The sequence below is a fragment of the Plectrocnemia conspersa genome, unplaced genomic scaffold (genome assembly GCF_051122295.1).
Source record: "Plectrocnemia conspersa isolate PC_06_02 unplaced genomic scaffold, ASM5112229v1 ptg000006l, whole genome shotgun sequence".
NCBI classification, from domain to species: domain Eukaryota; kingdom Metazoa; phylum Arthropoda; class Insecta; order Trichoptera; family Polycentropodidae; genus Plectrocnemia; species Plectrocnemia conspersa.
In genome coordinates this window covers 22,286,558-22,430,736 of record NW_028277170.1, presented here as the reverse complement: position 1 = coordinate 22,430,736, position 144,179 = coordinate 22,286,558, and the positions used below count along the sequence as shown (strand labels likewise).

At 28.7% G+C, this 144,179-nt stretch overlaps 1 protein-coding gene and 1 pseudogene across 2 annotated transcripts; one reads left to right on the top strand and one right to left on the bottom strand.

The window, feature by feature from the left end:
- Nucleotides 1-25,451: 25,451 nt before the first annotated feature.
- LOC148234533 (uncharacterized) lies at nt 25,452-39,329 on the top strand (annotated as a pseudogene).
- A 47,127-nt stretch (nt 39,330-86,456) lies between these two features.
- On the bottom strand, nt 86,457-126,973 carry LOC148234532 (actin-binding Rho-activating protein-like). 2 transcript variants are annotated; one of them, XM_088188208.1, is made up of 5 exons: nt 92,616-92,909; nt 90,537-90,679; nt 87,565-87,715; nt 87,398-87,490; nt 86,457-86,998 (listed from the first exon to the last, which is right to left on the bottom strand). In XM_088188208.1, exons 1-5 carry the CDS (start codon nt 92,772-92,774, stop codon nt 86,885-86,887), a joined length of 660 nt encoding a protein of 219 aa, XP_088044334.1. In that variant the 5' UTR covers nt 92,775-92,909; the 3' UTR covers nt 86,457-86,884. The 2 variants fall into 2 exon arrangements, with proteins under 2 accessions (XP_088044334.1, XP_088044335.1); XM_088188209.1 differs by lacking the exon at nt 92,616-92,909 and adding an exon at nt 126,799-126,973 and having other exon boundaries at nt 86,753-86,998.
- Between the last annotated feature and the right edge of the window lie 17,206 nt (nt 126,974-144,179).

Genomic DNA, 144,179 nt, shown 5'->3' with positions numbered 1-144,179 from the left:
CGTATACGCATGCATGCATACATATACAGCTTTCCGCGAATTTGCTTACACCGATAGGAAAACATGACCAATACTAAATCAGGGCTGTTTTAAGTGTGTTATATTTTTATTATAAATTATTGTCATGTTATGTAATTTTGTAATCAATAAAACAATTCCTGTAATATTCTATTGATATTTAAAAAAATATTATATTAAACAGATATGAGGAGAGTGATTCTGGAGAGTGATTCCAAAACTGCTATCATGTTTTTGAGTCAAATATGTATATAAATAAACAAAATAAGTAAGAAAGTGATATTTTACACTCAACAAATTAAATTAAAAAAGTAAAAATTAATTGCACCTATAATTTCACATAATCACCCTATCAATTTTTCTCACCAATACTGTGATGATGAGCGTTCATATCTTGAACGGACTGTACCTATATTGGTTTCAGTGCAAAATGTTGTGATCGCGATTGGGTAAAAGCAGCCTAACTAATCCGATAAAACCATATATAATAGTTATGTGTACAAAAATCTATTAAGATCAGAAATGCTTTTGATGTAAACCCAACCAGTTATCAGTAACCTTTAAAGTTAATAAACTGAAATTAATAATAAAACTAAACAAAAATTTAGCCTATTTCAAATCTCTCGTTTGTCTTTACAGTATATATTTATATACCCATTTTTTTTGCAATTTTATAGTCTGATATCATTATAGCTCTATTGAATAGAGAGCTCTGTGCCAGATGGTGGTGGGAATTCGTATGTAGATACCTTTTTTAGGTGGTGATAATTCGCGTGTTTTGTAGTCATTACGAAAAAAAAACACATAAAATTGACACACAATTACACATTCACAGGTACAAATGACTCATCACGGTAAAATGGATAATTATATAGTCTTTCGCGGATGATAATATTACTTGTTGACCACGACTCACATATATTTTCTGTCGCTTCATATCACACAAAAGCACCATTAATGATGCATTAAAGGAAGCTAAAGGAACCAATCAAACCAGCAAAAATTGTCAAGCGTTGATTTTTGTTGTTTTGTCTCAAAACACGCGGGATCCAAGCGCCGAACTTCTGGACTTTTCCCATTGATTGAAGATGGCGGTATACGGTCATGTGAATACAATTCATCTGCTAAGATAATTCTACGGTGGTTTGAAGTGGATCTTAATGAATAAGACGGTTTTAGCGGTCCTCATAGAATTCCACTGGTCGTCCGGAACGCTCCATGTCTTTCAGGTTGAAATTACCGTCATTGAAACGCGAAAACCACCGACGATCTGTCCTTTCATTCATAGTATCTTCACCATACACTGCGCAAATATCGCAAGCAGCTTTGGTGGCTTTATTCCCTTGATTGAACGCGAACAGAAGGAGGTGTCGAACGTACTCACTTTTGTCTACTTGACATTCCATTTTGAAGCATAGTAATTAAATAAATTATTAAAAAAATTAATTAAAAGCAAATACAATATCGTGTATAGCAGACATTTTTATTTCAAATGACGTATAACCTTAACCAGTGTATTTTTCATTATTAAATTTTAATACCTAAATTAAAATTAATGGTTGGAAATTTGGAACTAACTCATTTCTCATCCACCGTATTTTTCAGCCATCATATATTTATATCCTTGCAACTGTTATAGGTGAAAAAAAATATTTTACTAAAACGGATATTAAAAACAACATTAAAGAAATTATTGCTTTCAAGAATACAGGTATAAAAATTTATTAACATGTTGAGATAATTGTAGAAAAAGATGGATAATATATAATTTAGTAAAAGTACTACACGTTTTAATTTTTAACTCATTTAACCCGCACCTTTAAGGAAGCAAACATATACACAAAGATCGGATCCGTATCGGCGTTTATTTTGTGTAGATTTGCATATAAATAATAAAATTATTAATAAATTAACTGAGTTATATAATAAAATATTTGCGTCTTGAAACAAAAAAATACAAACACATAACATGAACTTCACAAAAAATTGCGACGCACATCTGTTTTTGAGCCTTAAACAATTATAAAGAGTGAGCCTTTCCAACATTTTATTTCGTTCAACGAACGAATTCTATGAATTTCAGTCATAGTAGATACAGCCGATAACCATTCTATTCACAAATGTTTCGCGAATGCGTAAAAGCGTTTTTTTTTTGTGCTGAGAGCTGAGAAGAATTTTCTTAATCTCTCGCATTTAAAAACAAATAAAGGCGCATAAAGGACTATGGATTTTAGAGCAAGGCTAGTCACTCAAGTATAATGACTACTTGTATTGATTAATTATACGAATTATATCATTCTAAAATTCTTTCAAATATAATTCAAGATATTAAAAACGAATATTTGAATATTAATATAGTTAAAAATCATGCTAATTCAGCGTTGTTTAGATATCTTTATTTATTGTTTTATTAATATTATTATTATTCAGATGAATAATTAAATATTTATTATAAAAAAATAATTAAATATTTAAATAAATATTATTTTACATATTTTTTTTATTATCGAAGATATTAAAAAGAATACATTTTTTCAATTGTCAATACAACCATCCCCTAATTTACACGATTCACTTTGAAGTAGTAAAAAAAAAGTATTTTATTATATATATATTTAAAAAAAAATTATTAGATATGAGCAAAAGATAATGCATTTTATTAAATTATTAATTTGTCAATATCAAAAAATTTCCTTACACAGATCGTTTAATAACTACTAAACTATTTTATCACGAAAATTTTAGAACTACTATAAAAAGTTGGCTTACTTAAAATAAAAGAAATATGTTGTATGTATTATTATTAAAAATCAAGAAAAAATAGATTAGCATTTAAAATATTTTATTCAAAATTTTAATGGGTTGATTGCATTATTAACCCTTTCACCGTGGCTGATATTTTTGCGCACTATTACAAAATTTGCTTATATGTGGGGGAGCACCTATTTATGTAATAAATTATTTAAATATAATTTCAATAAATTAAAGTGTTTTTCAACCTCAAGTTATACAAAAATAACATATTACACGGCTCAAAGTTTGTAATATGTTATATTGGGGGCACGGTCAATTTAACATAAAACTTGTTTTTAAGAAAAAAAATTTTTTTTATATTTTTTTTAATTGCAAATTAAGCTTCTTAACACTTTTTGCATACGACATTGTTCAGTAGGATTTGATTTCGCAAAGTTATGACACTTTCAATTTTTACATTGGCTGCCATTTTGTAAAAAAATATATATTTTTTTTTTCAGTGGTGCTCAGTAGTTCTATACGATACTAAAAATTGAGTTCTAAATCTTCAAAACCAAGCAATTAAGAGTGTTAACTCTTCTGCAAGTCTCAAAATGGCTCGTATAGGGGTCCGATCGATCCGATACATCGCTTGTTTTGAAGCAAAAAACTATTTTTTTTATATTTTATTTAGACGAAGCTTAGGCTTATAAACGTTTCATATATAGCAATCTTTTTAGACTTGTCGCCATTTTGCAAAAAATTGACACATTGGATTTTGCTAGCAAACGTATACAGGATGCTTAAGAATTCTACACTGTCACCAAAATTCAACTTTAAATCTGTATAAATAAGCTTGTTCTGACCTTAACTATATTGCAAGTCTTATAAGCGTATGTATGGTGGGCCAATCGACTCATTACACTAACCATGTTTTGGAAAAAAACTTTTTTTTTTATTTTTATTTTTTAAGCGGTATCAAAAGGATATTCAAAAGCTCTATTTTGTATCAAAAAATAAAAGTCAAACACTTTTGGGTGCCCAATGCATACTGACGATTTTATTAATGACTTCTATATGTGTCATCCGCGGGTATAGGGTTAAATTTATTATTTTCTGAAACAATAAAGTTAAAAAATATTAGTTACAATTCCTATGACTACAGCAGAATCTGAAAGAAGCCTTACAACTTTAAAAGCACTGTCAATGCTTTCGATTTAAAATATCCTAAAAAAATTGTATTTTAATTTTCTTCCTTCAAAGTCTGTATTTGTTGATAATTAACATATATTAACATGTAAATTAGACATTGGCTAATAATCAGCAGCTTTATACTATTAGTACAGAAATAAGTAATACATATTTCTGTTACATTAAATTAATATAAATAAAAAAATAAATACAATTTCCAATGTGTTTTTTTACGCTAGTCGTACGCAGCATCCTTATGATTTCATGTCACGAGCCGCCACTGATCAGAATCCAAAAACAGAAAAACATTACTAAGCGATATGATAAAAGGTACTTAAAATTTGGAAAGAAATAAAGCCTAATCGATTTGTCTTGTGATTCCACTCTGGTGTCATGACTTAAAATCAAAACATTATCTTAGTTTTGGATATCACTGAAAATATAATATTAATATCTAATTTACTAAGCTCATTTTTAACTACATATTTAAGTAAAAATGACAGTCATAAAAACCAAACAGAGAAACCGAATTAATGTGCTATTAAAAGTATTAAAGCTGTTGCATTTATTTTTTTAGCCTTAGCTTTTTATAAATTTCTAATATTGAAAATTTATTTACTGATTATTTAATTATACATATAATTTTTATTAGATATTACTTTTGTGCATTTAAGACCAGGAAATGATTTGAGAATTAGATTAAATCATGAAGCTTATATATGGTATGTAAGACTTGACCCTGAAAGAAGTCAGAACACATATAAATAAATGCGCTACACTCCTATAAATAATTTTCGATTACAATGTAACTATTTCGGGATGCTGAATATTATAATAGAATATAAAGTTAAAACAAAGCTTAATTTTACGCAACAAATTAGCATTGTGTTATATAACGACAATAACGTAAATATGTAAATTAATTAGATTTCATTAGATAAATTAAACATTAAAAAGTTTCTTGCAACAAACAAACAAACAAACAAGCGCTAGTTTACAACAGTTTGTTTACGCGCACATTGTATATACAAATACAACTCTATCGGTCGAATTTGTATAATATAAAAGTTGTAGTATTTTGTCCGAGTTTTGGCCCGGGGTCGTAAAACTTTTCGACCAACAATTCGCAGAAAGTTACTGGGAAACGTTTCGCTCTTGCACGCCCGCACACTACCCCTGGCGTACGCACACTCTTTGTAAAGTCTTTTAATGGCTTCGTTACTTCACTTTGAAAAACTACTTTACAACTTTGGTTTATGCTAGTATTACATATGTATCTACAAACGTGTGTCTATGATTTAATATCTATATTCTATACAATGAGTCATAAATCACTTTAATATTTAAAATTAAATAAAATATATATATATACATATACTATATATATTTTATTTTTATTATTATATACTTAAAATATCAATGAAAAGCAGCTTTTTCCATTTCGTTCGTCTGATTTGGTCCAGTCAAGCAGTCACACTAAATCACTAAGAGTTAAAATCGATATTCTACGTAACTTACGTTATTATTAAAAAAATATATAATTTGTATTAAATCTTTCGCTGTAACGCGACAGGCGTAAGCCCAATGCGTTACAACAGGGTAAATCTGTACCAACTGAATAAGCTAATCAGATATAATGAATACCCACAGGTAAGTATTAAGTCTGGAAATCAGTGACATCTATATTATTAATTATAAATTTTAATGTGCTATACTGCAGCTGGACGCATTTTAATATAAATAAAATTCGAGTGGATATAATTTAAGGCAAAAAAATCTTAAAAACGTTTCTCAATTTAAGCGAAAGAAAAATAAACATATAGGAAAATAAAGCAATAAATTAACTGATAATTTTACTGAATATCAGAACCATTAAAAGAAGAACCATTTAGAAATTTATTTTTTAATAATAATAATATTATTTATATTAGAGTTGTGTATATTTGTAATAATTTGCAGGCAACGAAAGTTCTAACATTATTTTTTTAAATTAAAAATCCGCATCTTATGAGATAAATGTGTTGGTTCAATAATTTAAATAGGTAAAAAAATTGTTGCATATACAAAAAATATAAATTTTATGTCAAAAAAAGTTTACGGATTGTTCTATATTACCAGAGTAAGCTAATGCATAATAATAACCTAAAATTTAAATGCAACAAAAATACAAAGCAACATTAAATATTTCTCAAACACAGGTAGATTGAAAACCCCTGCTTTACAGGTTGACCGACCCCAATAAATAACAATCTACATATATAATACATATATTGTATATTACCATTTATTCTCATTAGAGAAAAATAATTTGCGGAATTTTTGTGTCCGGAATTTTTGGATCCGGAGTTTATGTATTCGCGATTTTCTAAATCACAATTGGTATTGTAATACATAATTTAAAAAGCTAATCATTGAATACAAAACAACAATAGAAAATTTTTTACATATAATATTATTTTTATCCGAATTAAAGAAAAATTTATAACCACTATATTTCCTTGTAAGATTATTTTTTAATTGTCACTGTAACTTATATATTTTATAAAACATATTTTTTTGTTTAACTAGGGTTGATAAAAAACGTATTCTAAAAGTTTTTAATATGGGTTTATCATCTTTTGAAATAGTTCCTAGGTATCAGATATTATTAGGGCATATAAATACCTGGCCAAAATAATTATCTGGTTCTCGAGTATTTTGTCATAAATTAATTACGCGGCTCGGTTCTGAATACTTTTTTTCATTACATCACATGCATAAGACTTTAATTACATATATTTTTAATTTAAATAAAATTTATTTAAAAGGTATTTATTCATTGCTGTATTTTTTTTCTAAAAAGTAATATTTAAAAAATATCAATGCATCATATTTCATATAACTTCGAATTATTAATTAAAATTTTCTAGCAACGGAAAATACGCGTAGATTTAATAAATAGCAAGTGTTTAAAAAGCTTTTCTAGAATTGGACTTCAATTACCAGTAGATTCTAGTAATTTAAAATATTTTAATAAATTCCATGAATCTATTTATGTAGCTTTTGCAGCATTCATAACCGAAATAATGGTATTTTTACATTTCTTGAATTAAAGATCTTCAGTGTCCGAAGTTTTTTTACCCATATTTGAGAATATAATCGCTTCATAATAATAATGACATATGATAAAAAATATATTTATAGCTATATATGGAAGCGGAATATCAATTAAAACTAATATAATTCTTAAAAAGTTGCATCTAAATTCATTATATATAAATTGCTAAGTCCGCAGACAAGATTAAATTTTGTCATGAAACTAAAGTACGATAGTAAAAATGCCAAAGAAAGATTTCAGAACCACTCTTGTTTCACCTTTTTAATATACGAATTTGCTTATCGTAAAATCACGTGAGTTTTTGCTCACCCTCTCCTTATATATCTTGACTACAAAAATGTATGTTCACTATGAGTCAAAGAATTGACAAAAATTCATGAAATTTCAACCATTGTCAACTCTCACAAATTATAAAATAAATATAATCTTTTATTTATAAATCACTTAATTGTAAATACAGAATCACTTTTAATATTTGCAAAAGTGAAAATAAATATTTTTTGTGACTTCTAAAATGATAATAAATATTTCTAAATAACCTAATCAGATAATTTATTAGCAAAGTTACAAGCAATGGCACCCAGAAGTGTACGCCGTTGTTCAATCCTTGGCATATTGTTAAATTAATCCAGCAAGCAAATACTCGCATTTTTGTTAAACGGCAAATGTTTGAGGATGCTGAAAAAAAATGGTTTTGCCTAATCTTATTGTAATAAAACTTACATTGTGAAACAATACTTTCGGACTGTAAAATAGGAATTCCCTGTCTCTATACGTTAAACCGCTCTCACTACCTGGTCTGAATGTAGCTGTGAATTCAATAGTGCTAATGGAAGCATATCCGTAAAATTTTGCATTTTAAAAAATTGTGTTAGATATATATATATATATTTCATATAGAGATATCAAATAATATATTGAAATTCCAATAAACGGTTTTACTCGGGTCGAAAGCTATAGTACACTTATGTCAGTGTTTCATCGAATCAGCTGACTCAACGAGTTTGTCTTTATCTTCCATATCGTCACAAAATGATTTACTATTATTATCGTATTTATCCTCAGAAACAAAATATGGTACATACTGCGGCATCACAACGATGTTGTTTTTGGCTAAAAAAGTAACGAAGCATAAGTGTGAGCGGGTGTGCTAACTCCAAGATTTATTTCCTTACAGTGCTAATCGTTTTCTTCAGATTACATAAAACAAACAGCGTAAGAATACAATTTAATACCTTATATTAACCGTAAGAATTAGTGGTGAACTACTGTAAAGTTACTTATGGGTTATTAGCTGCAATTTTTCTTTCAATCCAAGTCAAAAAAGCACGATATAATTAAAAATAATCAAAACCAATTCTAAATAAAAATATCTACAAGGTATTTTTCTAATTTATTTAGGTGTAAAAAAATGTATGCTTTGCACGAAGTAAAAAGTCAGTAAATTATACTTTTAATAGTTCGTAGCTCTACTGAATGCTTTAAAGATGCATTTATTAAAGTTTCAGCTCACTAGAATATTAAATTAATAGAAAATTAAATGTATTATTATTCTTAGAGAAAATGTTGAAACAATAATTCGGGAAAATTAGCCTTTTTATATTTTTCTAATATTAATACGTACAATTCCGAGAATCGCCCAAACCTCAAACTTGATAATATATTTATTATTACACATATAATCTTAAAAATAAAAATAAATTCAGTTAAAACATACATATATGTTAATTGCTAATTATTAATTATTTTTAAATCTGTATTTTTACACAAAATAATAGTAAAATAAATAAATATTTTTTTTTTAATTGTGTGTATTATAATAAATCAATTTATTTTAAAGAGACCGCCACCTAATAAATCCTAATAAAGTATGAGTAACGATTAGGGATTCTGTGTCGAGACAACCCGGGAATTTATTCCCGAGAATTCAAAGATTTTTTGCTGTCTCGAGTCCCGGGAATTTAAAAATTAATAAACCGGGACTCGAGACTTTCCGAAGTGCAATTTTACAAAAATATGTAAAGAGCGAATTTGATGTCGAGCTTAATTTATGTCTCGATATGAAGACAAGGTGGAATTCCTTATTACCCATGATCTCGAGATTTTGAAAGTTACGAAATTGCATTAGAAAATCATTAATTGATCTTGGCATCGGCCAAATTTGGAATGAATCGAACATTCACGTATTGGAAAATATTTGTGAAGTACTCACTCCTATAAAACTGGCAGTTGAAGCTCTAAGTCGTCGAGATGCCACTTTATTAACCTCCGAAATTATTGTTAATTTCCTTTTAAAAAAAATATTTGAAATCAACACAACTCTGTCGCACGAACCACCAAAATATTTCAACGACTAGAAATAAAAAATTCAACTTTAAAAAGGAGTTTCAGATATTAGATTCAACTATCAAGCGAACTCCAAATCTAGAGCTTTTATTCAAATCATTGCTTACAATTAAGCCAATATCTACAGAAAGCGAATGAGTTTTTTCTACATCTGGAATATTTGCCACAAAAACCAGGAACAGGCTATCTGGTTCATCATTAAACGCCTTGGTGTTTTTAAAAACATATTTTTCCTTACAAAAGTAAAGGGTTTAACTTAATATTGATATAAATATTTCGATTAAAAAAATTGTAATAAATTAAATTTAAATAAATATCGAATAAAGTGCTTTTAAATTGTTTCGATAATTTTTCACCTATCGTACCTATAACACAAATAATATAAGTTAATAATAATAAATTAATTAAAGTTAATAATAATAAGTTAATTTTTTAACATAATTTTTTTTCATGATTATACGAAAAATAATCAAAGTCCCGGGAATTCCCGGGATTTTAAAAATTTGGGTCTCGAGTCCCGGGAATCGAAAAAACCCGAGACTTCAGAATCCCTAGTAACAATGCTTCAAATGCCAAATACAACATATCAATGGTTTCAGATCTTCAGTGATATGTACTCAAACTATCATTTAAAATTTTGAAAGTCAAAGCTTATGTTTAATTGCGGTGCAAAGAAATGTTGCTTTGTACGAAGGGAAAAACCAGTAAATTATACTTTTAATAGTTCGTAGCTCTACTGAAATTTAATAAATAATACCTATTTAGCGACTGAAAAGATGTATTTATTAGAGCTTCAGCTCACTGGAGTTTTTAAATTATTATTCGAGAAAATTCGACAATTTTTCCAATATTAATAAATTAATCTTAAAAATTAAATTAAATTCAGCTAAGACTTTTATACGTTTATTGCTAATTTTTGATTATTTTTTACGCTGTATTTTTGCATAAAATAAATAAATAAAAAACTTTATTTACTTTATATGCAAATAAACTTTTTTTTAAAGAGACCGCCACTTGAGAAGTCATAATAAAGTTTGCGAAACAATGCTTTAAATGGCAAAGACAACATATCAATTTTTTCTTTCACATAAATTGTAGATTTTTTTTAGTTTTTTTCCTTAAATTATAACCATTAACGTTTTATTCTAAAAAAATTTTAATAACAAATTTATGAAATTATTTACATTATTGAAATTAACGTTTAAAAAAATTGTATAAAAAACATTATTTTAATCCAAATCAAAATCAATAATTGATTATAATATATAGTATGTGTTTCAAATCTTGCACTTGCAAAAAAAAATCAAATTTCTATAACCAGCACACACATGTGGGCACAAGCATAAAAAATTATTTGTATTATATGTATATCTTATTCTGTACTTAATGTACTTCCTTCGTAAACAACCTATTGAAAAATATAAAAATCAATTCTCAATTTTTACGCATTTCTATGAATTTTTTATTAACGTAAACAGTATTAAATTGGGTCGAACGTTTCTAAGAAATTTAAAAAGAAAAAAACGTACATCTTGAAAGTGATTCGTCCCGAATCCAATCCATCCGATTGGTTTAAAATGAATGATCAAGCTAATAGTTGTGAGATTGACGTTCGGTGAGAGGCGTGGGATTGGCCACCCCTGGCGTACACGGCTCGCGCCAAGGAAGAGGAAGGAAGAAGGAACACATCCGCTGGGAGCGGCCAGTCCTTGTAGTGTGTACGTAAGTGGACCAGCCAGTGGAGCACCATTCAGATTCAGCGGCTCGTAGCCGCCCTGCGAGTCGATATTCAAAACCGGTGGGCAGTTTGGGCGGAGGCGTCCGTGCCCCCCCGCGGAGTGGTCTGGGATGCTGGGGGATCGATCGAAGGACACGCGACGGGGGCCGAGAAACGGGGGCTCCGGAGGCGGGAGGGTGGATGGGGGCGCCGGCCACGCAGCTAAGTCGCCCTCGGGATCGACGCCGCAGAAAGCGACGGAGACCACTTGCAAAATTAAAATTTTCGCCTCGGACGGCAGAGGCGACCGTGGTCTGCCGCGGATGAATTCGCCCCCGCCGCAAACACCTTTCGATTCCTTGTTTTTCTCAGACTCTTCCCATAGGCTTGAGGGTAGCGAATCCGTACGAGACGATTCAGCGAGTGTGTCAAAATCACAAGAAAACAATCGACTAAGTTTGTAACAGCAACAGTAGGTTTATATGGAATAGATTGCAATGCAGTGGTTTCCATTTACATTTCATCTATTGAAAAACGATAAAACGTAGATCAAGGAGAAGACGAGATTCATGTGAGAAGAGTAAAATTTAATGCAACTATTAGGTAACTAAATAGTAGGTACACTTATCATTAGAGTAGCAGTTTCTGAATATACAGAATAATAACTATATGGTTTACTTATATTATATATGTTTATAAATACATTACTATTTAATACTATGAATCGATAAGTTATTAATGAAAGTACTATTCGTTTTATATACATAAATGATTTTACAAACATTTTAATTATATATATTATTTTCATGTTTGATATAAAAAAAAAAAAAAAAAAAACCTTTTACAATTTATGTGAAAGAATAAAAAAAATATAGGAAAAAAAATACAATAAATTAAATGATAATTTAAGTCCATTTCAGTGAAGATCTGGAACCATTTTAATGTTTTCTTTGACCTATAAAGCAAACTATGCGTTGGCATGTTGTGCTTCTGTTTAAATTAAAATTTTATTTTTTATTCTAAAGACCGACACACGAGATTAGTGGGTTAGTATGGTTTCGCAAAATATTTTTATAATATTTAAATCGGTAAAATCAATTAAACGAAAGTTATTATGCACTTGATCAAATGCTGACCGACTACCAAACCACTGAAATGGCGTGGCACTAATCCTAAGAAATATTATTATATTTATTTATTGTTCTTTCTTCTTTGTTGTTATTAACATAAAAATAAATAAATTAAATAATTATAAATAAATCATTTTTTCTAATATACATTTTTTTAAATTAGTAAAAAATGGTGTAATATATATTTTTTCAGTATTACAACTAGTGTTACTTTACACCGGACAGGCATATGTTAAAAAGGGTCATCAATTTTTTTATAGATTAAAATTTTATTTTGCATAGTTAGCGCGCTCCTTCTATTAAATATTGGCATAATGGCCGCAATTGCGGCAAGTCGTTTAATATATTAATTAAATGTAATAAAGGCAAAAGCGAGCAAATTAATTTTGTATACTACATTTTCATACTAAGCTAAATAGAATACACCATATTTCAAAGTGAAAAGAAAACACTAATAATATTGAACTTGCAATTGCAAAGCATTATTTATAAGTTAATTAAAGAATGTAATAGATGATCACAATTGTTTAGCATTTTGATGACATAAAGACGGAACGTCTCAGAATATTAACTCTAAGGTTGCGGGTTCGAGCCCCGACAGTGACACTCGTATTTTTATTTAAAAAAATGCGCTATTATTAATAAAAAAAACCGGCGCCAGCTGCAGTGACATCTATTGGTTATAAATTATATTACACATAATATTTTATACATATTAATATAAATATCACAGATTCCCAGACTTTCAGTCTTGTGGTTTTAATACTTGTAGGTATAGATCGTCATAAAACTTGAGTAGAATAAGTTTAATTAAATATGTTTACGACTTAAGAAAGTGACATTTGGGAATGTTGGATCTTACGGTGTTATGAATTTGTCTTCCGTTGATATACTATTTCCCGTGACCGTTTCGTAACAAATTAATATTCATTCAATGCACCAGAGAATCCTTGCGTTTTATTTATGAAAGGAAACATTTGGTTCTATTTGTCTAGTTTATCCTTATGGATAAATAATCACTTTTGGTCAGAGTAATTGACACGAGTTTCAAGAATAAGTTCCCCCATAAACGAGTGCTCTGTTTGATCCTCACATACATATTCATCAAAAAATATTCACTTTGCTTCAACAAAAATTAAGCTATAGTTTAATTTTTTCAAACTTCACGTTCCTACGCTTTATATTTATAAAAAAATTCGCTCCTCTGATTTTATAAAATAATTAAGACACATTTTTATATACTAAAAATATGTTTTTTTTTACAAAAATTAAAAAAAAGCATAGGAAATAGTATCAATAAGTATTTTAATAGATACATTTGTATTTAATGCGATGGATTAAATATCACAAAGGTAATCAATTTGTAGTGTTATCAATAAAATAAATATTCGATGTTATTTTTTTCCCACAATGTTATTATTTTGATTTAATAGCAGCTAATGCAGAAAAGCACCTTTCAGATAAATATGATGCTAAAAATGCAACAGCACTTGTATAGTGCAAAAAATTTGACAAAGTCTATTAAAAACTATTTACTTTGATTTAACCGAAAATGAACTAGGGTTCTAATCTTATTTTTTTTTTAATAAAGTATATTAGTTGACAAATGCATAATGTTGCTCATCGATAAATATATTTTATGCATATGAAATATGTAGTGTAAAAAGTGCATAACCAAATCATGTAAATTTTAACTAAAAATAAGAAATTTTAAAAAGATATATTTTTAACTCGAGATTTCCATAGCTTAATTTTTTATATATTATTCTACTTTGCTTTTCTGTATCAATAGATGCATTTATGATCTTTGCAATGGTTTATTTAAATCACTCAATTTTATATTAAAAAAATAAACTGGGTAGTTGAATTGAAAATAAATTTATCCTCCCAAAATAAATTAATCTATTACTGATTTTTATCGTAAAAAATAAAATTTCCACTTAAAATTCGAAATCCCAAAAATCATAAAACTTTCCAAACGATTATATTTAATGTAATTTATAACTTTTGTAAAAATGTTGCCAAGTTCCTTGCTTACATTTTTTGATATATCATATGCTTTATATTTAGCTAATGCTTGAAGACCTGAAGTGTGTTTTTACATTGATTATAAATACAAAACAGTTATTATAAATTAAATGTTAATGTTATAAATTAAATATTGAGTTGTAAAATAATATATATCTTATATCTACTTTTATATTATTTTTAGTAACTTATAAAACATATGCAATTAAATAAGCAACTCTAAAAAAAAATCTCATCTACTTTATTTGCATATTTCAATCCTTCCAACTGAATTATTAGCAAGTGGTATTTTTATTTATTTAAATTAAGTAGTTAACGATTGAAGGAATAACCCGATGGCATTTGCTATCGAGAAAATGACACAGAATGGTATTTTTCGACACTAAAAGGCAAACGATTCACAAAAGCCCATAGTAGAGAGAAGGAGTACGTAACAGATAAAATGTAATATTTAAACAATTTAATATCATCTGCATAGAGAAGAAAAATTAAATTTGTAACTGCCGTATTCATGTCATTAATAAATGACGTGAAGAGTAGAGGGCCCATGTTAGACCCTTGGGAATCTGTCGGGACTGTTTTGCATATGATTTGTGTAATATCTTAACCAAATCAATAACTGCTGGAAAACCAGATTTTTGATTTTTTATATATGCAAATCTGTAGAAAACTTGATTCAATGCTAGCAATGCATTTGATAAGACAGGTTTTTCTTAAATGTTTACTTTTATTTAATATGGATTTATCAATATATTTAGAATACATTATTGGTTTTTCTTTTAAAGCCATTCAAATAAATATCCGTTTCATTTGAAATATTAGAAAAAAATTTAAGGTTAAAATTTTCGTGCCTCTCATGAACATAGGGTTGTGAATTTGTATTGGTTTAATATGGCACATATATGCAATTTGTAGTGAGATTATATTTAAATTTGTTTTTTTGCTGTTGATTGAATTTCAACAATTTATGAGCATAAATTTGTATATAAGAGTGCATCTTATTTAGTTAAGATATGAAGGAAAAAAATAGCTTATGTAACGATTTATGAACTCTTCAAAATCGTTAGAATAAGAAACGAAATGGATAAACACTTTAAGTGCTAACAATATGCTATTACTTTCGTTTTTTTATTATATACTTATTTACTGTGAGAAAATTATCTTATACAATAAAAACAAGCTAACCTATCGTTGTTGTCATCACACTATCCAGAAGATTATGATTTGTACATGAAGGAATTTAAGCGATAATATCCACTTCGAGTATCTTGGCGAAGACCAAACAATTAGGGCTGTGATTTATGTGTGAAGGGTGCGATACTTTAAAACAGCCAGGGCTGTTATAAGAAAGAATGTTTTATTTCTGTAATATAATACAATACCTCATATAAAAAGATTATACATATATAAATAGTAGATTTTGCTTATCTAAAGACAATGCATTTTAAAAGTGGTACTTACAGCTGTGATCAATTAAAAGTTTCATAAGGAATATTTCACGAATTCTATTATTAATATATATTACTACCATAAAACTTCTATTGTATTTTTTATGCTCAAGTGCATCTGTGGTAATGATTAGCTTCGGTTATGTAAAGACAAACCCAAAATCATGGTGAGATCTAAACAAATGTCGATCACGGTAAAATTAAAAATAATAGCATATTTCCAAGAAAATGTTTCAATTCTAGATATAGCGCAAAAATGGGGTTAAGTGGTTCTGCTATTCGAAAATTTATTAAAAAATATCGCGAAACAGGAATTCTAGAGAGGATGCAAGGGGGTGGTTGGAAGCGTATGACGTCTGCTCGAGAAGACCGCAGAATAAAGAATATCATAAAAAATATTGATTCAAAACTGCTGCTGAAATACAAACAGAATTGCAATCTACAGACAATGAATAGACGTTTGGTTGAAGCTGGATTTAGAGCACGAAACCCAGCAAAAACATTATTGAATTGGCAAAAGCTCATCGCCATTGGACCGCAGAAGATTGGAGAAGAGTTGCTTTTTTGTTTAGAAAAGGCGAAAAATTTCATCGCTTATGCATTAATCGATTCATCAAGCACTCACCCTATGTGATGATAGCTTATGGATTTACACCCCGTGTGCTAAAATATATAAAATGCTTGTATAAAACGATTTTATTTCAACCCTTAAAGAACTTTCCCAACATACTGAACCCATTTTGCAAGACGATTCTGCGCCATGCCATCAAGCTCATTCTGTGAGTTTTTACAATAAAATATTCACTAAATTAATCCTCTATTTATAGATTACACAATTCAAAGAATTAATGGGAATCACATTAATAATATGGGCAGGAAACAGTCCCAAATTGAACCATATTGAAAATTTATAGGCAATCCAAAAATAATAATTAAGAAAAAAACGATCAAAAAATTTAGCCGAGCTGAAAAAACATATCATGCAAAATAATTAAAAATCTGTATTTATCAATGCCAGGCAAAATACAAGAATTTATTAAAAATAAAGATGAAATTACGTCAAAATAATTTTGTTAAAATGTCATAAAACTGTTTTATTCACAAACATATTAATTTTATAGTCCTCAATATTGCTTTTTAATAGAACAAAAAAGGTCGCGCGCACGTGTTGAGTTAGAGGCTCGCCATTATGCACTTGCTGAGATGACAAAAAAAACACCTTTCCCAGAATTGACGCAATTTTTTAACAGTATTAACAATTATATATTATTAATTTAAGAACGTATAAAAAATGCATCAAAGTTAATGCCATGTAATTTTCAATTGGCACAGCAATATAATACACAATTATTTTATTTTTAATCTATGGCTTGTCGCAAAGTACTAAGAAAATTGGAACGGATTATGTTTTTAGTTTCAATGAAATATCAAAAAAGAACTTAATGACAAGTTGGCGAGCTCTGCTCTACGCAGATTCTTTCGATCTATTTTCAATCCTAACATTATTCGACCGATGCCTATCTACCGCTTCAAACCGACCATTCTACTTAAATTAATTACAAACCTGACATGCATACTCAAATATGTAATATAAGCTACGTGTACATTTTAAATTAAATTTATATTTTCCCTATTTATGTTGATACACATGGTATTGTTGCAAATATACACGTGAATCAATGGCGGTTCGTGTGGACTGCAATATGCCATTAATATTTTGGCGAAATATAGAGATTGAAAATCCAAAAAAAAATGCGAAACTAAATCATGTAACTATAATATTTTTTATATATATAAAATAGCTAGGATATGGTAAAATATTTACTCATTTATATTATTAAACTATGGTAAATACGTAACATCTGTTTTAAAAAACAGTTCAGGACCACACACGTTTCGTAGGTTTGCGCTTTATAGTCACGGCGATGGTTAAAACTCCATTTCCACTTCATACTGTCTTAAAACTTTAGGCAATCAGTCATCCCCAATTATATTTATTTACATGTCTTGCCCACTTGAGTCTTTCGTCTCTGGCAAACGTCAATAAAGAGACGTCTCCGTGTATAACTATTTTTTTCTCACCTTTGGGGAGGTTCATATTGTTTCTTTAGCATATATGCAAAATATTTAAAAAAAAAAAAAAAAAAAAGCAATAAATCGGAGTTATATTTTATACGCAATCAGTCATTATTTAACGGATTTTTGTATGGTTCTGTATTTACTGTAAATTTAGTTTCATTATATGTATATACATGCATATGTATAGAAAGACTAACGTTATATAAATATCAATTTTGTCTTAATTATGTAAGATTAAATGAATCTGTAACTGATTTAATTAAATTGTATTTAAATCATTATTACCTAAATTTAACGATTATATTGTAATTTAATAATCAAACTAATTAACTGTACAATATATTAAATATTCATTAGCAGCGTAACTTATGAAAGGTTATTAATAAACGCTATTGAATTGTGTACATTAATTACAATAATACAATTTATTTTAAATAGATACGATGACCATACAATAACAAACATGGATACATTGTATTTATAATACACAATAATTAAGCGATATAAATAAAATATATATATATATATATATTTTTGTATCACGCAAAATACAACAAAGTGTTGCGTATTATATAGTGGTACTGACCCGTTGAAAGGGTTTCCCGGGGCAATATAAAGGGCGAAGGGTGAAAACATTAAGTTTCAGTTTATTAGCCTAAGAAAAATCATGAAGAGTTGAAGAAATGATAAAGGAGCCACTTGTGGCTTTCCTCTCATTTTTCGGATTACCCGCTCGTGTTTACAGTAATAAACATACTTCTATTTATTTTTCCTTTTCTCGCAAACAAAGACAGCACGTTGAAAATAAATATATACCCACACACATAACTTTTGTACAACATTTATTTTTTATAATTAAGTTTGAATATTTTAAAGTGAATTGCAGATTGATCCTTAAGGAGTTTGCGGTAAAACATACGGTTTAAATTAAGCAAAAAAAACACGCTGTTGAAATTAAAATCTTTTCAGTGCTGTTATGATTTTTTTTATTTACTTATTAACTCTTTGACATTTAAAATAAATACTTAATAATAATAATATGCAAATAAAAGTAACGGTCAATACTGTATATGTTTTAATAATTTAAAACTGTAAATAAAATCGGTATGCATTATATCACAATATATTATAACTAATAATAAAAGTAGTGATATTTTTGATACAAGACTGTATTTTTAAAGTAAAAAAAATAAATAGATCATCACAATAAACAGTTTTATAACCAAATTAAAGAGCACCCATGAGATCACCGTTGTCACCAATAATGGCTCCGATAAAATAAACGTTTTTCTATTTTTTTTAAATAATCAGTATAAATAAAAATTTTTGCATACAGTTTATAGAAAAATTATTCTTCATCCTTCTCAACGAAATTCTGTAGCTGTGCTAAAGAGCAGATTAAGCTTTAGATAATGAACATAAATTTATGGAATTTAAAAAAAGTCCAAGAAGCATTTAGCATTTGAATTAAAGAAATATTTATAATTAATTGCTATTTCACATTTACAAAATGTTCGAGGGATCTCGGAAAAAAATAATGCGTGTCCTTTCCAAAGTCAGTGTAAGATTTTAAAATCTTATAATAAAATATGGACCATTTAATTGAATAAAAAAGTCAAAACTTGCATTGAATCAGAAAAAATATATCAAATTACAGTGGCAGTTGCGAAAAAATTTACATTTATCAGTAAAACCGTATAATTTCATAAAATAAAAAATAAAAACGCAATAATTTTTTTTGATAAAAAATCAACTGTATTGAGCCATACAATAGATGGAAATCAAAATATAAATATTGATTCAACTAAAACTTTAGGCAAAATTAAAAATTATAGAGAAGCAATATAAATACATAAAAATAGAAGAAAACAGTTATTTAAATACTTCTTTCCAGTATTAAATCAAGCAAAGGTAAATTGTATTAAAAAACAATATTTTGGGGTTGTTAGTGAGGATATTAGGGCTGCCATCAAAGCAGGTCCAAGATTAACGATACAGAAGCTAGCACAAGACGATATAAAAAATCAATGAATTTTCTTAGGAACTACATTTTGACCCACCCATAATTGCTTTAAAAAACAGTCTTTAGATGTAAAAAAATATTTTACAAATACGGATATAAAAAACGACATTAAAGAATTTATTGCTTCCAAAAATACATTATTTTTCGAATCAGATATAAAAAATGATTTACACGTGGAGAATAATTGTACAAAAAGACGGAGAATATATAACTTACTAAAAGTATTACTCGTTTTAATTTTTAACTCATTTAACCCGCACCTTAAAAAACGCAAAGATAATATTTTAATACAGTGTAATTTATATTATTCGGGTGTGGATTATCGTACATTAAAAAATGTAATATTTTTTTATAAATTAAAGTAAAACGTGTGATGTGTAATGTAAGCGTTTGGAATTCTCAAAATGAAGCTTTTGATAATTGTAAAGGCAAAAGGATGAATAGAAAATCAAAATAATAATAATAAAATGTTATAATAGAAAGTAGTATTAATATTATAAAATGCTCCATTTTATTGTAAATAAATCTAATCCTCAAATCTCACAAAATTCAATCCATAGATCGAAGATTTTTTTTAAAAAGTACTACAATATGATTTTATGGATTCTTTGGAACTTATTTTTAAAATGCGAATTAACGATAAATTGAAAAATTGTGAAAAAGCTGTTATAATATGATTCAAATTTTAATTTATGAGTAATGCATACTTTTTTTCTATCATCAATCAACCTATAGATAAAATAAAACAAAATGCAAGTTGAAAGGGAACTATGTGATATTAACCCTTTCAACGCGGTCATTAAAAATATCACTGGGCCATAAACATTTGAGTCTATTAACATTGTTATTTAGTATAATTTAAGGCTGTAAATCACTTGAATTTATTGAACCATAATATTTAAAAAAATATTGCATTCATAAATTCCCCCCACATAGTAACAAATTTCGAAATTACACGCAAAAATATCAGCCGCGGTGAAAGGGTTAATGTAACGATATAATGGCGCTAAATAAAAATTGGTACTGTAATCTGAAAACCGTTAATATATTCTCTAAAACAAACAGAAATTCAGAGTATGTTTAATAAATATTTCAATAGAAATAAATGTGTACAAAATACCAAAAAATGTACTTTCCTGTTATCAAGCGGCAAATTTATTTTAAAAATATATTTTTTTATTTTTAAAGTTTATAAAGATGGAGAATATATAATTTAGTAACAGTATTACACGTTTTAACCTGAGCCTTAAAAACGCAAGACTTATTTATTATATGCCGATGACCTGATAAGTTTTAAAGTATTCGCACAAATAGTCACTCTTTTAGGCAACTTTTAGTTACGAGCTTTAGAGTGTTCTAGAAAGTCGCGATCGCGTCCCTTGTTCCTGATTTTTTTCCTTTTTTAAAACAACAGTAGTTGCATACTGCCAGAATAGTGAAAAAGTAAAATTTTGGATCTAAATGAGTATCTTTAATCTCTCTCTCACATGATAAATTTATACACATATAAATTTTAGTGCTATGTCTTCTCATTATATTTTTTAGTCATTGGTCTTAATTGATACAAATACCAATTGTCAGATTTCGTTTTATTATCCCTTCGTATTTGAAGAATCAAATATAAGTTCATGTTTTGTCCGAATTAGATCGTATTGTCAATCTCTGAAAATTGCTACAATTGACTACGATCTCCCCTCATTTTTTATACGCTGCACTTTTTTCAACCGCGGGCTTGTCGTCGTCTCCACCGCGAACGAGTTGCGTCTTTCGCGAATTTTCCATTACACACCAAAAAATTTAATTTTCATCTTCGGACCGACCACCATCGGTAAGGGCCAGAAGGGGCCTTAGGGGGGGCCTCTCTCAGGGGGTACCCTCGACGTACCCCCTGCGAGACGTGTACACCTACAGTCACCTATATGTTTACGTATTCATATTCGTTAGCCGGAAACGTACAAGGCTTCCCTCCACACCGTCCTCCCCCCCGCCCGCACCCCCGCTGCCCCTCACGCATACTCACGGCTATTGTATGGAGATTTGGGTATTCTGCACGCCGCTTGCCCACGGCCTGTCCATGTCTACGTGCCGCGTTGTACGTGTGGGGGGACCCTCAGGGGGACACCGGAGAGGACCGCTCCGGGGTGTGTGCGTGTGCGTGTGCGTATGTGTGTGCGTACCCCGGGTAACTTCCACTTTCACACATCTGCCCCCACCACTTACCGAGTGTGTGTGTGCACGTGGCCTATTATTATTATTATTTTGAAATTTTAAAGAAATTCATATCAGTCCCTATCTGAGAATATTTGCTCCAATATGACGCGTCTCGGAACTTGAGAACGCTCTCGATATAAAATACAAAAAAAGAACAATCATTGCTTATGTCAATATATAACAAACAGCCTTAATCATAAAGAGCGATGGGATGTTCCATGAAAATGAACAATACACAATAATTCCTATAACTATGATCTATATTTAAGCTTCCGTTATTCGCACATATTTTACCAACAATAATTCTCGCGCATATCTAAGAAATATGTCAAGAATTATTAATAAGCATGTCCATAAAAATCATAATATTGAACATAAAACATTTTAAGATCGTACCCCCATTACTTCAGATTCTCAATTGGCGATGCATGATGTGTTTAGTTGTTGATTTACATTATCAAAAATAACGCTACAAAAACCATTTGAAGTATAATATATAAATAACAGATTATTTTAATCACTATTCCTAAGTTGGTACATCCAGTTAATTTTAGCGATTCGTATATAAATATCTCTTCCAAGAAGTAAGCCATCAAACAACATCGGAATTATCGAACAAACTAATATAATATGTTCATCACAGACTGAAAAGTTTAGTGTACGAATTCCTCGTAAGCTCAACAAAAACAACAGAAGCTAACGGTTGACAATGATCCACTGCATAGAATAATCATATTACTCCTTCTAATTTGTATATTTACATTTGCTTTAAATCTTTATGGTATTACAATTAATGATAACGTTGCAACTCTATTTGCGTTAACACAGTCAGTTCGAGAGCTATCTATTTCATCATTATTAATAATTGAGGAAGAGATGCCAAGTTTTGGTTTACGGCCCTACTATTAGCTCTAAAGCACACGATGCGAATATCCATATAAGAGTGAAAGTTTCATCAACCCTCTATTAATTCAACCGTATTTTAGAACATTTACTCAAGATAAATGACGTAAGTGTTCTTTTAGAAAAATATTTGTTTTAATTACTAGTGTTTGAAGTTCGGCATGTTAGTTATTATTAAGAATGGCTAAAAAGAAATGGTATGAAAAATTGATAGATTAAATACAAAATGATCCAAATAAGATGTGGAAATCAATAAAACAATTAATTAATCCAACTCAGAAAAACGACATAATAAAAATGGAAATTAATGGAAATATATATCAAGATCCTTATATAATAGCAGAAAAAATGAATACATATTACATAGAGAGCATAGAAGAAATTGTGAATTCAATACCAAGGATTAGTAATTTAGTACAATATAATAATAAAGCAATAATTGTAAAATTTAGTAAATTTAAATCAGTATCATTAGATGAAATTCATAACATAATATGTAAATTTAAAAAAGGAACTAGTACTGATGAACTAGATATAAATATAATTAAAGAAACATGGGAAATAATAGGAACTAAATTAAATTATTTAATAAATAAAGCACTCTCCTTAGGAGAAATGCCTGAAAATTTAAAGATTGCTACTATTGTACCTATACCTAAAATAAAAAATAGTAAAAAAGTTTAAGAAATGAGACCAATCAACATGCTACCGTGTATAGAAAAAATAATAGAAGAAGTAGTAATCAAACAATTAAAGGAATTTATTACTTCTCAAAACATAATATGTGAACAACAATCGGGATTCAGAGAAAAGCATTCCACTGAAACTGCATTACAAGTAGTGATAAATGATTGGCTGTTGGCTAAGGATACAAACAAAATCATTGGAGCAGTTTTCTTGGATTTCAAGAGAGCCTTCGAAACAATAGACAGAAAAATAATGTTAAAGAAATTGGAGAGTATAGGTATAAGTGATATAGTTTTAAGATGGTTTAATAATTACTTATATAAAAGAAAACAAAAAGTTAAAATAAATAATGTATATTTTGAAGAGAAATTAGTGTCTTATGGAGTACCACAAGGGTCTAAATTGGGACCATTGTTATTTGTTTTGCATATTAATGATATAGTTAATAACGTGAAAAAATGTAAAATTCATCTATTTGCGGATGACACATTAATGTATTGCATAGGTGATAACATTAAAGAAATTCTAAATAATTTAAATAATGAATTAAGTATATTAGAAATATGGTTAAAGAATAATGTACTTAAATTAAATGAGAATAAAACTAAATGTATGTTTATTAATTATAAAAATGTGTTAGATAATAGTACCAAAATAGTAATAAATAACTCTAGTATAGAAATAGTGGATAATATAAAATATTTAGGAGTAATTGTTGATCCAAAATTAAATTTTAAAGAACATTGTAATTACATATTAAAAAAAATTAGTAAAATAATATGTTACCAGAATATTTTAATAAGTTTTTAATAAGAAATAAAGATGTACATAAATATAATACTAGAAATAGAGAAAATTTAAGGATAATTAAGTATAAGAAAACGAGTACGGCTAGGGGAGTTATGTACGGAAGTTTTGATTTATATAATAGTCTTCCAAGAGAAATCCGAAACAGCAAAAATATAACGGGTTTCATAAATGGAATAAAAAAACACCTTCGTACATATAGAAATAAATTATAATATTAAGTCTTTATTATTGTATACTTTTATTTTTTCTTTCTGTTATGTATTTTTTATACATTTTTTATATATGTTTACTAAATTTGTTAGATGTAAAGATTAGCTATTAAGCTAAATAAATTAATAAAATAATAATAACAGAAGCGAAAACAAGCGGTAAATTTCTGGACTTGAAGTTTAAATTTATTAAACATACTTTAGATTTTTACTCTAAAGGGCTCACTGCCATTGCGCTCCTTAGAATGATATTTAATAGAAAGGTTATTCACAGCGACACAAGAATAACAACTTTTGCAGACGAAAAATCTTGGCAATCAGCAAAAAGATTACAATACTATTTAACCAAGATACAATCAATGGTCTGGAAATGGAGGATCAAAGCAAACGAAAATAAATCTATTTATGTTATTTTTAAGCTAAGCAGAGACACTTCTCTAGCAAAGCGAATCCATAATCAACGAATACAAAATATCTAGGGATTGACTTGATTTGGAATAAGAGGACTCTAGCTTTATAAGCTACTAAATGATGCATTACTATATCAATCGATTGTAATCAATGTAAAAATTACATAAAAATGCTAGTATTTATACCGTTTTTTATTTATATTTATAGATGGATATCAGAGTATTTTATTACATGTTCACCTACTTTGTAGTTCGTTGCATAGAAGGCATGCATTTACAGTGTGAACGTGTCAACCTCCCGTTTACTCTGTATTCCTAACACAATTGTTCAGCTGTTGTCACCCGGGAAAACCATGCAAACGTATTCTATAAGGGTGCATAGTATATATGCATTTGCGAACGGCGACCACCATGATCAACCCCCAAGCTGTTGCTGTATTCCTGATCGGAGCTAAAAGCGATGTAGCCCGGGATTTTGACACGATGTATATGTATGTACATGTATGCTTTCAACAGTTCATCCAAGTACACTTCTGACAGATCAGCGAATAATATAGTGAATATATTCTGCAGAGACAAGGGTTTCATCAATGTTTAAGGCGCTTTTTTATCATTACTCTAATAACAGAATGGTAGGAGCAGAAAATAATTCAGCCACTTAAGTCGATCAATATGATCTGTATTTCTCCTAATGACAAATTAATCATTCTATGGTCTCAATTTAATACGTATACATTTAAAAAATAATAATAAGTACACTTTAAATATTGATTTTTAAATTTTAAAAGATCAGATAATAAAAATAAGAATCATAGTTAAATAACAACAAAAAAAAACAATTAAATATGTATTATTTTTTGACTTAATTTTATTTGATTAAAGTTTTATGAATTCATTAAAAAAATATATTAATATAATAAAATATATAAATATTGCTTTGCAACTATTTTTAGTTGATTTCGGTAAATCGTTTAAAGTTTAATATGCAGTATATTTTAAATTTTTTATTCTAAATTATTAAGGGATGTGTAAATCATCGGCAGATGTAGCTGTTATCTAAATTTAAATTGCGTATTTGTAATAAAAAATTTTTTCTAGCATATTATTAATTAATATTTTAGTAGAATAACCATAAGAAAATTTAAAGTTTTAGATCAAAATAATTAGTTTATATTATTTCTCAAGTTTCTTTAATTACATTTACATCCTTTTTTTAATTAATATATTATGTTATGAATTTCTTCTAATGATATTGATTTAAATTTACTTAATTTTACTTTCAATGCCGAATTTTTAAATTGTACTAAATTACTAATGAATACGTGCATAATAAATATTTAAACTAGTTTTATACCATATGATTTAAAATTTTTACATTGATAATTTATTTTATTATATAATCAATATAGCTATATTTTATTTTTAATTTTTAATAAAAAATGGCAAATACACGGTATTTTAAGAACTAAACAATATTGAACTTTATGTGATACTAATAGCAATTTAAACAGGAATCCGTTATTAAAAATCAAAATATCTTAAATTAGACTGACAAACTATTAAAGTTGTACAGAAGAATAAAAAAATATAAATAAAAAAAAACTTAATAATCAATCTTATGAATATAAATAATGATTTAAATCCAGAGGACAATTCTCTGTGGAATATGTCAAAATAATTTACAATGTAAACCTGAAAAATAGTCAAAAAATATTGTTTTCACAGTTGAAGAAAAAGCTGTAGTTATTTCAGAGAATTTCAGAGAGCAATCAATGCACAGTTGATACTAAAAAAATTATAAGAAAAATTCGAAACAAATCAGAGATTGTATCGCAAAACCCATAGAAATTATTAACAACTCAATATTAGACTTCCTAATTGCAAGGCCCTCGGAAATGACTATTCCCAACAATACCCTTAAAATACTTGTTTATATTCACATCTGTGTGGAAGCAAACTTATAAATAAAATCGTTTCTTTCTAGCTACGAAAAAGACATTCTAATGATAATATTTTTCTCGATGTACCATTTAGCTTCAGATATTCTCATTACGCCACGGATCAACTACATTGAGTTGTAAAATATATGCATAAGGGTTTTACAGAAAAACAACTACAGCATTTTGTATATTGCTGAAACTCTTATATATAAATTAATTAAACTAGATTTTTCAGTAGCGTCAGTAGCTAATTTTTAAGCTATAGTATCTTTCGAATTAATTAAAAAATATTTGTTAACTTAATATTTGATCCTTATCTGATTCTGTTTTATGATTCTTGCTATTCACAATATTAACGTATATTTTCTAAACTAAACCACACAGAAATAATACAACCGCTTTATTCGCAGACGACACAGTTATTTTATGTTCTTATAAATGCCATTGAGCAATAGAATAAAAATTAATAAAAAAATAGTTTGATAAAGATTCATTGCAATTCCCACTCTTGTATTTTTTTTTTGTAAAAGAAAAACAACTTTCGATAGATCAGCAAAAGTTAAAATGTATATCTAATTTACGGTATAGCAAAATACGGCAAAGCACTTAGGTCTCAGCTTAGATTCCAAAGCTTCTAAAAACTAAAAACTATCCTTTCTTATGCCGCAAAAGTAAATTAAAAATCAAAGCAGTGAGCGTCACATCTTCCACTATTTATCCAAAACAGACAGACGCTAGAACTAACACAAGGATACGGTAGAAGTTGACTACCAGTTACTGTAGTATTACATATATATTCTTTTTTTATTTATTGTGTGCATAATGGGCCGAAATATTTATTTTTATATCCGGATGTGACACAGACGAAAAACCTTGAAATGAGCATTGCCAAATATATATACAGAAAATATGCGTAAATATATTTTCTATGTATGTAAATTTATATCTTTTATATATATATAATTTGTATCACTTTACAACAAAAATATTTGATTAATTTTTGAAATGTTTTTAATTGCATTTTTAAATAATATATCATACGTGTAAAATTGTTATCTATCTCTGCTTAACTCAAAGTATGTCAATACGCTACAGTTTTTCGATAATAACCGTTATTGCAGCGCAGGTAGAAACAAAAACAACACACACTCGTATTTTCGTGCGTCGTATATGACTCTAGCACGCGCGAATGTATGTGTGAATAAGTTATTTAAAAATATAGGTCCTAATTAAATTTTTTGATAAATTACACATAAAACATTGCGAGCATTAATAAAAAAATAATAATTAAATTAATAATAAATATTTTTTATCTTCTTAATATTAAATAATATTAATAATAATAAGTAGATAAGAATTTAACTTATTATCTACAAATCATTGCAATATTAAACAGAAATATTTTAAAATATTCAAGAAAACGCCGAAACGGTGTGATCCAATAACATATAAGATCATATTTGTAGCAAAAATCTATTATCGTTATTTATGTCTTTTGAGAAACTTTTATAATGTCGCAAAATTAAAATAAATTTATTTGACTATATTATAAGACTTTTATTAAACAATAATTGAGTACCAATTAAATGGCGAAATAAAACTATTGTATCTAAATTTTTATTTATTTCTGTAACATGCGACAGCCCCAATAGTTGCTAAATGGAGTGCCAAGCAACGCGACGCAGATCGCGTACTCTCTCAGTCACTTAACGTCTGCTTAACAGATGCTAACAAAGCAGAAGCATAAGCCCAAGTCCCACAAAAAAATCATTTCAACTTCGTTTATGATTTTTTATAAAATAATGTCGTCGTAAATGTAAATAGTGCGCCACTGGAATATGGTAATGGAATAAATATGTTATTTAGCATTTATTTAAAATTAAGAAAAACATATGTAAAATAAAAAATATTTAAGCAATTGCTAGGTAAGACACTTTTTTATTGAATAAAAATGAAATATCAATTGCTTCAGGGCTAATTATTTAGTTGCAACCTTACAGAAAAGACTATATAGCTTACTTTAATATCTTGGTTCTAATAACACTAAAATTCAATTTAATAGCAAATATATCGGAACGATAAAGAAAAATCATAATTTCGGTTATAAGTTACTCCAAACATATGCTTCATAAAGTAATACAAATAACACTATAAATTTATTATAATAAAAAGATTTTAATATAAAAATAAAAGCTTAATTTATAATAAAAAATATATGTTTAATACAAAAAAGTAGATGAAACATATACTATTGCATTAATAATAAAATTATATGTATGAATAATATCATAAAAAGCAATGAAAAATATTATATTATTATAAATAATAATTTTACATAACAGAAAACGTAATATATAAATAAGTATATTTCATCACACACATGTACATTAAAAAGGGTTTCTAGAAATAAAACATTGTATGAACTTTCTCTTGTATAATAATAAACAAAAATAGATGTAAACGAAGCTAAAAAATAAAATCTTTGTTTAATTTGAAGGTTATATGCCATTCTGTATTCACAATATAAAATATATGTGTATATATATAGATATTCGTTTGCGTTAAAAATAATAATAATTTATTTAGATTCGCAAAAATGAGTCAAGAGATACATACATATATGTAGAAGTACAATTTGTGATTTACAGATATGTTTATTTCATATCCATGCGTTCTTCAAGGAAAACTAATTTTCTTTGTAAATATAAAGCATATTTCGTCGCATTGGAATTTCATAGAGTAGATACATATTGTAATATGTTAAGCAGCAATGTGTCTTATAAACTACAAAGTTTCTAACACACGAAGTTTATAAGCAAACATTTTTGGTGTCTTATTACAAATATTATTACAGGATAATAATACATAATATTTTAATTGTTGGCTCGTGACTCAGAATAGGTTAAACGCGACGTATCTTCATTAAATATTAACCGTATACTAGATCGGGATTAATGGAGCAAGTGTCTCTAGCTTGACAATTGTTCGAGTCCCTAGTGAAAAATAATAATTGTCACCAAATAAATTATTTATATGGTTGAATCACGTTTAGGATGTATGTGTGTACTATTTTAATGGCGAATTAATAAATAAACAGGCAACGAAAAGCTATTGTACATTCATTAATTAATGATTGAATAATATCACAGTACAATTAAATATTTTAATTATTAAATAAGACATACGAAAGTTTAATATACATATGTAGCCATTATTAAAAATATTTTTTATAATATTACATGCTGTATTTTTTGCAAATAATTTAAGAATATAAATACAATTTTTTTTCTCCATTAACTACTCTCAAGAATAATATACCATTTCTATAAATCTCAAGAATAATACTCAAGATGCATTATATAAATCAATTTACCTTATAATATTATATATGAAAATAATAGAAGGAGGACTCATTTATCTACTTTCATAACATATTTATATTAAATTTGTATGATTCGTATCATGTCCGATTCCAGAAGTCATTGGATGCAAGAAACACAAGGAGGGACAAATTTCCTTGAGGGACCTGACTGAAAAAATCATAGGAAGAATATATGTATAAAAAAAGTAAAAACTGACCACAAATAATGAATCTGAACTAAACTACAGTTGTTTGAGATATATGTGCTGATATAATATTTCAGGTATAAGTTCCTTCGGCTCTTTTTATACATACAAAAAATAAAAGGAACGGAACATTCCCTTCAAAAACATACATTCACAATAAACATTATTATTCAAAGGAACAGATTGTAGTTTTTGTCGCTTGTTCAAATTATTGTTGACTTTATTGCGTTAACGTTTAAAAATATTAGACATGAGAGAAAATATTCAATGAATAGCAGTAAATTTATGTATTCGATCTGAATTGAACGATCTAATAGAAAATCTAGAAAAAACAGTCTCGAATCTATCCCGAAAATATATTTTAAAATATGTATTTTCAGTAAAATCATATCGGAATTCTTTTCATTATATAAAATGATCTTTCTACAGAAGTACATGTCGCTGGTATCGTAAAAAAATAATTAATTGAATTTAATACTTTCGTTCAAATATATTTTAGTTAATTTTCAATAATCACATTAATAATGCAATTTACAGATTAAAAATGAAGCTTTGGTGAATACTATAAAATTAAAAAACGTTCCATACGAGCGTTAAAGTAGTATAAAAAGCGGTTCTGGAAAATTATTTTCATATTCCTTAAGTCTGGAACACGGCCCGGCTATTAGTGCGAGAAGCCGGCAGCTCCCACTGCGAGACATGTAGGAAGAAAAGCCGAAAAAATAGACAGATTCAAAACGTCAACCGCATGAACGGTTGATGACGGATAAGTGAAAACACGAGCATGAATAATGCATAAAATTAAATTCCCGATTCATGGAGCACGTGACAGCTGGCCACCAAGCTCGCCCGCGCTGCATTGGCTTTAGCCGCTCCTTCGGTATGGTTGTCTTTAGCCAATTTTCTAAGCGATTACGTTTCATAATTACATAAATTAAAAAAATAATAAATTATAAAAATATTTAATGCATGCGCCGCATCTACCGCGTGCCATATATAAATGTTACAGTAAATGTGTATTTTTTGGTAAAGTTACATATTCACTAGTAAAGTCCAAATACATTTTCACCAGTAGATATATATTTCTACTAGCAAAATATAATTTAACTGATAAACTCTAAAATATGAAGCTTAATTTAACAGTTGCGAAACGTCCATTTGCTGTTCAAACCCAAACCTAGCCTAATAAAAGTTCTAAATCTATTTATAGCTGTAGAACTTTTAAATTCAAGTTCAAAATACAAACTATGTCAACTCATCTATCAGGAGAAAATAAGTTTAAAATAAGATTAAGTACAGAGATATCGCATCTCAAATATTTCTCTATAGTTTTTCTGCATTTCGATATTACATTATGTTTTAAAAATATGATAGCTAGCATTACAAATATTACTATGGACTTCTAATAAAAGAGGCTGATCGAAGTATTGTATATTCAAAGCGAAGTTTGGTCAATAGGAGAGCGCAAAAAACAATTATCACTTCTCAGAAGGCAAAAATTCACGTCAAAAGCAATAAAACCGTGTCGGCGCCGACGCAGTGGGAACGCTCGGTAACGAGCGTTCCCACTGCGGCGGCGACGGCATGGTTTTATTGCTTTTGACGTGGATTTTTGACTTCTGAGAAGGGATAATTGTTTTTTGCGCTCTCTTATTGGACAAAATTTGGTTTAGATGCACTTTATTCGATTCTCACTCGTGATATTGTTATTAAAAGTTTATGATGGCACGATTTTATTTATTTCGACCTGGACTGAAAATTCACTATATAGCAACACTGAGCAGCAAAGAAAACACGATTAATTATGAATAAATATTTTTTAATGCCTAATTAAAATATTTCACAATTTTTGTGAAATATTTAACTTGTACCTATTATTATTATTTATTCAAGAAATTATATTACGATGTTAAAAAATATATAGCTTTGACCAGACATAGGACATTAAAAATTTAATTCTGGTCAAAAGACGTAAGTGCTAGTTTGTAAGACCAGCTTTAAATTTTAAAAACTTGCTTTTAACAATTTCAAAGCGGATTCTAATCTCTTCGTCGGCTTTCACTTCGCCACTTACCATATTAGCCATGTATTTAAAATGCTTCACCGGGCTCACAATGAGCTTGCTTATAACCATAAATGTTATTTTACCGATGTTTATTCGCAAGCTTTTAAGCATTCTTTGTATACACTATCCAGAGATCTTTGAATGTTGTCAACGGTCTTAGCAAATATCCGTGTCATCAGCATAACTAATATTATTAATTATCTCCCTGCCGATTTTATTTCTTTTTATACAAAGAAAAAATTGACCTCGAGGGCGAATATTGTGAAGGTATTTTAAATATGAAAGTCGATGCTTAAGTCTTATCTAAGATGCTTAAATTTTTATTAGGGATGGAGGAATACTTTTCGGGATTTAATGACAAATAATGAATGTGTGCTTTGCTTACACACCATTAAAATAATTTAAATGTAGAACTTCATGGACAAATTGATTTGAAACTTAACATACATTGTAGAATCGTCAACTGGAATTTCCGTCACAATAAAAATAAAAAATCAAGCGATTACAATAAATTTTAGACAGTAATTAGATTAAAAATGTTACAAGAAAATAAGACTTAAAATTTTTTTTTGAAATATTTTCAGTACCTTTTAAATAAAAATAATTGATTTTAAGTAATTAGCTACACGAAAATAAATATTAATAAATAATATCTGGAAATCGATTTAATCAAAATCCAACCCATGAAGTTCATTTAAATTGTTTTATGCATCAGATAATGATATTTTGTTCAGCTTATAGCATCCAACAGTAGATGTCCACAGCACTCAAGTGGGTAAAGTGCGAATTACGGAACCCTTTGCAATTTCGCCGTCCGAACTGCATATCGCGAAATATGGATACCGCGCAATCCCTCCGGGAGGCTACCGGGAGCGTATTCCTACCCGGACATTCATTAAAACTAGATCAATTTAGTGCCGAAAGGCATAGGGGGAAAGAGGGAGGGGTAGGCAGAATAGAAAAGCCGAGGGACACATGCGCTCCCTTTAGTATGGAGGTTCGCTCCCCGAAGGGGGTCCTATCTTTTCAGGACCTAGTTACACTGTTACGTACCCCATAACTGCCGTACGCATGGTGCGACATGAAAGTCTGTGGACTCAGTTTATGTGCTGTTATAGCTATTAATGAACTGGGATCAAGAAAGCTAATATTGTGCTCGAAAAGGTCCGATTCATTTGTATAAAGATAAATAGTTTTTAGTATAGCCTATATACAATAAATAACATAAATCAACTCTAGCTATGTAAGACATATGAAGGCAGATACTTTAAACTAAAGGCATCTGCTTGATTTTGAAAGGATGTGAGAGTGCAATGTATGAGCTTTATAGAAGGATAAGAACCGCCTGAGATGTACATCGTAAACTCATAATTTGCTCGACTTCCTACCTGGGTTGTTAAAGACAATCGAAACTGGTATAATCCGGCGCAAACCAAGGCTCCGGCAAAACAATGGTTACGGGCCTTATGATAAAAATGGCGTTTTATATATGTTTTAACATCGTAATATTATTTCTTGAATAAATAATAATAAATATTTATAAATAAATAATAAGAAATATTTTCTATACATATAATTTGTGCAAAATATTTTAATTATGCATAAAAAATATCTACTAATAATATTCACTTGATAATAAGTCGTATTTTTTTTGCTATTAATATAATGAATTTCCAGTCCAGGTCGAAATAAATAAAATCGTGCCATCATAAACTTTTAATAATAATATAACGAGTGAGAATCGAATAAAGTGCATCTAAACCAAATTTTGTCCAATAAGAGAACGCAAAAACAATTATTCCTTCTCAGAAGTAAAAAATCCACGTCAAAAGCAATAAAACCATGCCGTCGCCGCCGCAGTGGGAACGCTCGTTACCGAGCGTTCCCACTGCGTCAGCGCCGACACGGTTTTATTGCTTTTGACGTGAATTTTTGCCTTCTGAGAAGTGATAATTATTTTTTGCGCTCTCCTATTGACCAAAATTTGATTTAAATATATTTTAATCAGCCCTCTTATATTAAAAGTCCATATTAATATCAGTAAGGATAGCTATCATATTTTTAAAATATGAATAATATCGAAATGCAGACAATCTATGGAGCAATATGTGAGATGCGATATCTGTCTGTACTTATTTTATCCTGAGAGTTTAGTTTGGACTTGCTCTAATAAACTTTTATTATGTTTGGTTTGGGTTTGAACAGCAAATGGACGTTTCGCAACTGTCAAATTGAGCTTCAGTTAAATTATATTTTCGATAGTTCAATCGACAAATTAAAATTTGCGAGGTAATAGTTAAAGAATTATCATATAGCTATGTATCTAGTAGTCGAATTGCATATTTGGGTCAGTCCGGTAACTTTTCTATCGCGTCGATGTAGATGCACGAATGCGCATACACACGTACCCCGTTCCCTATTCCTGCTTGATATTATCCAACACAAGTGACCCACGTGGCGGCCCGGGTAAGTAGCACTATAGTGAAAGGGAAAAGCGGGAGGAAGGGGTCAGGGTAGTAGAGAATAATGTGGGGTGGGGTTCGGCTAGGTTCGGGAGTCACAAATTGATTATAACGCTTCCTCCAGGGCGCGCCGTTCAATCCTTCCGCCGAAACGTCGCAAATTTTAATTAAGGTTACACTAATTGCATCATAACAATTCCTGGTGTAATACAATCATGTCGGCCCATAGTTTGTAACTCGTGTAACTTTCGCAAAATTTAAATAACGAGGATCGCGCTATTTCAACAGAACCACCCTCGAATCACCTCACCCCCGACACCTTTGTATCTGTATCGAATGTTCGTTATCGCCGATTGTCTGTATCTGCAGCCATAGAGTCGGTCGGCTTATTTCTTACCGCAAATAAGTAATTTTATTTTATAATTTAACTAGCTTTATTACCAGGCTTCGCCCAAGATGAATTCAAACCAAAGATTTATTCATCGTTTATTATATATGTTTAGCATATTGTCCTCGCGTATTGCAGTAGCACGCAATCAGTCGTTAAACGCATCGCTGTTCAGCTCAACTTTCAACGATAGTTGAAAATAGCACAGTTGGGTTAAAAATGCCACGTTTGTAGTATTTAATTATTTAATTAAATATATACTTATTTATTAATTATTAGGAATAAATATTTTGTTTTATTTATTTGTCTAAAAATGATTTCTTGTTCGACGGAATGACATGTAAAAATGTCACGTCGCTACTGTTCATCGCTTGGGAGAAGTTCATGTGACAGAGTGTAAAGGACAAGAGACTAAAATATTGTATTAAGCTAAGAAAAGCTATTAATAGTTTGAAAATCAGTATTTTTTTGAAGCAATGCTAATTTTAGTTAAAGTAGAGAAATAACTAATAATTATAAATAATTTTGTTATAACATATATATTTTTTTACTAATTTAAAAAATGAGAATAATAGAAAACAATGCTTTTTTTATATTTATTATATAGTTTTTTTCATATATAATATAAGATTTAAATTAGCATAAAATATGTAATGTTTGTTTACAAATAATTACATGTTTTCGTTTCCATGTCAAATTAAAAATATATGTTTAGTGTTTTATTTGCTTTTTTTTAAGAGATGACTAAATAAATGTATGAATTTTCATTTTATTTTTATATTTTATTTTTTAATTATATTTAGACAAATGCGAAGGTTTTATAAATATATTTTATATTTCTTTCATCAGGCAGTTTCACTACTAGACAAACTTATGTATCTTTTGATGTGGTCCGAATATTTTAACAAATTTTTCTAGACATGTTATAATTGTAACAATGCATCAATTCAAGCCATTATTAAGTGGTTCTCAACATGTGGTTCGCCGGAAATAGAAATTAATTATTACATTTCCTTATTATTAGATTTTAAAATTGATTGATGATTTAAAAATTATAAAAGCAAGTAATCTAGGAATTTAAATAAAAATAATTTAAATTGAGTTAACCAGCGGCTCTCAAACATTTTCAAATTTCTAAAAACTTTTATCCAGCACACTTTTTTTTAGGACGGTGTAAAAAAAGAAAAAATATGATATTTTATACACAAACATATAAATATGTATATTTAAAAATAATTTATTGGGTAAATGGGTTTATTTAGAAATAAAGTCAAATTACATAAAATTAAAAAATACGATGTACATATATAAAAAGTACAAGACACTAAAAATTTATCATATCATTAACCATTAGATAGTATTGGATTACTGAGAATCTCAAGATTGTCAGATTAGTAAGATTCTATTGTATTTTTTTCTATCCTGTTATAAGGAAATTCCAACATATTTTTTGTGAGTAAATTTTATCTCCCGTCAGATAATACTGGCTTACTGGAAATACCGAATCTCAGTGACACATTATTTTAGAAAGTGGGAATTTTTTCGAGTTATTATTTTTGAATAATTAGCACGATACACATAAAAACTTATGGATAAGAATTAAGTTTAAGTTATACTATCGTGTGAAGTGCATCTGGTTTTCGTGTGCTTGAGTGAATATTCGAAAAATATTACGAACTGTTTATAAAACATTTTTTTTAGTTAGATACGAGTGTAGAATCTACGTGAAAATAATTACAGTTTATGTTATTTACTATAGTGTTAAATATATATAGATATTCCAAGTGACAATGAAAATTATAATGATAGTGATTCAGACTCCTCTGTTCATGAAAGAAATCGTCCACATGCTATGATGCTCATGAGCAATAAGGAAGATGAACAAGAAAAATATTTAGAAGACACTTTACAAGACACAAAACTTTATTGAAGATGACTTGTTTCCCGTTATTGCAGAAAAACGAATAGACACCATAATCACCGTAGAAATAGATTTTATCAAATATTACTTTACCTGCGTTTTTCCAATAATGAAAATGTTCCTGATAATGTAGGATTACTGTTCAAAGTACAAAAAATAATTGATTATTTCTCCGAAAGATTAAAAAATATGTACAAACCAAGCCAAAACATATCTCCAGATGAGGGTATGATCCCATGGTGTGGAAGATTAAATTTTCACGTATACAACCCCAGTAAGCTCACAAAGTACGGTATAGTGATAAGAATGGTATGTGAATTAGTGTCAGGATACATATCGAAATTCAAAATGTATTCAGGACCTGGAATTTCGTTACAAGATTCAATATCACATCTAACATCAGACAATAAATACAAATGGCATCATCTTTATATGGACGATTTTTATAACAGTGTTGAAATAGCAAAAAAAATATATATGAAAAAAAAACAGAATCTGTGGTACCATAAGGAAGAATCGGGTTTTACCAGAATATCTGAAAAATGCAAAATTACGATATGGGGTAATATTGTTGCAATTGCGAAAAACAGTAAAAAATCGAGACACTTTAAACTTTCATTATATAACTAGTTATTGTGAAAAGTGATTTACACGTGAAAGGCAATGTAAATTATCTGTGTATGTGCCTGGAAAATTTCACATTACGATGGAGTGAATTACAACGGTTAGTGAATATTTTATTGCAAATGAATCAGTAAACTCGTATTAGTAAAAATGTCACAATACAAAAGAAAAGTTTGCTTGAAAAAAGTTTTTACAAATTTAAAAAAGTTTGAGAACCGCTGGGAAACTCAATTTAAATTTTTTTTTTAATTTCTAGGTTATTCGTTTTTTTAATTTTAAAATCAAGATAATCATTTTAAAAATCTAATAATAAGGAAAAGTAATAATTATTTTTTATTTCCGGCGAACCACATGTTGAGAACCATCTAATAATAACTTGAATTGATGCATTGATACATTTATAACATGTCTAGAAAAATTCAGCGAAATATTCGGACCGTATCAAAAGATACATAAATTTAAATAAAAAAGGTAAAATTCGCGAAGTTTTGCGAAAAAGTGCCGGTATTTAGCGTAAGTCTGGTAGTGAAACTGCTGGTCGGTAAAGTGTTAATATATTCATTGTTATTGTATTGAGTATTATTTTGTAGAAAAAAAAGAATCATTATATCAGAAAGTGAAAATAGCTCGGAGCTAAATGAATACAGATCTAAAAAACTGTAAGATTCATCATCAGATGAGGAAACTTCTGAATATAAGAAGTAGAACGATGATGCGTATATTAAAAAAATAAGAAAAGCTAAGCGAAATAGTGGTAAAAAATATTGTACCAAACAGGAAAAATTGTTCCTGAAAAAATTTTTTTTAATAAAAACTGTCACTGCAAGCAAAGTTACATGAATCGTATTAATTCCGAAGAGAGTCTTGCAGACTACAATAAATAACATATACTTCTAAATGGTTTTACACAGAAGTTTTCTAAGAGAAGAATGCGAACAAGAAATTATAGGAGAACGTAAAGAACCTGTAGTTTTAAATATTACTTCGACACCAAAGAAGCAAAAGATTTTTTTTTAGACACATTTAATATATCTAAAAGAAAAGTGGACCGTGCTTTCAATGCAAAAAATTGAAGAAGATATATGTGGTAGAATAAAAGGTTCCTCCGGAAAAGCAGTGAAGAAGAAGTAAAACGCGTGAAGGAACACATCAGCCATTATACAATGTCTCACAATCCAAGTAGAGAGTATTTTAACTTTTAATTTGATATAAGAAAAATGTACAATTTATACGTTGATAAATGTAAAGAAAATAATACAAGTTATGTTAGGAAAAACAATAATAGAAATATTTTTAACAAAGAATTTTCATCAACCACTTAAAGACACGTGCCAAAAGTGCGATTCACTCAATATGCAAATTAAAACGTCACGCAATATTAAAGAATAAACAGATCTGCTGAAACAATATGAACCTTATTTAAAATATGCCGAACTAGCTAGAAAATTTTAAAAAAATATTTTGCTTTTACATTTGATTTGCAAAAAGCACTAGCATACCCTAAACTGATTCTATTCCATACTATAAACACAACATGTATGTTTCAAATTAAGGTTTTCACAATTTACATGATAATGATATTCATATGTATACCTGGGATGAACAAAAGTAGCTTTTTATTGTTTAAAACATCTACAAAATGTGACAACTCAAAAACATATTAATTAATCCAACAAACTTGCCCCACTTTCTAAATCAACGGCTCACGGTATTATGTCTGTCACAAGTGTCACTACAATATTTGCTCCAATTTAATGTTGAATTCTTCAAAAACATCAACCACTCTTTTCTTAATACTATCACTGATATGTTCAGATAGTTTCATATATATATTTATATATTGTATTATTGATAAAAAATACTTTTCATTGAGAGATATTAAAATTTACATTTCCAGACTACATTGAAGCGTATAAAATTTAATCAGTGAATATAAAATGCTTTACAGTCGCATTGTATCATACTGGAGTGAATCAATGAGTACTTTGGGATTGGATGTCAAAAGGATAATCGCAACATAAGATACAAAGGACGCGCCAGGAACCGCATGGCAACATTTATCTTAAAGTAGCAGAGATACATGAGAAGCGAGCAGTTGCTTACTTTGCGAGAATGAGAATGACCTTAATGCAAATGCAGCAGCTGACCAGAGAGCTCGATCTGCAACAATGTTGCATATTGCGAGGTATACGCTCGCTTGCACATAATACCCTGATAACGATTAAAATTCCAGTACTGAGAAAGTGGGCAGAAAGTAAAAGTGGTACTGTACATTCAATACGTTATAAATATTCAGTAATACCTTGTGGTAAAAAATGTTTCAGACGCTGCACAGTTTTTTTTTAAATTATATATTTCCATACCGAACATTTTTTTAAATTAAATTAAGATCATCGTAACCTAACAGGCATATATAATCAGTGGCGTAGCTATGGGAGGGGGGAGGGCACCCCGGGCGGCACTTGCTTGGGGGCGGCATATTCGCGATGGAATCGTCTAGTGTGGTTCTTAACCCTAAACAAACTAAAATTTATGTAAATCTACGAATACCAAGAGCTTAATTTATTTTAGGAAATGCTGATTTTATGACCCTGCAAAAAATATATTGAGGAGGGCGGCAATTTGAAGGATTGCCCCGGGCGGCACATACCTTAGCTACGCCACTGCATATAATACATAGTATTATACAAAAAAAAAGTTAGATAAAAAAATAATACCTAGTATGAAAAAATCATTTTCACCAGTAGATATATATTTCAAATATCGAAAATATAATTTAACTGATAGGCGTTAATATACTGTTTTAAAATGTCTTTGAAGCGCAGTATGACAGTTGCGAAACGTCCATTTGCTGTTCAAACCCAAACCCAAACAAATGAAAGTTAATTTATTAGGTCAAGTCCAAAATACAAACTAAGCCAACTCATCTATCAAGGGAAAATAAGCGGAAGAATAAGTACAGAAATCTCACATATTGCTCCATAGTTTGCCTGCATTTCAATATTATTAATATTTAAAAAATATGATATAACTATGGAGGGCTGATTAAAATAGATTCAAACCGAATTTTGGTCAATAGGAGAGCGCAAAAACAATTATCACTTCTCAGAAGGCAAAAATTCACGTCAAAAGCAATAAAATCGTGTCGGCGCCGTCGCAGTGGGAACGCTCGGTAACGAGCGTTCCCACTGCGACGACGACGGCACGGTTTTATTGCTTTTGACGTGGATTTTTGACTTCTGAGAAGGGATAATTGTTTTTTGCGCTCTTCTATTGGTCAAAATTTGGTTTAGATGCACTATATTCAATTCTTACTTGTAATCTTGTTATAAAAAGTTTTAATATACACACTTGGCACGATTGCACGATTTTATTGCTTTTGATCCAGACTGGAAAATCACTATATGGCAACACTGAGTAGCAAAGAAAACACGACTAAATATCAGATAAATTAATTTATGCATATGGGTACAAATATTTTTTAATATAAAATACTTGACTTGTACGAATTCATAACAAAGAAATTAATTCTGTGTTTGAATCTGTATTGTAAATCGCAAACCATAACTTGCAAAATTCATCGCAATCGCTTAAAGACTGAGAGAGTACACGAACCGCATCGCATCGCTTGGCCCTCTATTTAGAGCTGTCTCATGTACCATACTTTTAATGTCTCTTGTTGAATAAACATCTTATATATTTTAGCAAATATTTTTTTTAATAAAAAAATTGACTTCCGAAACAATTGGGGCTTATAGTTTGCGCACCATTAGTCTAGATCTAAGACTCTCAAGCTCATTGACTCATCGCCTACTTTTCAATGACCAAATTTTTTATTTCTCACATATGGAAAAATCTTAAAAACTTGTCCAATTTTAGAATTTTTAATAGCAAGTTAAAAAATTAATTAATTTCGAATTAAAATTAATAATTTAATAAATAAAATTTTCATCAATTTTATTGATTATTATAAAAGTAAGAAATGTTTTGCTATTTATACAGTGCTAATTATAATATTTAAAAAAATATGTATAATTAATATTTATATTAAATATTTTCTACTTATAAAAAGAAGAATATCTATTTGAAAAAATAGTATTTGCAATTTAAAAAATCGAAATAAGGCAGTAAATAACCTAAAATATTTTGCGAAATTCTAAAACGCATTATATTTCATGCAAATTAAATTAAAATGCACAATATTATTTTTTTTTTTTTTTTTTTTTTAGACAAAAAAATCCTACTTCTCCATCGCCCTCCACGGCTCCTCTATCGCCCACAAAGATTTCCCATAAAAAATAATAATTAATTTTACAAAAGATTTCCCATCGAGATTCGTCCATAGCCCACCGATGAGAGATATTGCCTACTTTGAGAACCTATGGCCTAGATGCTACAAAATGTTAAACATCTCTGATATAATTGATTCTCTTGACCCCCACGGGAGAAACCCATGGTTTATACATAAGTATACATACAAAATCGGTTTAAACTCTTTGACTACAAATATAAGTCGAGCAGCATATTTTTTTTAGATATTTTCGCAAATTTAGTGGACAATTTAAAGATATATTAAAAAATAGGCTTAATTTTTTGCGTATTAAAAATTGAATTACTTAAATTTATTTTTTTTGCTTTTTTCAAATTATTTTTTAATTGAAACAGTTATATGATTAGTATTTACATTTCTTTTAAATTTCATTGCCTCATTAATTACTTATTCAACTTTTGAGGATGAGTTTCGTCAAACCTTTCGTTAACGAAATTCTAAATTTAGGTTAGATTTAACTGGTTTAGTGTTATAATTGATTCGCCGCTAAGCTTTACTAGTAAATGTATTTCAGTAACCATCACATATGTTTCGACGAACTGTAATAAGATTAAATACGCAGACCTAACTAATCTTATTAAAAATCAATAACATAAATAAATTGATTCATACAGTAGCGTCCTGTTTATTTGTAAAAAAGATCCTGCTTATGTAATAAATTTCAAGAATCGATCATCTTTTAACAGTATACGCATGAGAGGCTCATAAAAAGAGCTTATAAGCAAAGGGTACTTCTGCTAATTTAGGTCATTGGAATTGGCAATGCCTTAATAAAAGCTTTATCGGTCGTGTTGTTAAAATTGTGCATTTCTAGATATGTGTATAAGTTGCAGGAAAATAAGAAAAAACTTTTATAGCAATATGAGATTTAAAAATGTAAACATTTCCATAAAAAGGCATTTGATCAAATCAATCTAATTTTAGATTTTTCCGAATTCTCAGTTTATTTTGATCTATAGTTATCAGTTTAAGTATGAAAACTTATTTTCAGAACTATATAATACCTCTACTAAAATACCGCAAGGAATAAACTTGATTTATAAATTTGATATCTAAACCAGTGGTGTCAAACACGCGGCTCGTTTCTCGAAGCTAGAGGCTAATCTTATTAAAAAAATATTTTTTTAAATAATTATGTTTTTAAAACATTGCATGAAATCATACAAGTATGTTGTAATTTTGAACAATTGGCCATTTTATACCTTTTTCCCACCTAAAGCTTTAACCAAAAAAACTGCAAAAAAAGTCATTGTATGAACCTTACTTTTAAAATTATATTTTTAAAATCACTTTATAAAAAAATCTATTGCATTGATAAATGTTTTTAAATATTCTGTGCGCTTGGGTTATATTTATATATATATTAGAATTTTCCGTATATTATGAAAATAGGTAAACGTTTAAATGGTTTTATTTTTAATTAAAATATTACCTCAAATAATGGTTTTTATTAGAATATATTAAATCGCTTTACGATTTTTATATTGCCTGAAAAAAATATTTAATAAGTTTTCAGTACATAAGGCGATGTATAAATAATATTTAAAAAATAAATATACTATTAAAAAATGATTTGGCGAATTTTAATAATAATAAAAATAAAATAAAATTGATCAGCCAAGATGAAGTTTTTTTAAAAAAACTGGGTTTAAATCCTATACGTAATATAAGATTAATACTTTTAAATAATTATATAGATTTTTTATCTCACGGTTGAAATCATGCTAGGTTACATATTGTATTAAAAAGTATCTAATAATGAGCTACTTAATCTCAAAGGCAATAATAAATAGAAAAATAAAATAGAACCAATAATTAATAATTAACATACTATCACTATCTTTAAAAATCATACCTTAAAACGTAATTATTAAATTGAATATTGCAAATATGAAAACAGAGAGAAAACAAATGGATAAATTTGATATCTGTATTTCAGATACATGTTGAAAAAAAAACATTTTAGACAGCGAAAACATTGTGAAAGCCAGTTTTGTTATCTCGTAACATATAGCAACACTTTGTATGCTGAAAGCTGTAGATACAATTCAAAATATTTTTCTATCGGAAAATTATGTCAGTAAGAGTCAATTAAATTGCAGCTAAAATAAGTGAAAATCTTGAATTAAAATTTGAAAACCAGCAGACTTTATAAATTGCAGTTATTATATTTATTTATTCCTGACTTAAAAACTGCTTGATATTGTATTTTTTAATAATTTTACAGGAGATATTTTTAACCTATTTTTTTGTATTATTAATTTTGGTATAGCCTGATTTAATTTTTCATTTGCATATAGCATTACTTTTTATAATAGATAATATAAAATTGCACATAGGACTTTACTGATCACTACACTAAAATCGTCCCCGGGAAACGAAACTGTGTGGATCAAGGATACAGAATCAGCTCGGAGGTAGGAGGTCAAAAGTTCATAAATGCACCGGGATTTAGCAAGTATGTATGTGTAAAAGCCTACACAGATTAAGACCGTATGCAATACATTGAAAAATAGGATACATCCGTTAAATGCATCAATGTCAGATTTTATGTATTATATTTCATTGGTGCGGATGAAAATGAATAGATGTAAATTAAATTAATAATTTATGTAGGGCTAAATTGCAATATAATAAAAAAAATCATTTTCGGTAACCATGTTTTAAAATTTCTAGCACAATTTAAAATTCGAGTTATTTAATATTATAGGTAATAATAAATATATCATTGAAGAATATAAAGTTAAAATTAATATTTGCTCATTCGTACCTCTTGGCTTAAAATAAGGCGAATTATTGTAGTAAAATGTACAAAAAATATTAAAAATAAGTAGTCAATAGTAATCAATTAAAACATAAAATGGTTTATTTCTGCAATATTATTTGATAATTAAAAATAATCTTATATTCAATATTATAATTATTTTTAATAAAATCTGACCATTGTGGCTTGACAAGTTTCCTCAATACGTCATGACAGCCATCACACAAACAATAATTATATAATTAAATATTTAAAAAAGATAGCTGTGCGCCATCCCTCAACGTATTTGTAAAGATATCTGAAGTACTTAGCTTCACTTGGATTCAAAATAATGGAGCCATATTCGAAGACGCCGCGAACTAGCGTATTGTACAAAATGTGAATCGCCAAAAATATATTGAAGTGACACGCGCTCCGCATAACAAAATCGAGCATATTCGGCGCCTTATCGCAAATTTTAGTAATGTTCATAGATAATCTCTATCCAATCGATCCTTGACAGAAATATATAAAATATGTAATATATTATGTTGATAATAATTAATTTTTAAATTACTAATTTTTAAGATATTTTTGTACTTTAAACTTAAACTTTAATTTTATAATGTATATAAGTAACGTCGAATTTACTGTAATATATTATCAAATATTGTAACCATTCGACTAGATTCGTTTTCTCTCGGGAGAATTCGCATCTGGGTGCATGTGCACCACCTATCAAACGTATACTCCTGGTATTGAACAGCACATTGGAGGTTTGAAGAAGGACACTTGACAGATATTTAAATAGAATAACAATAATTTAATCTAATGTAACATTTTAATTAACATTTTTTTAATCATTAAGGTGGTTTTACTTTTTAATGTTAGCATTTAGCTTATTATCGCGAGGTAGTAGGCGTAAGCCCAATGCGTTATAACTGGGTTAATCCGTACCAACTAAATAAGACAATCAGACATAATGAGTATCTACAAGTAATTATTAAAGCTAAAATATAGAAAGTGTACATATGTTTTTTATTATATTTGTTAATAAATAAAATACAATAAAAACTACTAAAAAGTCATAAAATATGTTTCATATCGGTGTTTTTTCCATGTCTCACATCTTGGGTAATGCTGTCGTTAGAAACAATAATATTAACCCTTTGTACTGCAAAGAGTTGCCCCAAGTCTACGTGATTTTAAGTGAATATATAAATAATTTAATGGTCATTAAATATAATAACAATTACATAAAATAAATTTTATTCTTCTGTATATTTTTGAACATAGATTTACTAGTTGTAGAAGAATGTTCAAGAAATATTTAAGATAAATGTTTTAGTATCTATTGTATATATAAGTTAAAAAAGTATTTAAATAAAAAGGTAAGATGTACCTACATAGATTTAATACTAGATATAGTATTGTACGAACGAAAAACAAAAAACGAGTACGGCCATGGGAATTATGCACAGAGATGTGAATTTGTATAATAATATTCCTAGGACAATCCCCAAAATTAAAAATGTAGCAGTTTTTCTAAATGTCATAAAGAAACACCATCTTGAATTAAAAAGGTATTATATTAAAATAAATAAATAACATAAAAAAGTATACAAATAGCTATATTTTCTAGGATGAGAAAGTATAAACACTGTCCTATTTCAATTATTGTAAAATAATATTAATAAACTAGGTAAAACGATATTGCAAAAGTTACAGTATTTTAAACCACATTTCGAGTTTTCAGCATCCGAAGAACTGAATTTTAAACTAAAGGAATAGATAAACTTGTTTGTTGGTATTCATTGAAGTTAAGTACACGCAGATTAAATATATTTAAATTTAAAGGTAATAAACCGTAAATATTTTTCAAGCTATGTTTATTTCATATGAATGCTATAAACTATAAATATATTTTGTATTAAAATACATTTTTCAGTACGCTTAGTGAATTTATATAAGCTGAAAATAAGCAGTTGTACCAAAAACAACATTTGCCTAATTAAAATATGTTAAATTACAAGTAAAAGCTTATAATTTTTTATGTAAAATATATTACAATATAACGTATAAATAAATTAGTTTCAAATGCATCTTATATAGAAATAGAGTTTTTGATGGTTTGATAATTATTTGTAAAAGTGAAAAAAAGGTAAAATAAATTATGCTTATTGCAAAGAGAAAATGGTATTTTATAGTGTGCCACAAAGGTACAAATTGGGACCATTGTTATTTATAATAGATACTATAGGAAAATGTACATATTTTTGCAGACACTTTAAATTATTGCATAGGTGATATGTAAAAGAAGTTGTAAAAATAATGTAAATACTTTGGGTAAATGCGAATAAAACTAAATTCATAATTATTAAATATAAAGATATGATAGTTAATAATATAAAAATAGATATAGATAACTATTTTATAGAAATAGTTAATAATTTAAAATATATTAAAGTAATTGTAGATAACATTATATTTACATATTATATTAAAAAAAAATATAGAAAATATGCTATATTATTAAGAATAAATTAATATAATAAACAAATATATAATATGAATATGGCAACTTTTTCCACCACCACCCACTCCCCTCCCCCCGATAAAAATGTAAATGACGCGCTTATTACTAACCTTCTGTATTTTACCTAAACGGTACAAAATCCTGATCTATGGAAATGCACAAAAATCACCCCTATTCACTTCCTCTTTTGCTATCCGTTGGAGCTGGGACGTCCGCACTTGACGACTCGCCTATGGCATATAACTTTAATATTTTATGATTTTTTTTGTGTATTGAAATAATACAATGTATTGTTTTCGAGCATCGTGACGCATTAAGGTAACCTTTTAAGTTACGATGGTCTTAATTAAATTTAAATAAATATATCAATTTTCTATTAATATTATAGATACAATGAATCTTCTTCCATATGCTTTCATTCAGATGAGAAGCAGCATTATCTATTTACAATAGTACTCTCTGTAGCAATTTCAAAGATCTCTCTTACATTGCTTCTTGGATTATTTTATCCGTACTTTCGTTGGTCTATGTAAGAAAAAATGTATAAAAATAATTTTAAAAAATCGTGTTCGTTTTACTATTTTAAAAAGTTTCAAAACCACTGATAGAGTTCAACGATAAATACTACTTTGCAAATTTTATAGTGTTACTTTGAAACGAATCCATACTTTTCACTACAATTCGCATAGTTTAGTTGAAGTTGTATCATCAAACTACTACTCTTCGGCGATAGTTAAATTAAGTTTGAACTTAAATTTTAGTTTTCGCTATCAGGAGCCTACGCTCGGAGTGAAGGTTTTCGCGCCGCCGAATAGTTAAAATCAATACAGCAAACGATGACGTAATCCAAGTGACCGATGACAGCCGACGACTGCCGAATGGTGGCGGTCAATATTGCACTTTGGAGCCAACTGTATAAAATCTATTAGGAGTACACGTCGTTTAACGAGTATTTTATAAATAGACTTTAATATTTTAATTAATTATTTTTTAAATTTTATTTATGAGTGATTTACGTTCGCGTTTTTCTCGTACACTCGGTGGACCCGAGACGGACTACGCACTACGCACCGTTCGCACAACTTCCTGAACCTTTGCGGGAATCGTATGTAACTAAGTACGTATTTATATATGCACAGTAGGTATGTATGTCTGCCTATGTAAATAGGCAAATATATAAGTAAAGGAATTGAATTTGACTATGTAAAATATACAGTTCTGCGAATAGAAAGATGTGGAATAAATTTCGTGCGTGTCAATTAAATTGGAATTGCGCTGTCAGCTCTAAATAATTACCGAAAATATTGCCACATATTAATGTTTATTATTAATTAATAATAATAATAATACATATTAATATTTTTAATTTTAATAAAAAAAAATGTTTTTATATTTATTTATATTTAAATAAAATATATTTTTTATTTTATTAGAAAAATATTTGTTTTTATATTTATTTATATACATATGAGCCGTTGATTTTGAAAGTGGGGCAAGTCCATAATAAGTTATTGTTGGATAATTAATGCTTTGTGTTTGAACTGATTTAAAAATATTAGTAAGCAATAATAGATTTATTTTATATTTTTCACGGTCTTTGTTCATTAAAATTTCATATACAATAATTATATTCGCGTTATCTAATCAAAAATCATGTTTTTAATAGAGCCTAATGGGCTTTCCTCACTTGCAAAAGCAATGATTTTTATGAAAATGTTGATTTCAACACTTCATGCATGATGTTGCAAATCCCTTAAATGCATGATGTTGCAAATCTGCAACAATTTATTTAAGCGCTTATAACTCAGTCTACGTTCAATAGAGGAACACTATTGCATAGTGTTACATATGTGTAACAAACGCCGAGCCATTGAATTTTTTAAATTATTCCGATAGATGTCTCTGTACGCGTGATAATGCCATTTGAAAAAAAACGCTGGGTGCAGATGTGTTACATTTTTAGGAATTTAAAAAGTTGTTTTCATTGGTGCTAGTGGATATAAAATTAATTTATATACTCCAAAAAGGTTAGTCTAACATTGTTTATTTATTTTTGATTTCTATTTTTTGTAATAGTTGCATAAAATAAACAAAACATGCAGCTGTAGACACTGGCTCATACTGACTAAGAGGAATGTGTGAAAAATATGGTGTGGTCTTATGTTTTATTAAGAAGAAAATTTGTTTTAAGAATTTCCACTTGTAAATATTTTTTATATGTTTTTAATTTTAATATATTTTAACAACGAGCATTTTTTTAATTAATTTTTCCGTCATTTTTAGCCTAATTTTAGTATAAAAATATTTTTATAATAAAAGGATTAAACAAAAAGCTAGTATAGTATATAGAAAAGAGAGAACAACAAAAAGGAAAAATATAATAATTATATACATAAAACACAACAACATAACAAAATACTTTATCATATGCTTATAATCGTTGTTTATCTATGATTTACTATAAATGCAATATAAAATAATTATAAATGACAACGGAAATAATTTGAAAAAAATACGTAAAATTAACTCACTCCCAGGTGAATACTAACAAATTAACAAATGTGTATAATTTAACTCACTACACTAAGGGCTAAAAAAATAGTAGAAAATTAGGTTTATAGTCTAAAATAATATATTTGCTAAGTATAAATACAGTATTAATTAATAAATTAAATAAGACGATGTAGCAAAAATTAAAAAATAGGGTAGTGAGAGTAGTTTTAAATAAAAATAGTTGTAAAAGATTGGATATTCAAAACATATTTATACATAAGAAAATATTCTGTTACCAGAGTATTTTATTCTGTATTAAATAAGAAATAAAGATGTAAGATGGAAATAAATAAAATTTAAGAATTGTAAGGTATAATAAATATATATATATAAAATTCGTTGAATTGTGATTGTCGTTTTTATATAATAAGAATTTAAAATTGCCGATTCGTAAACAGATTATTGTGTTAATAAACTGTAGTGTTGATAAACTATTGAGAATTTATGCAGATTCTTTCAAATGTTAAAGTATTGATTGTAAGTTGTGGATGAATATTCAGAAAGCTAAATTTTATTTTGACATTTTTGTGAGCTTCAATAGAAAATGATTGTTTTAGTAATTTAACATTAGGAAAAATTGATTTCCATTATCTAATTGCTGAGTGTGCATTATTAAAATAAAAATAAAGTATCTTAAACAAACTGTATATTATTTTTTTATTAAAAAACTTTATTAAAAAATTTAGTGTCAGTATTAATGATTTTAAATGTGCTATTTATTTTTCTGTGACATTATTATGGTTAGTAAAATATTATTAAATTAAGAAACAAATATCGATCTGAAATAATTACTATCTAAATTTATCAATAATTACTTTTATAATCATTAAACATTTTGGCAATGTTGTGCGAATTACTGATCATCCAAAAAGAAAATGCTTAATTTATAATTACATACTTTTTGATCAGGTACGTCATTAAGGCTTTTTCAAATCACCAGAATTAAGATAATCTATGATTGAATTAATTCAGCAAAATTGACGGAACATTTTATATACGCAATTTTGTTGAATTTATTTTATATACAATAGCTAATAATATTTGGAACGAATTTGATATACATATAGATCGGAATTTATGCGGACTTGCATATAAATTAAATAGCTGTTAATAAATTACCCGCGATTTACATATAAAATATTTGCGTCTTAAAACAACAAATATAAGATAAGTTTTAAAATATAAGAAAGGATGAGCATATTTAATATTTCGTTCGTATTTCTGCGAATTTCGGTCATAATAGATACAGCCGATTAGCATTACATTCATAAATGTTTCTCGAAAGCGTAACAGATTTTTCTTCCACACGGAAGAAAATGATCACAGAAAGAACTTTGTGTTGCAAGCATAACGTTGCTAAGACTGTCACGTCACACTGACTTCATAAAAAAATACGATATTACCAACGGATTAAAAAACGCTTTCATTGCTAACAGCATTATGTCTTTACTTTCCGAATATGCTTAAATTATATAAATACAAAAATATTGCCCGAGTTTCTTCGAGAGCTGAAAAAATCTACCCAGAATATAACTTGTAAAACTGTCACAAAAATAAAACATCATTTATCGAGGTTAAGGTCGATTCGGTGGCCGAAAGTGTGCCGCCACTGGTTTCACTCTCCATCCAGTCCGACGCAAGAAGAAGAGATGAGCAAAAGAGGAGTGAGGGTCCACTCTCACTCTCGACGTAGTAGTAATAATGTAGGGCAAGCTGGCAGTAACTCTCCCATCACACATAAGCACCTTGGACCTAATGTAAAGGGATGTAATCCGTTTCACGTTCGTGAAACTACCCTCGGCGATCTTAAATTTTCAAATATCCATGGGATGTAATTAAGCTGGAAGATTAAGCCTGATGTTTTCATTGCTCAAACAGGAAATTGTTTTACGGCCCCCCGACCGTAATTATTATCAAAATTCACTTCCACGCGCGGCGGTGTGACCGTGGAATAAGTGAGAACACGCACGAGGAAAGTGAGTGCAAGGGGCACGTGTTACCCGGGCGGCACTATACCGAAATATATTTTTTAAGCTACTATTTACAATTTTATAACGTATTTATTATGCTCTATCAGCTTTGTGAAGGGAGATTTTGTTCCAATATGACCGAAATTCAAAGAATTCTGTCATAGTAGAAATATACTCATTTTTGATAAATGCGAGTTAGTCACAGACACAAAAGTGAAATTAAAATCAAAATAAATGTGTTTATATCTGTATGTATAGCTTTAAAAACTGTCGCCCTTTATCAACATTTTTTTACACAGGAGAATTGAGTAGCTCATATTACAAAAACGCCGCAAAAACTCGAGAGTAAACGCATCATGTGCATAAAGGTGTCTCGATTGATACATAAGAAAATTATTATTGTATTATTTTCTAATAATTTTGTGATAATTTGAATATTTATAATGTATGCATGCATGTATATATTCCATAATATAAAACTTAAAATATGAATAAATTGTAAATAAATATATAAAAAATAAAGTTCTATCAGAAAAACTGCTAATATAAAAAATGCCCAAAAAACATTTAATGTATTATTTTATTTTTAATTTTAATTTATTGTGTTTAATAATAAATGTTTTTATCTAAAACGTTTTAAATATAGTATTTTTTTTTTAAATCGAATGTGTCTAAAAAATTAATATTTAATTGAATGTTGTTCACATTTGTATTTTAATGCTACTTTTTTTTATTTATTTTGTGTTAATAATTAGATATTGAAAATAATATATACATACAAGGAACCAATTTAATTTTATCTTGAACAAAAGTCACACTATTTTACGTGGTCTGCATTTTATAAAATATTTACCCTTCAGCGATTATAAAGTGTATTAATTTCTTGACAAAAACTTATGTCGGTACCTCTTCAATCGCTCTTATGTAAGGTTCAATGATACATTAAAGAATCTAAAGTGCAGCTTTTAGTAGCGCAATCGACTCTTTATAAGTTCCTACTCCACTAATGAATTTTCTGGTATGAAAGGCACACATACCCTTATTGAACCGATAGATGTCAATAGGTTTTATTCCTTAAATATTTAAAAACGCCTTACAAACCGCTTTTCTACTTTGGATCATATTTATAATTGTCACTTGGATTTGTATGACTACTTTTATGAGACTTTATGTAATATTATGCTAAATCACGGACCCTTGCATAGCGTTTAGTATTTGTATCACAATTTTCAGATTAAAATTAAACTCAATTTTATATATAGATATACTGTTTTTAGCTCATTTAAGAAAAACACTACGGTCCTTCCATTGCAAAAATACCGCCCCCAAGTAAGTGCCGCCCGGGGCGGTCTTTCCTTGTATCTAATTTAGAGAAGTTTAACCAGCTTACATTTGCTTACAATATTATTTTGTAGAGCTTAAATTATATCGAGCGAGATCAAATCAAAAATATTCCAATACAAATAGGTTTTAGACAATAATGTGTTCTTTCTCCTTCTTTTTTCAATATATTTAAAGAAGCTATTTAGAGACAAAAGCGAGACAATTAAAAATATTCGTTGTGGTGATGATACAGCAATATTTGTTTACGATCTTCAATGACCCATGGATAGTATATAGAAAGAATGTTTAATAAAAGGCTTACGAATAAAAATCAATAAAACAAAAAATGACACTGACTTCTGTTGAAACAATTCTGGACTACATCGAATATACGGATATATATGCTCTTTGAAAAATTCGTACTGATATAGATTCTAAAGAGCATACGAAAATCACAGATTTTATTTATAAATAAAAAAAATGATCCTCTGTATTGTAAATATTATATTATATATATTTTAAAGCCAAATAAAATTGATAGTTTGGATTATCCGTCTCTTTAATAATATCTCGGATAATCGAAGAGAGTATTATATTTTTTTTTTAATATAAAATTTTATTATATAATATATACAATGAGAATTTCAAATTAAATTTGCATTAAATATATATCACATAAAGGATGTTTCATGTTCGTGTCTGCATATATTGCACTTGTAGATGGAATTTACGAAAGCTGTTGCACTTCCAAACTGTTCATGTATTCCGGATCAATGTGTTTTCGTTTTCCGGAGACGATTTTAGTACCAATAGATCAGTATTAGACCAGTCTACAACACCATAAAATATTATTGCTTTGTTAGGTAATGTATGTAAATCTGTTTACAGTCAAATATTGCAATCTAAAATACGAGTTGCTACAAATAGCATGTGAATAATTCCAAAATCCACGAATTTTTAAGTCACATAATATCACTCGTATTAAACATATATTTATACGGACAAATCAGAATATATGTATTATACATAAAGTTCGATCGTTATGTATCTTAAAATATGTATACATCTGTTGAATAGTTAAATTAATGTAAATAGGTTTAATATTTACATTTTTTTTTGTTTCTACACGAGTGTGTTACACTTTCAATGGGTAATATATTACATAAATATCTAACGGGGATTCACACGCACCTGGAACCGTTAGATTGAATGTGCTTTGCAAATTTTAATGACATTTTAAGAAGGGAACATCATCGAAAAGGGTTAGTTTTTTTAGACGAGCATCGTTGTGCTAACTAAGATTCACAAACTTTCAACCGTTGTGAAATAATAAAATATGTTGAATCTGTATATATCAAATAAAAATTGCAATTAGAGTATTTACTGCAACCAAAAAAAATCGATTATTAAATAAAATTATTTTTAAGAACCAATTAAGACAAAAAATATAAATTTTGTATATAGCTATAAATAACATAAACGTAAGAATTTCAAATTGATGCATAGCTTTCGCCTCAAACGGTCTTATATTTGGCAAACTCGTTGAGAAGCTGGATGGCTCCTGCAAGAGGAGCGTTCTGACGTCCTGACTACAACCGTAAGAATAAGGGACGCGATCGCGACTCTCCAGAAAGTCATTGACCATTGACATGTTGTCGACACCGCCCCATAGTAATTTCCAGTGTTTAATATAATAGGCGCTATGTTGAAAATGCAGAGAGTTGTATCCCAACAGTTCTAGCAAATGGCATTATGATACAAAAACCCGAAACAATTACAGCAATTAATAGCAAAAGTATTAAAAAACAATTATTTTTATAAATATTAAAAAAAAACAATATCGATGATATCTAAATAGCACACTTAAATTATTTTATAATGTTGCAAAAATCTGATTTTTTTACTTCATATTTTTAAATGTACGAATATTAACCATATATTTTTAATTTATTTAAAATATATTAATTTACATATATTTTGCATTTTTTCTATTTCAATAATATATCAAAAAAATATCGGACCGTATCAAAAAATACATAAACTTAAATAAGAAAGTAATATTTGCGCAGATTTGCTAAAAAGTATCGGTATTTAGCGTAAGTCAAAAAATGAAACTGCCGGTAGATAAACTGTTAATGTAAATAAAAATGTATAATACTGTATTATTTAAAATAAAAATTTTAATTATTTCACTACAAAAATTGTACTGAATGTTATAAAAAATATTTTGGGGCATAATTATTATTTAAATATTTATTCATATTAGGTAAAGAATGTTTAAAATCTCTACTTTAGAACCAGTGCTTATTTGTTGTGCCAAATTGTCCGTTTGCGAATTTTCTAGGCGAACATCAAACGGTCTAAATGACCCTTGCGCTAAAAACTTATCCTTCTTTACATTTAGTACAATAGTTGCACTGATGGGTAAGTATAGTAACGGATATGCAAGAGCGGTAAGGATTGTATTTTTTAATGTAGTTTTCAATAATAATAATAACGACTGACCTATGGTTATGAATCCATCAAAAGTGGATCGAACTAACGTGCAACGCTTTATTCTTATACAGCAAATTCTTTAGGGGTAGTTTTAATTCGCGAAAAAAATGCAGTTGAAAATTTTATGCTACTGAATTTAATAATATTATTTATAAGTCTTAGCTTGATAACTAAGATAATATATTTTCGTATAAATGAATTGATTTTATTTTTTATATAGAATGAAAAAAAGATGGTGTACAGTGTGATATAGTGAAATTAAATCGAAAATAGCTTTAAAAACAAGTTATTGTTCATTGCAATGTGCACTGGGTTTGAAGAGGTTAATACACTGATATTGCACATTGATATATTTAATGCCAGCTATGAGGAGCTGGTCCGACTTGTATCATTTAATTTTAATATTATAGTCTTTTTTACTTTTTCGTACTATTAATGGATTATTTTTTATTTTTCTTGTATAGTATTGTTTTTTGCTCATTGTGGCGCAATTACCTGTTATATTGGGAGATATAAATATTTTAGGATAATTCAAGACATCGTTTTTTTAATAGTTTTCATAACACTTTACCGACCGGCAGTTTCACTATAAGACTTAGGCTAAATATCGAGACTTTTCGTAAATCTGTGCAAATTCTACCATTTTTTTGGGTTTTCCTCTGAAACACATTTTTCTAATAAATATTTATAAGTGCGAGACACGAGAAAATCTTTCGTTTTTTACATTGCAGTTACTACGGATTTCACGTCTGTCTTTTCAGATTGAAAAAAATTATTAATAAAATTTATTTCTGTAAGTAATTCGTGCCAGATCACCAATTCACAAAGAAAGTTGTCAAAATTTGATGCAATTGAATTTAACAACTATTTTTAAAGCAGAATCCGGTTTTTAAAACATTCACTCAATGATTTAACCGTTAATTTACAACTCATAGACTGAAAAATTACTAACGCTTTGTCGATCCCGAAAAAATTGTAAGTAGATTTAAAGAATGACAGACACATGGAATGAATAACGCTCTTGAAATAATATTTGCAATATGAGATTATACAGCGTTTCTAATACTTAACATATTTGCTCCATTGTCGTAGATTTGTCAACGAAGTTTTTAGATGGAAAAGCCATAATGACTCAGAGAATTCAAAATTACATAAAAAACATTTTCGTTCCAGCCGTGTTCTTAATATTTATAAATTCTATAGAACTTGCACTGTAAAGTTGCATTCTGCAAGGTCCAGAATTATAGTATTTTTCACCATGTATAAAATTTTGCCTCTGGTGCCTTTGCCAACAATGAAATTATTTTTTTCTGGATATTTTTCCCTAAATAATGCGTTTTGTATGGATTTTTATTGTCAATTAACGTGTTTCTTTATCGCTGGATCATATTTTGAAAACAGCTCAATCATTTTAACCCTTTGTACTACAAAGTTTTTTTTAATAATTATTGCCCAAAGTCCAAACTATTTTTAATAAATATATTTTATTTAATAATTTAATGTTCATTACATATATTCATAAAAAAAATATTAAATAAATTTAATTTCAGCAGAAATAACTTTAGAATGTAAATTAAATATTTTTAATATAAATAGTATTAAATTAATTTCGAAAATATTATATGTTAATCTATTTATTTATTACTAATGTTTTTAATAGGAATGTATTTAGTTTTATAATTGAATTATATTTAATTTATATTAACAGATAACGCCCGTGGACTCGTGTACGAGTTTTGTAAGAACATTGTTCTGATAAAATTGAAAAAAAAATACTGGGATACCATTAAGTTTGCCTTTATATGATAATGAGATATGCTAGTATACTATTACTACATATTATCAAATAAAATAATAAATATATTTCACTACAATTTTTTGTAAAAAAAGTCATCTTATCCCATTGCGCCGCAATGCAATGAGTCGTCGCTTTTTTTGGTCACGTGATTTTTTTTATTTAATGTATGAACCATAATTATTTATTTCATATAAAAATAAAATTTTATGTTACACCCTTTGAATAAAAATAAAATTCAGCGACAAAATCTAAAAAACAATGGAATGTATAAAAAACGGTAGTTTTTGTTTTTTTCAATACGTTAAGTTTAATTCGGTTCGTGTCAATCAAAAAATGAATTTTAACAGTAAAATTAAATTCAAAGATTTTATTTTGAGTAAGGATGGATGCAGAATCCAGTGTGCAGAAACACATTTCATCGGTTTCTACCACATCTTGGCGTGCCTTTGTGTCAATCCACCAAAAACAGTTTCGGATAACCTAAAAAATCATCAAGTATGTGAAAAGAAAATGTCGTGTTTGTTTTGCTCGTGGAATACTTTCTTTTTATATTGACGAGTGTTTTTATACGTATCAAAAAATATTAAAATAATTAAAAAATGTGTTAATAATATAATAAATATAAATAAAAATATAGTGTAGTTCATCAGTGTAATTATAAAAATAAATGTGTTAGTGACAGTTGCATGCAGGGAATGGACGCCGAAAATTTGGTGAGTGCAAATTATATTATATTATAAATGTATCTTTTTTATAAATTGTTTATACGAAAATTTATAGAAGCATTTAAACATACATATAATTAAATTATAAATAGCCGGTTTGTAATAATTGCAAGCTTTTTCAATTTACACAAAATATTAGGAACATATTTATTCGTTCATGATTTTATATTCCTTAGAGATTCTTTTAAGCGCAATAATATTTTTTTAATATTGTACTAATTGACGGCAATCAACCAATACGGCAATAATTTATCCGAATTATAGTTTTTTCCCCTGGTTTTTTAATATGTGAATCATTGCGGTTTTTTAAATAGTGAGAAAATATCAAAATAACAAACACCCTGTAAAGATGTTCGTAAGTTATTAGATGCCTTTTCTTGGAAGTTCTTTGGGAGCTGTGTTATCTAATTTATCTACATATACCGTAACGTTTTCCTTTTTAATTTTTCAATAATATATAGAAGTTCAGGTTGAATAACTTTAATTAATTGATATACTATCAACCGCGTATGTTTCGATTTCTTTTGACTAGATTGATTTTATGTTTACTTAGCCAAACAGTTTTGTCGCTGAATTTTATTTTTATTCAAAGGGTGTAACATAAAATTTTATTTTTATATGAAATAAATAATTATGGTTCATACATTAAATAAAAAAATTCACGTGCCCCAAAAAAGCGACGACTCGTTGCATTGCGGCGCAATGGGATAAGATGACTTTTTTTATAATAAATTGTAATAAATTTTAATTTACTTTTTATTTGATAATATGTAGAAATAGTATACTGGCATATCTCATTATCATATAAAGGCAAAATTAATGGTATCCCAGTATTTTTTTTTCAGTTTTATCAGAACAATGTTCTTACAAAACTCGTACACAAGTCCACGGGCGTTAAGCTGTGAATATTAATTAAATTCCATTCAAGTATAAATATAAATACATTCCGATAAAAAAAAATAGTAATAAATAAATATAATATTTTTTAAATTAATTTAATACTATCTATATTAAAAATATTTAATTTTCATTCTAAAGTTAATTCTGCCGAAATTGAATTTATTTAATTTTTTTTTTTATGTATATATTTAATGATCATTAAAATATTTAATTAAATATATTTATTAAAAATAGCTTGGACTTTGGGCAATAATTATTAAAAAAAAATTTTGGAGTTCAAAGGGCTAAAATTATTAAGCTGTTTTCAAAATATGATCCAGCGATAGAGAAACACGTTAATGGACAATAAAAATACATACAAAACGCATTATTTAGGGAAAAATATCCAGAAAAAAATAATTTCATTGTTGGCAAAGGCACCAGAGGCAAAATTTTATACATGGTGAAAAATACTATAATTCTGGACCTTGCAGAATGCAACTTTACAGTGTAAGTTCTATAGAATTTATAAATATTAAGAACACGGCTGGAACGAAAATGTTTTTTATGTAATTTTGAATTCTCTGAGTCATTATGGCTTTTCCATCTAAAAACTTCGTTGACAAATCTACGACAATGGAGCAAATATGTTAAGTATTAGAAACGCTGTATAATCTCATATTGCAAATATTATTTCAAGAGCGTTATTCATTCCATGTGTCTGTCATTCTTTAAATCTACTTACAATTTTTTCGAGATCGTCAAAGCGTTAGTAATTTTTTCAGTCTATGAGTTGTAAATTAACGGTTAAATAATTGAGTGAATGTTTTAAAAACCGGATTCTGCTTTAAAAATAGTTGTTAAATTCAATTGCATCAAATTTTGACAACTTTCTTTGTGAATTGGTGATCTGGAATGAATTACTTATAGAAATAAATTTTATAAGTAAATTTTTACAATCTGAAAACACAGACGTTGAATCCGTAGTAACTGCAATGCAAAAAACGAAAGATTTTCTCGTGTTTTGCACTTATAAATATTTATTAGAAAAATGTGTTTCAGAGGAAAACCCAAAAAAAAAGGTAAATTTTGCGCAGATTTACGAAAAGTCTCGATATTTAGCCTAAGTCTTATAGTGAAACTGCCGGTCGGTAAAGGGCTAGGAAAACTATTAAAAAAAACGATGTCGTGAATCATCCTAAAATATTTATATATATCCCAATATAACAGGTAACTCCAATGCGTCACAATGAGCAAAAAACAATACTATACAAGTAAGATAAAAAATAATCCATTAATAGTACGAAAAAGTAAAAAAATACTATAATATTAAAATTAAATGATACAAACTGGACCAGCTCCTCATAGCTGACATTAAATAGATCAATGTGCAATGCCAGCGTATTAACCTCCTCAGACCCAATGCACATTGCAATGAACAATAACTTGTTTTTAAAGCTATTTTCGATTTAATTTCACTATATCACACTGTACACCATATTTTTTTCATTCTATATAAAAAATAAAATCAATTCATTGATACAAAAATATATTGTCTTAGTTATTAAGCTAAAACTTATAAATAATATTATTAAATTCAGTAGCATAAAATTTTCAACTGCATTTTTTTCGCGAATTAAAACTACCCCTAAAGAATTTTCTGTATAAGAATAAAGCGTTGCACGTTAGTTCGATCCACTTTTGATGGATTCATAACCATAGGTCAGTCGTTATTATTATTATTGAAAACTACATTAAAAAATACAATCCTTAACGCTCTTGCATATCCGTTACTATACTTACCCATCAGTGCAACTATTGTACTAAATATAAAGAAGGATGAGTTTTTAGCGCAAGGGTCATTTAGACCGTTTAATATTCGCCTAGAAAATTTACAAACGGACAATTTGGCACAACAAATAAGCACTGGTTCTAAAGTAGGGATTTTAAACATTCTTAACCTAATATGAATAAATATATAAATAATTATATATATATTAAATTAAGCCCCAAATTATTTTTTATAACATTTCTTATCTATTTTCAGTACAATTATTTTAATGAAGTAATTAAAAAAATTATTGTAAATAATACAGTATTATACATTTTTATTTACATTAACACTTTATCTACCGGCAGTTTCACTCTTTGACTTACGATAAATCCCGATACTTTTTCGAAAATCTGCGTAAATATTACTTTCTTATTTAAATGTATATATCTCTTGATACAGCCCAATTTTTTCTTGGCATGGTATTGAGTTAGCTATCTGATTTATTTAAATTGTAATATTATTAGTTTTTAGATATATTTTTAAATAAATTAAAAATAAATGTCTAGACGTTATGGACGTGGACAAAGCAATTCACCATTATTTATAGTAAATCATCTAAATTCAATATTTTATATGGCCATGGTTAAAATAATGAAAATGATTCTCTTGAGTAATTGGTCCCAGTATTATATTTCACGAAAGTAGAATTTATTCGATAGAGAATCAATGGTTGAAAATTGCCGAACACTTTGCACGTGCCATTTAATATTTTTACAATCTATGAAAAATATTATTTTAATTTATTATTATATATTTCTACGAACACCCTCTCTTTTCAGTCATCGTCAGTCTATAGCTCTTCAATAATTGATTAATAACATTTACCATAAAATAACATTGACGATAAGATGCATCCCTAATGTACACTAATTCAGATCTGTTTTATTTTTAAAATTATATTCAATTAGTCTAACATATTGTTACAATAACAAAGAGACGCCGGTTATTATGAGTTAAAAATTTGACAGGGGTCGGGTCAGGGGTAAGGTCATGTTGTGCACCTGACCCCCAGGGGGTCACTCGGAGTTCCGTCGCTGACCGTCGGTCACGTGACCGGTTTCCTACATTTTTATTGTCGCAATTAAAGCGCGAAAGGTTAAAGAAACACGTCAAATTGTCAAATAATGACGGGATTACCGGCCGTTAAGCGGCGACCTTTTTTTCGGTCGCTCCCCCGGCGGCACTTAACATGTTGACGGCGCGGCTCGCACGATAATTCGCGGATCGTGATAAATGGCATCGAATGGGTTAATGTGTTATCTGTAGCAATGATAAAAATCAACGTAAATCTAAATGTATTTATTTTCATTCTTCCGTCACCTGTTACCCGCGGTATATCTACTTTATAACGGTATCCAACCTTTTGGATCTTCTGAGCCGCATCGCCCGATTAAAAATTTTCAAGGACCGTATATATATATATATATATATATAGAATTTAATATTTATTTTTAACTACAGTGTAACGTATATTACCAATGGGAAGATAATAATTTTATTTTTATACGACAAACAGTATCATATTATTCTGAATGTGAACACTAAGCTTGTTTGCGATGTATGTACTTATGTATTTCAGGTATAAGTTCCTTCAGCCCCTTTTACAAATACAATAAATAAAAGGAGCAGAACATTGCATTCAAAAGCGCCCACTTTCTAGATAGTACTTTCACTATAAGCATTATTATTCAAAGGAACAGATTGTAGTTTTTTTGACGCAGCTCCGTTTGTGTTAAGATTTGTTTGTAAATTATTGTTGAATTATTGTATTTTTAACGTTTAAAAAATATTAGAAATCAGAGGAAATAGTAGCAGTAAATTTAGATATTAGATCTTAATTTTTATATCGAATACCTAAGGATCAAAAACAGCACCAGCTGAATTATATAATTGTATTATCAGTAATTTGACAACTGGATTTAATGCAGCAAAGAATAAATAATACATTCAGTTTCATGTCGTTATTCTTAAAAGAAAATCTAGAAAAGTTTCGAATCTATCCCGAAAATATTTTTTTAAATATATAATTTCAGTAAAATCATATCGAAATACATTTTCACCAGTATATATATATTTTTAATAGTGAAAATTTAAATTATCTGGCAGGTCCTAGTACAGTTATATGATTTTAACTTTTCTATTTATTTACATCTGATGTATAAATGTTACAGTGAATGTATATTTTTTGATAAAATTATATTTTCACTAGTAAAGTCCAAATACAATTTCACCAGTAGATATATATTTCTACTAGCGAAAATATAATTTAATTGATAGGCGCTAATATGATGATTTAAAATGTCTATGACGCTCAATTTGACAGTTGCGAATCGTCCAATTGCTGTTCAAACCAAAACCTAACTTAATGAAAGTTATTAACTAATTATAGTTTTTAAGCTTTTAAGTCCAAAATACAAACTCATCTCATCTCTCAGGGGAAAATAAGCGGAAGAATAAGTACAGACATCTCACATATTGCTCCATAGTTTGTCTTCATTTCGATATTACACTATGTTTTAAAAATATGATATCTATCTTAACCGATGTTATTATTGACTTTTAATATAAATGGGTTGATTAAAGTACATTTAAACCGAATTTTGGTCAATAGGAGAGCGCAAAAACAATTATCGCTTCTCAGAAGTCAAAAATTCACGTCAAAAGCAATAAAATCGTGTCGGCGCCGTTGCAGTGGGAACGCTCGGTAACGAGCGTTCACACTGCGATGGCGACGGCACGATTTTATTGCTTTTGACGTGGATTTTTGACTTCTGAGAAGTGATAATTGTTTTTTGCGCTCTCATATTGGGCAAAATTCGATTTACATGCACTTTATTCGAATCTCACTCGTGATATTGTTATCAAAAATCTTAATGTAAACGATTTTATTGCTTTTGACCTGGATTAAAAATTCACTAAATGGCAACACTGAGCAATAAAGAAAACACGATTAATTATCAGATAAATATTATGAGTAAATATTTTTAATAATTTTTAATGCCTAATTAAAATATTTCGCATAAAATATGATTTCAGAAAATACGTCGCAACGGTGGCTAATTTTTATATTAGTTGTAGCATAGAAATTATTAATTTAAGAAATTATATTAGGATGTAAAAAAATATATAAAATGTAATTTTTGTCATGAGGCCCGGAATCATTGTTTTCCCAGGGCCCGGGTACACTTTCGGCGTCCTTGGATATCTGGTTTATTAAATAAAATATGAACAAGGCATAATTATATAATTCAGATTAAAGTTAAATAAAGATGCATAATATAAACATAAATGTTTTATATGTACGCTTAGATAAAATTTGCTTAGTGTAAAAATTAGCTATATTAGTTAAATAAATAAATAAAATAAATAATAGTGTAGCAATTATGCTGAAATGCAGTTGCTGTTCTCTGTAATTTAAAAATCTACACTCAAGTATGTTTTTTTCCATTTTAATGGGTTTGTTCAGACAGTGTTACAAAGTGAATTAAGTTACTGTTCCCTTTCCCAGACAGTCACACTTTCAATTTAATTTCAAATGCCGACGCTGTTTGAGACATTCAATTTATTGCTTGATTTACATCTGAGACGAACTTCAGTTAATTTAAATGAGCAGTGATATCCACTTGTAATGCTAAATCAGCTATCTCAATTTTAAATACAGGTTTTCCATTTAAGTTAATGATATAACCACCTTACTGCACTAAAGCACAATATGCTAATGTTGCTTTTACTGAGATGTCATTTTTATTTTAATTTACAGTTTTTAGGGACAAATGTATATGATAATAAATATATATAAATAAAATTCACCCATGTCTAAATCGAACACTGAGGGAAAATTTCAATCCATTTAAGAAGAAAAACATGTATTTGTCGAAGGTGGCGAGCGTTTTGTGTGCATTACTTCGTGCAAAAGCTTTACCGCAGGTACATTGAATGTTGAATGGAAATATTCATCCAAGCATAGCACTTCAATAAGAAAATTGTCATTTTTTATTTTAATACATTTGCAGGGCATAACAGCTTTACGCCAATGCACCATGCATATACAACAAAATACATAAAATATAATTTGAATAGGAATTTATATAAGGAACTGAATCGGAAACAAACCAGACTACGTTATTATATGATATCATAATCTTCGTGGCATTTGCAGAGCCAAAAAAATACAAGGTACTAAAACAATATTCTGATCATTTGATAGTAAAACTGTTTTGAATAACACTGCAAAGACAGCGTCCTATTTTGTCAGTGGTTTCATCAAGCAATATCACAATTTGCTTCAGTTTTTAATTCAACTCAACACATCAGTACATATACTTTTCGTAAATGATATGTTCATGATAAATCACTTGATCCTTTAATATATTTATAAATACGGGGTGATTATCCATTTTTTATTTGTATTAGATTAGGTGTGACTTTCCAAGCTGTTCTTTGAATACATTTTTACATACATTTTTTTGACAATGCAAGAGTCAATCAAGTAGTTTTTTCTTATCAGTTGTTTTATGGAGATCCACCTCAAGTTAATTTCCGCTGCCGCTTAATACAATTATTTTTCCTTATTGCTTATTAGTTCTGAACCCCATAAAGGGTTTTAAGCATTATAATCCCCTTCAGCAATTTTTTTTCCTAGTTTCCTGAAAAATGATTCAAGTTTTATTTTTTAATAATATTTGGAGAACGACGAAAAGCGTTAATGATGAAATACGATTTTGAATTTTAACGTTATTCGCTTGAAGGTATTCTTCTTGAAATGTTTCTTCTTCGTAGTGTATAATATTGTTTTTAATTTATACTGATATGCCTCTTTGTGCAGTTTCTTCTGGTGTCTCATAATATAAACGCAGAATCAATGTGTATTTTTTCCGTAAAATGAGTTTCAGCGACCAGCAAGTTGTTTGAAAAAAATGATTTATTGTGTGTGTTGCGATATACCGTTGGCGTTCCATATGGCAATATGTAGTAAGACGATAATTTTGCAATTTTAGAAAAACTAGTGCTCGTAGGCTGAACATAGTACGCATTTGTTGCATATTTTTTATTTCACATAAGTCCTTGTTGCATAGCATCATTTTATATTGTTATATTTGCGTTGGTTTATGTATATGTAGTTTATTTTATTCTCACTCGCAATATATTATTATAAAAAGACTATATTTGAGCGTTTTCACCGCAATGACACGATTTTATTGCTTTTGACGTGAATTTTTGACTTCTGAGAAGGAATAATTAGTGATCAAAATTCGTTTTAAATATGCTTCATTCGATTCTCACTTATTGTAATACGTAATATTATTTTTTTTAAATACTTAATATGAACACGAGATAACCGAGCGTTTTCATTGCAACGGCACAATTCGGTTTAGAGATGCTTTATTTGTTTCTCACTTATATTACTTAGTATTGTTAAAAAAATACGCAAAATAACCGATGATTTGTTTGCTTTTGACGTGAATTTTTGACTTCTAAGAAGAGTTAATTGTTTTTTGTGCTTTCCTAAAGAACAAAATTTTGTTTAGATATGCTTCATTCAATACTCACTTATTGTAATACTTAAATTATTAAAAAATACTCATTATGAACTCAAAATAATTGAGCGTTTTCACTGCGACGTCACGATTTTATTGCTTTTGACGTGAATTTTTTACTTCTGAGAATGGATAATTGTTTTATTCGCTCTCCCATTGATCAAAATTCGATATAGATATGCTTCATTTGATTTACACTTATTGTAAATCGTAATATTGTTATAAAAAATGTGACGGCACGATTTAATTGCTTTTGACGTAGATTTTAAAACAGGGACGTAATTTGATGGGTAGGTGTAGGAATTTTCCACTTTTTTCCAATTCAAGAATTGTACCAGAAAAATGTATGTTATTTAATGAATCTTAATGAAATCGAAATATTAAAAAAAATGACAAATAAATACATTTTGAATTAATGGCCGCATTATATAATGTTAAACTGTAGATTTTTCGTATATTTTATTATTAATCATTTATGTAACTTTAACCCTTTTGTCTGCATCTGCTAAATGTCGATATTTGACTGAATGACATTGTTTAAATTGAAGAATGCGTACATGAAAATTTATGCATATTTGATAACAATATGTTTTTGAAAAATGTTGTTTTACTTAAGAATTATAAGTAAAATTTATATGCTAATTTTAAAATGTTTTAGAAAATTTCAAATAAAACTTACAATTAAATTAATTTTGAAAATGCTTATCGAAAGAAATTTATGTATTATACCATATAATAAATTGTTATCGAAAGCAACACATGCAGAGATAAAAGACAAAGGGATTTTGTTCCCCAATATGCAATCATGACCACACTATAATAATGATCAATCATGAACAGATATATTCATCTTATTTTTTTATTTAAATAAATTAATAAATGAAACATTTTAGATGATTATAAAAAAACAGTTACTTTTTCCCCACAACTCTTCTAATGACATTGTTTTTGTCAATCAAAGAATATGCAACGCACCTGTTGAATCTGCACCCTTTCTAAATACTTTTACATTTACCTACATCGAATCAAAAATATGTGTTTTATGTTCTTCCTCTATAAAATGTAGTCTTTCGAGTAGTTTTTATAGTTTAAAAATATATTAGTAATAATACTTAAAACTGTAAAACTCGAAACTGTAAAAATTTCCTAGTTAACGATAAATTATTTTTATTTATTATTTATAAAATGCGCTAAAAAGTGACAGATTCTCTTAAAAATCAAAAATCTTTTTAGTGAAGTGCAAATTTTTATGTTTTGATATACAAATATTTTTCTCAATCGTGTTTAACGTGTGAAGTGTTTTTATGTTAAAATTATATTAGAAATAAATTTAACAATGTCATTCTGTGAATTGTCCGTTCAGTTTTAATAATACAATATCATGGAACATATTTCTATTTAGAAAACATTAATATTATTTGAAAAAAATAACCAACTCTAATATTGTTGTATTTTATAAATACAGACCGCTTATGAATATACGACGCAAAATTTAATTATGTATTTATTTCTACATAAGATAATTAAAATCTTGATCTTTATCTATGTAGTAAAGAAAATCTATAGAAACCTAAAATAATATTTTTTAAATATTTTATTCAAGCATTGCTTTACAATCGAATAAATAATATTTCTTACTGAAATAATGACTGTTATTATAATTGTAAATTGCGGTTTTGGTGAAGCGATAGACATCTGACGGCAGAGTTTGCAATTATAATTATTTTTAATAATCATATCATATAAAATATGGAACACAGCGTGGCTATAATTAAAAATAATTAAGTATATGCAATAACATAAATTATTTGCAATATGTGTGGTGTCATCCATTTTTATAATCTCGGTCGATTCGAAAGTGTGTGAAGCTCGATGTGTATAAATTGTGCTGGGGACCGACAGGAAGTGCGCCACCTGCCATGAACCACCTGGCATTCTAGGGTTGCAGGTCCAGATTTCAAAAATGCAAAGGGATGCTGGTGGATGACCCATTTATATATATATTTGATTTAAAAAGTTTATTGTTTAAATTTTTGCTTTTGAAAGAAGATATACAATAGAAAGAGATCTTATTCATTATCAGTTATGCCCGGGGCGATCCTTAAATTGCCGCCCCCCCTTATTAATTTTTTGCATGGTCATAAAATCAGCATTTCATAAAATAATTAATTGGTTATTATTAAAGTTTTGCTATTCGTGGATATATATATATTATATATATAAATATATATATATATATATATATATATATATATTTAGGGTTAAGTACCACACTAGACGATCCCATCGCAAATATGCCGCCCCCAAGCAAGTGCCACCCGGGGCGGCCCGCGCCCCTCGCCCCACCATAGCTACGCCACTGTTCATTATTCATCGATAGATCCAAAAATATCAGTGCCTTTAATAAAATCAAGCCCATAGTAAGCAATGGGTTACACTAGAAAAGTGTAAATATATAGTAATACTAGATCATATGGTTAATTAATTATTAATAAAAAATCTGATAACTGCAAGAACTTGTCAAAAACATATTTACGTTTGATAGCAAAAGATGTCTTAATATTTAAAAGCCTATTTTTTATTAAAATGCTTTTAAACAAATAATATTGAAAAATTTACTGCAAATGACTCGGAGTTGCTGAAAAACTTTTGAAAATGTTTTTGGAATGCAAAGGGTTAAAATAAATATGTTTTATATACAAAACTTGCCAAAAGTGATAGATACATGTTTTGAACAATTTAACATGAGTTGATAGCACTATAACTGGTCTTTAATTTTTAATGTTTAGATTGTCACACATTTTATGAATTGACTTTTGTGCATTTCCAAAGATTAGGAAATCACAACGTCCTGAGAATCAGATCAAAAATATGCTTTAGATGATTAGATTGGCTTATTAATTATTAAAAATAATATTGGGAATCAAATCAGGCTCAGTAGAACAATCAAAGTCCCTCAGTTTATTTTTAATTTTCAATCAGCAAAAATTCTGATCATATATGATCAATATACACATCTGTGTATTTTAAAATAAAATGTCTGTATATATATATATATATATATATATATATATATATATATATATATATATATATATATATATATATATATATATATATATAACAGGTGTTAATATGATTTTAATCAAAAAAGATTTTACATTTCTTAATATTACACAATATTTTACTTAAAAATTAAAGCAGTTGAAATTAAAAGTAAAATATATTTAATAATCAGAAAATCACCTGTTTAGAATTTTTTCTGTATGAAATTTTCGTGTTCGCAATTTTTTTTTGCGTAATAATCAAATGTTATAAATATATTTTAAATAATAATATGATCAATATGTATGACTCTTTTTTCACGCTATTTTTTTTATTAAAATTAGAGCATCGACCTATTTATATAATAATAATTATAAAACTTTATACTAATATTTAATATTCACACAGACTAGGGACGCTGTCTTCCGGGACTGAAGACGAGATTTTTATAATAACAGTAATAATAAAGGGTGAAATAGTGCGTGGATAAAAAGCGTATAAGCCGATCGCTAAATTACTCACAAACTTTATACGGGGCCCCATTGTGAATCGCTGAGGGATAAAAAATCTGAGATAGATAGATCTATCTATCTGTATGTGCGCTATACAAAAAAAGTTCAGAGTAAATTAACAAACTCGGTTCTCACACATCCCTTAATGCAGTTTCCTTACCTGGTCGGTCGGGGTTGGTATTTCTACCCCGTCGTATATATACATAGGTATGTGCTTTGTAACTGATTCAGCGATTTAAAACTATTGGTGGGTGAACCAATACAAATAGATAAGAATTACATGAGATTTGATATTGTAATCAACTATTTTATTATCAGTATTAGAGTTATCCTTAAATTATATTTAAATAAAAGTTTAGATGTTATTATTTGACCGTTTAAACCAATGGTAGCAAACTCTTAATATTTTTCGGCCTTCAATTAATAGTAAATTTCAGCAAAGAATGCATATTTTTTGGTCTTCAAGTGTGTAGGCTTTTCAAATATTTCTTTATCTCGAAATACAGTTGCAAAAAAATTGATTTAGACAGCAATTTAATCGATCAGATCAAAGCAAAATCATCTAGTTACGAAGCTTTTTCTCTTGCCTGTGATGAAAGTATGGAAATTGAGAGCGTAGCGCAATTAGTTGTGTTTATGAACTTATGCAAAAATACAATCTACCTATGTTATAGCTACAGATACCAGAAAAACAAAAACACCGTGAAATTTGTGGAAATTTATCGCCAGCAATTAATCGCTAGCAGTTTATAAACGATCGCTAGCATATTTTACCGTCTATAAACAATGAGAAATGCTTATACAAACACACTTATCGGTGTGGTAAGTCTAAAAAAGCGTATTTTAAGATGTTAAATCTATATACTTGCTAGGTATTATCAAATATATATATTTGCTAGGTATTTTCAAACCGTATACCATAATGATGGGTCACATTTAGAGTTTAATTCTAATTACGATGAGACTCATCGTTCATGGTCATCTTTGTTATCAATCAAAACCTTTAGTTTGGTTGATATGGAATATGGATTTAGCATACTAAAGTCCATTTTTACCTCGGGACCAGATTTTATTCCAGACTACATTCTGAAAGGATGCAAGTCTGGTATTTTACAGCCTCTAAAATTTATATTTAATTTCATTTTGAGATCCTCTTGTTTTCCAGAATTGTGGAAATGTTCAAAAGTCACTCCGATTCATAAAAAGGGTCCCAAATCTCAGATTGACAATTACAGTCCAATAGCGTTGATCTCATCACCTGCAAAATTATTTGAAATTGTTTTGCATAAATACATTTTTAATCATTGCAGGTGTATGCTTCTCGACCAACAACATGGTTTCCGTAAATCTCGATCCACTGTCACTAATCTAATGGTTTTGTCTAACTATGTTTCAAAATCATTGGACTCTGGTGTACAAGTGGACGTCATATACACAGACTTTGAAAAAGCATTTGATAAAGTTAACCATGCTTTACTTGTAAAAAAGTTATCTAATTTTGGGTTTTCTGAAGATCTCATAAATCTATTCTCAAATTACTTGACCAATAGATATCAATTCGTCAAGTATAATAACTCTTTTTCAGAACGATATAAGACCCCTACTGGATTACCTCAAGGATCCAATTTGGGTCCATTGTTGTTTTTATTGTTCATTAATGACATAGAAACAGCAATAGAGCATTCAGATTTTTTATTATATGCAGATGACTTGAAAATTTACAAGAAAATGCATTCGATTTCTGATTCCCTCGACCTACAGGAGGATCTCAACTCTATATGGAAATGGGCTTGCTATAACCAATTGCCTTTCAGTGTAAAGAAATGTCACACAATTTCATTTTCAAGGTCGTTAACGCCGGCAAAATATTCATACCATCTAGGCGGATATTTTCTGGAAAGGTTTTCTTCAACTAAGGATTTAGGAGTGACTTTCGAAGAACGTTGGAAATTTAGCCAGCACATTGCAGAGACTCATAGCAAATCCTTAAAAATGCTCGGTTTTATCTTGAGAAATGCGCGTTACTTCAGGAATACTTTAGTATTGCGCACTCTTTATGATACTCTAGTCCGCAGCATACTAGAAACTAGCTCCATCATTTGGATCCCAGGCGTAATGAATCAATGTAATGAATTGAAGCTGGAAAAAGTACAACGTAAATTTCTTCGATATATATGGGCGTTTCACAGCTGTTACAGTGCAGTTATATTTTCAATATTATTAATATAATTTTACGAACTAGGCTAGTTTAAATGTATTAAATAATTAATTTATAATTTCGTTAATTAATATCTGTAAAATTGTATTTATTTAATGCTCGGATAGTAAAAATAAACTTTATATATTCTCTGGCGATAATTTTTTTATGCCTAGATAGTTGTTACGATAACATTGATTAAATTACACGTGTAAAGTATCATGTCAATAGTCACTAAAACTATAGGATCATACAGTCGTATCATTCACGGAGCATCCTTACTCCCCTCGCTGTCCCATAGCGTTCGTCTATTGAACACACGGTGCTATAGTTATGAGATTTTAGCACAAATATTGTGTATTTCAAATGGTTTTGTTGATATATTGTGAAATTAAGAATCGATATTTTAAAACCAAATTATTAATGATCCTGAAGTGTTGAATATTCTATACGCTGAAATGCAATAAAATTGGGCTATCATGCCAAAATTCTAAAACACATATTGCTTTGAAAGTTAAAGACAACATATCAATTGTTCCAAATTTTCAATGAAATGTATTTATTTTTCGCTTAAATTGTAGAACGACTTTTATTTTTTTTTCTTAAATTATAATTACAAACGTTTTATTATATATTATTATTTTTTATTAAATTGTAACGAACAAACTGTAAATATGAGAGTGATTTTAAACCAGTTATAAGTATAGTACATATATATAATTAATATGATTTTAAAATTATTTATAAAATTCAAATACACGTAATTTTAAAGATATGTAACGATTGTCGTAATTAATTTTTTTAAATAAATTTAATTAAATTGAATTTTAATAAATAAATCAAAGTTTAATTAAACAAACAAACTATCGAAGTAATTTTATTTCAATTTTAATTTAATTATGAATATATAATTATGTACATAGTTTACATATAAATCAATTTATTTGATATTTATTAAAATATTATATATTACAAATGAAAAATAAAACACATTTTCACACTCAAATTTAATTGCACATAAAAGTACTACTAAGTTGTTTCGCTTACTTTCTATTGAAAACTAAATATAATAAACTAAATTTCAATCTACATGTTCAAACTTATGTGCTCCTAGCTTACAGTCTGCAAACTCACGTCAATAACTTGCTCACGTTGCATATACCATACATACCATAAACAACTCACATATATGATATATTTAATTTTTAATTATTTAATTACCTAGCAAATATATACATTAAAAATAATGCACACGTCAGATGTGTATTAAAATAAAAAATATAAAAATTATATCAAAGTATTGAAAATTAATTTTAAACTTGATAAAATATAACTCTGCGCTCTCCATACTGAATATGCTTCCCGCGTCCTTCGTCAGTTAACTCTCTGCCAAAAGCCGGTTAACTTTAACCGTGCAACTGAGCTTGTTGTCGACCCCAGAATGAAGTTAACTACTATTTTTTGTTGTTATCGAGACGCCCAGTTCTCCGACCGAAGACAAAAGATAATAGAATCAATTTTAAATATTTATAGTTAGCTTGCGGTTTGGTCAAATGCTTGGGTTAACTATTTTCCAGTGAAAAAAAACATTAATTATTGTATTATATTATGGCGCTCCTTGTTATTATTGCCGTCCGTTGCTTGTACGATGCAATGAATTGGTTAATGTGAAATTGGATCGTAATTGTATGAATTATATATGATGGAGAATCTATAATAAGAAACTATTAAAATATTATTATGCATTGTGAAGTTTGTCCGATAAATTAAATAATACATTCAACAGTTAAACTAGGCCTTGATCGTATTATATTTGTACTTTGTACCTTTCAATATATTATATATATGCTCAAATTATACAGAAATTTGGTTCGGAATAAGATAAAATTACCTTGTAAGTTATAATTATTTACTAAATATGACACTATCTAATTTCAGCGCAAAATCGTTAGGTAACATAATCTCGTTTATATAAAGATATAACATATAGTATGGTTACATGAACTCATTTATATGAAATATAACATAAAAAAACTTTCCCACTGCGACGGCGCCAAAACAATTTTTTGCATTTGACGTGAATTTTTGCCTTCTGAGAAGTGATAATTGTTTTTGCGCTCTTCTATTGACCGAATAAAGTGCATCTAAACCGAATTTTGCCCAATATGAGAGCACAAAAAACAATTATCCCTTCTCAGAAGTCAAAAATCCACGTCAAAAGCAATAAAATCGTGCCGGTGCCGTCGCAGTGGGAACGCTCGTTACCGAGCGTTCCCACTGCGACGGCACCGACACGATTTTAATGCTTTTGACGTGAATTTTTGCCTTCTGAGAAGTGATAATTGTTTTTTTTGCTCTCCTATTGACCAAAATTCAGTTTGAATATACTTTGATGAGCCCTCTTATATTAAAAGTCATTAGTATTATCCGTAAAAATAGCTATAATATTTTTAAAACATAGTGTAATATTGACTATGGAGCAATATGTGAGATATCTGTACTTATTCTTCTGCTTATTTTCCCCTGATTTTGGACTTGACCTAATAAATTAACTTTAATTTGATTGGGTTTGGGTTTGAACAGCAAATGGACGTTTCGCAGCTGTTAAATTGCGCTTCATAGACATTTTAGAGCACCATATTAGCGCTTACTAGTTAAATTATATTTTCGCTAGTAGAAATATACATCTACTAGTGAAAATGTACTTGGATTTTATTAGTGAAAATATAACTTTACCAAAAAATACACATTCACTGTAACATTTATAGATCGAATGTAAATAAATATTGACAATTGTACTAGCACCTGCCAGATAATTTATATTTTCTCTCGTAAAAATCTATATCTACTGTTTCATAAAAATTCAAAATCCATCGATGGATTAACAAATTTTACAATTCCAGGTAATTTATTTATAGAAGTATCTTTGAGTAACTAATGCAATAAAATACTCATCATTTAAAATAGCTACAAAAAAATATATTATGTATGACATAGATGCCTTTGGACTGTAATGGTAAAACCATTTTAGGCATGACATGCATGCCTTCGGACTTTTAAAGGTCAAGGGCTCCGTGAGATGTAAATTTCATTGTCAAAAAACCGCGCCTATTATATCATAATTGGTTGCAAATGTGCTCCTGTTCTAAATCTAGTTGAAAACTCCTGCTGTGTACGTAACGTAGTATTTTAATATATACGATCAAACTTTCGTTCAACGATTACACGTACATACACTACCACAAACTGGTCACTACCACACTCATTGCAATAGCACTCAACTCGACTCTGTCTGGCCACTCGTCTCGTGTCATGAGCTCCTGGTATACCTGTTATTTTCTGGTTAGTTCAGACCAAAGTATTGACCGCAAACGACATACGATACCCCTTTCGTCTCGCTTCGTACCTCTGCTACGTCATCGATGCACTTATAAAAAGCACCTGCTGATATGCATCCGGCCCTGGTGCACAATAAGCTAATGCGCAAGAGCTCTGGGGAAAATCTGGAAAAACATGTTTATGTCCTTTATTTTATTTTAACCACTTCATACACTACTAAATAATATAATATAAAATTAACCTTTTTCTTATTGAATCATTAATTACAAAAAATTACCTTTTTACCTATTATTTATATATCATTTATTTAGGCGTCCAGATGTTATGACTACTATCTGAAAAAAAATCCACCCGAGAATGCAATTACAAAAGAACGCAAAATCATTTTAGGCCTCTGAACTTCTAAATGTTCAATATTCAACAGTCGTAAGCTTTGACTGCTCTTGATCAGTTGGCATCTGTTTATTTGTATGATTGCTTCCGCTCAGTCATTAGGTATCGATGTAAGGGTTTAAAAATTCGTTTTGTATTTTTTAGGAGTAAAATGGGATGACACTATCTTTGCAACAGCACTTTGAACCGCCACACTCCACAATCGCAGGTGCCTGCTGTTCGTTCGCTTTTATTCATTGAATAATTGCGCAGAGTCGGCTGATTGAATTTCTCGACTTTATCTTACACGCACTTCCTTCTCCACTTTCTCTCCTTCGTTTTTTTTTACTATTTTTACACCCCTCCGTTCATCCCCGGACACATAAGTTTGCCGGTGGGCGAGCGAGGTGAGCCCGAGAGGCCGGCGGCGGTGTCCCGTTCGGCACCGGCTACGCCCTCGGGGGCGAAAGGGACGCCTCGGGGGCCCCACCGAACGGGGCCGGGTCCAATCTAAAACGCGCGGCTGTAAAACGGGCCCATAAACCAGTGGAAGCAATTTTATTCGGGGGGCCACGCTGGGGGCGCATGAGCAGACGATGGCCGCGCTACGGGAATAAAATACGAAACAACGTGACGCGCCTACCTACTTCGCAAATTATTTATCCTAGTCCCTCTCTCTTCTGCCCCGCCGGCCCTGGCCGGCCGAGAGTAAAATAAAAAAGGGAAACAGCGGAAAAAATACGCGTATAAATAAAACGCGATAAACCGATCGAAAAGTAGCGCCGTTATTCGACTTTTATTTATTAGCGCTATCGGATGCGGCTAGTGATGCGAGCTCTTGGAAAGAAACGAGAAAATTGGGTGGGAATTTTGAGAAAAACTATAGAAAAATAAGTCGGTGTTTACCAATCGCAATCGTATGCTTTCTCAATACCTGTAGCAAAGCATAACCATGTTTTAGTGTAATAGAAATATTGTTAAATGTATGATTATTAATTATAAATATGTTAGATAATAATATAAAAATAGTTATAGATAACTCTTTTATAGAAATAGTTATAATTGTAGATTCAAAAATATTTTTTTAGGAATAGGTATATTATCAAGGATGAGAAATATGTTAAAGTATTAATATAAAAAAATAATCTACAATGGTATTATATTGCCCCATTTTAATTATTGTGCAACAATATTATATATGCTTAATAAATTATTACAAAATAGGGAAATAAGAGTAGTTTTAAATAAAGTTGTAGAAGTATGATTGATAGATTGGAATGTTTGGAATGTCGTAGTATTTATACATGAGCCCATAATTATGAGAGTGGACTAGGTCATGTTTCTTTCCTTTCGAGATATTTAAAGGTTTGCCTTTGAATTGATTAAAAATTATTTTTATATTACGTGACACAACATTTTTTATTTTATATAATCTGTGAGATTTATAATTTATTTTGACATATAAATTTTGTATGTAACTTGTAAGGAAATTGTTTAAATGACATGGACCGTTTTAAAAATTAACCGACGCACGGTGGGGTATTTGCTCAATCTGGGCGGCCAAAAGTCGATTATGAAAATTTAAGCGAATGTAAAAAAAAGTTGCTCTGTAAAGCTGATAATTTTGCGCATAATAATCAACAATTCCCCCACTCCTTGCACCCCCACGATCGGTCGGAAGTCAGTCATCCCTTCGAGTGCACACATCGTTTTTTCAGCGTCGGTTGCATACTCGTACATTAGACAATTATTATAATTTTATTTGAGTACAGTTAAAAATCCAAACCATTGATTCTGATAAAGCAGGTAATTGTTTCTACGCTTCATAGCTCTTTGTTGCGGTTGCTGTCATATTAAACACACAATATTGTTTTGAATAAGTACTTTTTTCTATTTTTTTTTCTAATTTTGAGTTGATTAGTTATATTTCCCACCACTTTTTAATATATATTTTAAATAAAATATAAAGCTAAGGTCTTTCTCTTTATGATACATGTAAAATTGGCTGCGGATTTTTGCGGTTTTTAACACATTGCATACCATTATTCTTAAAAATTGGACGGGGCTTAGGACCTAAACGTTTTAAACTATTATAACGTTTTAATTAGGTGACGTGTTAACGTCATATTTAAAATACAGTTTTATAATGATTGTTATTTTTTATTAATATGATCACCGTGGTAAAATCAGTAAACCTCAAATTGTGGATCGCGTACTAATAAAATAAAATAAAAATTTATTTAGAATCACCAAATACACCCATACCTCGCTATACGGCCGCTCTTTATACGGCCTTTCGCTATAACGGCCCTCTTCAATTAAGGCACGTTTTCGATTAACGGCCTTAAATGTTTCGCTATAACGGCAAAAAAACTTTTTTTCGATGTCGATTTTTTTAAAAATTTAAAAATAGATTTAATTTGCATAATTTTAAAATGAAACGTGAAGCAGCTAGCGCCGATGAGGCCGCATCTAAGGAATATCCCAACATTTTAAAGGGAATTATTGAAAGAGGTGGTCATAAACCTGAACAAGTGCTTAACGTAGACGAAACAGGGCTGTATTGGAAGCGAATGCCTGATTGCACGTACATTTCATAAACTGAAAAATCTGCGCCTGGTTATAAGGTGTCTAAAGAACGATTAACTTTGCTACTTGGTGCAAATGCCGCGGGTGATTTTAAGCTAAAACCACTTTTAATATATTTGTCCGAAAATCTAAGGCCTCTTAAAGGACTAAATAAAAATCAATTAACCGTCATATGGAGATCCAACAAGAAAGCTTGGATGACTAAAGCTACTTTAAAGGATTGGTTCAAAAATCACTTTTGCACAGAAGTGAAAAAATATTTGCGAGACAATAACTTAAGCAACAAGGCTTTGCTAATTTTGGATAATGCACCAGGGCATCCTACTAATTTATCCGAACTATCTGAAGATGTCATGATTGAGTACCTTCCGAAAAATACAACAGCTCTGATCCAACCAATGGATCAGGGTGCAATAGCCACTTTTAAGGCTTATTACCTACGCCGAACTTTCCGACAACTTATAAAGGAAACCGATGGTAAATCTTAAATTAAAACATTTTGGAAAAACTATAACATCACGGATGCTGTTGACAGCATCAGTGAATCATGGAAGGAATTAAAATTAACAACAATGAACCATGCTTGGAAAAAAATATGGCCAGAACGTGTAAAAAGTACTGATGCAGAAGTTAATTGCCTTCCTGAAATTAGGCAAAACATTTTGGATCTAGCACATGACTCGGCTTTGAAGGTTTGAACGAACGTGATGTGCTTGATTTACTTGAAGCTGATAGGGAACCCCTTTTATATAAGGAACTCATTCAGTTGCAAGCAGAACCGGCATTTGATGAAGAGACAGAGCCTGTTGTATTCAAACAGCTAACATCAAAAAAATTGTCAAAAGCTTTTTCCTATTTCGAACAAGGAATAAACATCTTCCTTGAAAACGATCCTGACGTCGAACGTAGCGCTAAAGTTTCTCGAGGAATTAACTCAGCCATTAGCTGTTATTAATCACTGAAGAACGAAAGAGACAAAAAGGCAAGACAAACAACGTTGGACAATTTTTTAAAGCCAGGCCCATCCTTACCAGCGAAAAATGAGAACGACAGTGATCTGCAGGTTACCATTTCTTCATCGTCTTCAGATTAAAGCCATTTTAAAAAAATATGTATGTATTCATATTCATATTTTATGTAACATGAAGTTGTTTCATGTTTGTTTATGAATTATTGTTGATTTTTGGAGTCTGTTATTATTTTATGTACGAATGTATGTACTTGTTATGTATGTATTTTTGATTTAAATGAAAAAAAAAGATAAAATGCATTTTAAATGATAAACTATGTTACATATTTAACAAATTTGGAACCGATCCCATTGAATTTGTATGAATTTGTATTAAAATAATTGATTCGTTATTCGCTTTGCGGCCAAGTTTCGTGGAACGTATCTAGGCCGTAAAGCGAGGTGTGGGTGTATACACATTATGATAAAATACTAGTCAAATACTTTTTATTGTTGAAAAAACAGCAAATATCAAACTTTGTGACATATACAATTTATTTTTTATTTTTAACACTTGACGCGGCGAAATTCGCACGACCGTTCAACACGGATTTCCTCTTCCTCGGGCCTACAATTTAAGAAATTCTTTAAATAATAATTAAAATAAAATTGCATGGATTATTTTATGCAAAATAGAAAAATAAAATTTATTTAAAAAAAAAAAAAAAATTCTATAATGTATTTTTTAACACTTATAATATTATATATTTGACCAAGAGCACTTATGGAATCAACTAAAACTGAGAAATAATTTTGGCCGCCCAGATCGGGCAAATACCCCACAGTGCGACGTATTAAAATTGACTTAACACAATAAAAAAGTTTTTCTTCATTTAAAAGAATTTTTTATTAGGCCATGTTAATTAACATTTTTAATAATGCTTAAAATATTTGATTATAACATATATTTTTTTATTCTCTGGAAGTAGGATTTTGGTTTTTAAGATTTTTTAAATATTAATGGTAAATTAGTGGAATATAATATAACAAATCTGTCTTATCTATAAATTTTTCTTCTGTTATTGATCTGCTGGTAGAGTACAATGGAAGTGAAGAAATACTTATATATTTTTAAGTGAAAGATCTAAAATATGGAAGTTGGCATTGTTATCCAAAAAAGATTTACAAAATATCAGAATACATATCAACCAATAATCTATCTTCACACTGCAGCCTCAAATTACGACTATTGGTTACAAGGCAACTTTCACAAATCGATCACTCCTACGAATTTGCTCACATCCTCGAACACAGTTTTAGGTAAGGTACGTTTTTTAAGGAGAGGTGTTTAATTTAAATATTAATCGGACAGAAAGTGAAAAAAATAATGAATTGAAATATAATATTAATAAATATGCATACACTATTTTTTTAATAATTTTATCTGATTTTACAAAAAAAAATCTCCAGGTAAAATAATAATGTGACACTTAGATATTTTTGAAAATGGAAAGTATATTTCGTAATTTTAATTATGATTTGTTAAGCAAAATATATCAATCAATGGAGATAGCTATAAAGATAATTATATAATAGCTGATCGTTTAAAAATAAATAAAAGGAAATTAATGCAATGTATTTATTTATAATATAAGAAATATATTTTTTAACACCAGCCATAATTCGCAACTACTCTGTAAAGTGTTTCAGCGCAATCCCTATATTTTTTTCCTGCATATTTCTATATTTGTAATGTGCAAATAAAGTAAATAAATAATAAAGAGATAAACAACAAAGTAAAGTTTCGAGATATCGTTAAGAAAAAAAAATATAAAGATTTATATATAATTAATTTAAAAAAATACATATTAAATTAATTAATATATTAAATTCAAAATAGCTTAAATAGCTGATATTAAAATATCGCTATATTGCTATAATATTATTATTATAATGAATTAATTTAATCCTACATATCGATATTTAAAAACATATTCAATATTATTAACTAAGTAATTTAATTTAAAAAATAACAAGATCTAACGCATTGGGCTTATGCCCGTCGGGTTACAATGGAAGATTTAATAATAAAAATATATTTTTGTCCTTAGACTTTTAATTTAGTTAATTTAATTTCAATAATTCTAAAATCTAAAAACGTCAATGTTTGTAATATTGAATTTGATTCATTACCATGTTATTACTATGCTGATACTACATGTACTTAAAGATTCATTCGAGCGGAGGAAATATACAATAATACTGCTTTGTGAGATAGCGAAATTCAATCGTGAAGAAGGTAACTACAATGCGTTCGAAACGGTCAATTGCATTATCGTGTTCAATGAAAGTAAATTTTATGTAAGTATGTTTCGAACGTCTTTGTCAAATAACAAATTTTATTTGCAATATATGCTTCATGGGAATTTATATCGCCCTAGATATTTAATTTGGGATAACTTACCTTGGTTCGCCAATCATTGAATTGAATATTTTTGTCAAGAATATAAAAGATATTCATAAAATATAAATTGGCGTGTTAAAAAAAATATATAAAGTTGCTGAGTAACTACAAAATAATGATTTGCTTCCACCATTTACATACAAATTCTATGAACATATTTATTTATTTATTAAAATTAAGAACATCATGACCTGACAGGTTAACGTAATGCGTCACAATGGCCAAAAGCATAAAATAATAATATTCCTAAAACAAATGTCCCAGTTATTATTATAAGAAATAATCGGAATTGCCTTTTTTTAATGAACAATCGAGTCGGTCTTTGTACAAATTTTAAATGTTCGATTTTTGTACAGTAGACACCCCAATAACACGATAAATTGGGGTCGTTCTATTTGTGAGCGAGCCAAAGGAAAGATATCTCATTCCGATTCGTACGTACGTATTGCAAAAAATTGTATGAGTATTTTCTAGTACCTTAACTACAGACACCCAATTTATCATGTTATTGGGGGCAGAGACCCCGAGAGCGAACCTGGGCCCTGGAAAAACAATGATTCCGTGCCTCATCACAAAAATGGCACTTTATATATTTTTTAACATCGTACTATAATTTCTTGAATAAATAAAAATGGGTACGAGTTAACCCTTTCTATGCTACAAATAAATATAAAAATTAGCCTCCATTGCGACATATTTTCTGAAATCATATTTTTTGCGAAGTATGCATTAAAAATTATTAAAAATATTTACTCATCATATTTATCTTATAATTAGTCAGTCGTGTTTTCTTTGTTGCTCAGTGTTGCCATATAGTGAATTTTCAGTCCAGGTCCAAAGCAATAAAATCGCGGTGAAAACAATCGATTATCAAGTGTTTATATTAAGAATTTTTATAACAACAATACGAGTGAGAATCGAATAAAGAACACCTAAACCAAATTTTTCACAGTAAAAGAGCGCAAAAAACAATTATCACTTCTCAGAAGTCAAAAATCCACGTCAAAAGCAATAAAATCGTGCCGTCGCCGTCGCATTTCGATATTACACTATGTTTTTTTATATTATAGCTATCCTTACCGATATTACTATGGACTTCTAATATAAGATGGCTGAGCAAAGTTTATTCAAACCGAATTTTGGTCAATAGGAGGGCGCAAAAACAATTATCACTTCTCAGGAGGCAAAATTTCGCGTCAAAAGCAATAAAATCGTGTCGGCGCCGTCGCAGTGGGAACGCTCGGTAACGAGCGTTCCCACTGCGACGGCGACGGCATGATTTTATTGCTTTTGACGTGGATTTTTGACTTCTGAGAAGGGATAATTGTTTTTTGCGCTCTCATATTGGGCAAAATTCGGTTTAGATGCACTTTATTCGGTCAATAGAAGAGCGCAAAAAGAATTATCACTTCTCAGAAGGCAAAAATTCACGTCAAAAGCAATAAAATCGTGTTGGCGCCGTCGCAGTGGGAACGTTTTTTTATGTTATATTTTTATATAAATGAGTTCATGCTACTATACTATATGTTATATCTTTATATAAACGAGTTTATGTTACCTAACGATTTTGCGCTGAAATTAGATAGTGTCATATTTAGTAAATAATTATAACTTACAAGGTAATTTTATTTTATTCCGAACCAAAGTTGTGTATAATATATTTTGAGGCACGATTTTATTGCTTTTGACGTGGATTTTTGACTTCTGAGAAGGGATAATTGTTTTTTGCGCTCTCCTATTGACCAAAATTTGGTTTGGATTTACTTTGATCAGTCCTTTCTATGAGTAATCTATAGTAAATGTATATATTACTATATATGAAAAAGTTGAAATCATATAATTTTACTAGCACCTGCCAGATAAATTATATTTTAACTGGTAAAAATTAATATCTACCGGTGAAACTGTATTCCAATATGATTTCACTGCAATGGCATATTTTAAAAAATATTTTCAAGACTGTTTTTATAGATTTTTTATAACTTAACAGACGTTATAAATAAGCACGAGAAAAACTTTATCTTATATTAGGCTGTATTACAAGAGAGATTATATTTTAAAAATAAGTATATAAAAAGTCTTAGATTTAAAGATCTTTTCCATAACGTTCAACGAAAATTATTAGGTGAAAATGTCAGATTTTTTTGAAGTTATGAAACTCAAAAATTAGCTGCCGAATCACTCTTCGGATGGGATTTCAATTTGTACTCAGTGGATGCAATTTTGAAGTTCCATTCCAATGATTGACTGAGTTTAAATATTGATTAAGCAAAGATATGATTATTGCTCTTAATAAAACGAAGGCAAACAGATTCAAATGATGTACTGAAATATTTTTTAATCGTAATTCATTGGACGACGATACTCATATCATATATTCAATAACTAGTATATATATAGCATTGGATACATAATGTTTAAGAACATCCTGAATGCTCCACTCATAACATTTGCACCATTAAATGTATATCCTCTGTATTTACTTAATTGTATGTCATTATTTTCAAGCAGATATAACGTTTCTTTATATAATCCAGCTGATCTATAATTGTGAATTTTTCTAAGTCAATAAATTTTGAGGAGTATCGCCGTACATGTACGGTGGTCGATCTTTCTCTGTTTTGAGGTACCCCAGATAGTAATATATATTTACATTTATAACTGAAAAATAATAAATAAAAAACATAATTATAGTATTTGAATTAATGTGAGGAATTATATAAAAAATAATGCAGATAAATTAAAGAGTACGAAATAAATTAACATGACAAAAAATATTGTATATTAATTTTATAAAAAAAATATTGAAAGCCTCTGTATTTATTTTTAAAAGATTCACAAAAAATCCGAATAATTTATAATAAATAAGTAAAACAAATTACCGAAATTCAATAATAGAAAAGTGTTAAAATAAATTAATAAAAAGTAGTAAAATATGTCAAAGCAATAAATCTGCGTATCACTGTTTTTTATTTGTAATTTACTATAAATGCAATATAAAATAATAATGAATAAATAACAACAGAACTATTTATAGAAAAAAATGTAAAATTAACTCAATATCATGTGTATACTTCAAATTAACACACGAGTATAATTTAACTCACTACTCAAAGGGTTAATAAATAATATTTTCACACCTTCACAAAAATATGTAGAAAAATATAATTATCTGAAGAATTTCTGCCATGGGACTAAGAATATGTTTATTAATTATGATTTTTATTAATTAAATGCATAGATGCATTTATAGTACATACAATAGAAAATGTATATCTTAAATACTATTAGAACATAGGAAAAATACAACTATTATTAGGATAAGTTGGATTTATATGGTACAAATAATACACCATCATTTTGTAAAGTATTTAATGGTAATTAAAAACATAATTCATATAATATTTGTGTGATTATATAACAGTGTGAATTTATGATATACATAAAAAATATATTTTATAAAATTTTATTCAGTCATTTTTAAACGAAAAATTTGACTTATATTGTGGTCTGTTATCACTAGAACTTTATAAGCTGAAAAAATCCATATATTTGCAAAGAAGCTTAGGAAGTGTTCTAAAAACAATGGCAAAAGCAATGTATTTTAAAAACGGTAATTCTTCATAATAAAAACCCATAAGGTAAATAAATAAAAAATGCATATGAAAAGCGTTATAAGCCTTTTCTATGTCTAACTTTGGAAAACTAATCAAAATTATTAGTCATTCGCCAATGTATAAATTATAATTAAATTTTCTGTATATATGTTTTAATTTATTAATAATATATTTTATATAAAAATATAATATATTATTTTTTAAATATATGTATGCATATACCTTAACCCAAACGTCTTTTCTAATTGTAGTTTATATAGTTTAATTAAACCTATTGATTATTTTAATGAATAAATATATTTTTTAAACATATCACTAATTAATTTAAATTAATTATCAATGTTTTTTTTTAGTATTGGAACAATAAAATTTATATACATATATATATATATATATATATATATATATATATATATATATATATATATATATATGTATATATAACACTGAACCAGAACTATAAATACTATAAATAAATATCATAATGTTTTAATTTTTATATAATTTCTTAGTACCTATGAATATTTTTTGCTTTAATACTGATCTTTAAATAAAATATATATTATAATGATATGCTTGATTCATTTAAATTTCGACCTTTTAATTTTAAATTGATCATAGAATCTTTTCATCTCAAAATATTTTATTGAATTCCATCAATATGTTCAAAAAATCAAATATTATCATAGTTCAATTTTGAAGAAATCTAACGTACAATAAAAGTGAATTCATTCAAAGCGTTTAAGTCGAACGTAATCAAGTTTCATTGACAATAAATATATTTGCTTCACACAACAAATTAACATAGCTTCTTAACACTCCGACATTCATCATTTCATTTGCGTTTTAAAAAAGAAACGCAAGTGATCGCAATCCACAATCACCTCGGCGATATTATAAAATGACTTTTCGAATCACAATTTAAGACCTACATAATCCAATACAATAATTTACATCTAATCAATTTCATGGAAAAGAAAACGTCGCATTCCCTCTTCCTCTCGGGAAATGTGACGTCTGTTAATAAAATTCTTTTAATGTTGACGTAATTATCGATACATGGGCAGAATCATTGTGGCGTCGGTGTGATGGATCTCCTGGCCGCTTCCACTTTCTCTTCGCACAAATGTCTGATTTGTTGGATAGGTTTTATCAAGTATACCGGCACATCATCGTCACGTCTCTGAAAAAATAAAATAAAATATTTCATTGTCATAAAAATGTCATCAACATGTGACACAATAATCGTATTTATTTATGCTATGCGTGTAAACAGTGAGATTCGATAAAAACTATAAACAGCACAATAAAATATAAATAACAATGAAACAAAACAGCAAGATAAATTAAATTGTTAATGAAATAGGAAATAGATTGTGCGATAATTGTAAAAAAACATGAGTCTTACACGGTTTTATAAAGACAACGCATATAATAATAAAAATAAAGTAAAATATTATAAATACATGGAGCAGCTGAAACGTATAACAGTATAAATAAATATAACATAATTGCAATTTAACATATTTATATAATACGCAAGCTAATAAAATATATTATTCAGTATATTATATATGTATACCTGAAACAGACACTCTCCTTCAAATGCAATAAATTCGTGTTTACGAGCTCTCAACAGTAGACCGACAAGTTTGTCGTTAATTCGGGTGTAAATCTGAAATAACACAATCAAAAATATGATATAAATCTATTCAATCATTTCAGAATCAGATGATTTAATATCCGTACTTCAAATAAGTATCCGAATGTGATTCCTTTGACATCAACGTCTACATACTCTCCGTATTGATTGATGACTTCGCACAATTCAAGCATTTCCTTGCAAACATGAGAGAAAGCCTTAACGCCTCTGGCTTCTGATTTAGATCCAGGAGCCGGTCTGAAAATAAAACATGTATTCCGGTTAATAATATATTCTACAAATCTATGGGAGCCAAATGAAAGAAATAATTTTAGAATAATTAATTGGCCCGATTAAAAATTACTAAAATAGTAAAAGAAAATCCCGAAGAAATTTAAAAAAAGTGTTTCTGTGTACCAAACTTTTCGTTTCGGTCGTTTATTATAAGCGAAATATATATGTATACAACTTAAGTTGCCATAAATTTCACAATAATATGGCTAAAATGTATGTATGGGAAGAGACTATAGCTTCAAGAGGTTCACAAGATGTAGCCTCGTGTGTGTAGCATTATGTAGCATTGTGAAAATGTGAGCAGCCCATTGGAATTCATTGACATAAGATAATTCAGTATATGAGTCATGGATTGAGTCATTTCACCACATTTTCTATATTATAAAATGGGCTAAAAATGAGATTTTTATGAGCATTTCTTCATTTAAAAATATATATTTTCTAAAATATTTTTTTAAGACTCCTATATTAACAAAAAAACTGTCCTTATTTTTTTGTAACTTCTAATAAATAAATTGTTCCTTATTTCTGTCGAACCAATGAATATGTCAATATTGCAAAAAGCTAAAAGCATTTCTTTATTAGGAATATGCAATTTTTAGAGTATTTAAACTTTTCTTTAGAGGCACCCTAAATCACAATAAACCATCCCTATTGTTAATATTTTTTGAATAATTTTTTTCACGCTTGTTTCAGTCCATTCATGTAACAATGGTTATGTCCTTTCTGCTAATATCATAATACAAATAACTCTTGTTTTATTTTTTTTGCAACAGACAATACAATCCCAAATTGCATTGTCTCAATCTTTTTTAAACGACACCAACTTTTTGAGTCCAAATTCTGGAAGCAATCCTCAATACACTTCAATTTACTCAAAGCAACAAAATATAACAGCTTGCAGACTTTGCGAAACAAACTATTACCAGTGAAATTCACTGCATTATTATTTGACTCAGTTTAGCAGCCATTAGACCCGATATTAGTAGTTATAATCATCGTCGTAGGTTCAATATTTATTTTTCATTAACTCTTATGTGTATCGAAAAAAATATTTGTTTCTATCGTAAATTAAAATAAAATAATTTCTACAAAATTTTACTTTTTTCAATTTGGAAAAAATGTTCGCAACGATTATACAGTACTGACCTAACTATATTATACACACAGAGGTTTCTTTTACTTGACCATATGCTGAAGAGTTAGATTTGTTTTGATCACTATTTTTTACCCATCAGATCAATAAGAAAAAGAGTATACCAGAAAGAGTTCCTCAATTATAGATTTACACAAATACATATGAGACGAAGAAATAATGAAATTAGTGTGTTGTCAAAAAGAGTCAGTTGAAGAAACACTTGGATAATTGACACCCACATTTATCTTCCAACCTGCGGGACTGAAAGACTGGACGACAACATAAGAGGTACATTCGATCAACATTCAGCATCAAAAGCTAGCTTTGAAGTGGCTTGATTGATTGCCCGAAACAAGAACCATATACTACTGGTGACACCAGCAGCATTTATGTATGGTCAGAAAGAAGCCATAAAAATAAATTCAGTGCCCTTGTCTGCAAAAGTTGCGTATAAAAGAATTTTTATTTTAGCAGAAAATGTGAGGAAACAAGTTATTAATTAAAAAAAAAAGTAATTCTCAACCGATATTTATTCGCTACAAAAATTTACATAGGAATTATTATGTTCCCCTCTCAAGTTTCAATCTCATGGAATTGATGTCTACAATAAAGTTAATGTATTCTTTAATAACGTTAGTTTAAAATTGAAAGACTGCATTACTATAAGGTTTGATGGAGCTCCAGCTATGTTGGGTCATGTTAGTGGATTTTCGGCTTTAACGAGAGAGAATAATCCAAAAATTGAAATGAATCACTATATGATTCATCGCCATGCATTGCTTGTGAAGCATTTGGAACCTGCACTGGAAGTTATCATGCATGATGTTGTCAAAGAACGTGCATTAAATACGAGACTATTTCGTGAATTATGTACAGATGGTGACGCTGAATATATAGACCAACTTTATCATATAGAAGTGAGGTGGCACTCGCGTGGAAATTTTCTGAACCGAATGCAGGCTCTCAAACTGAACTTAAAATTTTTATGGTTGTTCAAAAAATGTTCTCACACATAAGTTTATAAACACTATGTGGGTTGCACATATTTAGTGATATATTTAAGTACGTAAACGCATTAAAACAAATAATTGCAAGGTAAAAACATAAATATAATTTCAGCCAGAAAAAAGATTTTAGCGTTTGGATCAAAGTGGAGACAGAAAGCAGAACAAAACAAGATAACTATGTTTTCAAAGTTATATATGTTTTTAGAAGATAGTGAAAATAATACTTTTGACGATATCAAAGATGTGCTCAAGAAAAAACAGGTTGACGGCGAAAGGGTTAAAGCAGAAAGTGATTACTTTCTAAGAAAAATTGTTAATGGAGATGAGATCTGGATTCACTACTACCAGTCGAAGACTAAGAGTATAAGAAATGCAACATCTGCAGAAGAAAATATTTTATCTCACTTTATTTGTACGAACTATGCAGATCTTCGACCTGCAATTGAATCAAAATGATGTGAACTTCTGAGGATATGTTTTGTTACAACATGATCTAAGATTTGCACTTTAAGTGTCTTGAACATCTACCGATTTTCCCTCAATGGTTTTCACACATTTTACAATAGAAGAGAGGTTCAGATTTGATAGTGTTGCATCAAATAAAATATTGTCCCACGACGCATATATAAAAAATATGTACCTTCCATAGTCTTCAGAGCCAAATTTCGGTTTGAGTAGATTTCCATTTTGATACGAATTAGAGAACGGATTCAAAGACTGTCCTTGTCTATGCTGAGCTGCTACATTGTTGAACCGTGCAACCTTGTCTTGCAATGATGAATCCTGAAAAATACAAATAGTTCATTTTAGATAACATTGCAAAGTGTGTAATTGCAAATATCAAAATTTAAAGATCTATTTTTTAAATAAAGAATGTTTCTAAGCATATGCTACTTTATTTTTTATAACAACAATTACAATATTTAATATTTTATATTAGAAGCTGTAAAGAATACATTAGGATTAAATCAAAATATTTTAAATTTTTGATTGGAATTAAATCAGAATATTTTTAATTTTATCAAAATTTATAAATCATATTATAAAGCTGCTTTTCCACCATATCAGGAAACTAAAAAAAGATCATCTCGAATTTTTTTTTGAGGACAACCCTCAAAGGAGAATGTTTGGTCACTTTAATAAAATAAAACTAGAACGATTTTTATAAATTAACTATTTTGACTTTGATATATAAGTGTACTGGTTACATCTCACGACTTACCAGAACAGAACACTTATCACATTGTGTATTCCCCAGTTTTAGGTTATGTTTACGTTGGTATTGATTAATACGAATTTCTTATTTAAAAGCTTAGATTTACATTTTATAATCATTATTAAATTATAAATTTGATTTAAAATACACATTTTAATTCATGAATGTCGAAATAATGAACAAATTAGGTTAACTTTGACATTTGTATGACCGGCAGCGAGAGAATTGTGGTCTTAAAAGTAATATTTTAAGCCATGAACAAATATTTGTAAAATAGCAAATTAAATAAAAAATATTTATTTACAAAAATAATAATAATAAATATAAAATGTATATAAGATTTAGAATAATGTATATTTATCATTACCCCTTTTATTCAATAAAGCTATGTTACGTATTATGTATAAATTGTATTTATATATACAGCTATTTTATAGTAATAACGCAAAAGAGTATTTAGCACAAAAAAACATTTATAAAAATCAGGAAAAGTAAGGCACGCAAAATTATTACCAATATATTGCTGTTAAAAATTTTTAACATATATAAAATAATATTATTCGCAATAGATATTTAGGATAATTTGTGCGATCCGCGAGAGAATTGGAGATTCAATTAATAAGTTTTAAAATATCTTAAAGCTACTACTTACGACTCAAAGCAAATCTTATTTATTCACTATAGCTTTCTATGTTGCTATGAGTTTGCGTGCTGTAAAAAATAACACGCATACTAAGAATAATGTGAGCAATATTAGTTTGCCACTAAATAATTTCACTATTATTTATTTGCATGAAGTGCTATAATATATAGTTTACATATAAAACTGTCTCAATTACGCCAATTTTTTATGCTAAAGATTATTATTTATATAAAAAAATAATAGTTTTAAAGTAAGTGAACGCTATGAATTTTTTTTAATTATACTATCGATGATCTCGAGTGTAAACTGGTGTAATCCTTAACTGTCAACTTCACAAAAATGTATTGCTACGCCTAGATTAATCTTAATCTTTTCTATTTCGTGTTCTTTTCACAGAAAAACATTTCCTCCTCGTATACTTTCTCTGTCTGGCCGCAGCATGACAATATATCTAGAAACTTTTTAGATATGAGATATTCATAGCATATACTACGTATATCAGAACGGTAAAAAATATAATTTAGATAGAGAGATTGCATGGAAACACTCCTGAAAAAATAAGTGTATTTAATTATTATTAACCAAGCACTTTTCGTTAAATTAGCAAACTATTTTTTTTAAATACTATTTTTAAAAAATATAAATTGTATTATTTTTCAAGATATACAGTCGCTTTACTAGTATAATATAATACTATGCTTTTAATTTATTTAATGGTAAAATGAAGTTTTTAACACGCAAATAATTGGGTCAATGCTGAAATTTTTGACCTACGACTACTTTGATAGTTGCGTTGTGATTATGCAGAATTATATTGTAGAAATACTGATTTTTAGCAGTAATTAGCATAGTCATCGTACCATCATCCTGGTGGGACATGGAGAGCAGGACCTAGCCCTCCTGTTGACTGCAGGAGCAAGCATTCCAGAATCTGCGCCATCGTTGCCAGATACAGTGAGATCGTTTTGGGAACCGGTCGCCGTGGTCACAATGCAGTTTATGTTGACTCCGTTTTGCATTTTTCCCAAAATGGTCACCAGATCGTGGGTAATATTATTAGCTTAGCACTCGACACGCGCGACGGGACAAAGATTGTCGCCGAACGAGAGCAACGAGAGCATCTGGCGGAGAAGCTGGTTCCCTCTCCCAGAATGAGCCAAGAAAAAAATATTTTCCGATTGCCATCCCACAATACGTATACACGTCTGTAGGTGTGAAACGGGTTCAATTCCTTGTTTACTACATGGCGTCCAAAAATACAAGTATTGTTGCGTCACAGTGCGCAGCGACTGGGTCACCATACTTCACGAACATTAATTAGTGAACTCGAAAAGTTTCATTGGTTTATAAGAGTGGTGCTCCTTAAAATTGACATGCGGGCCACGAAGTATATTTTCAGATCCACTGTGGGCCACAATGCGAACTACAATAAATGTCAACCGATCCTGATTGAAAAAAGCTAAAAAGAAAATGTCATTCCAGCACGGGCGGTTTAAGTTCGGGCATTTTCAAAAAAATTGCCCTACTTACACAAATAGTTTTTTTCTATAGTTGTTTGGTATTCAAAATAGATTAGCTGCTATTTTCGCTAAATAAAATGCGCAGTGTAAATATTTTCATCATAAATATATATAGTTTCATTATACTCGTACACTATACAATATTTTCAGCAAAATTATCGGATGATAATTTATAGATGTTCCGATCTCTTCCATATATGGAAGAGATCGGGACATCCTTCTGCTTTCGACTAATCTCAGTCATCGCAATTATTATAAAAGTTTCCGAAACAAAACTGTTAATGTTCAATATATGATTCAAGGTTTCGCGCAATGTATCCTTTATGTTATCGAATAATCTTTTACGCCTTCCGCTCAGTAGCATTTTTCGACCATCGAGGAAATTGAACGCTCAGGTCCTTATTACAGATTTGAGAAGTTGAAGAAGGGAATATAATGTTTATCGGTTGTGTCTACTATGACCAAAGTACGTGGAATTCATTCGTTGAACGAAACAAAATGTTGGAAAGGTCAACTTTTTATTATCGTTTAACGCTTATCTCAAAAACAGGTGTGCGTAGCACTTTTTGTGAGGTTCGTGCTACGTTTTTGTGTTTGTTGTTTCATGACCCAATAATTTTATTTTAGCTGATCAAATAATTTGATCATACTTAATTTATTTCTAGTTATTTCATGTAAATGTAAATCCGATCTTAATGTAAATAAAATTTGTTTCAATCATTATTAGCAAAAAATCGATAAAATCATGTATTTTAAATTTTTCATCAATTTTTCTGATATAACTCAATCGCAATTGTTCTTAATTCTGGTGATTTGAAAAATCTGAAATGCCGTTCCTGATCAAAAACTATGTAATAATAAATTAAGCATTTCATTTTTGACGCCCCACTGATCATTAATTCGCACAAGTGAAATAATTTATTAAAAAGTTACTAATAAGCAAATATTATTTTTAATTAAATAATATTTTATATGCAATTATTTGGGTTTTTCGCTAATTCATTTCTAGTTCACTAGTAGACGTCGTATATACAGATTTTAAAAAGGCCTTTGACAAGGTTTACTATGGGTTATTATTATTATAAACTATTTTGTTCTAATGCTAGATACCGTAATGGGCCGAATTATATTTATCATAATTGCAACGGCAGCCTACGTTATTTATTTTATTTTTTTGCTATTAATCTTGTTTTTTTATTAAATTCTGAATTATTTTAAATTATTGTATGTTTTATCATACATTTTATGACTTCTTGGAATTAGGCATGGAGCCAAATTAGTAATTTTATTGTTTAAAAAACGCAACCGACAGACATATTCTTTTGAGAAAGATATGTGATTACAATACCGAAAAAATCGTACTGCGCCAACAACTATTCTAAATGTAAAAAGGTATTTTAAAAATAAATGTACTACGCAACCAAATATAATACATCACCACTCTTATAAAGCATCTTTAATGAAGAAAAACAGTAATCCATAAAGTCTCAAACTGGTAACACAAAAGCCGCGAGTTCGAGCCACGGCAGCCGACTCAAATTTGCGCTATTATTAAAAACATAATAATTTACAATATCCATAGCTTCAGTAATTATTTGTACGTTTTCATTGTATCTGATTAATTAAATAGAAATTAAATTAAATTAACTAAAATCGCTCTGTATGCAAAATAAAATGAGCATCAATTATGTACAAACATATAACATAACAATGTAACAGTACTAATTAAATATTATGACCATTACAATGGAATGCAATCTGCATTTTTCAATTTAAAGTTCGAGTTATGAAATTCACACTATCTACAATCTTGCTTCTAAATCTGAATTATAACTTTCTTATATTTTCACATTTTATCGTAAAATTCAATATTCAATCTATGTAAAATTAAAAAATATAAATTACAGAAAAAAATATAGTCACAGCATATGTTTAATTTCGATTCTGACTAAGCAATCGGTAAAAGTTGGTTAAGAATAATAAAGTCCAGTTGTAGTGCATATATTGGACTCAATCCAATATCCGACATATGTTTCACGAATTTCACCGTACAAGCGTCACTTTCACTGTTTATTAATATTTATTAAGTACTGCTGTCTATCAAATTATAGTTACGGTATTGAGCGCAATTTAATAAAATTATTTATGCACACATAAATATTAATTAAAAACATTAATTTTCACTTAAAACAAGCATTGTTTTTGCACCACTTTAAAAACAGAATATTCCATATTAATACGTTTGCCAATAAAAACAATTCGAAATATGCAGACGGACGAAAATATAGTGTGTTAATGATGAAAATATACAGGATTGCCAAATGGTGATATAATCATATAAATAAGTAAATCTTCCACTTTCATACAACACACACTTGTGGATGTAACTTTCATACAAACATAAAAGTGGATTTGATTAATGATTAATGATAGTAATAGGTCGCCAATGACACTGACCTTTAATGTTGGCATTGAGAAAATAACATTACTCTAATGATATTTAATGATATACGTAAGTGATGACTCGACATTAATTTAATTTATATTCAAGCTTCAATCGCATATATGTGTAATTTATTAATCATCCTGGAATCAGTTAATAACAATGTAACTAAAAATATGCTTCAGCCATAGCACTTAAATATCAAAGTGTCATCCAGCAATTTGTCTTAGATTTCTTGTGCCAGTTCCTCTTCATTGTCCTATTTTGATTTGATATAATCAATGTACCTTTTGATGGAACATTAACCGTAACATATCTTATAATTTAAGTCATTTACGCAGTGTAAGCACTCTATTACAATCTAAAGAAATGGAAAAGTACTTCACTATATGAATTTCATTCAAAATATATTTTTATTTAAATATTTAATTTTAAGTCTAATTCTAAGAAATTTATTTTTATAATCATATTTTTTTAAATATGTAGATTTTTACGCCCCGGGGGCCCTGGCTCCTTTCGCACGGAATAAGCGCATCCAGCAATGCAACACATCCAGCAATACAAAACTCGTTGGCTCCGCCAACATTTCACTTTTTTTAACCGACATTAATCATTTTATTTTAATTAATTTATTAATACTAATATTTTTTATCGAACTTTAAAAATAATATTTTTTTAATATGAGACATATTATTTAAAATACTGATTATTTTGCGCTCTATTTATTTAAATTTGAGTCGCGCATCGTTCAGATACCGCTTACCGTTTCCTGTCTAGCCTGATAACGCTGCAATGTGCTAAGTGAGTATAAAGCGAGTCGTTCAGTATCAAAACTGGCAATAACGTTATTTACTCTATTTTATAAATATTGTTTTAATACGATTTTGTGATTAAAAATATTATTTTTTTTAAAACAGGCGCTCGAGTTTTGAGATTATCGACTAAAGTTAATCTAGTGTTTTAAAATATAAGAGACACACTAAATATTTTTTGCATGTATGAATTATGGGAAATCACATGTTTGATATTTTTGTCTTTAGATATATATTCTGTAATTTATTTTTTGATATTTTTGAAGATCTATAAGTTTAATTCCCGTCACAAGCAAAATCTATAAAAATAATCCTTGAACATAATAATAATATCTTACTTGACAAGCAGTTTGAAATAGATCTTTGACAGAAAAATGACTACATGAGCCGTATTTTTAGATATTGACAAAGCTTTCGATCGCCTTTATATAAACTAATATAATTAAATTTTCCAGTAGTTCTAATTAGATTAATAAAGATATTTTCAAATTATAGAACCATTCAAATTAAAATTAAGAATTGAATCCCCCAAAGTTCAATTTTAGGACCATTGCTATTTCCTAATAGTATTATTAGTATTTTCCCCAATTAAACCTCATAGAAATTATTATAAATCACCGCTTTATTCTATGTTCTTATGAATATCTCCATTGAACATTAGATAGACTTTAAAACAAAATAAAAAATGTTTCGACAACAAAATAAATTGTTAGGAATTGCGTCAAATGTTCCATGGTTTGTCCGCAAATCAATATTACACGGTGATACAAAAATAGATACACTTTTTAAATCAAACTCATAAAAATTCATTGATAAAAATATATATGATATTTTTGGCTTCTATTTATTTTGGCGATATTTTAATGGAAGATTTAATAAAAAAATAAAAATAAATAATGCAATTGTACAGTAATAATGTTTTGTAACCTATCTCCTAATTTTGTATGGAGTTCTAAGTCTTGATTTACGCGGATTTAATTTTTTTATAACCTATCTTTCATTTTTGCATTTGTTCTATGCCTCGGCTTATGCGAAATTTTGCGGAACCTATCTACCGCGCAAATCGAGGTATGACCGTACATCTATTTATTTATCGATTTGAATTAAATTACGACCATTATGACCTACAAGGTTACCCCAATGTCTCACATTGGTAAAACACAATACATAGTATTATTTCAATAATGTTAGCGTATTAAGAAGCCAGATAGCGATCGTGATTCTCGAATACGTTCCGAAACCCGAAACTGGAATTTCTTGAAAATAATTTAATTGTCAACAGGATCCTTCAGTAGTTTGAAAAAATGCTTAGCGACGTATATACAACTTTCTATGAGAACTCAGTGAATATGTTATAAACTTTCTACGATTGCTCTAATAGAGTTAAATCATCCGAGCAACCGAGGTCTAGTATTGTTTTTAATAATAATCCATGACAATCCTTGTCGAAGGCCTTATCAATATCTGTATATACGACGTCTATTTGAATTCCCGCATCGAGAGATTTTGTAACCATTTTAGTGAATGACAGGTTAGTAACAAATGGTACGAAACCCATGCTGTTGATCCAGCAAAACTTGACAAAAGTGATTGAGGGCGTATCTATGGATAATTATTTCAAACAATTTAGCAGAAGCTAAAAAAAATCCAAAAGTATTGAAAGATTTTCAAAAACAAACGAGAACTATTGTATATTATATTATTTATATTTTAAAATAAAACAATGATAGTTCGGATGATCCGTGGTTTGCAATTCTCCGTGCCATCCCTCCCCAGCATTATCCCAAATGATCGAGAGTATACTGTAATAAATTAGTATCACGAACGGTTCAAGCAAAACTAATTTCATGGAACGAATAGCAGAAAAAATTGTTCCAAAATAAATTCGGTGCGAATAATATGTGAATAGTTCTGGCACTAAAACAATGCCCAATCGTCTCCCTGAATAGCTAAAACTAAAAAATCACGTCAAGTTCAATCGAATTTCAATGTTCTTCTTAGTGTTTCTCCGATTTTAAAATATATATTTACAATTTATTTTGCATATGCATAAGAAGCAATATGAAAAATAGGACCAAAAATTTGGATTTTACACCACGATAGCGCACCATATTAGATATCAGGCAACTTTTACCACTTTAAAGTCAGAACATCTCCATTGGGTTTTATGCATACTAATATGATATTATTGTAACGCAAATAATAACTAAATATTTAAAGCAATATCAATTTTTGAAACTAGACGTCTCGTTTAATGTATTGATCGAAAACATTCGTGTATATTCGCTTTGCGTCGGGTGTTTTCGCGACGATGCAACTGCAGTTGATCTCTCGAATGTTATGCTCTCCTAATAACCAGAACGAATCTCGCAGCCCCAGATGGAAACCAGATGCTCGTCGTCAGCGCTGAACTAACTCCCGGGAGACCCTCATTCACGAGCGTTGAACAGCTAAATGCAGGAAGTGAATGGAACCAGACGATCGTCGACAGCGCTGAGCTGACTCCCGGGAGACCCTCGATCTACGAGCGTTGAACAACTAAATGCAAAAAGGGTATATGTTCCGTATTTTAATAGAACGAAAATAATTTATAATTAATTTTATAAATATTATTTTTATTCGAGTTGTCATTCAAATCGAAGTAATAATAATTAATACACAGCCCTAAATGGAAACCAGATCCTCATCGTCAGCGTGAATCTGACTCCCAGGAAACCCTCGGTTCGTAAACGTCAAACTGATAAATGCAGAAAAGGCACATGTTCTGTATTTTAATAGAACGAAAACAATTTCTAATTATGTCATTATATGATTTAAGAATAATTTAAAAAAAAATATATACATATAAGTAAAAATCTAAATTAAGTTCATTCAAATAAAAGTAAATATTTATTATTTAAAATACTAAAGAATTAAAATTCTATAATACGAAAGATATGTATAATATAAAGATTTTATTTTAAGCACTACTTTATTTATTTTGTAAAATGTCAAAAGTCTCGCGCCTTCTTTATATTTCGGCACCCAACGCGCGAATAGTATATGATATAGTTATTATTTTTTCAAGTACAGTTTATGTGTAGGTGTTTTAAACAGAAATATTTCTGCCGATAAAGCATCAAGGATGCTCAGATTCGCTATGCGGAGCGCGTTTCACCCACAAAAATTATTGATATTTGCATTCTGTATGATTCGCCAGTTTGTAGCGTCCTCGAATCTGGATTCATTTTCTAGAACATAAGCAATACAAAGTACTCCTAGTTGCTTGAAAAAGTATTTGCATCCTAATGCTTTTTGATAGGATGGCTAAAATACAATTTATTGTATTCTTGGCGTAGCATCTATGCAATGAAGCATATATGTAGTGCCCGAGAATATGGATCAAAAAACTACGGCCCATATTCATTTAAGCTAAGATTTTACAACTATTTAAGATTGCGCTATAATAGAACGGCAAACTGTCGAGTTTAAGAGTTCTGAGATACGGCCGTATGTGGTGCTCTTATTGCTTCGCATTCTACTATGACAATTACAATTTCTAGCAAATTTTAATATTTAGATTTTCATAACACCATTGCTATAACTTTAACTGCAAATTCTGCTTTCAAGTATAAGATCAATGATCACACTTAGCTGATTATATATTAATTGAAATCAGAATTGTTGCTATGGAGGAACTCTGTGTCGCCTTTTATATTTAAAAGTCCCACTTGATCGAAGCCAAAGACATATTTTTATAATTTAATTGTAACCATGCCAAGAAGATCGCTTAATAAATTAATCGCGACTATATAGGAATGCACTCGTACAAACGATTTCCTATTAAACGTTTCTCAAATCGATCTATGGTTCTAAAAATGTAGCATTGTTACACTTTTATATGTGAAAGATTTTTTAAATTAATTGGTTTGGCTTGTAAGCTATTGAATGGGGGGAAATGTAAAAAATATATTAATATATATATAATAATTTTGCGCTTGTATATATTTTTATATACTTATATTTTATATATTGAAACTTTATTTGTTGATAATTATTTATCACTATTTGACGTACACATTGAGTGAGTAATGTTTCCCTAACTTTTTTATTAAAAATATTTTTGGAATTTATGTAGAATTGTTTTTTTTTCATATCTTTTTGTCTTCATATTTCATCGTCGAAACAAAAAACCATGTTAATATTCGCTTCGTTCGACATTGAAAAAGTTTCTAAATCTATAATTCGAAAATACAAATAATAATACATCGGCGGCGAATAGTTTGGCAAAGAGTCACGGCCCGTCCGTCGGTATGTCGTCTCGCTGGCACCAAAGTCCCAAGGTGAGATCGGGAATTGCGGTGACCGTGCGTCGGGAATCTCGCGAGACGCCGCTGGAAAAAAATCACGCGCCGACTCTGGCCCCGCCGATTAATTCTAACATACATCGTATAATAACTCCCACGGTGTATAATAAAAATGTAAATGCAAACGAATGTGAATTAAAGTATTCTCCTATCAATAACATATTATCTACACGCGTGCCAAAAAGAGAGCAATAAAACCGGGCCTCTTAACTATGTGGAATGCAATTTTCAGTTCAAACATCATCATGTTCTTAACTTAACGGTTGAATATCGGGATAAATATAATGATTATAATCGATAAAAAAATACTGCCATGATTCAAATAGTGTCGACGATATATTGTCGGCTGTGATGTGATCTTATGTTGATCTGACTCTAAGGGGTTGACCAAGTGTCGCAAATTTTATATTGCTGATTCGAGACAGAACTGTCGAATCGCAGATGAGGATGTTAGTGGGCCTATTGCATCTCTAATTGGACATCACACAAAATATTTTTACACTTCAAAAGTGAACTTTTTGTATCTCAAAATAAAGAGGTAAATATAAAATTAGTTATTTTGACGCAGGATAAAATACATTAGCTATTGCGCATTATTTTCATACAATAGGAAAGATTTTCCTGTACTTATAGCTCTCAGGACGTATGTGGTCATAGGTTATCCGTGAAATATTCACAATTGTTAACGCAATTGTTTGGTCCCGAGCTCTCTCTCTCTCTCTCGTTGGCCGTACTTTCGAGACAATTTATTTATTTGAAATCGGTCGTTAGAATAACCTCTAAATTAATTGTGCAAATGTTTTGAACTGGGGATTTTAACACCGGTAATACCGGTTTTGGGCAAAAACTACCATTCGATAATACCGACATTATTTTGTAGTATTGTATTCGCGACGAGTCGAAATAAAAGTACCCAGCAGTTCCCAATAGTGTAACAGTACCATTTTTTTATAATAGGGATAGCTGGCGAAGTGAAAGAAGCAGATATTAAATACACGGTTCACGAATTCTTATTATTATTTGCACATTTTTATTTTTACCCAAATATTGGTGTTAAATATAAGCAATAAGTAAATCTCGTAAAAAAACGTATTTGAAAAAATTACGCAAAATTATGCAACGTTATATTTTTTTCTGTTACCAACTAAAGAGAGGCTGTACTATTTTTCGACGTGTGTTTTTTTCAAATCAAATTTGATTCATATTTTATTTTTTTAAATAAATAAATATGAAAAATATATGTTTTTTTATTGTTGTAACTAATAAATATTATTACTTTTTATTACCTCACAGCATTGAGAGTACACAAAAAAAGTTGCAAATTTTTAAAAACACATATATACAACATAATTTAAAAATCCGCATATGTTAAGTCACATTTTCTGGGACTAAAAGGGTTATGCAGTATTTACGTATTTTTTATTTTATAATATTCACATAAACATGTATTACTCAAATATAATTAATATTACTTTAAGCATAAGTATAAATAAATAAGTATACGAGAGATAAATCTTTCGAAAGAAAATGTTAATGCAATATTCTAAAATTAATATTAAATGTGCAATAATTAAAATAAAATAATATTAATAAATCATATCTCAATCATCAATCAAATAAATATGCTTTTTTTTAAATATATCGCATTTTAAATAAACAGATTTACAAATTCTTTTTCAGAAGGTTCTTTATGAAAATCATAACTGTAGCAGTAATAGATTTTATAATAAATCAAAATTAATTAAAATAATTATAATAATGTCAGTATCGGTAATACCGGTATTGAAAATTTAGATATTATTGCAATTTGAACCCCTAAAGTTTCCTCACTTTATTTTTTTATTGTTCAGTGCAATTCTATTTACCGATTTTTTAAAGTGTGTGTAGTTTTAATATGTTATTAGATATAATTCATGCAAAAACATGTAAACAAACTATTTATTTAATACTGATATATTATCAATTATAGAAAAAATAAAAACAATAAATCCTAATTTTGGAGATGTTGAAAATCAGATGGCTATGCTATTTTATGTATTGTAATTTAACCTTTATTACTTATTTAAGCATAAATGAAACAATGTTTTCTGTTTATTGGTAGTTAGGGAAATTTAAAGAAAATCCTTATTTTTAAATTAAAAATAAAATATATATTAAGAAAAAGCTAACTATAATTTTATAGCATATATTACATAACCAGTTTTTTAATATATTTTTTATTGAAAAAAATACTATAAATATATTATTATTTTATCAAATTCTTCCACATACTCTAAGGTAATTTTATATAATAAAAAAATAAAATACCAAATGACGAAATATAGAAAATTTTAAAGTGACGTTATTAATTTTCTTGCTCTGCGTTTTCCATCAACGATAGATTAATTTTGATAGTGCATCAAAGAATGAAAACAAATTAAAACCAGCACATATGACTACAATTTCGGTTTTAAATTAAAAAATATTTTTTTATAATGCTTTAAATCCTTTTAATTGATAAATATTTAAGAAAAGTATTGTAAAAGCAAATTCTAGTTTAAGAAAACGGGCCGCATGCAGCCCGCGGGCCCCGTGTTTGACACTAATGCTTTAATTATCATTTAATTTATTGGTTTTTATTGTCTAATAATTTATTAGTTAAATTTAAATATTGCGATAAACTATGATGAACGAGGTTTTTATTCTCCGAGCAGTGGTGGAGAATCTGGCGGAGGGATGATGTCAGTGAAAAATTCTCAGACGTCTTGTAGGTGAGGCAGCGATCCTCTACTACAGTCGTGTCTGGTTGAAACCCTCTCTGGTGACGTACGTCCATGATCGTATGGTCTTCGTCTATAGGCCTTAGCGCGTCTCCTGTCAGGCCATGTCTGCTTCTCTACCATTAGAGACCAGCCTTAAGTATTAGGGGCTTTAAAACTCAAATGCAGCCAATTGTTGCACTCATTTCTTAGAGCAATGAAATATCTACGCCTCTAGAAAGTGACATTAGTTTGATGGACATCTTTATAAGGTCGAATTATGCAACGGAAACTCTTAAAAAACCACAGATTTAAACAATAACTAAAACTCAGATAAACTAGTTCTAGATAGCATATAATCATAGTCGGTGTTGTATGCAATATAGAACTTTTTTGCAACAAAGATTTGAATGATAGATCTTTATCGCATATTTTGTAGTACAATGTAGTTAATATTTGAAACCGCTACTTGTAAGTTCATAATCCCGACCTTATTCACCGAAATATATGGCTATCGTGTCGAGGATGTGTAAATCTCTCGCGTCCTCGGCCGCCAACGACCGAAGAACAGAATCATAAAGCACCGGTGAATCACACAACAGTGACGTGGACAGTGGTCAGAGTTGGCAGGAGACCAACGACGGTGCACACGTATTGGAAAATCGCGAAAATTTGGCATGGCGACCGATAGGAAGAACTGTGGTGATAATTTACGATCTCGCCCACGCGGTGACCCGCGATCCTCACGTGGTATTCCGCGAAAATCGCGCTTCATTCAAGAAATCGGCATTTATGAATGGCGGACGGTGGCGATTTTTTAAATTATTTATTATGTTGTGTTAATATGCATTCATTGAAGCTGAGAGTGGAGTTTGACCGTGAAGAATCTAAGTCACCTCCTCATATTGATACAATGTTTGAAAATGTTGTTTTCAGGCGCGTCTTCTTGGGAGTAATTCTTAGATATGCAAAGCTACTTCATCACTGATAACCCCTATCCGTCCCAGTGATGCTAAAAACCAGTGACGGCTATGAATTGCAATAATACTGGTATTACCAAAAGAAAAAACAGTCAATACCGGTATTAGTGACAGTCAATACCGGTATTAATATTTTTTATTAATTGATAATAAAAAAAAACGAAAAAATAATGTCTATTCATTCATAGTTTATGCTTTAATATATTTTTGAATGTCGATACATGCTTGCGAATTTAGCTACAAATCTAAGCATTCAAGAGGTGAAACATTTTCTATGAAGATATTGAAAGAATATGTAATAACTATAGTCGTCTTCATACTTTTATTGGGAAATATTATAAACAAGCATGACTGTTTATGCATATTTTGTGTTTCAAACAATATGAAGCTTTAATAAAATATTCCTTACATTCAGGTACTTTTATAAATATTTTTTAAGCCAATCCTTTATTGTTCCATTTATTTTTTTACTATATTGTCAGAAAAAAATAGTTTTTTAAATACGAGCGCCAAATTATTCTTATTTTGGAACCATAAGTCGAGAAAATCATTTTCTTTGATCAACCACTTCTAAATGCCTCTTAATTATGTATACGAGGAGCCAAAGCACCCCTCGCCATTTATCAATAGACAGCTGTCAAATAGTCAGACATTTTATTTTTACAATCGATTGAAGAAAACAACCTTAGTTATTTTCAAACAATGGAAAAAAATTAGTTTCGTGTAGGGATTAAGCACTTAATTATTGTAGATGAAGATCAAGGCACATCTGCACTGTTTTTGGTGAATGCGTTTAAACATGGTAGTACATCTGCAAGTGATGAACATCGTTCGGGACGTCCACTTGAGGTGACTACGCGAGAAACGATCGACAAAATCCAGGATATGGTCTTGAGTGATCGACGAGTCAAAGTGCACGAAATTTTTGAGGCCACTATATCACATCACAATAAATTGGGTATGAAAAATACACATTAAAATAAAATAAGCTCTTTGCGTGAATAAAATATTTGTAATTCTGTTTCTATTTTTTCTAGAAATAAATCTGAATAATCCAAGAATCTTTTTATAATAATTATAAAAAAATCATGATATAACAGTTATTAAATAATTTTTGTTAGCAAGACTTTATTTTGCTTCTTTATAAATACCGTCACATTCTTCCTTACCCTCAATAATTGTACTCATGCTAGCAGATTCGCAAAAGTAGCATTTTTCTAAAATTACGTTATAAAATTAATTCAATGCTTTCTGAATTTTACAAGCAACAACATTTCTTGATTGCATGTTGTTGTATAATTATTGCGACATGTGGCATAACTTTATGAAAAAATTCCAGATAAATATTAATCCAGTCAAATCTTGTATAGTTTTACAACTAATTTTTAAGGACTAGTTCCAACAAACATTCAAAGCATTAACATATTTATCTATTGCTGCCAATCGATTAGCGTAAAATAATCTAGCAAATTTAATAAATGCAGAAACATGTTTTATAATAGCTAATCTAAGCAAAAAACAATTATCACTTCTCAGAAGGCAAAAATTCACGTCAAAAGCAATAAAATCGTGTCGGCGCCGTCGCAGTGGGAACGCTCGTTACCGAGCGTTCCCACTGCGACGGCGCCGACACGATTTTATTGGTTTTGACGTGAATTTTTTCCTTCTGAGAAGTGATAATTGTTTTTTGCGCTCTCCTATTGACCAAAATTCGGTTTAAATATACTTTTATCAGCCCTCTTATATAAGAAATCCATAAAAAAATAAAGTTGTGTACTCTAACAATTCTCAAAAAATATTTTTTAACCGTTAATGAGTATCGAAGTCAACGCAGTGATTCATGTTTTCGTATAAGAAATCCTAATTTGGATTCTTGTTCAAAGATCTAATCCGGTGGTCACCATAATACGGCCCGCGGGCCGGATCTGGCACGCCAAAAATTTTCATCCCGCACATTCCCAAGTTCTGTGTATAAATTATTCATATAGAATATATTAATTTAATAGAATTTTGTTATTTGGTTGTGAATTCACTTCCGAATCGAAAATATTTAGTTGCATTTCAAAGTTTATAGTGTATACATAGCTTGATTATTGTGATAGCTTGAAGGGAATAGTGATAGTGATGAGGTATGCTTCCACAATTTTTATAAAACAGAATATGCAAATTTTGTTTTTAAAATTTCGATTGAAATTCATTAAAAAATAGTGCCCCAATATAAAGATGTCAAAGAAAAGGAAACTAGAAGCTGAATTTCACGTATTTAATGAGCAGTGGTCAATTCGTTATTTTTTTGTTAAAAACAAAGACAAATAAGTCACCAAAAAAGTGCTCAGATTTTTCCTGACTGGATTATTCAGATTAGACAGATTTTGCAGACACTGATTATTTCGTACATTAATTATTATTAAATAAAATTAAAATAATACAATAAATTAATATTTTTACTTAGGGGAAAAAGCGTTTTATCCGATTATTTTAATAACATTTTTAAGTAGTTGACAACTATAAAAACGGACAATTAAATGTTAAATAAAGATTGATTAGGACTTTTTGGCAGCGGTCTTTATGAAAATAAATGGAAAATTTTAGATGTGATCAACAAATAAAAATTGGTATGTACATAGAATCAATACGAACTAATTTTTTACCCTCTGATTTGTGCATTGTTATTCACCGACAGGCATTCCCAAATATACATCATATTATGATTTATTTTAATATGCGGATGACAACCTAGAGTGCGTAAAATTAGCATCTGCAAAATTCGTGTCTAGAATAATCCTATACGGAAAAATCACAATTGCTTAACATAATTATCTAATAACATATAAATAATATTTTAAAAATATATATATATATATAAAAATATTGTTTTTAATAATATCACATTTGTTGATAACAATACAGTCGCAAAAAAAATAATTTAAAGAAAAAAAATGATATTCAATAAGCAAAATATGTATGAACACATACATTTTATTATTTATTCATACATTGAAAGCGTGAACGCGTTTAAAACGTGAAAACGCCACCCCTCAAACTTTATGCGATCCTGATACAAATTTTACCGTCAGTGAAATCCGGGAGATCCCTAATTACATTTATGCAAACGTTCCTGTAAAACTGGTTCAAACTTTGCTCGTACCATAGTGCAATACCCTATATGGTTTGCCAATGCCATCTGGAAAACATATTTCACATGTGAAATATCTTGGATATCTATTTCCGTCATATTTCCCACATATATCACACTTTGCTCAAACGACCGGACAACGAGTGAAATTAAACCCTCCTGCTTTTTTGCGATCCTAATATTATAAAAGCGTTGCAGACACCGCGTCGAGGGAATGTGAGCATGGAAATAATTTACGAATCTCGCAAATGAAACCCTCTAGCTTTTCTGCGATCCTAATGTTAAATAAGCGTTTCACGGACCGTGTCAAGGTCCGCGTCCGCACAGAATCACTGACCAGTCGCATCTTAAAAAACATATTAGGTAATCACGAAATAAATGTATTTTTTTATTGATACAAAAGAAAACACTTTCAATGGTTTATTTTTATATGTATGATTCAAAATTTGTTTTCCTTCTAAATATATAACCTTATTTCACCTCTCGGTCACATTTTTTATTACATAAGCGTAAAACGTTGCAGGGTTAAATTTAAAATATTCCAATAGCTCTCTTTTCACATCGTTTGCATTTTGAATTGTTCTTTAATTACATGAAATTTACTATTCAAGTACATTTAAAAATTATTTTTTATAAAATTTTGTATACCAAATATTATAAGCAGACGAGAATGCGAAAATATACATAGCTGACAAACTTTCGTTCTGACATTTGGCGACTACAACCGATTAGGAACGGAGTATGACAGTTACTCGACGATGTATGTTTGATGATATGGAAATTTTTTTATTATATCATTTATACATATAACCAGAATTTTTATTAGCAATGCCTCTTTTTATGACCCAAATTTTATTATTTATTATTTTTTTACGTAAGATGTAACTCTATGTTGCGTGAAAATCACGCGGTAAAAAATGACCCGTCAATTAAGTGTTAAATTAATTCAGTTTAATATTGTCAAGTGATAAACGGACGCACACTCTTATTATTTAGATATTCTTTATTCTATAGTTACATATATTTTATTCCATTAACAAATTGCATTTTTTTTTTCAAATAAAAATAAGTGAAAATAGTGAATAAAATACTTTTACTGGAACCAACAAGTTGCAAATTATTTTTATTAAAAATAAATTCGCATAGCAATAACGATTTATCTTTATAGAGTACGCTCGGGATAAGGATTCTGGTTGGTTATTGTGTGCGTGAACTGTGTGGCTCAAAACAATTTCGCTCAGAATATTTAATTTTTTTATTTTAAAAGAAAATATATGTTTATTTAACATACATACATCTGAGCTAAGTTGGAAATTTCAACGGACAATTAAAAATATATTATATAATCGAAGAAACCAGACATTGATGTCATTAACTAAATATTTGCAAAATTCAAAATCTTTCACTAGTCAAAAAAATAATCAAGTCTTTAGCTATTCTTCAAAAGCAAAAAGATATAAAATGGGGAAAGAAATTATTCGCAGATTGTTTAATGGCTCGACGACTCTATTAAATCATTAGAATCCATTGAATAAATTAAAAAAATATCATTGGCGCAACGATAAGAATAATAACTTTTTTAAGCCTTACAGAGAATAGTGTAAAAAAACCAACAACGTACGGATTAATGGAAAAATAATTAAAATATTTTAATCCACGGGTAAGAGAACGAATAACTTACAGTGTATATTTGAAGCCTTGATATCAATTAACCCAGATATGCCCAAGAAATTTCATTTATAAATAAAAAAACAGTGGCACGAATTTAGTGACCTACCCATGGGACAGTGGGCATACCTGGGTTAAACCAATATCAACACAAAATTATTCAAAATAAATCACTAGAGAAGATCGAACTTCTGTGCCACACTGCACTTTAATGACGAATACCAGCGTTGACGAATCAGCGACTGTCCTTAAAAGGGAAAGTGAGACAATGAAGTACACGCTACATCGCTTCTCCCTCTCATATACATGTACACACACACAATAACAAACCGGCATCCTTATCCCGAGCGTACTCTACACATGTTATAAATGAATTAAATTCTATGTAATTAATTATTTATACATGTTTCTCATTAATACACGCGATCAAAATAAATAAAAGTCATTAACCAGTCGTCACAACGACACACCGTCTAATTATTGCTGGAGCATCTACGCCTCACTTATTCCCGGTTTCCACTACCACAGAAGGCAGACCGGACCGTAAAAAAACATTTTATAACTACTTCACTTACACCTATAATTTCTAGTGTATTACATTAAACTTCAATCAATTGTTTAAAAAGCTCATATTTTTCATTTAAAACTTTATATTCTACTCGCTTTGTTTTTAGTATTTAAAATATTTTATACAATTAATCTCTTAAAGAGAAAAATATATGAAATTCTGCGTGCGTTGGGTGTTATCAACGATGCCGTATAATATAATATAATAAATAAACTTGAATATAAACTCGTTACTCGGTGTTACGTGTGCACTTAAGATAGTTGTTCTCATCGTGCTAGAATATATTTTTCCAATAAAGTTTAAGCTAATATTTTGTATTTTTCGTCATTCATAGATCCAGAGACAGCAATTTATCATAGTCTCCGCCCTCGCACGCGTCGAACGACGAAAAGTATCAAAATATAGTAGAAAATTTCAAGAATTTCAGATCTTGCCAAATGACCGGATTTGTGACGCGGTTCTGTTCTTCTGACTTTATTTGGGTAATCAATCATTTTTAACCGAGAAATGGACCGAACGTAAACAGGAAGGAGATTCACGGTCATATGGAACCAATCCAAACCGACACAGGAGTGACGTAAATCAGAAAAGTATTGGATTCGAATCGATCGCGGATATATATAGTTATATCATAAATGAGAAACGGCGTATATATAGATCATACTAAGAAAGGTTTTGTTTTACGTGGGACGTTCCAAATATAAGTCTAGACTAAATTCGCCCCTGCAATGAAAACTTCTGGATCAGGAATTCAGAAACAGCTTGAAAGTAAATACATGCAAGTAATAATACACAAGGCACAATATAAAGTGCTGTATGCTACGTGTAAAATTCTTATCATATTTCATACCGAGCATTATTTATGAAAATTAGTACCAAAATTTTTTTTTGAACCAGCATAACCTTTTGAATTAGTTAATGCTTTAATTTTCATATGCCCATACTTTGTCAGAGAATTTTGCAAGAAACAGATGGGTGAGTATATCCCCTTCTCTCTTGCACGGATTCGCTTGTACGTGTGCGAGCGAGATGCACAAGTGCAACGCACATCTACCATATGATGCGCTCTGACGCGCGCATCAGATGGCGATTCAAACGTGCGTCAGTATTTTTAGATTTACGTCGAAGCGCAGAATATTCCTGCGTTTCTCAATTATTTTTCAAATATTAGATGCAAAAATAAAAAATTAAAGCCTCTAACATTTAACGCTAATGGAATTAAAAAATATATTAAGAGGTAAAATAAGCTTATATTTTTTAACAAAAGTATTGTTTAGAATCAATAAAATTAAAATAAACATTTAAAAGTATTTTTTTGTATCATTAATTTTGGGATTCCCTGATAAAAATCTTGTATTTGCATATATCATTACTTTTTCTAATAGATAATATAAATTATTATAAAAAGTAGCACTGCACATAGGACTTTACTGATCTAGACTACGCTAAAATCGTCCCCGGGCAACGAAACTGTGTGAATCAAGGATACAGAATCAGCTCGGAGGTAGGAGGTCAACAGTTCATAAATGCACCGGAACCTAGCAAGTATGTATGTGTGAAAGCCAACACAGATAAGGACCGTATGCAATACATTGAAAAATAGAATACATCCGTTAAATGCATCAATGTCAGATTTTATGTATTATATTTGATTGGTGCGGAAGAAAATGAATAGATGTAAATTAAATTAATAATTTATGTAGGGCTAAATTAAAATATAATAAAAAATCATGTTTCGTTAATTATGTATTAAATTTCTAACACAATTTAAAATTCGAGTAATTTAATATTATATGTAATAATAAATATATCATTGAAGAATATAAAGTTAAAATTATTATTTGCTCATTCGTACCTCTTGATAATTGGCTTAAAATAAGGCAAATAAATTGTAGTAAAATGTACAAAAATTATTAAAAATAAGTAGTCAATAGTAGTCAATTAAAACATTAAATGTTTTATTTCTGCAATATTAGTTGATAATTAAAAATAATCTTATATTCAATATTATTATTATTTTTAATAAAATCTGATCATTGTGGCTTGACAAATTTCCTCAATACGTCATGATAGCCATTATACAAACAATAATTATATAATTAAACATTTAAAAAAGATAGCTGTGCGCCATCCCACAACGTATTTGTAAAGATATCTGAAGTACTTAGCTTCACTTGGATTAAAAATCATGGAGCCATATTCGAAGACGCAGCGAACTAGCGTATCGTACAAAATGCGAATCGCCAAAAATATATTGAAATGACACGTGCTCCGCATAACAAAATCGAGCATATTTGGCGCCTTATCGCAAATTTTATTAATGTTCATAGAAAATCTCTATCCAATCAATCCTTGACAGAAATATATAAAATATGTAATATATTAAGTTGATAATAAATAATTTTTAAAAGACTAATTTTTAAGATATTTTTGTACTTTAAACTTAAACTTTAATTTTATAATGTATATAAGTAGCATAGAATTTACTGTAATATATAATCAACTGTGCATTATATTGTTCTTTATCGATCGTAACCATTCGACTAGGTTCGTTTTCTCTCGGGAATATTCGCATTTGGGTGCATGTGCACCACCTATCAAACATATACTCCTGGTATTAAACCGCACTTTAGAGGTTTGCAGAAGGACACCTGACTGACACAGGTTAAACAGACATTTAAATAGTATAATAACAATTTAATCTAATGTTTCATTTTAATTAACATTTTTTTTTAATCATTAAGGTGCTGATAATATGTTAAAAAGTAGAGGTTTTAATTTTTAATATTAGCATTTAGCTTACTATATAACTCATTTATTTATTTATTTTTTCATTGCGACCTGATAGGCTAAGCCCAATGCGTTATAACGGGATAAATCTGTACCAACTGAGTAAGTCAATCGGACATTATGTGTACATGTCACGTCTGAGCCTATGTTCTAATTGTTTAAATCTTTTTATTATATTTGTTATATTATATTTCAATGTTTTTTATTACAAAAAACAAGAAATCATAAAATATGTTTCTTATCGGTGCGAGTTTATCCCATTTTCTCTCATCTTGAGCAATGGTGTCATTAAATCGCAATACTCTTAGAAATATTAACCCTTTGTAAGCCAAAGTTTTTTTAATCATTATCATTACATATAATATAAAGAAAAAACTATTTGTTCTATGTGTATATTATATGAAATTTAAAAAATATAAAATATTTTTTTATTGAAATTTAATTTTAATTTTTAAATAAAATTTAATGTATAAATTAGAAAATAATGTGTTACTATAATAATAAAGATGTACATAGATATAATACTAGAAATAGAGACAATTCAAGGATAGTTCAATTAAAGAAAACGAGTACGGCCAGGGGAATATTGTACGGAGGTGTGAATTTCTATAATAATAATCCTTGAATAATCCGTAAAAATAAAACTGCAACGGATTTTTTCAATGGAGTAAAGAAACGCTTATGCTTATATTATGTTCCGATTAAATTTGTTTAGTGTATAAATAATTTAATAAACACTGGACTAAGCCATATAACACAAAATTACGAAAAAGTAACCGATTTCTATTCTAATTACTATTACAATAGCTACTCGTGAGTTATTTAGTTGAAGAAGCTCCTGTCTTAGTATATTAATATGTACAAATATTATTATTATTATCGCAACTAATATTAAATACAAGGACACATTCTGTCTGTCTATATTTACTTCAAAGCTCGATTTCTACTGAACCGATTTTCATACTTTAAATCTTACGGACTTCAATACCCTTTTAGCTAAAGATGATATTATCTATAAGAACTCATACTTTGAAAATATTTTCGGGAATAAATCAGTTCTACAGATAAACTCGTGTTTTAAAAAATGTTTATATAATATTTAATTTTATAATAATAATCTCGTAAAATTATATAAGAGAATATACCTCCAATGGTGCATTAACTATCGAATATTAAATAATATATAAAAATTTGCAATTTAACTATCTTGTTTTGAAAAACTAGTTTTTATTGAAATCATATATTTATTGGCTTATAATATTATAAAACAATTTAGATTATGATTTAAAAAAACACCGCTATGCTTAAGCGCTGATAATTTTATATTTTTACACTTAGTATAATCGGCCTCATATAGTACTCCTCCCCTAGCAATTATAAATTGCTTGGAGGATAATAATGTAATATTTTAATTGTTTGAATACTGCTTCTCCTATCACTATTTTATTTCAAGACAACATATTGCTTGCTTTTCCTGTACCTTATTATTATTTTTTATTTTAAATATAAAGATACAAGAGAAGCAATTCCTAATCTTAAAATAATAAAACAACGTGTGTTTCGGTTTAATTCATTGAAAAAAGAAACAGTAAGATGCTCTCAAGTACGTTTATTTTTACTGGCATTTTTGTGAAAAAGAAATTGTTAATATTTTTTATGATTTTTGCGCTGTAAGATTTTCATAGCATATGTATCAGAATTTTAGGTACTATGTATTATTTTTTTTAAACAAAACTTCTCATTTCATTGTAAATAAATTTTATTTTATTAGGAACATAGGTTAAAGACCTCCACTTTAGAGGAATAAAAATGATTGATCCTTGCTTTGGAGTGTCATTTGAAGTCAAAAAGCATACGAATAATTTAACAATCTTTGATTTTTATGCGAAAATTTTTAATTTTCACTTCGCACAAGAATATTATATTTCAATCGTGTCTACGACGGGTGACGCATCTAAAAGTAGTCCGCCTCGTCATGTATATATTTATAACGTCCTTCTTTTGCGAGGATGTTTTCTGAAATATTATAATGCAGAGTATTTGCATATTAAGATCGCGACAAACAAACAATGGCTTTATTTAAAAAAGCGCAACGAAAACATAAAAATTTCAAGATATTTTCTTGTTCATTCCTAACTCAAAAAAAGGAATAAAAAAATTATATATAAATATGTATATTTTTAAGCTCACGAGACGAAATAATGGCACAGTGCCATTTTTACAACTGATGTTTGTGACGTCACTAAGCGAGATTGCACGTGGTAAACTATATACATATAAATATAAAAGGTAATGCACGAATGTTTCTTCAAAAATAAATGTAAATAATTAGTGATTCATAGTTTTAAATGACGCATATCGAGAATTTGCGTTGAACAAAACTGTCAGTCAAAATAGCATTTTGCGTATTTTTGCACGAGGGTATACATTTATTTCCGTATAGGATACAATTTATACGCCACTTAAATCAAATCGCTCAATATATAATATATATATATATTTTTAAAGCACATCTGCACTACTCTTGAATGCCTATATTATTTCAAACCTGACTATCAATGGGTCATGGTGAAACCATTTTATAAAAAATACTAAACATAATTAAAAAAAAACAGTTATGGTGCACACTTAAAATAGATGAGCATCATCCCACATATTTTTTTTCTAGCTTTTCCAATATATCACTGAAAGCGTTGAGAAGCTGGATGACTCGCTCAATAAGAGACGCGACGGGGAAGAATAAGGGACGAGATCAGGCGCTCGCGGACCGATTTCTATGCGCCCGCCACACTAACCCGCCAAAAATCATTTAATTTGTTTGGGTAGGTTTATTATATTCATTCCTATGTTTCTGATCTCTGTCGGTTGCCTCCTTAGCTTTAGTCCAAAAAACTGACATTTGGGTTTTTTGAATTGGAAAATTTAATTCTTGAAGTTGCGAGGAAAAGACAAACATATTGCTAGTATAATAGACACTGAAAGCTCATTTAAATCAAAACTCGTTTTGTGGATATCACATCTGCATTTCCCAAATATGAAGGAAATGGAAGATAGCTGATAATTCAACGTGTCATTATTTATTAATTCAAAAAATTTTAAGAAAAAAGATTTCAGCAGTTTATTATCATCGAGACAATGGTCTCCTTTTTTAACAAATAGTTGCATACATTTCAGAGCTTGTTCAAATGTAGGCAGAAGAACTGGAGCTAGAAATTTTGGACCTTCAGAATAATATTATGCTAAAATCCTTAGAGTAATTTTGGAATACTATGGACAGAAAAAAGTTTCCATTCTTAAAAAAATAATTTTCATATGAATCATTTTTAAGTATGAATTTAATAAAATCAAAATTTAGACCTCCATGATTTTTTTCTATCAAATTTCTAACTATGAGGCACTGACCAATGAACAATGGCAAAAATCACACTGACTTTGATATTGATATTATAATTTTTATATATCGTTTATTTTGTATGTATGAGGCAACCATAGCGTGTTTAACATTTTACAGAATATAAACAATATATTTTATATTTTAAAATGATTTTTATTACTTGTTAAGAATGACGGCGCCACGCTCAAAAAGTATTTAGTTCAAATAGTTTGGCCCTAACGGCTACGAAAGCGGGCAACAACGTTTTGCTACATTAATACGTTTTATAATGCGAGCGAGCGTTAGTAAAAATATTTAAACCATTTATGTGAGTTAAATCTTGTTGTGAATGTATACAATACTCGTTGTAGAGAGTTATTCACTCGCATTTAACCTATTTAAATTTTAAAACGTACTTAAGTAGCAAAACATTATTGGTCGCTTTCGTAGCCATTAGGACCAAACCAGCAATGTGACGCAGCGGAGAGTACATAACCATTGCTTCTTGAGCGTGGCGCCGTCATTCTAAACAAGCACTTTATTTTTTTGTCTATTACTATTTAACTACTATAAATTTGCTTTGAAAAAATAGGTGGTGCCCACCGCCCTACCGATATTTTAGAATGTGCTCTAGGGAACAGAAAGATTGAGAACCCCTGCTCTAGCGCACTCTAAAACTCGCAGCCGAAAATCGCCATCGCCATTTATCAACTTTAAACTTTATTAAAAATACGCTACGCCGAGATTGCAATAAAGTATATTCCACTGCTTTTAGCAAAAAATCAGTAAGATGTGACCCGTATTTTTTTATATAAATATATCTAATTCAAGACAATCGAGCCATATTTATGGACGCTGCGAAGTAGTGTACAGAATGCGAAACGCCATTAAATTATTGAAGTGACACGCGCTCCGCATAACGGATCCGAGCATCCTTGATGGCAAAAGCGAATCCAGGTTTTTCTGTAAAGAGAGTGAAACTCTGAAACACTCTCAGCTCATCATCACATAATACATATTCCGAGTTATTAATTTCCGCAAAGAGCAAGACGAGCAGAGGACCCAGATTGGATCTTTGTGGTACTCAAAGTAAAAATGAAAGTGAAACCGGTTTAGTGACGTGCTTTTTTTGCAAGAGGATAAATTGTTGCTGAAATTCATCGCCAACTTGTTTCTGTTAATGGCAATGACTTTATGAACAAAAAATTTGTGTTAGTCATGAATATGAAAACACAGGAAATGTTGTCAACGGTTCAGAAATAAATTATGAATCGCCATTAGTAAAATTGTTTATAAATAATTAAAAAAATAAAAGAAATCTACTTAAGAAATTTTTCTGAGCTATTTTTCTTTACGAAAATCTCTCTTAGATAGATTGTACTATAATATCGATTTGAATATTTGTTGTATTTATAAATAAATGTGAGGTCTCGCTCTCTCTCTATTGATTTATCGCCATGTTTCCACTTATGATCTCCCGGTAGTGAAATGTTCGAGGGTGACTCAGTAATAAATGTGACTAGCTGCAGATTCGCACCACCACCGACTACTGGATATGTTTTTAATTAAAATTTAGTAACTAATGAAAAAAAACCTTCCTGACGATCCTCCTACCCTGCTACATATTTCCACAATATTTATTTAATATAATAGAAAAATAAAATAGCCCCCGAGCGAATAATATCCAGCAATATTAACGGATAATTTTCGTTAATTATTTTATATATATTAAGGGGGGTATTTTATGTTATTTAAGTAGCAGGTGAACATGAGTGAGCAGTGGTTTAATAATTTGTTTTCTCTCTAACATATTTTTGTATTTGTGTCGAGATATATTAAATACGGTATAGAGGGGTTTCAGTGGGTAATAGAATTTTAACCCATTCAAGTCCAATACTGTTTGTAATTATATTATTTTAAAAATATATTTGATTTCTATATAGATTTAATTATTATTTTAAAAATATATTTATTTATTGATTTGATTAATCTTTTATTGTAACCTGACAGGCATACGCCCAATATGTTACAACAGGGTAAATATTTTATAACCGGGTAAGTCAGCCACGTTTAATGAATACGTGCAAGTAAATATTTACCAACAGACAGAAATCAGCATCATCCAGAGCCTTTCAGAGAAAATGCTAGTCCTTGGGTAACTAATATTTTGCAATTATCAGATAATTTAGTGATTATTTTAAAATAATCTAAAATACGCATTTTGTTTATATTTTTTCTCTAGCAATAATTTTGCCTTACCTATTTGCAAAAAAAAATGCAATGCAAGAAATTTGTTAAAACTGACCCTCTTGCTATATATTTGAATTTTTATGTTCCTCATTGTTAATTATTAAGTATTATTTTAGTCAATAATATATGATAGTATTAGTATTTGCAACTGTAAAAATTTGGAAATTTGTGAAACTAATTTTTGGGACATATTCGATTATTGAATGAAAAGTGGATAAAGTATTCAAATATTTTACATTCGTAATTTTTACTGATATTCATTCATATAACCAATGTGTTGCAGTAAAATAATTATTGATTAATAAAATATTTTTTAATTAAGCATTACCTTCATAATCATTAATCTACTTAAATTTTATTTAATATGCATAACACAATGTTGAACGAATTACTATGAGGACATCAAAAGGAATATGTTAAATTTATTATTTTACATACTTTTTGATAAGAGTAAATCATTTTTGGTTCCAATACTATGTTCATATAAATTGTAGTCGCTTCATCGTTTGTTTTATACGAAATTACATGTGAATTAAATCTCTAAAATTAAGATCAGCTGCCACTGAATTAATTCAGAAAAATTCATAGATCATTTTAAATACACAAATTTATTGTATAAACAATAGCTAATAATGTTTAGAACAAATTCATTTCTTTGTTTCGAAATGCACCTTTATTTTGTTTCGAAATGTGAGACAATGACTTGTTTTTTTTTCAAGAAATAAATGCTTTTGAAAAACATTATTTAATATAATGTTCATCGGGCGTATCTACTATGACCGAAATTCACAGAATTTTTCGTTGAACGATACAAAATGTTTAAAATGCCCATATATTATTATCGTTTAACGCTTATCTCAAAAACAGGTGTGCGTTGCAATTTTTTCTGAAGTTCGTGTGTTATTATATTTATTGTTTCAAGACGCAAATATATTATTTCAATCAATTCAATAATTCGATAGGGGTTAATTTATATTTAAATCCGCACAAAACAAACGCAGCGTATCAAATTCTTCTAAACATTATTAGCTATTGTATATACAATAAATTCGGAAAAAAATTGTTTAAATTAAAACGTTACACAATATTGAAGCAAAAAAATCTGACGAAACTTCATTTAAAAGATGCCAAACTAGCTCGAAAAGCATTACAAGAAGATAAAGCGCTAGCAACAAAAAACTTTGTTTCGGTTTCATACTATAAACGAAACATGTATGTCTTAAATCAAGGATTATACAATTTACATGATGATGAAATTCATATGTATACCTGGGATGTACCAACTGCATCCAGAAAATAACAAGAAGTAGCTTATTGATCTTTAAAACATCTAGAAAATGTGACAACTCAAAAACATATTTTCGCTTATAGCGATATATGCACAGGCTAAAATAGAAATATAAACTTGGCCTTAATATGGATGAAAATTATTCTGTCTAGCGATAACAATATAGATATTTATTATCTGGCCAAATGATCGCGATTTTGGTGTTGTAGAAATAGCTATTCCAAAAAACAATTTTCTGTACCTTTACGATTATTACAAATTAATACAAACATGTTGCAAAAAAATCTATATTTACTACACGAAATGAAAAGTACAGACTTTTATTCAACCAAACCTCAGGATGTAGCAATTTTTAAAAGTACCAAAAATATTGATGGGGAAACTGTTAAAATGCTGAAAATTTTCTGAATATAAGTTTTAAGAAATGCACTGTATCAATATTAAAATTATTGATACAGTGCATTTCTTAAAACTTATATTCAGAAAATTTTCAGCATTTTAACAGTTTCCCCATCAATATTTTTGGTACTTTTAAAAATTGCTACATCCTGAGGTTTGGTTGAATAAAAGTCTGTACTTTTCATTTCGTGTGGTAAATATAGATTTTTTTGCAACATGTATAAGACATCAATCGATTTATCAACTATTGATTTATCGACAAAATGGAGTAGGCCAAATATTTTCGACAAAATAACATTGCCATCTTTGAATGGAAAAACTAGGCTTATTACTAAAAAGAAATATAAAGACATGGTGGATTTATTGCCTTATGTAAGGGATTCTGAAGTCTCGGGTTTTTTCGATTCCCGGGACTCGAGAGTCAAATTTTTAAAGTCCCGGGAATTCCGGGACTCAAGACTTTGATTATTTTTCGTATAATCATGAAAAAAAAATATGTTAAAAAATTAAATTATTATTATTAACTTTAATTAATTTATTATTATTAACTTATATTATTTGTGTTATAGGTACGATAGGTGAAAAATTATCGAAACAATTTAAAAACACTTTATTCGATATTTATTTAAATTTAATTTATTACAATTTTTTTAATCGAAATATTTATATCAATATTAAGTTAAACCCTTTACTTTTGTAAGGAAAAATATGTTTTTAAAAACACCAAGGCGTTTAATGATGAATCACATAGCCTGTTCCTGGTTTTTGTGGCAAATATTCCAGATGTAGAAAAAACTCTCTCGCTTTCTGTAGATGTTGGCTTAATTGTAAGCAATGATTTGAATAAAAGCTCTAGATTCGGAGTTCGCTTGATAGTTGAATCTAATATCCGAAACTCCTTTTTAAAGTTGAATTTTTTATTTCTAGTCGTTGAAATATTTTGGTGGTTCGTGCGACAGAGTTGTGTTGATTTCAAATATTTTTTTTAAAAGGAAATTAACAATAATTTCGGAGGTTAATAAAGTGGCATCTCGACGACTTAGATCTTCAACTACCTGTTTTATAGGAGTGAATACTTCACAAATATTTTCCAATACGTGAATGTTCGATTCATTCCAAATTTGGCCGATGCCAAGATCAATTAATGATTTTCTAATGCAATTTCGTAACTTTCAAAATCTCGAGATCATGGGTAATAAGGAATTCCACCTTGTCTTCATATCGAGACATAAATTAAGCTCGACATCAAATTCGGTCTTTACATATTTTTGTAAAATTGCACTTCGGAAAATCTCGAGTCCCGGTTTATTAGTTTTTAAATTCCCGGGACTCGAGACAACAAAAAATCTTTGAATTCTCGGGAATAAATTCCCGGGTTGTCTCGACACAGAATCCCTACTTATGTATCACCCATATATCATGGTACTTCAAAAATTTGCACCATCTTAATTAAAAAAAAAGAATATTCATATTCCTTTAAGTATTTTGTTATGTTATATTTATGTTGTTTTGTGCTATGTATATAATTGAGATATTTTTCCTTTTTGTTGTTCTCAATAAAATAATAATAAGCTTTTTTTTAATTCACCTATTCGTGTTGAAATAATAAATATAAAAGTAAAGATATTAATTATTCTATTTTTTTCTTATTACAATTAATCTATTGAAAACAGGAAATCAACATTTTCATAAAATCACTGCTTTTGAAATTCCATTGGGGCCTATTAAAAACATGTTTTTTGTTTAAATAACACAAATATAATTATTGCATATAAAATTTTTATGAAAAAAGACCGTAAAAATATAAAATAAGTCTATTATTGCTTACTAATATTTTTAACAAATTTTTATTTGTTATTTTTTATTTTACAAACCATTAATTATACAACAATAATATGGACTTGCCCCACTTTCAAAATCTTGACTATAAAAGTATCTTTTTCAACTCTTACATCTAACAATGCAATGAAAACTACAAGAAAGAAGAGCAAAGATTTATAAAGAACAATCCAGGAATTTAAAGTAAAGAAGAAAAGAGAAAAATGTATTAATATTTAAAACATAAATAAAATTACTATACACTCAATTATAATAAATAAGAATACATCCATTGAGTATTAAAATGGACTAGTAAAATATACACAAAAAATCTAATCTTAAATATTCATAAACCAAGAAATGAGTTGGATTTTTATTTAAAATATACACAGATCAAATTGATACAAAATGTAACATTGAAAAAGAGTTTACTTTCATACCTTTTTGTATAATGATAAATCTATAGGAGCATATACATTACTAAATAGGTTCAGATTGTTGCAATACAAAAAAAATATATAATACAATAAGTTCGTCCTTAAAGAGTTAACCACCTGTAATGAATATTCATTATTAAAACATTCATTTGATACATATGTAGAATTGATATTATTGAATAGCAATATATACAAATTTGCACATATATTAATATTTTATTATTTTATTAAAAACTAGGTTCGAATCCTTGTTTAATTAACAATGAAAATAATTTGTAATATTCTCCATAGATGTCTCTTACAAAAATATTAATAAATATAAAAAAATAAATTTGTTCATACACTTTAAAATATACTTATACGTTTTAAGTTTATACTTATACGTACTAAGTATTATACAGAATCTGATTATTAAGTACATTAATAAACTATTTTAATATCATATAATAACGTTATTGTGGCGTTTTACAACGTTATAAATAACGCGCGTGCACGTCCGTATATGTACATATATAATAAGGTTATGACGTAGAAATATTTTGGAACGTTTCCAATTCTTAATAAACCACATAAAATCATAATAAATATTTGCTTAATTAACGTCCGTGTTTGTACTATAGATAGTCAATAAGTAATCAGCAGTAATAGAGCTTTCTTTCTATTTTTTTAGATAATTCAATTAATATTTGGCGTTTTTAAAAGGCAAACAATTTTATTTACCAAAAAGAGAAAATAATATTTTGATTGGCGTACTTATAATAAATAATAAAAAAATATATATACAATCGATTTAGCATGTTATATAAATATGAATTAAACCAAACAATATTATATTATTGAACAGAATAACCATAACATTTATTTTTAGAAGTTTAACTTGAACTGCACATTTATTATTAAAATGTAAGTTTATTTAAATAAGTATAATAAAATACTGTTTATTTTTTATGAATAATGAAAAGAAGATTGCTCAGTCATTATGTTGTCAGTCATCTCTCAGCAACCGTTTACGTCGAATGATAAAAAATACAGAATTTCAAAGGAAAAATAAATAAAAATCACAATTTAGACAAAAACTTTTCATGAATATTCAAGGAATAAAATACACAATTTGCAAATAAAATGAGCTGCTTATTACGTGTGCTTATTGTGATATGAAAAAATACTACAACACCGTTAGAAATTGTAATAAATTGAACACAAAGAAAGTGAAAACTGGGCTATGCACTTGATTTTAATGAGATTTTTTTGTGTGATGTGAGCTCAAAGAAAGTAAGTAGGATTGCGTGATGATACAACGATAAATTTATAATATAAATTAGAATTAGCTTTTGCGTGATTTCCTACTTAGTATTATTCAAAATGTAAGAGACAATATACATATGCATGTATTATTTTTATGATAGTTGTAAATAGATGTAAATAATAAAATCGAATATAAAAAATTAAACTTGTCAATGCTAATTTTAGTAATAAGTAGAATAAAAATAAATTTCTTTTAATATTTAAATTTATTTAATGCCATTATTAACAATACTTTATTGCATATTTTCTATAGGTAATTAAAATCTGATAAATAATAAAATAAAATACATTATTTTATATATGAAATGGTGCACTAAAAAATCAGTTACTGCGTTTCTGAATTAATTTGGAAATAAATTAAATTAAGTAAATAATTTTACACTATCTCGTTGTTCTGATCTTATTAGATATTGTTATTGAAAATGTTATATACATAAATCTAACATATTAATAATTATCATTATTAAATCTATATTGCAATGAAAAATCGCACGTTTATTCGGTTGGATCGACAAAAAGTAACGATCGTGAGAAGTTAAACCGTCTGATAATAAATTGGCAATTGTTTAACTGTCTGTTTTAATAACTAGATTTTCTACTCGAGAGAATTCTTTTCTTTAATGAAAAACGACATGGTGATCACTTTTCGGCAACAATGGGAAGTGTTTTCTAAGCGAAAATATAGAAAGTATTTTTAAGCAGAAGAGACGGTTAATTTTGAGCGAGTAACGGTTAAAAGTTAACCGCGAATTAATTTCACCTTTATCTGATAACCAACACATCGTGCGTATTAATATAACATTTACACACTTGCTCGGTCATCTTCATAGGTAGATCAACTTAATAAAAAAAATTAATTAAACTCTCAAAATTTCTATTCATAATCAAGATCGAGTGAAATTCGCCGATCTTTCGAGCGTTAATTAGAAAAATCATAAAGCACTTTGTGACGCATAGCTATAATATAATATGATAATTATGAACATATGAAAAATGTTCTGTCACTATTCCAACTTATTAAATCTTGGCATTGTGATTGTAGAATATTTTCAACGTCGGTTAATCTCACGACTATTTATATTTTGCGGTTTTCGCTTCATGTGCTCTTGTATGTATGAAATACGCACTGAATACTTTTAAATTATATTGTAATGTACACTAAATATATATATATATATATTCAATCTAGACAGCGTCTTAAATACGAACTATTTACGAGATAGACCCAATTTTGTACTAATTTATTTATGTAACGCGTGCGCAGTAATTCTAATTTCGGAAACGGTTTAGTTATGGAGATAAATGTGTTTTTGCAATATCATATTATGGTACAAAAATAAAATTATTCAACACGTACAAGCTTTAAGTTACATTACTCAAAGACTTGTCTTTATATAGACATAATTGTAGCAGCGAGAGATAAGGTCAGCATTGATTTACTATTACCATATAAAGAATTTATTCGATTTTTCTCTATGAATCATATATTATATAATATTATACATAACACATTGTACTATATAACTGATGCAATTGTATAAATATATATATATATATATATATATATATATATATATATATATAATTTTTTTTATATATACATATATCTAAAAAAAATGAAATGAGTATATATGACAAGCAGTTACGGATAATTGGTGATCATAGCTGGAAAATCGCAACCGAAATATAGAAAGATAATAAGTGTAAGTATCCCGAGATTTAAAAATATATATATACATACATATAAATTAAGAAAAGTTTAAATAAAAGTTTTACAAACTTTTTTCCGCGTTTAAAGTTGATTATATACTTTTACTTTACGTTTCATCTGAATTGTCTTTCGACATCCCCAAAAATTTAAAACTTCTGTGGTAAACATTTATTTATCACTGCACAATTTTTTTTTATAAAATATAAACACAATTCAAAAAATGCAAAAAAAATTATGCTTTTCTGGAACGCCAAAAAATCAAAATATCTAAAGTTGCTAAAACTCTAAAACCACTAATAATTAGAGAACACTCAAAATTATTTCATAGAACTAACGGATGAAATTTTATTTTTATTTTTTTTTAAATCTTGCGTTGTAACCTGACAGGCCCAATGCGTTACAACGGGCAAATCTGTACCAACTGAGTAAGTAATCGGACATAATAAATACTTACAAGTAAGTATTATTCGCCAGACTGAAAGCCTAGGAATTGGTGCAATCTATATTATTAATTATAAATAATTTATATTTAATATTTGTCACTGCAGCTAGGGCCGGTTTATTTTTATAAATAAAAATTAGCAACCTCAAAATTAATATTATAGCATTTGTAAGCTTATATAAATATGAAAAACCCTTTATATACGCTTATAAATTCTATAACACACCTATTTATTTATGCTGAATTTACTTATAAATTATTTTTGACAATATGTCAATTATTCTTTGTTCTGTGATTACCCTACAGTTGTATTCACCGCTGTTTTTCACCATCGAACTACTATTTTTTAAGTTTAAAACGCGTAAATTTATTTAATATTCATAATACAATAAACAATCACTATGTATTAATTTGATTTACTATAAATATTAAAATGTTCATAAAAAAATTCAATTACTATAAATCTTAAAATAAATTATGGGCAAAAGATAATTTATGGTTAAGTAGTTTTTAATATAGTGTACATAAAAATGAAATGCCCTGTTTATATAAAGTTATAATTTGATACACTTGAGCTAAATTTATTTAATAATCATTTTATATAAGTCAGATTTTTTAATTTTTATTAATTGTTATTTATTTAAATATTTACTTTGGTAAAAAATATTTTACTTAATTTTCGTTTAATTAATTGTAACTTTTTCGCAAAAAAAAAACATATTAATGATCATTGAAATTGATATTATGAATACTGTAAATTAACATTTTTTGCAATTAATAATGTAATCCAACTTAACACCGTAATTTTCAATTTTGGTAATGTACACTTTTTTGTACGTACATATAAAATATAAAATTTTCAAAGTGTTTCCATCTTTAATTATTAAAATAAAAAGATATATGTACGTTGCATTAATTAATGCAGAATCAAAAAAATCGTATTTTACGAATTAAAAAAATATCAAAAGGTCATTTATATACTATGTAAGTTATCATTATTAAAATATTCAATCACTCACCACAACAAACTTTATGACATTGATTTCGTGGTCGACGCCCGACATCTTCGCAGCCAAAGACAGTCAATCAACGTCTTAGTATCTTCAATGTCAACAACGCTCTCGAATCGGAAGCGGATGTGTGAATGAGCTTCGCTTTCGGAAGAACCGCCAGGAAGCAGAGCCACTATCGGTATAACTAGACCCGTTTGATATTATAAAATAGGTGGTGGGGGTTCCGTGTGATGTGACAGTGGTGGGGGGTGGTATAAGAATGGTGTGAAAAATGAACGTGGCCTTCCCGACCGGCCGTCGACTGAGGAATGCACCCAACACTGTCAGAACGGAAGACTTATGAATGCCACTGGTGTGGACGATATATTTATATTTACATATTATAGTGCTGTGTGTAAGTGTGTGAATTTGTCTATCAATGTTCTCTGGGAGAGTTACGTGTCTGAGTCGCTTAAAATCGAAGGTCCGAAAGCGCCAAAGTCTCGGTCAAATGGTGTAATGGCTCGTAAAAATATTTTAACGATGACATCACAAACGGGACCAGTTACTTTCACCGCAGAAACTTATTTTAATAAAAGACATAACATGAGTGAGATATATTTTATTTTATACAACATTGTCTCGAAGGAATTAGCACTTTATACCATGAAAAATCCATCTATCAGGATTTTTTTTATTAAGACAGTTTGTCCATGGGTGCATCCATGAGCTTCATGCATCTCCGAAATGGGGCGCTCTGTATTTCGGATATCGAGCTGGACCAGTGGAAAAGTTGAATCGACTTTTTCTCGGTTATGATCGAAGTTTGATTGTCTAGAACTTCAAGTCTGTATCAGACAAAGTGTCGAAGAGGAAGTGATCAGACGAAATATTTGAATAGCAGTGATTCTTGGTTGCCAGGGTACTGCTAGCCTCTCTATATTGGACTATGTTATCCGTTCCTTTTTAACGGGTCGATCAATCAGAGAAGGGTGGCGAATTTCTACGAATATAAATTGCTGTTGGTCGATAAGTTCATCGATAAGATCGATAAGATCGATTTATCTTAATTATTTATGATTAGTGACGTATATATAATCTATTAAATGGTCTTTATTTTTAAACACCGAAACATATTTTTTCTTTAACGGTTTTATGCTTTTATAGCGAGTGGTACTGGCCCTATTTTATGATTAAATTCCATCTAATTATATATAGAGTAGTAGTTCAGTTGATGAACCCGGCATGATCATTCTATCTAATATAAATTTAAATTTACTATATAATAACAAATTATGCTTTTAAATTTGATATATTGCTAACCAAAAATAAATAAATTTAAATATTCTATAAATTATAAAAATTAATTTAGTGTTGTTGTGTGTTGTGTGTTGCTTTTGTTTATACCTGTGCTGCAATAACGGTTATTATCGGGAAACTGCACTATTACTTATATTTTTATACCGGCAAATCCTTTATGAAAAAAATAACTAATTGTTTTAAAACACGCTACAATTATATTACTGGCTTTGATAGATTATGATTTATAGTTCATATTTATTTATGTCCTGAATTACAATTATGTATTTTTATAAATTACAAAACGTCACTTTTTATATAAAAATAACGACAAAAAATCTACTTTAAATATTAATCCTTAAATTATAAATTCATATTAATTGTATTACTGCGCGGATCATTAGATTAAAATTTTATGCCGTTTTGTCTTTTACAGTTATAGTTACAGTTACAGTGGATATTTAAAAGCTTCATCCGATATACTACATATATTTTTATATATATATTTAAAAGCTCTGTCTGACATACATATATATTTTAGTGCCAGATCTGTTCATTATATAATTTCATCATCTAATGACTAAAAAAGAAAGCAGATTTGATTAGTATAAAAAAATAGTGTTTTTGCTACAAACATTAGATAGCTCAATTTATATACATGTAAATTACATATTTTTGCAAGAGGTACTGTTATTATATGATAAATTTACACGATTATCGCATTTCAGTGAAAAGGGAACAAATTATACTATGGCATTTGCAAGTAAATCAAAATACATTTACAAGACAATATTGCATATATTTTATATTCTATGACTGTCTTCACGATATCATAAAATTTACATATTTTCATTATCGTTTGAAGAAAAAGGCAATTTATCGACACATACAATACGTGAGAGTAGATCTGTTTATTTTTAATATAAAAAAACATTAATAATCTACAAAAAAACATTGTACAATAATATATCGATAGTTATTAATATCTAAAAAAAACATAATTGTAATTTTACATATAAATTGAGTTATCCAATGTTTAATCGATAATCTACAAAAAAATGTATAATAATACATCGATGATTAATTGATTCAATTCTATGACATCTAGTAAAGGTTTTAAATCGCTCTGAAAATGATTGTTCATATTTAACGAACTATATCTTAATCAGTCGTGTAATTTGAAAATAGCTTCACGAGTCCTTTAGAACGCAAAAATATTTTTTTCACGAATAAATCGTGATTGACTTTATCAAACGCTTTTTCAAAATCTGAAAAAATCATACAGTTTGAGTTGACAACCAATTACTGTGATATTATTTTTTATTTATTTTGTGCGAAATAGACTGAAATATTTATTTTTATAGCCGGATGTGACACGGACGAAAAACCTTGTAATTAGCATTGCCGCTTCAACAAGAACAAGCGAGACAACGAATATTCTTACGCGCATGTATCTCTGCTCTCTCGCATACATCTGTATACGTAAACAATACATTCACAAAAATAAACCGCAGTACAATTTTTCATATTGATTTTTTAAAAATTGAAAATGAACTACCAATATTCTTCTTCTACATCATTAGAAAGCGATAGTCTTGTTAGAACGAAACCAAAGGATGCTTGTTTAACAGTATGTAATTATAATTTGATTGGATTATTTTCTTCTTACTAATTAAAATTTGTTTTTTTATTAATTTTAAGATAATTTCGCTTGAATAAAATATGGATTTATTCCTTCCCAAGTGCATCAATTGCCATCGAATGCTCCCAAATAATTTTAAGAAACCTTCATTATTTAAAAAACACCTATTAGCACTTAATCATGGAATGCCAAACGTCACTGATTTTTTTAAGCAACAGGAATCTATTTCAATTGGGAATAATTTAAAGAAACTTTCGCATAGAATTGATAAATGCCAAGTATCATACCGAGTGGGATTAGATTTAGTAAAACCATTAATACACCATCAATTTAGGTTTTGACAAACCTTCTTTAACACACCAATTTTTTTGTCTTGCTCTTTTGGTTTCTACAGTTTCACGGCGCGTTAAAACTCTTTATTTGACATTGAAAGTCAATTAATCGATAGATTAAACGCAAGCAAATTATGCCTAGATTGACGAACTAGTTATTAATGATAAATATTGCATCTGATGTGTGAATATTGATTCTGTAAAAAAGAAAGTTAATTGTGTAGCGACTCCTATGCATCTAATTTTTTATTGATGATTGTTAAATTATAGTTGCGGTAGGGGTGTGATAATTGACGGGTTAGGATAGCTTGTGTGCGTTTGTGTTTGTGGGGAATGGTATTTGTACGAGCAATCACCAAAAACAAGCACTGACGCCTTCCAGAAGGAGATATTCATAAAGGTCACTGTGTATCATTCGCTGTATAAACGTCTTCCACAAATCATAAACTAACCAGAATTATTTGTTTATTATTTTTTACAGAGTTTCATAAATATATGACTTGAAAATAATATTTTTTACTTCCGACTTAACCGTGATTTTATTTTTTTTAATTAATTTTATTTCAATTGTAAATTTATATCTATTATATTTGTCAAAAAATATTTTAATTGCATTTTTAAATAATATATCACACGTGTAATATTATTATCGACTTCTGCAAAACTCTCCAAAGTATGCCGATACGCTGCAGTTTCCCGATAATAACCATTATTGCAGCGCAGGTAGAAACAAAAACAACACACAATCGTATTTTCGTGCGACGTATACAACTTTCTGCTTGTGACTCGGCTTAAAATGTGTGCAAAAATTGGAAGCTGTGGCGTACACTGCTTTGGAGAATATCTAAAATTAAATTAAATGTAAATCAAAGGGTTGAAAAGACCTGACTAGTACCATTTCAGAATAAAGTGTTGGATAAAATCTGATGATGCAGAAAAAATATACTTCAGGTTGCTAAAATAAAAATGAACAATAAAAGCAGCAATGGTTTTAAATTGGGTCCTTGCGGTACTCAAGTAGATGTTTTATATCGCTCTAAAAAATAGTTTTCATACTTGAGAGTAGTTCGAAATTGAAGAAAATCATTTTGTTATGCAATAAATCATTAATAATACATTCTAAGAATGTTAATAATTTAATATTACATTAGCAATAATTAAATATAAAATATTTAATTAAAAATATTTTTATTAATTTATTTTTCAAGTTTCGTTCCTAATACATACAATGTTTAAAACTATTGTAAAAATGTTTAAAGCTTTTCAACACAAACAATTTAGTTCATATAAAAGAGGTTTATTTTGCTCATTTATGTATTATTTATTTTTTTATATGCATTAGAAACTATCCTTGGTTTGAAAGATATACAAATACCATGATTCTTCTTTGTATATTTAATATATATAAATTAATCTTGTAATAAATATTTAATGTATGCCAGATTTCACACATTGTCGGTAACTTATAAATAGACGGCGTGCAAAACTCATGACTCATGACTACCATCGCACACGCGGTTCTTTATTTATTTTTATACAATACATTTATAAATGCTTTTCTATTTATAAATAATTAAAAATAATACATTAAAAGTATCAATTTAAGGATCGTTTTATTTACTTTTACTTGTATTATCCGGCTTGAGAAGCCTTGAAAAGCCCTGAGTTTATAAATATACAAACACGCTGTAAGTTTAGATATACATAGAAAGCTCAAGAATTCGCGGGTCCAAATTCTAATTTGGAAATACGAGGAAACTTTCAATGATAAATTTATTGGAGGAAGAAGAGCTTCCGCTTGCGTTACTCATTGCCACTTTTATACAACAACAGATTCACGATTCTGTGAATGATTTTTCGGAACTGGCCTTATAAGTTGATTGAATCAGAGTATCCATTATTATTAAATAAAAAAAATATTTTGCTATACGAAATATATTTTTTAACCTTGTACCTTATACTAAACACCAGTTGGTACATTGTGTAACAATATGGTGTTATATTCAGTGCCATAACTTGCTATATACTGTGTTTTATAATGTACAAATAATGATTCAATTATATATTTCTATATCTGATTAACCGCAGGAATCGAGTCATATGAGTTAACTTTGTATATTTTAAGTGTCTTTAAATGATATAATTTTGATATTTAAAATACAATCGTTACATGAGGTTACTAATCAGATCACATGATACATTTACAAGTCGTTAGACTAATCAACTCTTTTTTTTTTTTTAATTTCTATTAAATCGAAATTATAGATAGATTGTTATTGTACAATAATCGATCCAAAGAACTTACTTATTTTAATTCGCTAAAACACTTTTCATATAAAGCAATAGAAACTTATATGTGTTATGTATTTTTATGTACAAAGCTTTATTTGCTATATTTAATAGCGAGCTTTTTGTTAAACAGACGCGTCATTGTGAAAGCACAATTCGGAACAGATATTTCTCAGTAGTTTTTAACGACAATCTATTTAAGACAATAGAGTGTAAAAAACTTTTTATTTAAAGTAATTCTCCGGGTATCATATTACTTCTTTCATCCGATGATTCATCTCTTTCGTTAATTATAACAATCATTCTCTATATAAATACACTGTTTCAGATAACGTTCGAAACTTATCGCGTGTAGTATTTATAAAGTATCACGTTATTTTTATAAAATAATTAATAGTGTGCTGCTATATTTGACTTAACCCTTTGAGTGGTATGGCCGTACATGTACGGCGGTCGATCTTTCGCTGTTTTGAGGTACCCCAGATAGTTATATATTCACATATATAACTAAAGAAATAATAATAATAAATAAAAAAACATTGATTCAATGTAAACGATTTTAATAGGAAATAATACTAATAAATTAAAGATTACGTCAATGAACATAATAAAAAATATGGTATAATAATTTTATAAGCCTCTGAATTAATACAAAAAAAATCACAAAAGCCAAAAAATATATAAAAAATGTATGCAAAATAAATTAACGAAATTAAATATTAAAATAGTGTTAAAATAAATTATTAAACCCCAATAATACAAAAAAGTAGTAAAATAAATCAAAGCAATTACATGTTGAGAATGAAATGCGATTGGAAGTGAGTTTATGAGTGCGACGACTTAAGCGCAACCCTTACCGCTTTATATGACAAAATTTAAGGTGTGCTAGGCCAATTTTTTTTCAAAGTAATGAGACCGCACGGTATTGTATGCCTCTAATTACATGATCCGGGATCCTAGGATCCCGGATGATTCTCAATACCTATGAATCCTGGGATTAGAAAATATTTTCCCTAAAATATCGAGATTGACTTTAATCAAAAAAATTCTAATTTGCTTATATAAAAAATTGTAACGTTCAGTGCAGTGTACATGTGCTCACAGATAATAAATAATCATAATTATGTTGATATCACTGCATTACTCACACACACTCAATTTTAATTATGTATCACTTATGTAACAACAATTATGTATCACTGTTTCTAAGCTTCTTTACAAAATGATTTAAGTTCAACCTTCGGAATCAAGCTCGGAATAAGATGATCAATATATATTCACCGATGGATATGAGGAACAAAAATTATTTTCAATATTTGATTGTGAATCTGAAAATATCGTTTTATCTAAAAAAAAAAAAACTATTAAAAATGATGCTATTTAGAAAAAATACGTTAGAAACGAGCATGGAAAATTTTATTTGCTGCTCAGTGTTGCCATATAGTAAATTTTGAGTTTAGATAAAATCGTTCCATCGCGGTCAAAACGATTATCAAGCGTTTATATTTAGACTTTTTGTAATAATATTACGAGTGAGAATCGAATAAAGCACATCTAAACCGAATTTTGCCCAATAGAAGAGCGCAAAAAACAATTATCACTTCTCAGAAGTCAAAAATCCACGTCAAAAGCAATAAAATCGTGCCGTCGCCGTCGCACTGCGACGGCGCCGACACGATTTTATTGCTTTTGACGTGAATTTTTGCCTTCTGAGAAGTGATAATTATTTTTGCGCTCTCCTATCGACCAAAAATTCGGTTTGAATATACTTTGATCAGTCCTCTTATATTAGAAGTCCATAGTAATATCAGTAAGGAGAAGTATCATATTTTTTTTAAAATAGTGTTATATCTAAATGCAGACAAACTATGGAACAATATGTGAAATGCGATGTCTGTCTGTACTTTTGCTTATTTTCTCCTGGGAGATGAGTTTCCTTAGTTTGTATTTTGTAATTTTAAAATAAACGGTATAATTTGTAATATTTACTTCTTCTAAGAAAAAAAATAAAAATTTCAACCCTTAAATGCATGATTTTTCCAAATTCAAAAATAAAAATATTTTTAAACTAAAATTGGGCTGAAAATGACGTCAAAAATATTTGTGGATTACATTTATAAAAAAATTATTGTTGAAAATATGCAACATTAAAATATATTAAAATTAAAAACATACAAAAATATTTACAAGTGGAAATTCTTAAAGCAATTTTTCTTCTTATTGAAATTCCATTGCATTCGGCATTTTGCATCTGTTCCTCTTAGTCAATATGGGCCAGAGTCTACAACTGCATTTTTTGTTTATTTTATGCAAATATTACAAAAAATAGAAATCAAAAATAAATAAACAATAGTAGACTAACCTTTTTGGAGTATATAAATTAATTTTATTTCGTTTTAAATCCACTAGCACCAATGAAAACAAATTTTTAAATTCCTAAAAATGTGACACATCTGCACACAACGATTTTTTTTAATAGCATTTATCGGAATATTTAAAAAAAAAACACAATGGCTCGGCGTTTGTTACACATATGTAACACTTTGCAATAGTGTTCCTTTATTGAACGTAGACTGAGTTATAAGCGCTTAAATAAATTGTTGCAGTCTTGCAACACCATGCATTTAAGGGTTAAACTCAAAATAAGGCCACAAGGTTATGAAGCGCAGCTCTAGACTATGCACCTTCAACTCTAGTACATTGAGCTGAACCCGGGCAAACGAAACTCGCGGAATAGGGGTACAGAAAGAGCTAGGTAGGTGTATGGACACCTTAATAACTGCATCGAAACAGTGCAACAAAGTATAGCCCATCCAAGATGTTAGCGCTCATCATCGCTGTGTTGGAAATAAGGGTGCGTGTACGCATGCATGCATACATAGTTTTCCGCGAATTTGTTTACACCGATAGGAGAACGTTACAGATACTAAATCAGTACTGTTTTAAGGGTAGGGTGACATTATAATGTATTATATTTTTATTATAAATTATTGTCATGTTGTGGTATTTTGTAATCAATAAAACAATTCCATGGTATTTTGAATTGAACAGATATTCAATTTCACATGGTCACCCTATTATATTCTCACACCAATACTATGACGGTGAGCGTTCATATCTTGGACGGACTGTATGTACATGTATCACACACAACATGGATTAGAATCCCAGGCAAATAAAACCAACGATCTGGAATACAGGAACAGCTTGCGGGTTGAATGTCAGCTGCCAATAAATTCAAAAGCAACTGGTACTACGTAGTAAATACAAATTAAACGTACATATCTACCATCAAAAGCGCAACGTAACCGTATTACACACTCATTTCATTCACGAATCAACCCATTCAGACACAGCAACTTTATTTAACAAATTATGAAAAATAATATATTCAGGTTTTTAGGATTAGGTTGTACGGTTTATACTTGTATGGATTATCAAATTACGGTATTTATTTGTATCAGTGCTATCGAGATATTTGAGAGTTAGATAAAAGGAAAAGGGTTTCTAAGAAATAGTGATCCAAGATGACCTTAATATTTATGCGAATATGAAAACGTTAGTTACAAAAAGTCACATTTTACTACATATTTATAAAAAATATCTACAAATACCACAATATTGCAACCGTAAAACTTTTATGAAATTAAGAGTAATGTAGATATGTCTTTAATAAGATAATTTTATTGTATAATGATAAAAAAATACTATTTAAAAAATAGTGTAGATTAAATTCAGCAAATATTTATAAATATTATCAGAAAAAAAAAATCAGAAGAAGGCACGACAAACATCAGTGAAATATATAAGTCTAAGTCTTATATAATAAAATAGAGCAAAGAAAAATATATGGGTATAAAGTTCTAAATATAAATCACATTTAACGTAACCATTATTTGCTTTAGCAAAAATATTTTTCTTAGCTTTTAAAAACGCCCACACAGATTAACTAATGAAAAGACGTTAAAATAAGAGCTGATTCTGTCAAACTTGTTGTTGCAAAATAAAATTTAGTCAAGCGAAACTCAAATCAATAATGAATTATTCTTGAAAAATTGATCGTTATTAAATTATTTATTTATTAGATTATTATATTTTGTTGTTACATAATAAAACTTATATTACATAAATATTTTTATTTTTTTAAGTATGATAATTTTATTTTATGCTTATACAGGTTGGGACAGGTTGGGCTTTTGCGCTTTTGAAAATTCAATAAAAAAAACTACAGGTCACATGATAATGAATGTTTGTTTCACTGAAAGAACGCAATTTGATCTTAAAAATGTCCACCAACCCGCTTGCTGATTAGGTTAGATTATTGTGACTGGTTTATTTAAATAAACACAAGATAGCTCCACAAAAAAAAGGTGTCAAATCTGGACTGCAAAAATATGTAATATATATTTTATATACATGTTACATAATATTAATTGTAGAATGTGAACATATATTATTTTTGTAATATAATAAAAATTGATGACGGTGGCGTGACAGTGGTGGGCTTTGAGGAGTATGGACGTACATGTACGGTGGTCAATCTTTCACTGTTTTGAGGTACACTAGATAATTATATTTACATATATAACTGAAGAAATAATTAATACAAAGCATTATAATTATATATTATTTTTTTTAATAAATAATTTCTATATGTAATAATACCAATAAGAACGAAATAAATTAATATTAAAAAAAATATTTTATATTCATTTTATTAAAATTATTGAAAGCCTCTAATATGTAAAAAAATATAATAATATAAAATTAATTACCGAAATTAAATTGAATCAAAGCTATAAAACGTCGAGATTCACTGATTTTTTCCATAACTTACTAATATAAAATAATAAAAAATAAAATAAATATAGGAATAATTATGAAAAATACCTAAAATTAACTCACTTCCAGGTGTATACCAACAAATTAACAAATGTGTATAAATGAATTTACTACTCAAAGGGTTAATGACTCCCGTATTTAGAATAAAAGAAGCTAATGAATTAAAAACACAAGTCAATGACATAATATCCAATGAAAATATTTTATCAAAGGAGAAAAAAAATATAATTAATGATGATGTATATTAGAAAATATATCAATTATAATACACTATTTAGAAATAATAAATAGAAGACATACTGGTCCATCACGGTGAATATTTTCATGAAAAAATTCCCATATTATTATGTTTTAACAAAAATACAATAGGAGAGCACAAAAAACATTTATCACTTCTCAGAAGACAAAAATTCACGTCAAAAGCTATAAAATCGTGTCGGTATTGGGCAAGATTCGGTTTAGATGTACTGTATTCGATTCTCAACATAACTCAACTCTCTCATAAACACCTGATAATCGAGCGTTTTTACTGCTTTACTTTTGGAGTAAAGCACAGTCGTAATCAATTCGCTCGCAATTGCTTACTTCCACGAAATTCGCTATTTTTGTTTAAATTTTCGATCGCCAATTTGGGCTGCAAAGATGCGAACAAAATTTCAAGCACGCGGGTATTCAAACACCGAAAATGGTCTACAACACAATCAATGACATACAATTAATCCCATTGAAAAAAATAGACATTGAGTCAGTCAGGCAGAATGACATATTTTTCCATACTAACTTAAAATGTATTTATGTTGCAAACATATTTTTAAATTACATATGTTGCAAACATATTTTTAATGAACATAAAATGTTCAGTTTTAATATTATGCAAACCCATTTTTAAATGATTTAAAAATATTATGTAATTTATTCTCAGAAAGAACTATATTATCCAATACGTAAATTCGCACAGTAACGCGGGAATGGTCAAGTATGTGCTTGGATCAAACCCATATGGCATATCTATCAAGCGCGCGAGCGGATTAATTGGAATTTAGTAATATTTAATCGCTCAAGCAACCATTATATATTTAAGTTCTTTAACTAAATCAATAGTAAATAACTATAAATATATACAGTTTTAAAAAACAAATATAATTTTAACAAATAAATACTAGAACTAAATTCAAAAAAATCAGAACGAATCAAAAGCTTATTTTTTTAATACGGTATTTATATACTCATTAGCTGCGGTACCTCATGGTAGTGAGGGACGACAGCTAATATTATTAATTATGATGGGAATTTGTATATGATTCAAACCGAAAAACTGCAATTTAAAAGCATAGATTAAGTACATGAGATAGTTAAAGTAGTAACATTGCCTTATCAACAAAGTTATAACGTATTAAAGGTGACTTTTGATTATGTTTGGTCAAAGGTTGGTGTGCTCAAAAAATATCGGAATTAATTTTGCATCTACAGGACCACAACAAACCTGTACAAGGAAAAATACAAGATAAAAATACTGGTTTTTGAATAAGGAAGACAGAACTTTGGGCCATATTTTAATGTGCCGTTATTGCTGCACGTAGAGTTTTACTTCACAAAAAAGATTGAAGATATGATCTTTCAATTTTATACATAATTGAAAGAGTCAATCAAATATTGTTTAATATGAAAAAAAATATGAGTTGGCGTATCGATCTCGCGTACTAAATCAAAACACCAAAATTGTGGCAAAATAAATAATTTATTAAAATATTCTAAGAATTTTTTTAACATAAATTAAATGTCCATTAAGGTTGCTTTAAAAGTACCACGGTGGCTCCACTTTGTATTACGTCTGCAATTTCAACCCTCTCCTGTTGAATAAGTGAGTTCAGGAAGGGTGCCTTATTTTAATTTTTCTATTAACCACTCTTAGATTTTTAAATGTATAGAGTTAGATATTATCAAGCGCTACTTTTAAATTAGCAATCCATCCATTTGAAACAATATAAAAAATAATATATAGTAAAAATGAAAAATCATAAAATATTAAAATTAAATATACGAACCAGACCAACTCTTCGTAGCTGACATTAAACAGATCAATGTGCAATGCCAGCGTATTAAGGAACTAGATGGTCATAAAACGTTCCGAAAATCAAAACTGTAATTTTTCGAGAATAATTTGATTGCCAACCTTTATTAGCACTCGATAGTATATTTGAAGAAATGCTTAGTGACGTTAAATCATCCGAAAATTTTTTTATTAATAATCCATGACAAAGCTTGTCGAAGGCCTTCTCAAATTCCGTATATACGACTTCTACTAAATATAATTCCTAATCAATGACGATCACATTATTATATTTATATTATATTTTAATTGTCAATTATTAAGTTAAAATAAATAATGTATATTCTGAAGAGAAATTAGTGTCTTATGGAGTACCACAAGGGTCTAAATTGGGACCATTGTTATTTGTTTTGTATATTAATGATATAGTTAATAACGTGAAAAAATGTAAAATTCATCTATTTGCGGATGACACATTAATGTATTGCATAGGTGATAACATTAAAGAAATTGTAAATAATTTAAATAATGAATTAAGTATATTAGAAATATGGTTAAAGAATAATGTACTTAAATTAAATGAGAATAAAACTAAATGTATGTTTAATAATTATAAAAATGTGTTAGATAATAGTACCAAAATAGTAATAAATAACTCTAGTATAGAAATAGTGGATAATATAAAATATTTAGGAGTAATTGTTGACACAAAATTAAATTTTAAAGAACATTGTAATTACATATTAAAAAAAAATTAGTAGAAAAATAGGTTTATTATCTAGATTAAGAAATATATTAAGTATAAATACAAAAAAAATAATTTATAATAGTATAATATTGCCCCATTTTAATTATTGTGCAACACTATTAAATATGTTAAATAAATTAGATAAACAAATGTTGCAATGAGAGTAATCTTAAATAAAAATAGATTAACTAATTGTAAAAGTATGATTGATAGATTAGAATGGTTGAATGTTCAAGAAATATTGAGTATGAATGTTTTAGTATTTATATATAAGTTAGAAAATAATATGTTACCAGAATATTTTAATAAGTATTTAATAAGAAATAAAGATGTACATAAATATAATACTAGAAATAGAGAAAATTTAAAGATAATTAAGTATAAGAAAACGAGTACGGCTAGGGGAGTTATGTACGGAGGTTTTGATTTATATAATAGTCTTCCAAGAGAAATCCGAAACAGCAAAAATATAACGGGTTTCATAAATGGAATAAAAAAACACCTTCGTACATATAGAAATAAATTATAATATTAAGTCTTTATTATTGTATACTTTTATTTTTTCTTTCTGTTATGTACTTTTTATATATTTTTTATATATGTTTACTAAATTTGTTAGATGTAAAGATTAGCTATTAAGCTAAATAAATTAATAAAATAAATAATATAAATAATATATCAATATAATTTCGACTATTGCACTATTATTTACGGTCGACGTTTTACTGTTAGTTTTTTATAAAAGTAAGTAGAGAAAAAAATAATTAATAAAATATATGCCATTCCTGCATTTATCGATGATATGAGGGATGGCTCGTCAGCCACCTCTCGCTGCCCATGTTCCCTTGATCCGCGTGTTTCTGTTGCTAGGAAACCGCGTGATGCATAGCAACCGAAAATTAACTCTCCGCAGCTTCCGAATACCATTCATTCATCGTGATCTCCTGGTACAGAAAATCTTGTACGAGAAAAAATCTTGGGCACGCGATCTTTCAATCCTTAAAGTTTTCTCACTTTCTTATATATTTCAATTCTAGTAGGATAGCATAATAATGATAGTAAAATATTTTCAACAAAACTGATACATATGAATGCAATATAACTTGAAGAATTTGTGCCAAACTACACAGAAAATTTTTTAGGGATGTTTATCATTATGAATCTATTTTCTAAATTTAAATTTAGTATTTATAATCGATTTTCCCTTAAGCCTTTTTTTTGCTATGAATATATGCATAATAAATGTTTAATCTAGTTTTATATGATAATACGTTTTGAAACCTTAATAAAATTTTTGCCATTGCTAATATTTTTTTATTAAAATGGTAATCAAATTTTTTATTTTTATATTTCATGTACAGGCGGCCTTCGACTTTCGAATGTTCGACTTTCGCACAATTCGCTATTTCGCACATTAAAAAAAAAATTTTTTTTAAGTAAATTTTTTTTTAAAAAAAACGTTCTGATAGCGGTGAATCTTTTGCTTCAATCGGACGTTCGTATGATACAAACAGGTCTACGATATGTTCAATTTTGCAAAATAAAAATATAATTAAAGAATACGTTCAAAATTGTGGAAAATAAAGATATATTTCCACAATCTTTAATGATATGTTTCCAAAAACACACAGAAAATAAACGGATGAAATGGAAAATCTTTGTCATCGTAGATCGATGACCAACATCAAAAAGATGTCCCTCTGAGTATTTCAATTATTCAAGCAAAAGCTCTTAGTTTGCACAAAGATTTGAAGGATAGATTAAAAAAATATTTTAACACGGTTTTTCAAGCAAGTAACGGTTGGTTTTACGATTTTAAAATGAGGTATTCTTTTCATAATATTAAATTTACTGGAGAATCGGTTGATGCGGATAAAGTTTCTGCACAAGAATTTACTTCCTAATTATCCAAAATTATTGAAGCTGGAGAATATTCCTTTAGCCAAATATTTATTGTAGATGAGACAGGTTTATTTTGGAAAACTCTTTAACAATGAAAAATATGAATGAAGCCTTTACGCACCTTGACAAATTTTTAAATATTATGGAAGATTGTGATCCTAATGGGAAACGCATATCTCAAGTGCGTAAGGCGATCAATAAAGACATAGCATGTTATAAAATACTATACGAAGAAAAGAAAAATAATAATGGAAAACAGTTAACTCTTGATAACTTTTCAAAGGAAACACCTGCAAACCCCACTTAACATGTCTCTTAAACGCCTCTTAAACATATTATATTTACTTGATAAATAAATATTTTAAAATACACACAATTTCAATTTTTTTACTTCCCTCGACTTTCGTACATTCAACATTTTCAGGAACCAATTATGTGCGAAAGTCGAGGGCCGCCTGTAATTAGAGAATTATTTACAGTTAACGTTATATCATTAAATTCTTTTCATTAAATGCTAACTTGTTTAATCACATTCATTCAGTAAAATGGATGTTTCTTTCCATGTCTTTATATGTTTAAGAATTATATATTAGAAATGTATCATCAGCATACAGTTAAATCGATGCTGCAGGTTAACATGTGATTAAATCATTTATGTATAGATTAAATAATAAATGCCCCAAAATAGAATTCCAGCAGTTGAAACAAAAATGTTTTTATGAAAAATAAAACACTATAATTTTTACAAGTAAAAATATTTATTAAATAGCATTTAATTTTTATTTTTTAATATTTAAATTACCAATATTGGGACACACATTTTTTAAATAACTAAAATACTGTCCTGGTTCTTTTTTTATGTATTCAACAATACACCATTGAAACCTTATCATAATGGTCAGATTTCTAATAAAAAATGAAATAACTTATGGGAAATGTAAAAATTGAATTCCTAAATACTAGAACATCTGTAGAAATCACTCAGAAGCATCTATCAATAAAAACACCAAACAGTTTATTTTAACTTGAAAACACATGTAGTATTTCTAGATGTAAACAAACCAAATTCCAGATCGATAAGTCAGAATACGTTTCATGGAACAATAAAAGTCCATCTGCCTTAATTGAATTCCATTTAAAAGCGTTTTCGTAAATGTACAGGTTAGCAAAAAAGGATATTTTATTATATTTATTTGCCAGAAGTACTTTAATGCAAAAAAACATTTTCTTCTATTATATGCTTTGCTAAAAGTTCATAAGCTTAACATTATTTATTAAGCATTTTTTTAAATACAACAAATTAAATATATGCTTAATAAATTAGATAAACAATGTTGCAAAAATTTTAAAATAAAAATAGATTTATAAAACATAAATATTAAAATATCTATTGAAGATTAAATTTAATACATAAATAAAGACAATTTAGTGTGAATTTGTGTAATAATATGCCTAGGACAATCCGCAAAAAATAAAATGTCGCGGTTTTCATAAATGAAATAAAGAAACACATATAATAATAAATTTGTTTAGTGTATAAAATATAAACAATTAGCTACTTTTGCTAAATAAGTTAATAAAAAATATTAATCGAATTTAAAAATATTTTTAAAATATAGCGATAATATTAAAAAATATTTTAGCCCACCGTGTGGTTATTTCTGAAGTGTTATATTAGTGACGCAATCTAGGTGGAATGATTTCAGCAATAATACGATGTTTTCAAGACCGCAATGACGTCAGGCACGATAGTGACGTCAGAAATATATGTTCGTGAGGAATTTCATGCATGCCATGTTTCAGACGTAAACATAGTAACTCGTTGTAGAATCTAATTCAATACTAGTGAATGTGTTTCTAATTTAGATTTGCGTAGAACGTTTTTAGGATTGTTTACATTATGTTAAAATTATACAATGCATACAATAGACACTATAAAGAAGAAATATATATTTTTTAGTGACTCTAGATTTATATTTTTCGAGCCAGGCCTGAACATTATTAAGGCAATTTTAAAACTGTCAAATTGAGTTACATAGACATTTTAAAGCTGCATATAATTTCACTAGTGCCTATCAGCTAAATTATATTTATCATCTGCTGAAAATGTATTTGTATATAAATATATTTTCGGGATGGATTGCAAACTGTTTTTTTTTAATTTTTTTGATGAATGAAAACCCGAGAATTTCTGGTTTAGAATCAGGGACATCATTTCAGCTTCAGGTTAGTCTGGTTTGTATCATTTTATTTCAACATTGAATGATATTTGTGTGTATTGTATTCATTATCATAATTCATTGG

Bases quoted from the DNA above. Each gene is read 5' to 3' on its own strand.
- LOC148234532 (XM_088188208.1), bottom strand. From the start codon at position 92,774: ATGCAAAACGGAGTCAACATAAACTGCATTGTGACCACGGCGACCGGT. The intron at 87,716-90,536 runs GTACATATTTTT...TTTTATTTTCAG, and splicing joins GGCTCTGAAGACTATGGAAG to ACCGGCTCCTGGATCTAAAT. The intron at 87,491-87,564 runs GTACGGATATTA...GTGTTATTTCAG, and splicing joins CATTCGGATACTTATTTGAA to ATTTACACCCGAATTAACGA.